The following is a 144,179-nucleotide window of genomic DNA, read 5'->3' as shown; positions in this document are numbered from 1 at the left end:
ACGTTTTTTTCCAGGGGCAAGTCCATACTTCTTGAGAAAACTGCCCGAAAGGTGTAAAAAACTCCTATTGCACCAGATGTAGTGGCTGGAGAGCACGATAACTCTCGAACCGATCAACCAATTTGGTACAAAATTTGGCCTTAGTCATATTTTGTCCAAACTTAGTCCAGCACTTCCCCCAATATTTAAAAAAAAATGTTCCTAAAATGCATACACGATATCTCTTCCACGGGGCAACCAATTTGGTTCAAACTTTGGATCTAAAATGGCCCATATCGGCCCTCTCCTTAGGTACCTCCCCCACAAAATTTCAACATTTGTGTCTAAGTGCAGTTTAAGGTCTGTTCGAAAATCCTTTGGAAATGTATACCGATGCTGTTCGTTGAGGTCCTGTTTACAGCGATATTATCTTTTGGAAAAGATATGACTCCCAAAATAAGATCCACTTCCAAAATGGATTAACGCTTAATAGAGATATAAAGCTATTTTCCCAAGCATTATTGTGAGACAATAATCCAAAAATACATAACGCCAAAAAAAATCTATAACGGGAGCGTCGCGTTTCTGATTTCTGGGATTGTACTGAGCAAAAAAGTACACTGGATCATATGTCTACGTTGAAAATCGAGCCCTCCGATTTTTACTTTTACTTTTTTTTATGCACGTTTTTTTTTGGATATTTTGGCATATAACAGTCAAAATAATTGAGTTTTTCGATCCAACTTAAAAAAAATTGTAGCCAAAACAATAGTTAAGGACTCTCTAGTAAATCGCAAAAGCAATAGAATGCTGCTTCAGGCAGTATTGGCCTTAAGACAGCGCAAATTTTTCAGAAAATATCAATAAATGACACTGTGCTACAAAACCCGTTATAAAACAAAAAAACGAAGTGACCCAAAAAATCGACGATATTTTCGTTAACCTGAACCCCCCACAATACAGAATTTTTGCATCAGAACGCTTGAATATTGTTTTGGTCAACTTTTTTGTAGCGCAGTATCATTAATCGATATATTCCGAAAAATTTGCATTGTCTGCTTTTGCGATGTACTAGAGAGTTCTTATATATAGTCTTGGCTACAATTTTCGTCTTAGTGTTGGATCGAAAATCTCAATCGTTAATCTGTTATATGCCAAAATATCCAAAAAACGTGGATAAAAAAACTTCAAGTCAAAGTCGGGAGGTTCGATTTTCACCGCAGACTAGTGGCCTTTTTTGCTCAGTACAATCCCAGGAATCAGAAACGAGACGCACTCTTTAAGGTTTTCAAATCGCCCCGGCCTAGTAGATACACTTTGATACCATCAAAAATGTATCCCATCGAAATAATAATCTTAAGCCACAAGTATGTTGGACGAAATTCGTTTCACACAATTTGGTGTCGATTTAGCCATGTGCGTCCGTCTAACTGTGTGGGTGGCTGGTGTGCACGATAACTCTCGAACGGATCAACCGAAATTTTGCAAACTTAGTTTAAGTTCGAAGATTGGCCATATCGGTCCACTCCTTCGGATACCTCCCCTACCAAATTCAGAAAAAGTGATGTTTTAGAACTCCTCTACGATAGTTTTGAATTTTTTCAGCAGGTTGTCTTTGCGGATCGCTTTACAACTTTAAAATTTTTTTGGGCGCAAGTACACTTCCTGAAATAATGGCCTAAAAGCTCCAAGAAACTATGATGGCACCAACTAAAATGACAATCCGCAAGACAACTCTCGCAGAGAGTTTCTGAATGGTCCAAACTTTGCACATCATATTAGTTCATCCAGTCATGTATCAGATTGGAATATGGACCCCGGTCCACCCCTTCGGGTACCTCCCACACAAAATTCGGAAAAAGTGAAGCTCCTCTCGTATCGTTTAGAATTTTTTTCAAAAGGTTGTTCTATCGGCCCCCTTTACAACGGTACAATTTTTTCCGGAGTAAATCCATACTTCCTGAAATAATAACGCAATACCTCAAAAATAGCTCTGCCGGCAAATATTTAAATGATTAGAGGGCAAAAAAACTCTCAAACTTTTTCTAAAAATTCTTCCAAACAAAATATCCAAAACATAATTTAAAAAATCGAGTTCTATATGAATCAGAACACGGTGCTCCTGAACCTAAAGAAAGTTTTGACATAACATATTCAAAATTTTACGATGCCACTACCTGGGTAATTGTGCCATGCAATAGACTAATGAATGAATAGACAGAGAAATTGTAATGTGTTTGTTTTGTGTGTTTTTTTCATAACGTTTCCTGCAAGGCACATTTATATAAGGTAGAAGTGACAATGGGGGATAGAGAGGATGAGAGATACCAAGGAACGGCCTGGCCGGCTTTAACATGGCAAAATCCAGGATTTATCTTGGTCCCTCCCCCATCTCAAGTGGACACTGACCTCCCCGTGGTGTCAACTGGGGAGATGCCTTTAACACCCGTTAAAGGTAGTGAGCTAACATGTGTCGCGCGTTCACCCATAAGAACGTTAAAAACTTGGGTTTGGGCGCCGGGTTAGTAACCCTCCCCTAGAAAAAGCAGCCTACTATGAAAAAACAAAAGAAAAGAAAAACAAATCCCTCTACAGTTGACAACCCCCGCAAACGTTTTAAGGGCCATGATCTGCGAATCTGCACCTGGAATGTTCGCACACTTTATAGAGAAGGTGCAGTTTACGCATTGGCAGATGTAATTGAAAAGTACAAGGCCGACATTACATCCATACAGGAAATACGATGGAACAGGAAAGGCGTCACAACAACACCTAAAGATGACGCACTGTATTATAGCTGCCATGACATAAAGCATGAGTTTGGTTGCGGATTTGTAGTTGGTCGGAGGCTAAAACATCTGGTATCAAGCTTCACCCCAGTGAATGAAAGACTTGCTGCAATTCGAATAAAAGCTAAATTCTTCAACATCAGCTTTATTTGCGCTCATGCTCCCACTGAAGAAAACGACGAACAGACCAAAGATATATTTTACGAGCGCTTAGAAGAAACATATGACCGTTGCCCTGCCCATGACATTAAAATCATTATAGGCGATTTTAATGCCAAAATTGGAAAGGAGAATATCTTTGGCCCAACAGTCGGGAAATTCAGTCACCACAGTGAAACATCTGACAATGGTATGAGGCTGATAGACTTTGCAGCTGCAAAAAACATGGTAGTTAGCAGTACCAGATTTAATCATCCCAATATTCATAAGGGCACCTGGCTGTCTCCAGATCAGAGGACAAGTAATCAAATTGATCATGTTGTGATAGATGGAAGATATTCATCGAGCGTGTTGGATGTACGATCGTTCCGAGGCGCAAACATTGATTCGGACCTTGTTGCAGCAAAGGTACGCACCCGCTTAAACGTAGCAAACAAAGTACGAATAGACACAACACGAAAGTTAGACATCGGTAAGCTACAGCCACAGCATATTCCACTCAACTAGCCCAATTGCTTAATCAAAGCACTCCTCATCCCGATAACATATCAGCGCAATGGCAAAGCATTGCCCACTCCATGCAAACAGCCGCAAAATCCATACTTGGATACCAGAGACCTCCACCAAGGAATCCATGGTATGATCAGGAGTGTCGTGCTGCCACCGAAGAGAAAAATTCGGCATATATGGTTACTTTACAATCCGTAGCAACGCGTAGCGCACGAGAGAGATATAGGGAGAAAAGGAGAGAGGAGAAACGTCTTTTCCGCAGGAAAAAGAGAGAGATGGAAAAGCGGGAGTGTGAAAAAATCGAGATGTACAGGAGCCAGAATGAAGTCCGAAAATTCTACCAAAGAGTCAAGCATCAAACTGATGGCTTTGGTACAGGCACATCCGCCTGTAGAGACCTGCAGGGTAATTTGGTAACTGATACAGATTGTGTACTCAGGATATGGAAAGAACATTTTTCAAAACTGTTGGTATCCAATAGCAGCGAAGACGACGATACCACAGTCCCAATCCCAGAAGATGGTATTGAATGTATACCGCCCAGCCAAGATGAGGTAAAGACAGCAATAAATCGGCTGAAGAATAATAAGGCAGCAAGAGCCGATGGCTTACCAGCCGAGCTGTTCAAAACCGGGGGCGACACGCTGATAAGGTGTATTCATCAGCTAGTTAGCACCATCTGGCAGGAAGAACGAGTACCCGACGATTGGAACCTGAGTATCCTGTGCCCCGTCCACAAGAAGGGAGATAAGACTGTATACTCTAGCTATAGGGACATAAGTCTACTCCCTATTTCCTACAAGATCGTGTCAGGGATATTGTGCGAACGACTAAAGCCTATGGTCAACGAGATAATTGGACCATACCAATGCGGCTTTAGACCAGGCATTACCCAGATATTTACCCTGCGGCAAATCCTGGAGAAGACCCAAGAGATGCAGATCGACACCTATCACCTTTTTGTCGATTAAAAAGCAGCCTTCGACAGCCCGCTGCGCTCAAAGGTATTCCAAGTCTGAATTTGGTATCCCCGCAAAGCTCATCCGGCTTTGTAAACTGACTTTAACTGACACGAGGTCCTCAGTTAAAATAGGAAAGAACCTCTCCGAAGAGTTTGGTACCAAAAGAGGTTTCAGACAAGGGGACAGCCTTTCGTGTGATCTCTTCAAAATCCTGCTGGAAAAGGTTATACGAGAGGCAAACGTCAAAAGAAGTAGCACAATCTACACCAATAGTCACATGTTACTTGCTTATACTGATGATATAGACATCATGGGCCGATCAGTAAAAGAAGTAACTGATACTTTTATGAAGGTCGAAGGAGAATCTGCTAAAGTGGGTCTGGCGGTAAACGGTGAGAAGACCAAGTTGATGGTGTCGACGCGCAATGCGTCCATTGAGCTCGGACCGACTGTGGAAGTTGGTTCCTATAATATTGAGGTAGTAAAAGACTTCGTCTACCTCGGCACCTCCGTAAACACAACAAACGACATCAGTTGTGAAATTAAAATAAATAATAAATAACGCTCTTCAAAACACTGATACTACCCATGCTGATGTATGGCTCCGAAGCCTGGGTACTTGCGCAAGCAGACATGGCAGCGCTTGGTGTGTTTGAGAGAAAAATTCTTCGAAAGATCTACGGACCAATCTGCGTTGACGGTGAATATCGACGTAGCATGAACCACGAGCTGTATCTGCTATACAACGACTTCAATATTGTTAAACGAGATGCAGCGATTGCGTTGGCTAGGCCGTATCATAAGAATGAGCGATGATGAACCCGCTAAAAAGGCGTATATATACTGACCGCTTGGCGGTGCACGCAGAATTGGCAGGGCAAGCAATAGATGGCGCAAACAAGTGGATGATGGGATGAAAAGGCCCTATGGAACAAATGTTCTGTAATGGGCCTGCTAAGTAAGTAGGAGTGTAGGTTTGAGATAGTTATATAAATGCACACTTATGTGTGCTAAATGTTACTAAATTTGGTACAATTTGGACTTGGGTGAACGGATAGAGATGAAGTATAGGATTGAGGTAGTTTTGGAAATTCGTACTTATGTTTATGAAAATTACTAAGTTGTACTAAATTTGGTACATTTTGGATTTGTGTGAACGGATAGAACTGGAATCCTGAAATTTGAGATATGGAGGTTTTAGAGATACGATTAGTACTAAAGGGGTGAGCTGGAATTTTGAAATTCGGTGTTGGAATAGCAGTTGGCGTATAGGGTGGAGATAAGGAGGATATTTTCGGAATTCGTACTTGTTTGCAGTAAATGGTACCAAATTTGTGACAATTCGAATTTGGGAGAACGGATGAAGCTGGAATCCTCAAATTTGGAATTAAGTAAGGCATATTTTTGGAAATATACGAAAAATACTAAATAGTACAGAATTTGGTATAATTTGTTATTGTGTAAAGGGGATGAGCTAGCATTTTGAATTGGAAATTCGTACTTATGTATATGAAAAGTACTAAATAGTGTCATAATCGATCGAATGCCATAATCTGGTCCCTGTTTTCAGAGTCGATATGGGGTCTACTTTATTTCTTCTTCGAAAGTAGGTGGTTCGAGCGTGGACTTAATGGGTTAAATACTTAAAGTTTTTTTCTTACTGTCGTCATGTATAACATTAGCGACCGCTCCTAATGTTGTCTCCTCCCAATCATTTGCTGATTCTTATCGATAGAATAAATAACCATTGCTAGCTGCAATTATATTGCTATTTATTTACAATTTATTATTATATTATCCAAGGTTCGATTTGCAGATATTCGTTGGGTATTTTTTCTTTGTCATACTTTCTTATTGGTGCCATCCATCATTAATAATATCTGTTTCCCCTATACGTTTGTCAGTATCTTATCGTTTTCTTTGAATTTGTGTTAGCATAGTTAATCTACTTACAGTCATGCAGTGTTCACATCAACTTGCGACACTTTTTATGTTCCTCACATCATAGCAAAAATTAAATAATTCGCATTAAAGTCCACCTTTACTCCCAGGGCTATGGAGTCGAGCCATTTCTCCGAGGGTAATCTCCAAATATTGCAAAATGGTCCAAATTTTCCTAAAATTTTGCATTTATGAGGGCTATCATATACGTTTATGGCCAAATAATGAGGTGTGTCACCTGCTTTCCTTTGAGGGTGCCAGCGCCATGTCTGCCAGAAATTCACAAGACTATCGACAAGAAAACTTATCTATCATTAATCTTCAGAAATTAAGTTGGCTCCAGCATGTATTAGATGAGTTCAACCTTTGGAGATAAGTTGTGATGATGGTTACCTATACAACAAGTGAGAATATCAGATCAATAACAGGCGTTGTAGTTCGAATGCAACACATGCTCGAAAAGAAAGAAATCACCCATCACCCAAGTTCAGCATCATGTGCTGGATCGCGTTTTTCACGTTATCATGGAAGATGAGCCCATGTGTCGACTAACCAATGGTAAAACTGAGATCAAGGAAACAGGCGGCTGCAGAAACGACGTTAAGTTCCTCATTATCATGACATGACCTAGCCAACGTAACCCCTTGAAAATGCTCTACGTACGTCCCCGACTCCACCCCACGAAGATACGCAGTTTCCCAGTTGCCAAACATCAACATGGATGTAATAGGTTAAATGTCTACATAGCTGACTTTGTACAGTTCTTCCATTTGAGAAATATGAAAATATCCATCGCTACATCCACTGCCACACAGTTCACCGCGGGACGGCTGAAATAATGCTTCCCCTAAACATATTAGTCGATGGAAACTTAAACTTTGTTCAAAATTTTGCGGGTTATTATTTTGACCTACAGAGCCGCTACAAAATTGGTTAAAATTTTGTTTTGGTCCATTTCATCCCCTGAACATTTCACGATCATCACCAAAAACTAATCATTTCTATTCTGGCCCGAACCCAACCTCTTTTAAAAAATCGTTACAATCGGTCCATAATTGCGGCCTTAAGTTTGTTTACAATTTTTAATGGACGGACACACATCGCTAAATCGCTTTATCTCGTCGAGATATGAATTTTGGCATACCAAATAAGGGGTCTAGGGCGAATATTTCGTGTTGTTACATAAACTTTTGGAGAGACAATATGCAGCATGGGATAAAAATGTGGTTCTCTACACAGAACCCATTATATATTAGGCCGTTATCTAGCAAATACTTTATTGCAATTTACATCAGAGGATAGGTCAGTAGTTTTTCCCATATGTAGGCTACTTTGCGAAATATATATGTCCTCAAGGAATTAAAATATCGACCAAAAATAAAATTTTTATATTTCTTAAAAAAAGTAATGGTCCATTTCACCCGCTAAAGAATATCAGATCATCATTCAAAATTGTAGGCATCTTTTCGACTTATACTCTTACCCGGTGCAAAATTTCGTGACTATTGATGTATAATTGCGACTTCTAGCGAGTTTATTATTACACTACAAACAAATAACGGAATATATTAGGCTGTAACTCTGTTATCTGATCATGCACACCAATATAATTGGCATTAATTGAAAGGTCAATCTTTCCACTTTCAAGTATATCTCACTTGTCCGGAATTTCACTTCCAGGAATTAAGATATAAGCTGTATATTAAAAATTTTCACAATTTTCACACAAAAGTTTTGGTCCATTTAACCCTCTAAATATTATCCTATCGCCATCTCAAATTGCAAGCTTCTCCTTTGTGATATACTCTTACCTTAAATTACGCGTTGATCGGACTATTATTGAGACCTACAGAGCCGCTAGAAAATTGGATAAATATTATGTTTTTGGTCCATTTCACCCGCTAAATATTTCACGATCATCACCAATAAGAATAGGGATCTATTCTGATCTGAACCCGACCTCCATAAAAAATTTCGTGATGATCGGTCCATAATTGCGGCCTGGAGCGTGTTTACAATTTATAATGGACAGACGGACGGACGGACTGACGGACGGACACACATCTCAAAATCGCTTTATCTCGTCGAGATATGAAGATTGGTATACCACATTGGGGGTCTCCGACGAATATTTCGCGGTGTTACATGAATTTTTACCAAAACAAACTTATAATACCCTTTTCCACATTGTGGTATAGGGTATAATTAATAAGCTTGAGGTCAATATTTATATTTTTTTTTATTGCATATTATTTCCAATATTTCGAAATTACATTGAATTTCAACTTCATAGATTTTTTTCTGTCGATTACACTGTACAACATTTTTAACGTGACCTTGTGCAAATAATTCGAACTGATGATTTTTTGAAATACAGACCCAAACGACAAGAAACCTTAGTTGGGTTTTGTTGTGCGAGATTCAGCACGGATTTTATGACCCCATCTAAACATGGTTAAATATTGAGTTTTTAAAGAAATTCGGCGCTATATCTCTGAAACCAATGCGAATCTTCTTCTGACCTTTGAAGCAAATTTGTAGATAAGGACAAGAATAATATACTTGGAGAAATAATGAACTCGAAAAACCGCATTTATTGCCTCAAATTTCAAAATATATACAAAAATTCCACAATTTTTATACATTTCGCAACGTATCTCCACAACAGTATTATTTTTTCTGAATATTTTCTTTTGGAAAAATATTCCCTGGAATGTAATACACAACTCTTCAGAACATGTTGTAAAATGCCTCTATGCTTTTGTTTTCAGTACATTTTTCAACGACGATTTAATAAAAATATCAATAATGTAGTGAAATCCGAAATGCGAGAATAAACTGTTGGTGTGAACTGTGTTTGAAATACGTGTTGTAAAAGATATGATGCAAAATACTGCTGAAACAATATGAAGCAAGCATTTTAGAGTTCTAGAATGTTCTAAAGAGTTGAGAACTTTATTTGGAAGATTTCTGCAAAAGGTTACTTGGTTTAACTCCCAATATTTTAGCCCATACTGACCAGAATTTCAGCAGTTATGTAAAATGTTCTATATTTTATAAATTTTGATGCCGTAGATTTTTATTATGTGGGTTTTTCAGAAGATAAGTTCTACTAGTACAGGGCTACAATATTGCTAAAGACAGCAAGGCCAAATTCCTATTCGTTTCTGAGATAAAGGCCTGATAAATGCAAAAACGTGTAGATTTAGCCCGGTTTAGATGAGGCCTTAAAATCCGAACTGGATCTGACAGGACAAAACCCTACTAGGGTTTTTGTAGTCTAAATATGTATTTTCAAAAAATTCGTACTAGAAGTTGTTTACATTTTCAGTGTTGCATAGTGTTACTCTTTGAATTGTATTTTGGGAATTATGGATGCACATTTGTAGAAATGTTCCTTTTTCCTGCTGTGACAAAGGACTTTGTGACGACAAATGAAATCAAAAAAAACAAAAAAAAAAACTGATCGGAAACAGATTCTCTTCTTCGTCAAAATCTCAACAAGAATCAGTCGGGTTTGAGGACAGGAATATACCCTGAGTCTGTGCGAACTCAAACTTTCATATATGGACACAACCAAAATCCTTTAAACCAAAGCTATGTATTAGGAGATTTTCAGAATTGTGTAGCCATTTTCGGACGTATGAACTTGGCGACAAAATGTGGATTATATCAATGATCACAAGTGTTGCGGAGAAGGTACTTGAAGAAATGGACCGGACCGCCATAGTTCATTTTGGAAGTAGATTTTATTTTGGAAGTCATTCCTTTTAAAAGATTTTGCTCCCACCAGAATATTTTGCAGTTTTTTTTTTCAGGAAATATGGACTTGCCCACGAAAAACGCAATACAGTTCTAAACACAAGGAATACCTTCAGTACAAATTTCTAAGGATCCTCGAACAGACCTTAAACTGCATTTAACAACTATTTTTATGGTTTTTGAAGAATGTACCACAGTATAAGGTTCTGTACAGCTTTCGGGCCATTTTCTCTGAAAGTATGGGCTTGCCCCTGAAAATAGTGGCCCCGAGAACACTTGTTGCAAAAAAGGAAAGCGTTTTACTTATAACTAAATTATTAGCAAAAAGGAAGTGAAGCCATGACTACTTAGGTCTTCAGCTTACACTTATCCACTTATTTGTTGTCGAGAGAGATCTTAAACTGCACATCTCTGAGTATTTTTGAAATACTCTGTGGAAGGTTACCGAAACGAAGGCCAAATTTTGGACCGATCTGTTCGAGAATCATCGTGTCCTCCACCAAGACGGACGAACATAGCTAAGTCGACTTCAAGTTTTCTGAAACAGATTTCATCCAAAGACACTTTGGCCCTAAAACCATTATTTCGATGAGGTTTATTTTGACTAAAGGCTGAGAGTATAAAAAATGTAGATTGGGAAACATTTTGTTCATGGATTTTTGCTAAAAGAATGTATACATGTATTGATCTTGGATTGGACGCCAGAATTTCATTTTAAAAGATTTCAACACTGGTTGACAGAGTTTTCCTAGTTTCTGATCAATTTATGAGAAGATCCACGATCGGAAACAAGCATTTGTATAAGAGAAGTCCGACGATTGGACGCCAAAATAGTCTATTTACATGCACGATTGGGCAATAGAATTCCTCATTTACATACCCGCGATTAGGTGCTAGAATTTCATGATTGATAGACTCACTATTGCTCAGAATATTTTTTTTCTCAAGAATACCACTATCGGAATTCAGAAATTCTTTGTGGTAAGATCTACGATTGGACACCAAAATATCTTTAGGGAAATAACGATAGTTAGTTTCTTTATGACAATAAAAACGATTAGACACCTGAACTTCCGAAATTGAAAAATTGACCATAATCTGGAGTGGAAAATTGAAATCTGAAATAAGGGGAAATTGGCCAAGAAATCTTACGCCATTTTAATTAAAAAATAGTAATGAAAATTATTTCATCAGTAAAATAAGCCTAAAATAAAGTTTAAATCATTGCTAAATAACAAATTTTCGCTAACATAAACTTTAAAAATTTTGGTCAGGTGGGCCCCCCCCGAAATGAAATCCTGGCTACGTCCCTGCTACTACATACAGACATTTGTAGCTCTGGTTTGGCCACTAGCAGCTATCATCATGAACAAATAAAGTGAATTCAGTTTAGGAATTCCCCAAAAAATCCTACAAAAAAGGTGCAATTAAATATGATTGTAACTAAAAAATAAAACTTAAAAACTATAACTACTACTATTTACAATAAATACAATTTTATTTATTGGATATTTTTATAGACAATGTTATCAACATTTAAGGTGTTGAATCGCCTATGGTAGAAACGTAGTTCCCCGTTGGCGTGCAACAGCCCTTCATTATTAAGGCAAGTTAAAGCCCCTGGAGGTAGGTACCTGCATTCACGTAAACCATCTGCATCTAAATTGCATCTCAGTGAGGCGTCGACGACCCCATTATCAAGACCGCCAGATCTGCTAAGAAATTCCAGGGCCCCTGAAATAAGGAACCTGTCTATCCTTTCCACATCATAAATGACCCTATTGGAATGACGCCTAATAGAACCATCCTGATTAAATATCAGTCTACGCATTCCATAACAAGAAGCTAGAACATTTCTTTCCCATTTCCTAAGCCTCTCCATCTGGTGTGACGAGATGTCAAACCAGACAGGAAAGGCGTAGGAAATGAGTGGTCTCGGGTGAAAGTCCACCCCAGAATGAAGTCAACATGCCTGTTGAAGTCAAATTTCTGATGAAAAATTACCCCCAGGTTCTTCATTCTGTCCCTCACCTCAACAATATTTAGCCCAATTTGTAATGTTGGGCTGTAATTCCTAAAATTGGGCCAAACCAACTGTGGTTTACCCTTAATTAAAATTTCGGATCATTTTTTTCCAATCCCCATAGTGTAAAGTACCTATCGAGGATGGCCAGATAATCGATAAGTTGGGCCTCAAGGGCCCTGGCTAAAGAGCCCAACATCGCCATCAACGCATCGTGGAGGAGCTGGCATGTCGCTGACGAATATGTTGTACAACATCGGACCCAATAGAGAACCCTGTGGGAACCCCATCAAAACAGGCGTAGAAGAAAGTTGTTGACCAACTTTTACGCGGAAGTACCTGTCGGCCAGGAAACCTCCGACGAGTCGACAGGTTTGGTGATCGAAGCCAAAGCGTCGCATATTGGGAATCAAACCACAATGACAGACCGAGTCAACAGAACATTTGCCTTTGTGAAATCGAGTCACACAGCAATAGTTCCCTTCCTATTGTTGAGACCCGAGATCACATATGACGAAACGGCTGTCAAGGCGTGGGCAGTCGATAGACCAGGGTGATTCCCTTTTGTAAATGGGGACCAACATGGGTCTGGCTAAGGCCGGACCCACATTATTGACCCGCAGGAAACCTCCTTCATTCCAACGAGAGTCATTGTCCACCGAAGCTCCATCCGCAGAAAATGCCCGGGTTAAGGTTACCAAAGGAGACTGGTCGTTGATCCCCTCCGCAGCCCCATCAACAGAGCTATGAAAGGAATCAAACTCCCCAGGGACCCGATTAACTGGCCATCTGCGAAGCTGTCGACCGGCCAACCATCGGCACGCAATGCTTACTTACTTACTTAGTTGGCCCATTACAGAACATTTGTTCCATAGACCGGACTAAGAAAAGATCTCCATTCCTCCCTGTTTTTCGCTTGACTTTTTGGAATACCGCGCCTTTTCATTTCTTCATCCACTTGTATGCTCCATCGAAGCTTAGGCCTCCCGATTCTGCGTGCACCGCCATGTGGCATGTATTCATACGCCTTTTTAGCGGGTTCATCATCACTCATTCTCATGATATGGCCTAGCCAACGCAATCGTTGCATCTCGATACGTTTAACTATATGCATGTCTTTGTATAGCTTATATAGCTCGTGGTTCATACGGCGTCGATATTCACCGTCAACGCAAATCGGCCCGTAGATCTTTCGAAGAATTTTCCTCTCAAACACACCAAGCACTGCCTTATCTGCTTACGCAAGTACCCATGCTTCGGAGCCATACATTAGCACGGGTAGTATCAGCGTTTTGTATAGTGTTATTTTTGTTTGACGAGATGTGGCTTTGTTTTTAAATTGCTTACATAGACCATAGTAGCATCTGTTGGCCAATACAATTCTTCTTCTTATTTCACAACTGATGTTGTTTGTTGTGTTTATGGCAGTGCCGAGGTAGACGAAGTCTTTAACTACCTCAAAATTGTAGGTACCAACTTCCACAGTTGGTCCAAGCTCTATGGACGCTTTGCGCGTCGACACCATCAATTTGGTCTTTTCGCCGTTTACCGCCAGACCCACTTTCGCAGATTCTGCTTCGACCTTCCTAAAGGTATCAGTTACTTCCTTTACTGATCGTCCCATGATGTCTATGTCATCAGCATAGGCAAGTAACATGTGGCTATTGGTGTAAATTGTGCCATTTCTTTTGACATTTGCATCTCGTATTACCTTTTCCAACAAAATGTTGAATAGGTCACACGAAAGGCTGTCTCCTTGTCTGAAACCTCTTTTGGTACAAAATTCTTCGGAGAGGTTCTTTCAAATTTTAACTGAGGACCTAGTATCAGTTAAAGTCATCTTACAAAGCCGGATGAGCTTTGCGGGGATACCAAATTCAGACATTGCGTGGAATACCTTTGATCGGAGGGGACTGTCGAATGCTGCTTTATAATCGACAAAAAGGTGGTAGGTGTCGATCTGCATCTCTTGGATCTTCTCCAGGATTTGCCGCAGGGTAAATATCTGGTCAATGGTGGACTTGCCAGGTCTAAAGCCGCATTGGTATGGTCCAATTATCTCGTTGACCATAGGCTTTAGTCGTTCGCACAATATCCCTGACACGATCTTGTAGGCAATAGGGAGTAGACTTATGCCCCTATAGTTAGAGCATACAGTTTTATCTCCCTTCTTGTGGACGGGGCACAGGATACTCAGGTTCCAATCGTCGGGTACTCGTTCTTCCTGCCAGATGGTGCTAACTAGCTGATGAATACACCTTATCAGCGTGTCGCCTCCGGTTTTGAACAGCTCGGCTGGTAAGCCATCGGCTCCTGCTGCCTTATTATTCTTCAGCCGATTTATTGCTGTCTTTACCTCATCTTGGCTGGGCGGTATACATTCAATACCATCTTCTGGGATTGGGACTGCGGTATCTTCGTCGCCTTCGCTGCTATTGGATACCAACAGTTTTGAAAAATTTTCTTTCCATATCCTGAGTACACTATCTGTATCAGTTACCAAATTATCTTGCTGGTCTCTACAGGAGGATGTGCCTGTACCAAAGCCATCAGTTTGATGCTTGACTCTTTGGTAGAATTTTCGGACTTCATTCTGGCTCCTGTACATCTCAATTTTTTCACACTCCCGCTTTTCCATCTCTCTCTTTTTTCTGCGGAAAAGACGTTTCTCCTCTCTCCTTTTCTCCCTGTATCTATTTCGTGCGCTACGCGTTGCTACGGATTGTAAAGTAGCCCTATATGCCGCATTTTTCTCTTCGGTGCCAGCACGACACTCCTGATCATACCATGGATTCCTTGGTGGAGGCCTCTGGTATCCAAGTATGGATTTTGCGGCTGTTTGCATGGAGTGGGCAATGCTTTGCCATTGCGCTGATATCTTATCGGGATGAGGAGTGCTTTGATTAAGCAATTGGGCTAGTTGAGTGGAATATGCTGTGGCTATCTGTTGTGATTGCAGCTTACCGATGTCTAACTTTCGTGTTGTGTCTGTTCGTACTTTGTTTGCTACGTTTAAGCGGGTGCGTACCTTTGCTGCAACTAGGTAGTGGTCCGAATCAATGTTTGCGCCTCGGAACGATCGTACATCCAACATGCTCGATGAATGTCTTCCATCTATCACAACATGATCAATTTGATTTCTTGTTTTCTGATCTGGAGACAGCCAGGTGCCCTTATGAATATCGAGATGATTAAATCTGGTACTGCTAACTATCATGTTTTTTGCAGCTGCAAAGTCTATCAGCCTCATACCATTGTCAGATGTTTCACTGTGGAGACTGAATTTCCCGACTGTTGGGCCAAAGATATTCTCCTTTCCAATTTTGGCATTAAAATCGCCTAGAATGATTTTAATGTCATGGGCAGGGCAACGGTCATATGTTTCTTCTAAGCGCTCGTAAAATATATCTTTGGTCTGTTCGTCCTTTTCTTCAGTGGGAGCATGAGCGCAAATAAAGCTGATGTTGAAGAATTTTGCTTTCGAATCGAATTGCAGGGAATCTTTCATTCACTGGGGTGAAGCTGGATACTAGATGTTTTAGTCTCCGACTAACTACGAATCCGCAACCAAACTCATGCTTTACGTCATGGCAGCTATAATACAGTGGGTTACCTTTAGGTGTTGTTGTGACGCCTTTCCCAATCCATCGTATTTCCTGTATGGCAGTAATATCGGCCTTGTACTTTTCAAGTACGTCTGCCAATGCGAAGACTGCACCTTCTCTATAAAGAGTGCGAACATTCCAGGTGCAGATTCGCAGATCATGGTCCTTAAAACGTTTGCCGGGTTCGTCAACTTTAGAGGGGTTTGTTTTTATTTTCTTTCGTTTTTTCATAGTAGGATGTTTTTTCTAGGGGAGGGTTACTAACCCGACGCCCAAACCCAAGTTTTTAACGTTCTTATGGGTGAACGCGCGGCACATGTTAGCTCACTACCTTTAACGGGTGTTAAAGGCAGTTCCCCAGGTGACACCACGGGGAGGTCAGTGTCCACTTGAGATGAAAGAGGGACCAAGATAAATTCTGGGCTTTGCCGTGTTAAAGCCGGTCAAGACCGTTGCTTGGTATCATTCATCCCCTACGGCACGCAATGCACCCTGGACATAATCCGCAATAGCTTCGGTTTTTTGGCAATCGTCAGTTAGGATACTCCCTGAATCATCAACCAAATGTTCGATGGGATTTTTACCTCCTACGCTGGCAGCCCTTTTGACCTTGGCAAAAGTTTTGCCATCGACCCTTTCTGCTTGAGGACAGATGTGTCGAAAGGTCATCCACACATCCGTCTACTTCTTCGACAGAAACGTTCCTATCCGCAGGCAACTGACATATATCTAGGCCCTCGCGAATACGGCGCCTAAATCTACAGATGTTAATGCGATCAAAGTTAAGGAACACTTCCCTTCCTTGTCTCGCAATATTTCCCAAATCTATTTGAAGTTGAACTCCTAGGTGGTCTGATTAAAAATCAAAAGCCCTAGAAGTGCTTCCGCCGCCAACCAGAGGGAGTCGGAGAAACAAGTCCAGAAATGAGCCTGATGTCTCATTCGGCCTAGTTGGTATATCAGAACTGACCGCTATGAAGTCTGGACAGTCATGAAGTAAACTGTCCAAAATGCCACCACTGGTGTTCCTCGCCGCGCAGGATTCAATAAGACCAGATGTTAAGGCTATGCATTCACACCTGACCCCTTCCCTAACAGCAACCGCAGTGCAACCCCCACGTTGCCCCCATTCTCTATATTGGTTAAATATTTTATATCCATCCAAACTAAGTGAATTACTGGGACTAAGCCTTTGTTCTGCTAAGAGAAGGACGTCCGGTCTTACCTCATCCATTAATAATTTTAGATAGTGTCTCTTTGTAAGAAACAATAATGAATTAACGTTTTGGAGGCTGTCTTCTCAATGTCGAACCCGCTGGGGTTATAAAACTTTCCGCCAGAAATTTGACAGTATATGTCCTTGCCTTCATATCGACACCTCCAAATAATAGTATGCTAAGTCTAAAAAGTAAGTTTTGCAGGAGAAGCTCTCAAAGTTTGGAAATTTTTTTGAACTTCAGTACTATGCTAAGTCAATATTTGTTTATAACTTCTGTTCGGATTGACCGATCATTACCAAAATTAGACAGAATTTAAGTTAAAGGACGTTCGAAACCTCCAAATAATAGTTTTCTAATTCTGAAAAGCGAGTTTTGCAGGACAAGCTTTAAAAGTTTGGAAATTTCATTGACCTTCAGTACTATGCTAAGTAAATATTTGTTTATAACTTCTGTTCGGATTGTCCGATCATTACCAAAATTTGACAGAATTTAAGTTAAAGGACGTTAAATATAAAAATGTAAAGAACTTGAAAACATGCTAAGTCGACTTAGCATACTATTGTTTGGAGGCGTCGATATAGTCCCTATAGAACGGCGCCTCCCGATTTTCGGACTTTTAAGGTTTCTGTGTCAATATCGAACCGAATTGAATGAAGTTTGGTAATTACCCCCTGTTTTTGTAAAAAAAAATATGTTCTCACACGAATTGTCAAATTTTGTAGATCGATTTACTCGCCTTAGCGCAAATGTGGAACGCTGATGTTTGAATGAGGAATTCTTGTCTTAGATCTGTATGTCATCTAGGGGCTGAGGTATGGATGCCCAAATTATTACAAATATAGACGAACGAACAAAAAATAGTTTTAAAAACAGGGGGTTAGTATTCGGTAGGGGTATAAAACAGTCTAAAAGAGAATAATCACTATAGGTCCACGTTTTCATATAGCCCCCCATAGATCGGTACCTTCCGATTGGCTAAAATTTGGTAGCTAGTCTTCACTGTGGAAATAAAACGTTCCACCTGAATTTTGTGGGTATAGGTCCACGCCTTCATATAATCCTCATAGAAGTGCACCTCCCGATTTTCGGTATTTAGCATTAATATCAAACCAAATGAAACTAAGTATTTAGTATTCGGTGGGGGTATAAAACATTTCAGAAGAAAATTATCAGTATAGATCCGCATAAAAACGTGCGTCTATACTCCAAATTTTCTTCTGAAATTTATTTATGTTTTTTGCCCCCAGAGTACAAACATCCCGATTTTCGGTATTTTGAAGGTTGTGACCTCAATATCAGACCGATATGGGTAAAATTTAGTATTTAGAGAGTATAAAACTCAATATCAGACCGATATGGGTAAAATTTAGTATTTAGAGAGTATAAAACTTTCCACCTGAAATTTGTCGGTATTGGTCTACGTCTTCATAAAGCCCCCATAAAAGTATACCTCCCGACTTCCGGTATTTTCAAGGTTGTGGTCTTAATATCCAACGGAAATAACTGAAATTTAGTCTTCAGTCTTCGATATTGGAGGGCAGAGTCACATTTTTCTACCGAATTGGTTGTTTATTGGAATTGAGATTGCTGAAATTTGTTTCGGAAAATTATAAATATTGATCCATGTTTTGAAAAGAATAAAGATGACGCGCCATTTTGGTTTTTTAAGGGTGTTTTGAACTGTCAATGGGTAGAAAAACTCCACGCAGAAACATAAAACCGTTCTTACATGTTTGGAATATGATTTGTCTCTATGCTGGTAGCTTTTATTTAAAATTATATTGCTTAAATATATATGGAGCTGATTTTGCTAGCTAATAGTAAAAAGTTACAGATTTTACTGGCCACATCTAATGGAACATCGTTTATTTGAAGTATTTTGCAATTATGGTAAAGACAGCCATATGTTTCAAAATTAGTGGTGAAAACAACCATACATATGATCGTAATAAATATTAACCCAAATATTTTCTTAATTATATTGTGTACATAAGTATGTATTTTAACCCAGATTGCATAGCAGACATTTTCATTGTCGATTTTGGGGAAAAATCAATAGAAAAATGTTCCAAGTGGTCGGTCGAACGAACAAACGACTGATTGTCTCATGCCATGGCATAAATGTGGGAATTATGTTCCTACGTTCTTATACACAGCACATACACATGACACACATTTTTTGTTACATATCTATGTATGTATGTATGTATATTTGGGACTGCTACTTACCTCTTGGACTTCTTTGCGACGTGTAATAAAATCACCCAAATGAAATAATTCCATGCCCAATTTATCGGCCCACGAATGAACTCTGAAATATGAACAAAACCGAAAATTGTGTTATAAAGAAATCTGTTTTGAAAATCGATTGAAAATCCTTACAAATTATAATTGATTTTTTCAGCAGTCGCCAGTCGGCTGACACCATTATTGTTGGGGCCGAGTACAAACACAGAATAACACAAAATTTTCCATAAAAATATTAAATTTATCTTTCTCAGCAACATTTTGCCGGAGAATATATATATTTTTTAAAATTTCCAATTTTCTTTTATTTTTCTTATTAAAATGCACTGCACATTTCTTTCAACAAATTAAAAGAAGAACACTTTCCGATATTTTTTCCACTCAATCGTGTATTTTCATTGTGGCATTTCTTTTTGGAAACTTTAACAATTCGAAATTTTAAATTCACTTCAATATTTTTTGGATTTATTCCATAAAACTTTTAACACATCTTTTTTCCCGTTTGCTGGAATTTTCTTTTTTATTTCCTTTCAGTTCGAGTAAAATTTTTCAGCTGCCGATGAAAATTGACTTTTCATGTATCTACACTGGAGTTTCAGTCGAAATTACAACGTAATGATGAGTTCATCATTTGTCCTACATGCATCCAACAGAGACCTCCAGTGACTCGTGTATTACATTATTGTTGAACTCTTCTGTTGCTGTTGCTGCGCAGACGCTGGCCAAGCCGACGCATGGCCCATGGAATTGTTTATATTTACATTGGTGCTTGGAACACGTGTAGCGGTATTTGGACATATCCAACAGGTGGTTGTTTTCCTGCTGTTGTTGATGCGGGTGCGGGTGGGTTGCTGGTATAAATATAAACAAAAATCGGAGTCTGCTCAGTAGAATTGTTTACGTCTGATTTCATTGACCGCAATTTTGCCGCTGTCATTATTCCTACGCTTTTTTCATTCCAATGAAAATTGTGGAACATGAATGAAAACGCTTCGTATTGACTTCGTGTTTCGATGCTCAACAGTTTGCCTTTTTAAAATTGTGTCGTCACCATTTTTGTTTGTGCTGAACTTGAAAGTGTGACATTCACGCATTGCCGGCTGAATGTTTCCTCAAAATGTGGGTCACTGGCAGCATTGTACGATAGAGTGATGGCAGTTAGATCGCAATGTTGGGGTTGTGTATTTTAAGAAACATCCATGTGTATGTGCATAAGAATTAAAGATAAGGATAAGTACTCGTAATTCCTTTTGTTAATAGTTTCTATTAACAAGTAAAAAATGGTATGTTAATATACAAATGTATGTATGTACATACATACGTACAGAAATAGGTATGTACATATGTAATTTAAAGGAACCGAGAAAATCCAAGGCCGTATTAAATTAAATTATATTTTAAAACGAAGACTAAACACGAAATTTCAGCGATTTCGATGGGATTTTGAGCCGTCACCATTAAAATACCGAAATCGGAAAAGTATGCTTACAGTACCGTGCAAAATAATAGCAGTGCGAAACTGCTATATACGAAAATTGCAATAATACTGCTATAAATCCTTAAAGGAATTTAATTATCTGCATCAGGCTAATGCTTATAAGGCTCCAGACCTCAAGGGCTAAAATATTTTACATAAATATGCAACTATTAAGAAACACCATTGAAGTTTTCTTCTCAGGAAGGTTTTTTCGTGTGCAAAATAATAGCAGTGCAAGTAGGCCAAGTAAAATTAACATGTTAAAAGCTGTTCATTTATAACTTTTTACAGTCGAACAGTATTTTGGAATGAACATAAGACGAAATACTGACAATATGTGTGATAATGAGGCTAAAACTTTCAAAACAAAATATATAATTTTGTAAGTTTAAATCATTATTAACGGACATTTAATAGAAAATAACCTGACATATCGTCACCATAAATGCCTGAAGACTTAACCCACAAAACTAAAACTTTACAGGAGAAGCAAAAAACGTTTTAAAATGAAAACGGTGCTATAAAATATCGACAATTTGTAGTATCGTTTTTAATGACAGAGAAGAAATATATTTTTAGAAAGAAATTAATTTTTTCAGAATTTCAGAAACTGTGTGTGTTACGTCTTTTGGTATTGTATTTTTCTGAAATGCCAAAAGACGTAACCCACAATTTATTGAGTATACATGTAAAGAAACTAGTATAAATGAAAAATTATAATCAAATTAGAACTGATTTATTGGCCTACGCGGTTAAACGAACTTTAAACTAGCAATCTGAAGGTGTTGGGTTCAATTCCCAGTCTTAACGGCGATCTTTCAATGGACCACAATTAGGTGAACTGTCTATTCCAAACATCACTATAATTACTTATATTTTCAATTGTATTAGACGATATTTAAATCTGGAATATCATATTTATTGTTGTATTTAAGTCAATTTGTGTACAAAATGTAGTTTATATAAATGTAACTTTTAATTCTCATAAGGAATGTTGCCATAAATGTAATGACAATTACTTGGAATTAATTGTTTTAAGTCTAGCAGGTGCTGAAATTTCTTTTTTGAAACTCTTAGCCTCTGTGCGTACTTCTAAGGAAATTGCCCCAAAATCTCCGGAAATTGTCTGTGGTAGAGTCTGGTAGTTATCTTTAAAATATTAAAATAGATGATACCGCTAAGATCAAGCGCCAATGTTTGCAGTTTATTGGATCTCCTATCTATTTGCATAAGTAAAGAATACAGAATACAGAAAATACCCCTCAGTAATGTTGACATTTCCTGAGTATTTCAGCCATGAAAAACTTCTCTACAAAGTGGTGTCTTAAGACACGCCGTTCGGACTCGGCGATAAACAGTAGGTCCAATATCATTGTGCTAATATGAATCGGGGTGCACTCATTGATATGAGAGAAGTCTCCCTTGTCCCGTATGGGATGTTTGTGAAACAATTATATATATATAAAGAATACAGAAAATTTGCGTTCTTCTCTGGACCTATGTATTTGAATATCATTAAAATCAGTTGAATTTATCCAATCTGAAGCCATTATATATGTTATACCACGGGTTGGAAAGAACATTTTTCGGCAAACTTACACTATAATCGTAGTTGTCTTTAAAAAAACATCTTTGTGTTAGACCGACGATAATTTTGAGCATATACACGTTTTCGGGTCAACATCTCATAAGACTTGTAACGTACATCAGTTTTTGTTGTCATTTGTCTTGTATTGCCTTCAAAATAACCACTTACTTTTGTCTGTTTACTTTATATTGTTTTCATGTTTTTTTTTTTGTTCTTGGGAGGTTTATTTAAATCAGGGACCGATAAAGCCCATCATCGAACTTGACCTGCCTGCAAACAAAAGACGCATTTTCCCAAAATTTCAGAGTCCTATTTCCATTTTTGTGGATGCTGGAGTGATTACCACAGACGGACGGACGGACATGTATAGATCGACTCAGAATTTTACCCTGATCAACAATATATATACTTTATAGGGTCGCAAATAAGTATTTCAATGCGTTACAAACGGAAAAACAAACTTAATATACCCTCCATACTATGGTGGAGGGTATAAAAATGTTGACCTCGACACCTCTGTACATTTGTACAATAAATGGTGAATATGTATATCTTTAAAGAAAATGTATTTTAGTTCAAATCGGATGCTTTTTTGTGTTTAATATTTTCTTCACCAAATCAAAAATTAAAATATTTAAAATTAAAATATTTAAAATTAAAATATTAAAATATTTTTTCTGCAATGAGGGCACCTTAAAAAATTCATACAACTTAAAAAACGCAAAAGATCGCACCATGGTATATTATGTAGTTGATTCAGAACCCTTTTCTGAAGATATTCCCGGCGTCAGAATTTGGGACAAAGTTGGACAATTTTGTTAAAGTCTATAATAAAAAACTATAATTTTGTTTTCTTAGATTGTATCCTATATGACGGTTTTTTCCGATGTAACAAACACTTTGAAGAAAGTTATTTTTAAAACAGAAAGTACACACCGCCACCATTCCACTGAATATCATATCTATGTATTTGATTATTACCAAACTCTTACAAATTGCTTTTAAATTCTGCTCTGAGTTTTGATATTTTTTATTTTGTTTTCGAAATTTTGATTTTAACTTCGAATTATACCGCGAGTTTTGAATATTTTTGAAAACAAATTGCACACCCATATACTTTGACATGTTCTTTCTTCGAATCAAATTAGAAAACTCGCGTTACTAAATGTGCAAAAATCGACTTTTTGCCTAAAAACATGTCCAAATTACCTTTAGTGCATTGTAAAAGGGACCGTGACGAATTCTCAAAGTACACTTTTCCCAAATTTTGAATGAGAGGAACCCGAAGGACGGGATTGATATTGTCCATTTTCCAACTTGATACATGTCTGGATGAAATAATACGGCAACTTTTGGACCAAATCGATTGCTCCTTTCGAGAGTTATCGTTCACACCATTTTAGAGAATATATTCCGAAACAAGCGAAATATACACAGAAAAAATATTTCAAGAATTTTTACATATTTTCGTTCGTGATGTAGTTTTTTTATTCTGTACACTGTGCAGTGTACAGGGACCTCACATAAGATATGTACATGTGCAGTTTCTTATTTCCATCCAAAAGCCACTATTTTTTGAAAAATATGTAAAATTTTTATGATTTACAACAGCGATCGGCAGCTTGCCCTTGCTGAGAGCAAAAGAGCATAAATTTCAATGTAAAATGCATGAAAATTACGCTCTTTTGCTCTCAAAAACAAAATCATTTTTAATTTTTCTCTATATTCCACTATTTTCTCTCATATTTCCTCTCTTGGTTGGTAAATGCTCTCAACTTTGTTCTCGTTTTCTTTTGAATGGTCTCGTCGTCTCACCATCGTATTGACAATGTATCAACAAACCACAACACAATCCCCACCGTCGTCTCACCATCACATTGAGACTATATCTGTGTCTTTTTACGTGATAATTTGTAATAATAGCTCTGTTTGGTTACCCTAAAATTTGCAACAATTTGTACCAATTGTTGCTGGAAGACGTCTGTTAACACAAAAAACCAGCAAAAGAGAGCGATTCGAGAGAGACATTTTGACAGTTCTTTCACTGAGAGCTTGCAAATTCTTGCTGGACAAATTTCTTCTAGCAGCAACTGGCAAAGCAATTCTTCTTCTTCTTCCTGAATACAATCAATCATCTGTTTCTAATTTGTGGTAGACTTAATTATTACTAATGTTGCAGATTTTGACAGTTGTATAAAGGAAAAGTTGCTGAAAAAAATGTTTCAGCAACATTTAGTAAGTAAAAAGACACACATTAGGAGTGTCTTTTTACTTACTAAATGTAGCTGAAACATTTTTTTCAGCAACTTTTCCTTTATACAACTGTCAAAATCTGCAACATTAGTAATAATTATTACTAATTATCAGGTAAAAAGACACAGCTCATATATCAACAAACCACACCACACACATACCCACCACAACAACATACCTAAACTACGTAGCAACCATTTTGTTATAGCTCATTTAGACTAGCCATAAATCCTCGACTGGATTTAATAAATCCAGTACAAAGCTCATTGCATTTAGATATACATTTTGGAGGATTTAAATGGCAGTCACCTGATTTTTGTTCATAGCACAATTACCAAGGTAGATGCTTCATCTGATCGAATTTGAAACGCCAAAAGAATTTTCTGTAAATTGAATTCGTCTCAATAAACATACGTCAAACTGCAAATTTATTGTTTATACAGAAAATAGGTGTGTTCGCTTACTCAACAATTTATACAAATTTGTACAAGTCCAGTAACTTCTAGTAATCGGCTAAGGTCTTTTGCATTGTACTGTAGAGTAAAAGAACAACATCCAGTAACAATTTGTAAAAATTTTAAGTAAACGAACACACATGTTAGCACAATGTTAGCACAGCTGACTGAACTGGGTTGTAACGTTAGTGTCAAATTTCATATGACATTTTATACATTTATTTCTATTTCGATGTACATTGGGGATATATATATATTTTTTTTTTTTGTTGAGAAAAAAAATGTATCATTCGGAAAAAAACCATTTCCCAGAAAGACTTCTTCATATCAATAATATGTAACCTCCTCCAAGTTCGAACGATAAGCCGCGCATTAAATATGTGAGGTATTTTGTTAAGATTTAAAAAAATAAAGCCCTAATAAACATGTGCTTCTTTGATTTCTAAAACAAAACATTGAAACAGCTTCTCCTTTTTCTATGAATTTCCAGCGACCCCAAACTTTTCTGTAAGAATTCTACTTTCTGCGAGAATTTATGCATTTAGTGGAATGATGTGGAAACATGAAAATTGAAAATGTAACGAATTTTCATTTATGTTTTCCAAAATATTCAACCAAATGTGAAAAATTATTAGTTTTTTTAAATTCCAATAATTTATAGACATTTCCTTGTTTTGTTTACAAATACAACTGGCAGTAACGTTACAAACAAAAACAAATTCCTTTGTGGTTGTTGTTCGAGTTGTATTTATTGTAGTATTTACTTTACCTTATATTTGTTGTACCATGGCACATTATGCTACTAATGCTAACTAAAGAGCAAATAAAGAATTATTTTATTGCAGTTTGCCCATCTAAATAAAATAATAGTAAATAAACGAATTATTTTATCGCTTAGACATCGTAAATATTAGTCTTGGTTGATTAAAATCAACTTTGTACATCAAAACAGATTTAATTTTTCCGCCTTGTTTACAAATTTTTACATTTGAAATTATTTTTAGTGTACCAATTCGCCGATGCATCTACCTTGTTTCTTGTGCCAGCTTGCAACTTTTTGTATTTTCTAGCAACATGTTGCAAAAAACAGAGTTGTATACGAGGATTTATGCCAGATTTAAAACAAATCCACTCAAGACGAGGATTTATTTTTGTATGGGAAATCTGGTAGATTTTGGCTGGATTTAGCAAATAAAACCTGATAATGTGCTAAATCCGGCTAATGAAGTCATATCTAAATGGGTTATCTCTCAGCATTTATGTTGACCAGGGTATATACTAGGGATGGGCGATTTGAACACCACCACGGGCGCCTGGATTTTCTGATTATTGGGATTGTAGTGATCAAAAAAGTCCACTAGACCATATCGACACCTCCAAATAATAGTATGCTAAGTCTAAAAAGTGAGTTTTGCAGGACAAGCTCTAAAAGTTTGGAAATTTCTTAGACCTTCAGTACTATGCTACGTAAATATTTGTTTATAACTTCTGTTCGGATTGTCCGATTATTACCAAAATTTGACAGAATTTAAGTTAAAGGACGTTAAATATAAAAATGTAAAGAACTTGAAAACATGCTAAGTCGACTTAGCATACTATTGTTTGGAGGCGTCCATATGTCTGCGGTGAAAATCGAGCCCCCGGATTTTGACTTGCAATTTTTCAAGGTTTTTTGGATATTTTGGCATATATGTAACAGCCAAACAACTGAGATTTTCGATCCAACACAAAAACAAAAATTTTAGCCAAGACAATAATTAAGAACTCACTAGTACTTAGCAAAAGCATTGGAACGCTCCTTCAGGCAGTTATGGCACCGAGAATGTGCACATTTTTCGGAAAATATCGATAAATTACACTGTGCTACAAAATTTGACTCAAAGTCAGTGGGTGGAAATTTCCTTTTGGAAATGAAAGCCCTTGGTGAGTGTACTGAGAACGCAAAAGGAAATTTTCAGGATAGGTCAAGTTTCTGAGATATGGTTTGGCCAAAATATCCTTGAAAAAAATTTCAAGTCAAAATCCGGGAGCTCGATTTTGAACGTAGACATACGGTCTAGTGGACTTTTTTGCTCAGTACAATCCCAAGAATTAGAAACTCCAGGCGCCCACTATCTCTTTTTTCCTTCCATACAAATCGCACCGGCCTAGGGTCTACACCATTATTTCGATGAGGCGCATTTTGCCCGTATGAAAATGTGCCTCATCGAAATAATGGTTTTAGACCCTAAGTATGTTTGGACGAAATGTGTTTCAGACAATTTGAAGTCGATTGAGCAATGTCCGTCCGTCTGTCTGTCTACACGCAGAGAAAAACTATTGTTGGAACAATCATATTCTAAGAAGAAAATAGGGTATTTTAAAATTCTTAGAATATGTATTGTTGGCGCAACAATATATTTTGTGTCATCATGTTCCCTAATAAAAAATATATGGTTGAAACAACAATATATATTTTCAGATTTTTAAAATACACTATTTTGTTCTTAGAATATAATTGTTCCAACAATATCTCTTCTCTGTGTGTATCTGTCTGGCTGGAGCGCACAATAACTCTCGAACGGATGAACCGATTCGGTTCAAATTTTGACTTTCGTAATATTTTGCCCAAACTTAGTTTAAGTTCGAAGATGCGCTATATCGGTCCACTCCTTCTGGTACCTCCCCCAAAAAAGTTCGAAAATGTTCGGAAAATTTGTGCGCACGATAACTCTTGCAGGGAGTAACCGATTTGGTCCATACTTTGCCCATCGTAAAATGTGTACCAAACTTAGATAATGTTTCAATATAGACTTAATCGGCCCACTCCTTCGGGTACCTCCCACACAAAATTTCGGAAAAGTTCACTTTAGGGCCATCTCTCGAATCGCTCTGATTTTTGTTTTAGCAACTTGTATTCACTGCCCCCCATACGACTGTACAAGTTTCAATAGGGGCAAGTCCATACTTCCTAAGAAAATAGCCTGAAAATTTCAAAAAAAAAACATATGACACCGTGTGAAGTGGTTGGAGCCCAAGATAACTCTAGAAAGGATATGCCGATTCGATCCAAAATTTGACCTTAGTAATATTTTGTCCAAACACAGTTTAAGTTTGAAGATAAGTCACATGAAGTAATCATTTTAGATTAACATATATATAGCCTTGTCCGTCAGTCTTTCTGTGGAGATCACTTTAGTGTCCGAATGGATTGAAGTGGTGGATAAAATGTTGGTCAAATGTATTGTAGGCCTTTACAATTATTTGTATTGAAAATTGGCGACGCATCGCTTTTAGGAATATTGAAGATGACATTAGTGTTCCTAGTGGTAAAAAAGGCATTTGTACCAAAAGTTATTTATATTGTGGTATTTACTTCAGAGAGCTTCATGGTGGAGCTTATTAATCGTTCGGCCCGGACGAATTTAACGCTATTTTACTTACTTATTTATGGTGAAGGTGACGTAGGGGAAATATATAAAATACAACGGTCCTTATGCCCATGACTTATCATCGTGCCTCTTCCATCTCAAGTGGACGCTGATCTATAAACACTTGGGTTGGCCGTTCGGCTAGTAACCCAACCCTATAAAAAATCGTACTATGTAAAAACAAAACCATTTAATGTTGATGACCCCCGCAAACGTTTTAAAGATCATGATCTGGGAATGTGTACCTGAGAAATACAATGGATAGGGAAAGGCGTCACAACAACACCCAAAGGAGACACACTGTACTATGGGCAATGGCACAAAGCATGAGTTCGGTTGCGGATTTGTAGCTGGTCGGAGGTTAAAACATATCCAGCTTAACCCTGAATAAAGATTTGCTGTAATTGGATAAAGGCTAAGTTTTCTAAAATCAATTTTATTTGATCAAATTGATAACGTTGTGGTTGGACATCAGTAAATTGTAATCACAACAGATAGCCACAGCATATTCCACTGAACTGGCACAATTGCTAAAAAGCATTCCTCGAATATGTTGAAGTCACGTTTCTTCGAATAATGTTTGTATCATGGTGTAATAATATAAGGTGTTTGCATGAATTACAACAACTAACAATTTTACAATAACAACATAATTTTATGGAAACTAAATGTCAATGGCAACGTTTGAATACTAGGGTCTTTCCAAAATAGTTCAGAAAAATTTACAAGAAATAAATAAAAAGATAAACAATTAAATAAAAAACAGACCGAGCCCGGCTTGGACTTGAACCCATGTCCTTGAAAACATATCAAAAATGTTGTCACGGCGTGTTAGCGTTCAAAGCCAAAACTCATAACTTCAAAGGCAGCGCAAAATAGCGTTTGTCATGAAGAAATACATTTCAACGGCCAAATATCCGTTAATGTATAAAAACACATTTGCATTTGAAAAACGAAAAGTTCTAGGACAGAGAAGCCATTCCACAGTCGATACGTCTGAAGAGCTGCTCAACTAACAGCGAAACCAGGTCACATAATTTGGTGACTGTGTGGGTTCGAGTCCTTGGTTTTCCTTTTTCACTTGCAAAAAATTTCCGATCATCAAACTTAACTCTAAACCAGGGCTGCTCATTTCTTCACGGTAGCGTAAATTGAGAGTAAGAATCGGTCGTTGTTTGGCCTGCAACGGAGAAACACATCTTCAATGTGAGCACCTCTGCTCTAAACGAGAACGTTAATAAAAATCATTAAAAATGATCTTCGCCCTAACAGGCAAAATTTCAAAAAATAAAAAAAAGATTTAAAATTTAAGTCTAATTGGCATCGAAATTACTCTTTACATAATGTGATAAATTCTACACTTCATATACAGTTAGTCAACTTAAGTATTTCAAACGATGAATTTTTAAAAATTTAGATTTTTAATTAGGAATTACTACAAGAAATTCTTTCAATAATAAGTCTGTCTGGTTACCCCAAAATTTGTACCAACTTGTACCAATTGTTGCTGGAAGTCGTCTGTTAATGCAAAAAGGCAGCAAAAGAGAGCGATTCGAGAGAGACATTTTGACAGCTCTTTCACTGAGAGTTTGCAAATTCTTGCTGGACAAATTTCTCCTAGCAAGCACTAGCAATGCTTCTTCTTCTTAAAAACAATCAAACATCTGTTTTCATTTTTTCGTTGATTTATGTTTGTGAAAATTAAAAACAATTTTAGTGTGGAAATAACAAGCATAATTGTATTGCTTTTTTGGAGAAAAAAAATTGCAACGTGGGAAATATCCTTTTTTGGGTCGTTTTCTTTATTATTTTTAACAAAATACAACATTTTTGCTTCCTTTGGTTGCTTCATTAGCGGACAAATTGTTCTGTTTTGGCAAGTCAGCTGATTGCTTGCTGGTTTTTGCTGGGAAGGTGTATGTTTACTTTTTACAATTTTCTAGCAAAAGAGAATAAAAACTCCTTACTCTCTGAGAAAGTTCTTGCTGGGAAAGTAACCAGACAGACCTAATGTTTAGTTTTTTGTACATATCTGTTGATTTACCTGTTAATGACAGCATCAAACCAATAAATGCAGAAATCTACAGAAAATAACAAAAACAAGTGGGCAAAAAGATATGTATGCACCTGGCTTTTGTGGTGTCAACTAAATAATTGCAAAATGAATGAATGTGCAATAAAATCGTCGGATTTTCCCCGCGATTTTTTGCAATTAAGGATTTTTATGACTTTTATGGTATGTGGACATGTAGATCCATAATTTTTGATCATAAATTAATTGTTGTGTGTGTAACATAGACTGTATATTCAGAGAAAGAGAGAGTCAAGTAAACGGATTTCGGAAAATATGCTACATTTGGTCTTTCCAATTATAATAATGGTAAATCCGCCAGATAAATCGCTAAAATCACCTCTCATAAGCTGAGAACTGTAATCAACATCATATACCGCACCGAAAGAGAAGGCATGCTCAAACTAAAGACGTTGTATAGCAGGCCAAAAATAGTAACCCCACGAATTGACAGGAGAATGATTAAAGAAATTGACGAAAGACCCCAATGTAGCACCAGAAAATTGCTTTTTATACCCTCAGCATTTATGCTAACGAGGGTATATAGTATATATATATATACTATATACACTTTTATACAGGCAAAATGTGCCTCATCGAAATAATAGTTTTAGACCCCAAGTATGTTTGGACGAAATGTGTTTCAGACAATTTGGAGTCGAATTACAATGTCCGTCCGTCTGTCTGTCTGGCTGGTGCGCACGATAACTCTCGAACGGATGAACCGAGCTGGTCCAAAATTTGGCTTTCGCAATATTTTGTCCAAACTTAGTTTAAGTTCGAAGATGGGTTATATCGGTCCACTCCTTCCGGTACCTCCCTCACAAAAGTTCGAAAATGTTCGGAAAATTTGTGCGCACGATAACTCCTGAAGGGACTAACCGACTTGGTCCATACTTTGCACATCGTGAAATTTCTACCAAACTTAGATGAGGTTCCAATACGGACTCAATCGTTCCACGCATTCGGGTACCTCCCACACAAAATGTCGGAAAAGTTCACTTTAGGACCTGCTCTCGAATCGTTTTGGTTTTTGTTGTAGCAACTTGTACTCACGGCCCCCCATACGGCCGTACAAGTTTCATCAGGGGCAAAACCATACTTCCTGAGAAAATAGCATGAAAGGTTAAAAAAAAAATCCTATGACACCGTGTGTAGTGGTTGGAGCGCAACATAACTCCCGAACGGATCTGCCAATTCGATCCAAAATTTGGTCTTCGTAATATTTTGTCCAAATTTAGTTTAAGTTCGAAGATAAGCATATTGGTTCACTCCTTCAGGTACCTCCCCCACAAAAGTTCAAAAATCTTCGGAAAAAATGTGCGCACGATAACTCTTGAACGGAAGGACCGATTTGGTCCATACTTTACGCATCCTAATATATCTACCAGATATAGATCAGGTTTGAATATGGACTATATTTGTCCATTCCTTCAGGTACCTCCCACACAAAATTTCGGATAAGTTCGCTTTAAGACTTGCTCTTGACTAAGTTTGAATTCTGTTGAAGCAACTTGCAATCGCTGTCTCAATTACGACGGTACAAGTTTTTTCAGTGGCAAGTCCATACTCTTGGGAAAACAGTTCGAAAGTTGTAAAAAAACCCCTATGACACCATATGTAGTAGCGGAAGAGCACAATAACTCTCGAACTGATAAACCGATTTGGTCCAAAATTTTGCCTTAGTCATATTTTGTCCAAACTTAGTTTAACTTTAATCCTAATCCACATTTTTGTCGGCAAGTTCAAAAGTCCAAACTGTGCAACAAAATTCCGAAAAGACCCTAAATACATCCGATCTGTCCGTAGATGAAAGTTCCAATTCACATAGGCTGAGGGTATATCTCTGTGGGCAAAGCCGACTGATACATGGACAAGTCTGAAAATTGATACATAATAACAAACCTTCATCACGAGCAAAGACATAGAACTGTAAAGATTGGACATAGTGCATAATGAAGTTCAATTTTACTATTAAAACATAGAGGGTGTTTGTGTATAACAGACAACTAACAGAACACGACGGCAACAAAAACAAGTATAACATAATTTTATGTCACCATATTGGAACATAACATTATGTTAGACCTCCAGCCCCATCTGCTGATGTATAGTAGCAATGTAAATGTCCCATCTTGTTATATTTTATGTCTTTGTCACGAGTGACTAGGTAAAAACCTTTGCCCTCCCAGCACAATATAGAGAAACTATTCAGACTTGTTACAGACAACTTTTCACCCCATCTTTAGTGTTGGGATGACGTTATATTTGTTGATGATAACGAAATAATATTACCAACTTTTCGAAAAAAACCGTGAAAGACTAGAAAGTTGTGAATTTTGCAATACTTTAGTTGACGGTGCAAATAATGAGTCGTTCTCCTTTTTGTCAATTTTAAGAAAGTTTTTATTGAAATTTAGCTACTTTTTTATTTTATTAATAAACATGTGTAAGAATTACCCCCATTATTATAAGTCTTCTTTTGTTATACATACTTATTATTGTCTTTTTAGGACGAAGGCCATTATTTATGAAAGTTTTTAATTAATTAATTGGATTAATCGAGCTAACATGGCATCTTTTGTTATAGTTTGGATTTACCGAACATATTTATAGCGTTCCGGTTAACTTAAAGTTAAAAGTGATGATTGAATTTCAATGAGGAGCTTCATGTCATTAACTTTCAATGTGAAAATTATATTTTTAATGTCTCCACATTAGTTCATTTTGCATTTTCAAATCCATCATAATAAATAATGGCCCTTAGACTGTTAACAAAAATATTAATATTGATATTCATTTATACCAATAAAATGATGTTTTATTTAAATTTTTGTAATAATTTTGGTTTTGCAATAATTAACTTGACTAACAGTATTTATTGTGCGGCACTGAACAGAACAGTTTGGACATCTATGTATTTATTAAATTTTGGAATATTCGGGGTAGGTCGTAATATACAGTCAACCAAAAAAGTCTACATACACCCTATAAATCTCGAGTTTTAAGGGTAAGGAAGCATTTTTATGAAAATTCAAGTACATAGTTCTATTTCATATCCCTAATAAACAATATTACATACATCAAATTATATTCCATAATACGAATAACAGTAAATTTAATAAAAATTAAAAAATAATAGGGAAAAAGTGTACATACACCCAATGAAATATTATGATTACCTTAAAATAATTAGAATAAAATGATGTTCGAAACCGTATTTCAAAACTTCAATACTTTTAATGTCAAATATAAAACTAAACGTGTGATTCTCACCAAGTAAAAACAAAAAATGTGTTTACTTTACCTAAGCCCGGATTACGTTTCTTTGCATTTCCAAACGCTGACAACATTTATTTTTCATATTAGACCTCGAATATTGGTACAGAAGGACTGCTATTAGCTATTTTCGTCCAAAATTCGGAAATAAATTGCAATAGTTAATCATATCTAGCACATTTTTCTTAATTATTTCAAATATTCGTCCGACTTTTTATTCATGCAAAATTTTTAATAAAATTACCGTTATTTGTACATACATATTTCTATAGCAGAGGCATTCCAAAGAAAGAAAACAACAAAAATCTGCGGTATTTTGCTTTAAAAATCCTTAAAAACTCCAAATATATAGTGCTTGTAGGTGTACGAATACGAACTTTGCCACCCACACAGGCGCCATCTATACCTAAATAACGGAATAAATTAAAAATTTGTTTTGTTATTCTTAAATCTTTCTTTTTTACGGTAATTCCCATCAATTATTTCATATTTGCACATAAAATATGGAATTAATAACGATTCTATACATTTTTTAGGGATGTACGAATATGAACTTTGCATACTGTGTGTATATTTTTGCTCTGTTCCAGAACTGCAAGAATCTACTAATTTTTACTAATTTCTTCGATAACATAAAGGGAAAATTGTTATCGTAGTAAAAATTGGTAGATTATTGCAGGTTCTGGAACAGAGCATTTGATTTTATTATTTTATTTTCAATCAATTTATTTTGTCATTTGTCAAAACAGTTTTGAGGTACTCCCTCAAGAAAAAATTGTAATCATATGTTTGCTGTGTCCTACCTTGTAATGGTTGTACCATGGGCCAGATCATGACACATTAATCTTATTTTTGTAAGTTGCTGATGTAATATAACAAAACTAAACTGATAAATACCTCGGACCAAACTCCTGATATCAACCCTTATACATTTTTTGGGTCCAGTTTAAGAAAAAACTCGAAAAAAGTTCTCCAACGAAAGATCAAGATTTAATAAAAATTGGAGAAACTTTGGATTTTCCGAACAGATTTGTAGCGTTCCGGTTAACTTAAAGGTAAATGTCATCATTAAATTTCATGGAGGACATTCTTGGCATTATCTTTTGATGTGTAAATTATATTTTTAATGACTGCAAATCGGTTTATTTTGCGTTTTAAAATCCATCCAATAGTAAAAGATGACATATAATAATGGTCCTTAGAGTGTAAAATAAATGTTGGTTTAACTAAGTCCAAAGTGGATAAACAACTCATTAAGGAACACACCTTTGGTAATTCTCGAAGAAACCATCGATTTGGTAATTTTTGCAATTCATTTATTGCCACCTCCAACTACACCATTTTCACATGTAATTCGAATAATTTCAGTTGTAATTCGAAACATTTCACTTGTAATTTGAGAATTCCAATCATGGCAGAACTACCAGGTAGTGGTATCACACCAGCTGATCGAATATGAAAAGTCAAATCGCTTTATAAAAAAATTATTTTTGTTGTAATTTCCCCAACAACATAAAGAAAGTTTTGACATAACATATTCAAAATTTTACGATGCCACTACCTGGGTAATTGTGCCATGATTCCAATTGAATTTCGAATTATTTCATTTGAAATTTGAGAATTTCATTTGAAATTTGAATTATTTCATTTGTAATTTGAGAATTCCATTTGAAATTCAAATTATTTAATTTGTAATTTGAATTTTTTCATTTGTAATTCAAATTTATCCATTTATAATTTGAATATTTTTCATTTGAAAATCGTAAGGACCTATGTATATCAATAGATTTGCACAAAAATCCGTATAGTTTTTACATAATTTGTTGCCATAAACGAACAATTAACATGAAATTTTCTACAATTTTGGTTCTTGCAATACATTTGTTGCCTAACTGTACATATGTATGTACAAAAAACCCAACATTATTCAAATCATTCTTGTAATAATTCCTAATTAAAAATCTAAATTTTTAAAATTTCATCGTTTACAATAATTTTTATAAAAAATATGACATTTCACGGAAGTGTTGAATTTTGACGAAGAAAATCCTTACTTTCATTAACTTCATAAAAATAAATACAGTTAGGCAACAAATGTATTGCAAAAACCAAAATTGTAGAAAATTTCATATTAATTGTTCGTTTATGGCAACAAATTATGTAAAAACTATACGGTTTTTTGTGCAAATCTCTTGATATACATAGGTCCTTACAACAGTATTCCGTCAAAATATGCAAAGGTTATTTGCGATTTATAACAAATACGGTCAAAAATAAGAATTAACTACTTCTAAAAGTATTGCAACGGGAAAACCAGTATTATAAAACTATACAATTTTTGCACATTTCTGCGGTCATTATGCATTTTTATGATTTTTGCGGCTAATAATAGACTAACAGTATTGAAAGTAATAAAGTGCAGTGATAAAAAATGCCTTTATGGTGGGTCTTCAGACAGGTAAAAACCGCATGGGAGCATATTAACAATAAACAATGACGAATCGACCACAGGCAAGTATGCAAAGAATGAATATTTGACTCAATATGTATTGTAGGATAACACTGTGCAACATTTTTGAGCCAATCACATGCAAACAGCTTCTGTCCAGGATTTTATGAAAGTAGAGGACCAATAGGCAAAAATTATATTTGGGTTTTGTTTTCTTAGATCGGATTCGGTTTTTATGGCCTCATCTAAACATGGTTAAAGATCGAATTTTTAAAACAAATCGGAGCAGTATCTCTGAAACCAATACGAATCTTGTTTTGACATCTGTAGCAAACTTGTAGATAAGAGCAAGAAGAAATTATTTGGAGGAATAGTGAACTCGAAAAACTGCATTTATTGCCTCAAATTTTATAATATTTCTAAAAATTCTATAATTTGTGTATATTTCGCAGCGTATCTCCCAAAATGTTAAATTCTTCTTAATGTTACCTTTTGGGAAAATATTCTCTGGAATGTAATACACAACTCCTCAAAACATTATATTGTTGTAAAATGCCTCTATCGCCTTGTTTATAGCAAATTTTTCAACAACAATTTGGTAAATATTTCAATAATTCATTGCAATCCCCAATATGAGAATATACAGCCTGTGTGAACATTGTTTAAAATAATGGGCCGATTCCGTACAGCGAGGCGAGTCATGTCGCGTCGTCTATCGTCTCTGTGACAATTTTTAAAAATTGCACTACGTACAGCGATAGAAATAATCGTCGATAACAAGTTATTTTAATTTTTTTTTTTATTTTATTTTTATTCGTTAGTAAAAATGAACGGCGACAGCTAATTTGTTGTCGCCGGAAAATGAACATTTCGGCGACAAAATTTGACGACGTCAGGCGATATTGCCATACGGAATCGAAAAATTGCATTTGTCAACGCGACACGACTCGCCTCGCTGTACGGAATCGGCCCATAAGTTTTGTGAAAGGTATGTTATGAAATACCCCTTAAACAACGTGAAGTAACCATTTTAGAGTTTCAGAATGTTCTGAAGAATTGATGGTCACATTATTTGGAAATTTTTGAGAATGGTTACTTGTTTCAACTCCCAACAGTTTAGTTGTTACTGACCAGAATTTCAGAAATTATGTAAACTTTTCTATATTTTCACGAGTTTGATGCGCTAAATGCAGCTTTTTCTAGTTCATCTGTTTACACATAAGTTCTACTACTTTAGGGCTACAATATTGCTGAAGACTGCAAAGCAAAATTCTTATTACTTTCGGAGATAAAGGTCCGATCACTGGAAAAAAGGCTCATTTTAGGTCGGTTTAGATGAGGCCATAAAATCTAAACCCGATGTAAGAGTGCTTCCGGTGTGGGGAATCTTGTTTTTATCGAAGGAAATAGGGATAAGATATATTATTTAAACATTCTGAAGGATAATTTGAAACGTAGCGCTAAAAAAAGTGGGATTTGGGACAACATTCCAATTTTGTCAAGATATGACCCCAAGCACAAATCACACATTTTTCGAGAATGGATGCCATTTAACGGTCCAAAAGTGATTCAAACACCTCCCAGATCCACGGATTTGGATCCTAGTGGCAATGTATGGAGTATTTTGGAGACAAATATAAGAAGGAGAATGGAGAAAAATTTACAGTATGCAAAGTTCATATTCGTACACCCCTAAAAATGAATAAAATCGTTATTAATTCCATATTTTATGTGCAAATATGAAATAATTGATAGGAATTATCATAACGAAGAAAGATTTAAGAATAACAAAACAAATTTTTAATTTATTCCGTCATTTAGGTATAGATGGCGCTGTGTGGGTGGCAAAGTTCGTATTCGTACACCTATAAGCACTACATATTTGGAGTTTTTAAGAATTTTCAAAGCAAAATACCGCACATTTTTATTTTTTTCTTCTTTTGGAATGCCTCTGCTATAAAAATATGTAAAAATAACGGTAATTTTATTAAAAATTTTGCATGAATAAAAAGTCGGACGAATATTGAAAATACTTAAGAAAAATGTGCTGGATATGATTAACTATTGCAATTTATACCCGAATTTTGGACGAAAATAGCTAACAGCAGTCCTTCTGTAACAATTTTCGAGGTCCAATATGAAAATAAATGTTGTCAGCGTTTGGAAGTGCAAAGAAACGTAATCCGGGCTTTGGAAAAGTAAACACATTTTTGGTTTTTACTTGGTGAAAACCGCAAGTTTCGTTTTATATTTGACATTAAATGTATTGAAGTTTTAGAATACGGTTTCGAAAATCATTTTATGTCAAGACATATCGGAAATAACGAGGAATAATAAATTTTTAAGGAAGAAAATTTCCCCGAAAATAGTGCATTTCTTCAAAAGGTTACCCCACGTTCTGTCCTGGACAATTTACTTCATTCTTTTGACATTTTTGTACTCATTTTGGATCCTTCGGTAAAGAAATATAAGTTTCAAGATGTAAAAACCATTATTTTCGCAATTTTGGCAGCCATAACCATCGATCATATTAAGCGTAGAATTTCAGTCGTACGCAGACAGTATGAAAACTTGTACAGTTTCATTTTTCTTCATAATTTCTCACAGTTTTCGACATAAAATGATTTTCGAAACCGTATTCTAAAACTTCAATACATTTTATGTCAAATATAAAACGAAACTTGTGATTTTTAACAAGTAAAAACCAAAAATGTGTTTACTTTTCCAAAGCCCGGATTACGTTTCTTTGCATTTCCAGACGTTGAAAACATTTATTTTCATATTAGACCTCGAATATTGTTACAGAAGGACTGCTATTAGCTATTTTCGTCCAAAATTCGGGAATAAATTGCAATAGTTAATCATATCAAGCACATTTTTCTTAAGTATTTCAAATATTCGTCCGACTTTTTATTCATGCAAAATTTTTAATAAAATTACCGTTATTTTTACATACATATTTCTATAGCAGAGGCATTCCAAAAGAAGAAAAAAATAAAAATGTGCGGTATTTTGCTTTGAAAATTCTTAAAAACTCCAAATATATAGTGCTTATAGGTATACGAAAACGAACTTTGCCACCCACACAGCGCCATCTATACCTAAATGACGGAATAAATTAAAAATTTGTTTTGTTATTCTTAAATCGTTCTTCGTTATGGTAATTCCTATCAATTATTTCATATTGGCACATAAAATATGGAATTAATAACGATTTTATTCATTTTGTAGGGGTGTACGAATATGAACTTTGCATACTGTAGATATCCTGCACCGAAAATTTAGTTAAGTCTTCGCCAAAAGGGCTAAAAGCTATAAACGATAACAAAGGATGTCATACCAAGTTCTAAAACCCCTAAGGAATCCTTTTTGTTTCATAAAACTTTTAGAGTGGATACTTTTCACTGTGAGGTAGAAATCGATGTTGTTTAACAATTTTTTTCTTCTCATCTAAATTTACCCGAATTTCATCAATTTTATTTTATTATATTTAGGTTGAAACCCTAATGTAAAAATATAAAAAGAATGAAATCGCTATCTTAATTAACTCTTAGCAATCGCAGTTTTAATGAAAGAAATTGAAGTGGATACTTCTGACTGTGATTCACTGTATAAATATTAAACAAAATTGGTTAAATATTAAACAAAATATTTTAACAATAATTACTTTTTATTTTTCTTTCTTTAACAGCCGTCAAAATAACGTTAACAAAAATAAAATGTAATTAATGTTAAAACATTTTGTTTAATATTTATATAATGATTGTTATTTGTTCCTTTTTTAATTTAATGTCCCTGATGATGACCTTCGTAGAAGGTCCAAATATTGGAAAAATAATAAAAATTAAATAAAAAAAAAAAACAAAAAATATTGTTTTTATTTTCTGAACTAAAGCCAAAATAAAATCAAGAAGTCAATACAGTCCAAAGGTCAACAATAATTTCCCACAAAATTGATAAAAATATTACGTTAATAAAAATTCTTATACTTACAAAGAAAAAAACTTCAAAAAATCCCAAAAAATTAGTATATTGCTAATGTTTAATTTAATCGCTATCCATATAGTGTGAAATTGAGGAAGTTGGAGGCTTATATCTGAATCTCGCTTCTCTGGCCTTCTTAAGTTTCCTATTAATTGTTCGAACTGGTATATTATAGCTTGCTTCTGCCTGCTTGGGAGTTATTCTTTTTTCAAGACATACATAGGTATGTAAGTCGAAAACTGTTTCTAGATATTGTTTCCTTCTTTTTTGGCTTTGGCTTAATTCCACCATCTTGCTTAACTTTCTTCCGCTTTTTAATGCCTTGGATCGGTTCACTGCCGATTATTGTGGTAGTAACCATGATAGGTGCAGTGTGGTAAGTGCCAAAAAAGAAAGAAAAACCTTACACTCCAGAGGAGTTTGACATAGTGCTTTATCGATGTAACACGAAGCAGTCGTTGCAGCCGTGTTAAATATCCCAAAAAATTTATAATTTACCGCTTGCACAGGACAAAAGGAGGACCATACGAAAACCTCATCTTTTGGTAAAATATAAAAGAGAGCCATACAAAACAAAATCAGTAAAATTCATTTAAAATGAAAAAATCAAAATTAACAACAGTAAGATGAAAATAAGTATTTTATGGTATCAAATTTCGAAGTTTCAAATTGCATGAGTAGACCCTATTACATTTTAAAAACCAAATTTACAAAATACAGCTGATTGTCACTTCAACCATCTATAAATGTTCCTTGGACACAGAATTTATCGAAAAAATAAATTATGACATGTCCTAAGTGGGCAGTTGTCAGTTTGTCGGAGAGGGTGTTGAGAGCCAAAGGCTTACCTCATGCCTAAATTTCTAATTATCCTTTCAGAATGTTTAAATAATACATCTTATCCTTAATTCCTTCGATAAAGACACGATTTCCTACACCGGAAGCACTCATACAGCGCCATAACACAACAGAGTCTCGTCTGTGCTTTACTTGTGAAATAGTGTGTTTGGGATCCAAGGCGGTATTTGCCCTATGACAACTTTAATTGGTCCATATGACCAAAACAGGCTGCCAATGAAAGCAATGAAGACAACTTTAACCTGTTTTGGTCATATGGACCAATTAAGGTATGTCATAGGGCAAATACCGCCTTGGACCCTAAACACACAATTTCAACAGTAAAGCACAGAGGAGACTCTGTTGTCGTATGGCGTTGTATGAGTGCTTCCGGTGTAGGAAATCGTGCCTTTATGGAAGGAATTAAGGATAAGATGTATTATTTAAACATTCTGAAAGGATAATTTGAAATTTAGCCGCTGAAAAATGGGATTTGGGACAACATTCCAAATCACATATTTTTCCAAAATGGATGCTATGTAACTGTCCAAAAGTGATTCAAACACCTCCGCGATCCGCGGATTTCAATCCTATAGATAATTTATGGAGTATTTTGGAGACAAACATAAAAAATCGTAACATCTAAAGTATAGGAACCCTGAAATATGCCTTGCAAGAAGAATGGGTGAAAATTCCGATATCTTGCCCAGAATATTTAGTTAAATTTTTGCCAAAAATGCTAAAAGCTGTAAAGGATAACGAAGGATGTCATACCAAGGGCTGAAACCCTAAAAAATCCTTTTTGTTTCATGAAACTTTTAGAGTGCATACTTTTCACTGTGAGGTAGAAATCGATGTTGTTCAACCATTTTTATTTTTTATCTAAATTTACCTGAATTTCGATAATTTTAATATATTTAAGTTAAGACACTAATGTAAAAATATAAAAAGGAATGAACGACCTTGTTGCAGCAAAGGTACGCACCCGATTAAACGTAGCAAACAAAGTACGAACAGACACAACACGAAAGTTAGACATCGGTAAGCTGCAATCACAACAGATAGCCACAGCATATTCCACTCAACTAGCCCAATTGCTTAATCAAAGCTCTCCTCATCCCGATAACATAACAACACAATGGCAAAATATTGCCCACTCCATGCAAACAGCCGCAAAATCCATACTTGTATTCCAGAGACCTCCACAAAGGAATTCATGGTATGACCAGGAGTGTCGTGCTGCTACCGAAGAGAAAAATGCGGTATATAGAGCTACTTTACAATCAGTAGCAACGCGTAGCTTACGAGAGAGATATCGGGAGAAAAGGAGAGAAGAGAAACATCTTTTCCGCAAGAAAAAGAGAGAAATGGAAAAGCGGGAGAGTGAAAAAATCGAGATGTACAGGAGCCAGAATGAAGCCCGAAAGTTATACCAAAGAGTGAAACATCAAACAGATGGCTTTGGTACAGGCACATCCTACTGTAGAGACCAGCAAGGTAATCTGGTAACAGATATAGATAGCGTGCTCAGGATATGGAAGGAACATTTCTTCAATCTGCTGGTATCCAATAGTGGCGAAGACGATGATACAACAGATCCAATCCCAGAAGATGGTATAGAATGTATACCGCCCGGCCAAGATGAGGTAAAAACAGCAATCAACCGGCTGAAGAATAATAAAGCAGCAGGAGCCGATGGCTAACCAGCCGAGCTGTTTAAAACCGGAGGCGACGCGCTGATAAGGTGTATGCAACAGCTAGTTAGCACCATCTGGCAGGAAGAACGCGTACCCGACGATTGCAACCTGAGCATCCTTTGTCCCGTCCACAAGTAAGGAGATACAACTGTATGCTCCAACTATAGGGGCATAAGTCTTCTCCCTATTGCCTATAAGATAGTGTCAGGGATATTGTGCGAACGACTAAAGCCAATGGTCAACGAAATAATTGGACCATACCAATGTGGCTTTAGACCTGGCAAGTCCACCATTGACCAGATATTTACCCTACGGCAAATCCTAGAGAAGACCCAAGAGATGCAGATCGACACATATCACCTTTTTGCCGATTATAAAGCAGCATTCGACATCCCCTCCGATCAAAGGTATTCCTTGCAATGTCTGAATTTGGTATCTCCGCAAAGCTCATCCGGCTTTGTAAGATGACTTTAACTGATACTAGGTCGTCAGTTAAAATTGGAAAGAACCTCTCCGAAGAATTTTGTACCAAAAGAGGTATCAGACAAGGAGACAGCCTTTCGTGTGACCTATTCAAAATTTTGCTGGAAAAGGTAATACGAGATGCAAATGTCAAAAGAAATGGCACAATTTACACCAATAGCCACATGTTACTTGCCTATGCTGATGACATAGACATCATGGGACGATCAGTGAAGGAAGTAACTGATACCTTTAGGAAGGTCGTAGCAGAATCTGCGAAAGTGGGTCTGGCGGTAAACGGCGAAAAGACCAAACTGATGGTGTCGACGCGCAAAGCGTCCATAGAGCTCGGACCAACTGTGGAAGTTTGTACCTACAATTTTGAGGTAGTTAAAGACTTCGTCTACCTCGACACTGCCATAAACACAACAAAGAACATCAGTAGTGAAATAAGAAGAAGAATTGTATTGGCCAACTGATGCTACTATGGTTTAAGTAAGCAGTTTAAAAGCAAAGCCACATCTCGTCAAACAAAAATAACGCTCTACAAAACACTGATACTACCCGTGCTAATGTATGGTTCCGAAGCATGGGTACTTGCGCAAGCAGATAAGGCAGTGCTTGGTGTGTTTTAGAGGAAAATTCTTCGAAAGATCTACGGGCCGATTTGCGTTGACGGTGAATATCGACGTCGTATGAACCACGATCTATATCAGCTATACAAAGACATGAATATAGTTAAAGGTATCGAGATGCAACGATTGCGTTGGCTAGGCCATATCATAAGAATGAGCGATGATGAACCCGCTAAAAAGGTGTATGAATACATGCCACATGGCGGTGCACGCAGAATCGGCAGGCCTAAGCTTCGATGGAGCATACAAGTGGATGAAGAAATGAAAAGGCGCGGTATTCCAAAAAGTCAAGCGAAAAACAGAGAGGAATGGAGATCTTTTCTTAGTTCGGTCTATGGAACAATGTTCTGTAATGGGCCAACTAAGTAAGTAAAAAGTAGTAACTTCTTGCAGGTTCTGGAACAGAGCATAACTCTTAGGATACTTTTGACTGTGATTCACTGTATACATATTCGACTAATGCCCGTAATTTCTAACCCTAGGTAACCTGGTAGGTAGCTAACTATTAGTTATCTTTACCTACGCGTTTGGTAATTTCTACGTGCCATTTACCGAGGCGTGTAAATTTTGAAAACTTGTGGTAACATTGGTGACTTTCATTCATGATTTCGTAAAAACGTTGCCACATATAAGTGTTTTACAATTTTTAGCACATTGGCAACGATCAACTAGGCAAAATCCTTGGTGTAAGTAACACGGCCGTTTTCGAACCGGTAACATTACCTATGGATTGAAATTATGAAATTTTGCTTACACGGGGGATATCTATGAACTCATAGATAACTACGCGTAGAAATTACGGGCATAAATATTTAATTAAAAAATATGCAAAATTTCCTTTTACAGAATTTCCCGGATATAAGCACTGTGGAAAATTCAAGCAAAGCAGTGCATATAAGCGGGGGATTCATATATCAAAATCCCGTTTATAAGCACAATCAGTGCTTATATACAAATCCCGCATATATGCACTATCGGTGCACATGTATATAAAAATCCCCCATATACAAATTCTCATTAAAATTGCAATTTATTAGTTTTTAATCAACCAAAAAGAAAACCATTTCATTCTTAAGAAAACATCTCACTTCTTTGTGTATTATTAGGTTGGATATCAATAAAAGTTACGTACACATAGCCCAGAAAGTCTGCGTTCACCTTACTACTTTTCAAAAATGATGCTAAAACTTTAATAAATAGGTAAATGAAATCAGTTTTTCTTTCATAAATATGTTATTGGCACTCTTTAGTACCAGAATAAAAAGAAAAATTCCAGAAAATATATTCACCCTTATTACGGTTGGCGTTGTCGTATCCAAAATTGCAAGCTGACGTGTCGTAACGTCTAATTGGTATTATGTATGTTTTTGAACAAAAAAGCAAAAAATTTCAATTTTCAAAGAATTCTTTTGGTAACAAACATAATTAGAATTATTAGTAGATCATTTTTAAACTTTTAATTCAGAAGAAAAACTAACCCTGTAGTTTTTACAATCAAAATAAGTGTTTGGCGTAGACGTTTTTGTGGTCGTTGGCGTAGTCGTTGTCGTAGGGATATTTTTTGGTACCACGTAACATTTACGACAACGACAATTTTTTCTCATACAAAATTTAAAAAATATATATTTTTTAATTGTAAAACAATTCGTTTGAAATCATCTTTTGAGCAAGAACTAAGAAATTTACATTGCATCAATCGTTATATGAGTGCTCTAACAGATTTTCAATAGAAAGTTTGTCATCTGATAAAGCACGAAATTTATCTTACGCAAATGAATCAAAGTAGTAAAATTTGTATTTATTATAGTTATTTTCCAATATATTTTAACAATCATTGCCAAAAAATTCTTTTGAAATTAATTTGTTTTTATTTTTATATGCTGTCGTTTACAAAATCGGTCACGACTCTTTCCTCGTATTTCAACGACATACGTAATACCAATTTGTCGTGTTACGCCATACGTAATACCGATTTGTCGTATCAAAAAAAACAAATGTTGTATTTAAACCAAGAAATGCGTTCTGGCAATTACAAATGTATTTCTTTCGATTTTTTAAGGACATAAAATGCTATAAAAGACAAAAAATGTCGTTGTATATAATTTTTCATCATATAAAAATGTATCTTACGACTACGCCTTCGACAACGTCTACGTCACTTGAACGTCTACGACTACGCCAACCGTAATAAGGGTGAATATTTTTGCGAAGATAACGATAAAAAAGTGTTACAACTGCTAAATTAAAGTCAAAAAGTCTGCGTTCACTTTGTATGTTGCAATAATACCGTTAGTTTTTTTGCAGTTTTCTCCCATTTTTAATCAATATTGTCACAACTGGTCATTCTGTGAGGTCGTTTGCACACTTAACTTAAAAAAGTAAAGTATTTCAAGAATGGAAAACAAGGGCAAAGAAATTGGCATCGATAAAAGGAAAATTCTAGGTAAATAATGGAAAAAGCTATCGAAATATTGGCGAAACTGTAGGTAGTCCATATAGAGTGACTAGCAAAATGCCCGCTACTTCGTATGCGGAAAAGGAATAATATGCATACAAACAATATTTGATATGTTGAACACTGAAAATTTTGATGTACTAATACCTTTTTGAATTGACATTTAATTTTATTTAAGTACTGTTCGTACGCCTTTTGTTCCAATTTCAAAAAAGACCTATCGCACCTCCACATTTTAAATTTCAGACAATGTTTTACAAGAACGGTATGGGTATTTTAAAAATTTTATCCACATTTTGTATCCTCATTTTCCATCCGAATTTTGGAATTTGTGATATGAAAATGTTAATTTTTGAGACATTTTATTTTAGGCCTTATTATTCTCAGGGTTTAAGAACCTTCTTGTAAAACATTAGTCGCAAAGATCTGCCTTTTCAAATGAACTTACTAAAACGTTCAGAAAAGACAACAAAAAAAACAAATTTTGTTGAAAAGATATGTTTGACTTTTTGATTTCAGTACAATATTTAGAAACCGAATTCGTGTTAACATGAAAACAATAGTACAATATTCAGCACAATTTTTAAAATCCAGGACCTTAGCTCAAATTTTTCAGTTTTAGCTCTACTTGTTCACACAATGCCAATGGTATTACATGTAGAAACCTTTCATACATTTAAAGGCGGATTTTAATAAACATTCTGAACCAATCTCAACAGTGATTCTCATAACAAATTTCATTTAACGATTCACTCAATACCAGTGTTTAAAAATTTAGTATTATTTAATACATCTAGTACACTTATTGTACGACCACCTCTAACAATGAACCTGACAATTAAATAATATTCCTTAGCCCAATACAAAATTTATCGCAATTTTAAACTTTTCACACACTAATTATATAATTCCAGCTTCATTGCTGCACCCAACGTCAAATTTAATACAATTTAGTACATTTGGTATTTCTCAATAAATCGCCAACTCTCAGCCTAATTTCAGAATTTGTATGCATATCAAATAATCCTCATCTAAACACCATAACAAACCCTCATACAACAATTCGAAATTCCACCTATATCCCATCATGCAACACCGAACTGGTACCATATTTAGTACTTATAATATGTATTAGTTTCAAAAATTACTTCCTTATATCAAAACTATATGCCAACCGCGATTTAGTATTTTTCATATACATAGATAAGTTCGAATTTCCAAAAATTCCTCTATATCCCCTCTCTAAACGCCAACTGCTATACTAATACCGAATTTTACAATTTCAGCTCTACCCCTTTACACATTAACAATTTGAACCAAATTCTGTGCCATTTAGTAATTTTCGTACACTTATTGTACGTATATCCACAACCACATCCATATCTCAACCTTACACACCAACAGTGGCTATAATACCAAATTTCCGAATTCCACCTCTATTAATAATACCATTAATACTTTTCGTGTGAAAGCACGAATTTCAATAACTATCCCCAACAGTAATTCCGATTTGCAGGGTTCCACCTCTATCCGTTCGCCCAAATCTAAAATGTACCAAATTAAGTACCATTTAGTATTTTTCATATACATAAGTTCCAAGTGTAATCTAAATTCCAAATTTCAGGACTCCAGCTCTCTCCGTTCACCCAAATTCAAATTATACCATATTTAGTACCATTTAGTACTTTCCGTACCCATAAGTATGAATTTCCAAAACCAACTTAAACCTACACTCCAACAGCAATCTTTATTTTAAATATCAGGATTCCAGCGCCATCCGTTCACCCAACTCCACATTGTACCAAGTTTAGTACTTTTCGTACCCATAAGTACGAATTTCCAAAACTTCCTTAATCCTACACTCCAACAGTAAACTTAACTCAAAATTTCAGGATTCCAGCTGTATCCGTTCATCCAAATCTAAATTATAGAAAAAATTAGTACCATTTAGTACTTTCCGTACCAATAAGTACGAATTTCCAAAACTACCTCAATTCTGCACTCCGTTAGTAATCATAATTATAAATTTCAGCATTCCAGCTCTATCTCTTCACCCAAATCCAATAATACCAAATTTAGTACCATTTAGTACTTCCCGTACCCATAACTACGAATTTCCATAACTACTTCAATCCTACACTCCATAAGTAATCTTAATTCCAAACTTCAGGATTCCAGCTCTATCTGTTCACCCAAATCCAAATTGTACCAAACTTAGTACCATTTAGTACTTTCCGTAACCATAAGTACGAATTTCCAAAACTACCCCCATATCTCAATCCTATACTCCGTCAGTAATCTTAATTCCAAATTTCAGGTTTCCAGCTCTATCCTTTCACCGAAATCCAAATTGTACAAAATTTAGTACCATTTAGTACTTTCCGTACCCATAAGTACGAATTTCCAAAACTTCCTTAATCCTACACTCCAACAGTAACCTTAACTCAAAATGTCAGGATTCCAGCTGTATCCGTTCATCCAAATCTAAATTGTAGAAAAATTTAGTACCATTTAGTACTTCCCGTACCCATAACTACGAATTTCCATAACTACTTCAATCCTACACTCCATAAGTAATCTTAATTCCAAACTTCAGGATTCCAGCTCTATCTGTTCACCCAAATCCAAATTTTACCAAACTTAGTACCATTTAGTACTTTCCGCAACCATAAGTACGAAGACTATCCCATATCGCAATCCTATACTCCTTCAGTAATCTTAATTCCAAATTTCAGGTTTCTAGTCCTATCCGTTCACCCAAATCCAAATTGTACCAAATTTAGTACCATTTAGTACTTTTCGTAAACATAAGTACTAAAACTACCCCATATATCGTATCGTATATCGTACACTTCAACAGTTATCTTAATTCCAAATTTCAAGTTTCCATCTCTATCCGTTTACCCAAATCCAAGTTGTACAAAATTTAGTACCATTTAGAACTTGTCGTACACATAAGTACGAATTTCCAAAACTACCCCCATATCTCAATCCTATACTCCGTCTGTAATCTTAATTCCAAATTTCAGGTTTCCAGCTCTATCCTTTCACCGAAATCCAAATTATACAAAATTTAGTACAATTTAGTACTTTCCGTACCCATAAGTACGAATTTCCATAACTACCTCAATCCTACACTTCATAAGTAATCTTAATTCAAAACTTCAGGATTCCAGCTCTATCTGTTCACCCAAATCCAAATTGTACCAAACTTAGTACCATTTAGTACTTTCCGTAACCATAAGTACGAATTTCCAATACTACCCCCATATCTCAATCCTATACTCCGTCAGTATTAATTCCAAATTTCAGGTTTCCAGCTATATCCTTTCACCCAAATCCAAATTGTACCAAATTTTAGTGCCATTTAGTACTTTTCGCACACATGAGTAAGAATTTCACAAACCATTTCCTTTTATAAACACCACTTCCCAACCTTCATTTCCATACCAAATTCCAAGTTTCTAGCTTAATCCGTTCAAAATATACAATTGGTACTAAATTTAGTACTTTTCGTACACTTAGATGTCGAATTACCAAAAACCCTTTGGTACACCTTTCTAACTCTCCATCAGTTACCCTCATTCCAAATTTCAGAATTCTAGCTCTTCCCGTTTGCCTAATACAAAGGGTACCATATTTAGTACCTTTTAGTACTTTTCGTACCCTTCTAGGTCGAATTTCCAAAAACCCAGCCTTATCTCACCCCTACACACCGACAGCAACCCACAGTCAAAATTTCAGCTTTCTAGCTTCAGCGGTTTCGTCTGGGCGATGATATACATGTCACTCACTCACTCACTTATCACTAATGGGTACTTTACACGATATGTTTTTTACATATGGGTTGTCACTTCTCCCATACAAAATGTATATGCAAAGTGACAACTCATATGTAAAAAACATATCGTGTAAAGTACCCATAAGCTCTTTTATATACATATCGTCACCGTCAATGCCCAAAGACGTAACCAACAAAACCAAAACTTTACAGGAGAAGCAAAAAACGGTATAAAATTAAAAACTGTTTTACTTACTTACTTACTTAGTTGGCCCATTACAGAACATTTGTTCCATAGACTGAACTAAGAAAAGATCTCCATTCCTCTCTGTTTTTCGCTTGACTTTTTGGAATACCGCGCCTTTCCATTTCTTCATCCACTTGTGTGCTCCATCGAAGCTTAGGCCTGCCGATTCTGCGTGCACCGCCATGTGGCATGTATTCATACGCCTTTTTAGCGGGTTCATCATCGCTCATTCTCATGATATGGCCTAGCCAACGCAATCGTTGCATCTCGGTACGTTTAACTATATGCATGTCTTTGTATAGCTTATATAGCTCGTGGTTCATACGACGTCGATATTCACCGTCAACGCAAATCGGCCCGTAGATCTTTCGAAGAATTTTCCTCTCAAACACACCAAGCACTGCCTTATCTGCTTGCGCAAGTACCCATGCTTCGGAGCCATGCATTAGCACGGGTAGTATCAGCGTTTTGTATAGTGTTATTTTTGTTTGAAGAGATGTGGCTTTGTTTTTAAATTGCTTACTTAATCCATAGTAGCATCTGTTGGCCAATACAATTCTTCTTCTTATTTCACAACTGATGTTGTTTGTTGTGTTTATGGCATTGCCGAGGTAGACGAAGTCTTTAACTACCTCAAAATTGTAGGTACCAACTTCTACGGTTGGTCCGAGCTCTATGGACGCTTTGCGCGTCGACACCATCAAATTGGTCTTTTCGCCGTTTACCGCCAGACCCACTTTCGCAGATTCTGCTTCGACCTTCCTAAAGGTATAAGTTACTTCCTTTACTGATCGTCCCATGATGTCTATGTCATCAGCATAGGCAAGTAACATGTGGCTATTGGTGTAAATTGTGTCATTTCTTTTGACATTTGCAACTCGTATTACCTTTTCCAGCAAAATGTTGAATAGGTCACACGAAAGGCTGTCTCCTTGTCTGAAACCTCTTTTGGTACAAAATTCTTCGGAGAGGTTCTTTCCAATTTTAACTGAGGACCTAGTATCAGTTAGAGTCATCTTACAAAGCCGGATGAGCTTTGCGGGAATACCAAATTCAGACATTGCATTGAATAACTTTGATCGGAGGGGACTGTCGAATGCTGCTTTATAATCGACAAAAAGATGAAATGTGTCGATCTGCATCTCTTGGGTCTTCTCTAGGATTTGCCGCAGGGTAAATATCTGGTCAATGGTGGACTTGCCAGGTCTAAAGCCACATTGGTATGGTCCAATTATCTCGTTGACCATAGGCTTTATTCGTTCGCACAGTATCCCTGACACTATCTTATAGGGAGTAGACTTATGCCCCTATAGTTGGAGCATACAGTCTTATCTCCTTTTTTGTGGACGGGACATAGGATGCTCAGGTTCCAATCGTCGGGTACGCGTTCTTCCTGCCAGATGGTGCTAACTAGCTGATGCATACACCTTATCAGCGCGTCGCCTCCGGTTTTAAACAGCTCGGCTGGTAAGCCATCGGCTCCTGCTGCTTTATTATTCTTCAGCCGGTTGATTGCTGTTTTTACCTCATCTTGGCCGGGTGGTATACATTCTATACCATCTTCTGGAATTGGATCTGCGGTATCATCGTCTTCGCCACTATTGGATACCAGCAGATTGGAGAAATGTTCCTTCCATATCCTGAGCACGCTATCTGTATCTGTTACCAGATTACCTTGCTGGTCTCTACAGGAGGATGTGCCTGTACCAAAGCCATCTGTTTGATGCTTCACTCTTTGGTAGAATTTTCGGACTTCATTCTGGCTCCTGTACATCTCGATTTTTTCACACTCCCGCTTTTCCATTTCTCTCTTTTTCTTGCGGAAAAGACGTTTCTCTTCTCTCCTTTTCTCCCGATATCTCTCTCGTGCGCTACGCGTTGCTACTGATTGTAAAGTAGCTCTATATGCCGCATTTTTATCTTCGGTAGCAGCACGACACTCCTGGTCATACCATGAATTCCTTTGTGGAGGTCTCTGGAATCCAAGTATGGATTTTGCGGCTGTTTGCATGGAGTGGGCAATATTTTGCCATTGTGTTGTTATGTTATCGGGACAAGGAGTGCTCGCGTTAAGCAATTGGGCTAGTTGAGTGGAATATGCTGTGGCTATCTGTTGTGTTTGCAGCCTATCGAGGTCCAACTTCCGCGTTGTGTCTGTTCGTGCTTTATTTGCAACGTTTAGACGGGTACGTACCTTTGCTGCAACAAGATAGTGGTCCGAATCAATGTTTGCGCCTCGGAACGATCGTATATCCAACACGCTGGATGAATGTCTTCCATCTATCACAATATGATCAATTTGATTACTTGTTCTTTGATCTGGGGACAGCCAGGTGCCCTTATGAATATCGAGATGATTAAATCTGGTACTGCTAACTACCATGTTTTTTGCAGCTGCAAAGTCTATCAGCCTCATACCATTGTGAGATGTTTCACTGTGGAGACTGAATTTCCCGACTGTTGGGCCAAAGATATTCTCCTTTCCAATTTTGGCATTAAAATCGCCTAGAATGATTTTAATGTCATGGGCAGGGCAACGGTCATATGTTTCTTCTAAGCGCTCGTAAAATATATCTTTGGTCTGTTCGTCCTTTTCTTCAGTGGGAGCATGAGCGCAAATAAAGCTGATGTTGAAGAATTTAGCTTTTATTCGAATTGCAGCAAGTCTTTCATTCACTGGGGTGAAGCTGGATACCAGATGTTTTAGTCTCCGACTGACTACGAATCCGCAACCAAACTCATGCTTTACGTCATGGCAGCTATAATACAGTGCGTCACCTTTAGGTGTTGTTGTGACGCCTTTCACAATCCATCGTATTTCCTGTATGGCAGTAATATCGGCCTTGTACTTTTCAAGTACGTCTGCCAATGCGAAGACTGCACCTTCTCTATAAAGAGTGCGAACATTCCAGGTGCAGATTCGCAGATCATGGTCCTTAAAACGTTTGCGGGGTTCGTCAACTTTAGAGGGGTTTGTTTTTCTTTTCTTTCGTTTTTTCATAGTAGGCTGTTTTTTTCTAGGGGAGGGTTACTAACCCGACGCCCAAACCCAAGTTTTTAACGTTCCTATGGGGGAACGCGCGGCACATTTTAGCTCACTACCTTTAACGGGTGTTAAAGGCAGTTCCCCAGGTGACACCACGGGGAGGTCAGTGTCCACTTGAGATGAAAGAGGGACCAAGATAAATCCTGGGCTTTGCCATGTTAAAACCGGTCAGGACCGTTCCTTGGTATCTTCCATCCCCTACGTCACTGTTTTATGGAATATTAATCTTATGATGGCGATTATATGGGATATTATCGATCATATACGAAGGGGAATTAGTAGTGAAACCAAAACCGCTGAAGTTCTTAGTTTTGAGATCCTCCATTACAACAAAATCTGCAATATTATCCCATTTTCCGAAATACCATTTCTTGAATAGCATCGTTGTTTTTGAACGTAGAAGCTTGAAATTTTGCCAGAGCATGTGTTTTAGCTTTATGTATCAGATTACGTTAGAAAACGAATTTCGATTTTCATGTCGGTTACGTCTTCGGGCATTTATGGTGACGATATATAGATATTAGTCTATATATAGAGTGATAATTAATTAGCGCTAAATTTTAATAATTTGCTATAAAATATAATATTTTTACAAACAGGAACAATGATTCCGTTCGCAGTTATTAAAATTTATACTAAAATTGCAGAAGAAGGTCGGTAATGATCTGTTTTTTGGCAAAATACCTATTTAACAAAAGTTAAAAAACCCGAATATTTTGACGCATAGAAAACAGGCTTATGGGTACTTTACACGATATGTTTTTTACATATGAGCTGTCACTTTGCATATATATTTTGTATAGGAGAAATGACAACTCATATGTAAAAAACACATCGTGTAAAGTACCCATTAACAAACTTTGCGTTAATATTCTCGCTTATAGCGTTGCCGTGGAACCATGTTATATACAGTTTTTAATAGCCACAGGACCAACATTTTATTATGTATGTATTTGGTTTAAGGGGTATGGGCTTCTAATAGTACGTTTAGACTTATAAATCCACTCGATTTCTAATGTCAATTCCATAGTATATACGTCAAATAAATCGTAGTTCTAAATCCACTGGATTTTATTTGATGTATATTGTATGAGATTGACAGTTTAAATCATAGTATAAGTTCATAGTCTAACCCCTGCGTTTACAAAAGACAGGACAGTTGACTTCATGTACTGATTGTCAAAAACCCAAAAACTTGCCTCTGTGACGTAGGAGTCCAGACAACTGCAAAAACAGTTGTAAAGTTATGAATGAAAATCATCGATTTCTTCATGTTTTCCGTTCACATATTTTGTTTTTGTTCATGTTCTTTTGTTTTCAACACATTTCAATTATCATATCACTTCTTTTTTACAAAAATGTCAAAGATTTGTTAACCCGGCTGTCTGTGAAAAAATGATGGATAGCTGGGAGACAAAAGGCAAATGTATGTATGTGTTAGTAAATCAGAGTTGCATTTGAAGACAAACTGTCTAGTGTAAACGCCTAGTAACAGGCGTTTAAAATACTGAGATATTTGGTATGTTCCTTTACTTTTGAAAGTGGTAAAACTGGCAAAAGTAGCAAAAGTTGCAATCTGCTTCAATATGAATTGTATGGTGTCTGAAGTAAAGGAACGCTTTTCGAGTAAAAAGTTGTAAAACTTGAAGATTCTTGCACGTAGAGGAACAGAGCTATTATTGGTAAATAAAAAAACCGAATATCGTTGTACATGTTAAAACAATTGGTCTGTTCCTTTACTTTTAAAAATGGTAACAGTGGCAAGAAATGGTAAAAGTGGTGAACTGCTATCATATAAATTGTATGCTTTTGAAAGTAAGGGAGCACTTTGCGGTTAAAAAGTGGTAAAAACTGGTAACCCCAGGCACGTAAAGGAACACGACTAATATTTGTGTATACAGACTTTCAGTGATTGGTTTCCTTTTTGTTTCGATTTTTTTACGCGATTTTGAACTAATGGACAAGAAGTGTGAATGGAATTAGAATGGAAATACAACCTTTTCCACCTGCACCTATAAAAAACGTTTAGTTCATTACCTTTCATTCATCATTCTCCTCTATTTTGAAAATTGTTGTGCTTTCAAAAAAATTTAAGACATGTCAATTTATTTTTTCGATAAATTTTGTCTGTGTCCAGCACGGTACAATAATACAGGTAGCATTATCATGCCAGCTGATGGTAACATAATTGGTCTGTTCCAGAACTGCAAGAATCTACTAGTTTTTACTATTTTTTCCGATAACATAAAGGAAAAAATGTTATCGTAGTAGAAATTAGTAGCTTCTTGCTGGTTCTGGAACAGAGTAAATGTGTCAACTGCATTGAATTGATGTCAATTTTTGACACCTTATGTAACTCTTATGTTACACGCTGAAACTTTCATACGAAACTTTCCCATTATTTTGGCGTTCATAGAACGAGTTCCATACAAAAGTAATTTTATGAAATTACTGTAATGGGGAACTCGACCTCAGAACGCCAAAATAATGGGAAAGTTTCGTATGAAAGTTTTAGCGTGTAACATAAGAGTAACTAACAATTGCCGATGCGGCTACCTGTGTATTTGTACCATGGTGTCCAAGGAACCACAAGGAACATTTATAGAAGGTAGAAGTGACAATCAGCTGTATTTTAATTTTTTTTTTTTTTGTAAATTTGGTTTCCTAAATGTAATAGGGTCTACTCAATTTGAATCTTCGAAATTTGATACCATAAAATACATACTTCTTTTCATACTAAACGTGTAATAAAAATGACCTACGACAGTTCTGAATGCTTCATATTTACATTTTGATTCAAATTTGTTCTATTTTAGAGGATTTTCAAAATGTATTTATGTTTTTCCTGAAAAAAAATTTTAGAAAGATCCTATTATTCAATATTTTCTTTGACATTTAATTTTCAAGAACAATGTTGTTTTTTATAAATTTGTTAGTTGTTGTAATTCATGTATCTACCTTATATAAATATGACTTGATGTGTCAAGTAAAATTTTTAATGTCCAAAAGCTTCTACTGGAACAATAAACAACGCCCAGAACTAAAACGATATTTTATTTTCATTCATCATTTATTTCTTTTCTTTCCTATTCTCAATGTCTTTTGTAATATTTGTCGTTTCTAATTTAAAATCAATAGGTTTATCATATCCCATAATGCGCACATAATGTTCTGGATCATCGAACAAAGCTGGATCCACAAAGAGCGGTCTACCGTCCACTAAGAATGATGTGAACATTCCAGGAACTTCTGGCACTTTGACATCGCTAGGTCTAAATTTGGTCTAGAAAGTTAAGAGACATTAATATAAGTTCTATTTTTATAAATAGCAAACTACTATACCTTAATTTTTTGCAAAATTATAGAAATTGTTGTGGCTACATATTCATCCGTCTGTGGATTATAGTGTATCTCTGTGACGTATTTTTTAGTTATGAAATGCAACATGAAGGGTGTAACAAAGGTGAAAAATCCAGCAAATCCACAGAGGAACACAGCCATTCCAGTACCACCCATCTTCATACCCTGTTCCAATAAGATTGGCTGGGCTGCTAGACCGGCTAAACTTGTGGTTAAGGAAAAAATTTTGACTGCTTTCATTCTCGGAGCCAGTGATCCGTAGTAAACACGTTGCAAGGCTTCTGTATCGACTTCGTCCTTCTTTGGATTTGTAGCATACTGTCTTCTATGGACCAATTGACCATTTAGTAACGCTGGCTGAGATTGTATTTGAAATGTTGCTGCATTTCGAACCGCAACACTAGCCAATGATTTGGATGCGTTAAATTGAATGAACTTAAACGTGGTTGTGGTGTTACGAGTCAGCTTTGATGCTGCTGCATTGCAGCGCATTGTAGTACGAAGCGCCAACATATTTTATTTAATTTTATTCTTAATTTTTACTTCCAGATAGTGATGAAATTTATGTTGACAATAAAACAACATTTATTAAATAACCTCCAAGAGCTTTAAAAATCGAAATGATAAACAGCTGTTGGTTTAGGGATTTATAAGCCCACCAAATTTCTAACGTCTGCATGCATGGTACAATAATACAGGTAAAAGCAAGTCCCAGCTGATTAGAGCTATGTTCCAGAACTAAAAAGTTTTTACAATTTTTACCACTTTAAAGGCCTGCGTACATAAGCTGCTTTGCCTGATTGCCTTGCTTTGCTGCTTCAATAAAAAATAAAAGAACAAAGAAGGCCGACCCAATTTCCAACTGATGGCAACCCAGTTCGAAATTTCGTCTTTATTCTATTATTTTTATTACGTCAGAAATGAAGCAGGTAAGCAAGGCAATCAGGCAAAGCAGCTTATGTACGCAGGCCTTTACACATTTTGCGTTCCCGTACACAAAATTTATATGAAAATCGTTTACGACTTTTACAACTTTTACGACTTTTACCACTTTATAAAGTACGGGAACAGGCCATAGATTCACAATAGTTGTGTCTTTTTACTTTTTCAGTAATAATTATTCAGTAACATGTTTTCAGAGAGTAAGAGAGACTTTACTCTTTGATAGAAAATAGAGAAAAAAGTAAAAAGACAGCATTTAGTAAACTTTAGCAAGATAACAGTTGATGACCGAAACAAAAACATTGGCGCCAATGCATGAAAGAAACACTAACTCCAAAGCAATGAAAAAGTTCTTCAATTTTAAGCAAAATATATAAAAAATAATTAATATATTAATAAAATATTCAATAAATATAGCTGAATTGTAATATTTATAGTATATTTCCACAAAAATAAGATAAACATTGAGCAGCAGACCATTAGCAGGTAATTAAAAAACAGCTGATTGAACTTGCTAAATGTTGCTGGGAAAAATTCATGGTACAATTAGAAAGGTAGATGCCTCAGTCCAGCTGATCGAATCTAAAACGTCAAAAAATTAGGAATTCGCCATGAAAAATCAAAACAAAAAACCATATGATTCGGTAAGAAAGAGATAGCATGCCTACACTTTGTAGACAAACACAAGCGATAAAAAGAGACAACAATAGACCATTTGGCGAAAATTTTGACAGTTTGCATTACAAAAAAAGTTGCTTTGTTGTAGCAATTCGCCGAAGCATCTACCTTTCTTATTGTACCATGCCCTGTTCCTTTACGTGCAAGAATCTTCAAGTTTTACCACTTTTTACTCGAAAAGCGTTCCTTTACTTCTGACATCATACAATTCATATGAGAGCAGTTCATAACTTTTGCTACTTTTGCCGGTTTTACCATTTTCAAAAGTAAAGGAACAGACCATTTACCATGGTACATGGTACAATTACTTAGGTAGATGCCTCAGCCCAGCTGATCGAATCTAAAACGTCAAAAAACTAGGAATTCGCTATGAAAAATCAAAACAAAAAACCATATGATTCGGTAAGTAAGAGATAGCATGTGTTCACTTCACTGTACAAACACAAGCGATAAAAAAAGACAACAAGAAACCATTTGGCGAAAATTTTGACAGTTTACATTACAAAAAAGTTGCTTTGTTGTAGCAATTCGCCGATGTTTCTACCTAAGTTATTGTACCATGCATTTTACATTACAAAAAAAGCATGGTACAATTACAAAGGTGATGCATCGGCGAATTGCTACAACAAAGCAACTTTGTTTGTAATGTAAACTGTCAACATTTTCGCCAAAGGGCCTCTTGTTGTCTTTTTTATCGCTTGTGTTTGTCTATAAAGTGTAGACATGCTATCTCTTACTTACCGAATCATGTGGTTTTTTGTTTTGATTTTTCATGGCGAATTCCTAGTTTTTTGACGTTTTAGATTCGATCAGCTGGGCTGAGGCATCTACCTTTCTAATTGTACCATGGGTGTGGCCATGGTACAATTACTTAGGTTCTTTACGAGTTTTACTATTAAAAAGTACGGGAACGAATCTATTATTGTACAATGATACACACCTATTGTTGGGAAATTATCAATACTCAGATAAATACCCTGGTAACCCTACTCACAAAATTACCCACAAAATGACAGACGAAATTCCCAAAATAAAAAAATGCAGGTGAAATGATATTTATTTTTAACGGGCCATATGTTGTAGCTTATTTCGGAATTTTTTCATAATAAAATTTGAAAATTTCATTGACTCTAAATAAAACAGCAATTGTGTGAAATAAAAGCATAAATTTCAATTAATATCGACCTCGAATGAAAAATGTAAAGAAATATTCAACGAACTGGATTAGTTGCTAACGAAATAAACGAAAACATTTGTTCATCTATTTTGTGTGAACTTTGACACAAAACGATCATCTTATACATCAATAAATGTCACTTTCACTTTTTAATGAACTAAATTGTTGCTGTGGCCAAATTAAATTGTCGAAATCTTGCAACCAGTAATAGGAACACCACCACCAAAAAGAAGAGCTTAAAACATAGTAAAATGGCAACAAAACGTCGACCAATACGTCCGCAACCTAATATGAACTTCCGACCTGGCGGACCAGATGTTCTACGGTCGGAAGCAAAAGGAACAAGACCTACAGCTGCACCAACAAGTATGCGGGAAATTTTTGTTATGATGATCATGCACGTTTGCAAAAAGACCATATTCTTCGATACGAATTTAAAGGTGGCCCTTTATTTGGGTAGTTTGTTTCTTATTTCTTTGATTGGAGATTTTATACCATTTCCCAAGACATATTTTGCTCGTTCAGATAATCTCTTTAATGTGTACTTTGTAAAAGTTGGTTGGGGCTGGACTCTATTGTTTACGGTACCATTTCTATTTATGACTTCGTATACTCTATGCTGTGGTGATATGAAGAAATTATTGCGTCATCATGCCCCACGCATCGTCATAGCCACATTCTTTTGGTTCTTCTGGACAAAGTTGTTTAATGTAATCGAAACATCATATGGAAGGTGTACTGTAAGAAGTAAGTATATGTTGTTATAACCTTATAGTTCGCTATAAAAGTGTTAATAAATATAAGGAGGAAATTTTTTATTAAGTTGGAAACGCCGCTTAGATATTTCTGAATTGCACACCGCCTCTAACTCTTGTAGTATTTTAAGGGAAAGTCTGTTTTTAAGGGATATTATAACCGGGATGGAACTATCATAACCCAATGATCCACCTAATGTTGGACGAGGAATTCTTATTAAATTTTTCATTTTATATACTTTTACGACGAAATCCGATATGGTAGAATATGGTAGCTAGTTTTTTTTTTTATTAAAATCTATCCCTTGGTCATTTTTGTCATAGTTGTCCATCTGTTTATGTGGATATTTCTTATTATACAATCTTATCTAATCTAAATAATGTAAAGAATAAATGAATTAATTTATTATCGCCCGTATACGCTCTATTATATGTGAAAATTTATCTTTCAATTCTTCGTGCAATGCCAATGATTAAAAATGATTTAGCATTACCATTGAAATTTCATCAGGATGATTTTGCGTCTCGGACAGCATAAACAACATCACAGATCGTAAACTGTGGTGGTTGGTTCCTCCTCGCCTCGAAAATAAATTGTTGACTAGAATAAAGCGGACCACTCTACGAATCACAACCACAACTTAAACATGGTAGGAGTGCTCTCATCCTTTTTCCCCAGATCGTAAACTGGTCCCTCCTCGCCTCGAAAATAAATTGCCGGCTAGAATAAAGCGGACCACTCTACGAATCACAACCACAACATAAACATGGTAGGAGTGCTCTCATCCTTTTTCGATAACGCTTTAATTAGTGGTCGCAATTTACTACAACCAGTTCCAATATCGCAGCATTTCAGATACTCTAGCCAACCACTTTTTCCGTTTGTGTTCACCGACTATCCTGACTTCCAATTTTCTTCATATTCCTGTTCGCTTTTTCCATAGTTGGTTGGGTTGCTACAATGCTGGTTAGTATACGCCGTCATAAATATAGGATGTTGTAAGTTCGATTCTCCGACTAGATAATAATTCCATTAAACCGCCTCAGCGTAATTTCATAAAGTGGTTTTGTACTACGTCCGTCACACCATTCGAGCTCTGCACTGCTCATTGAACTAAATATAGGTTTTGGGGCACTCTTTGATATGCAAAGAACACCTCTCTTGTGCCTTCTAGAAAGTTGAAGAGAAATTCTCTCTTCGTTAACGCTACAATTGGTGCGGTACTATTCCAAATTCCAGGGCTAAAATAGAATTAGAGATCCCCCATATTACTGAAATATGTTGAAATGTAAAATCGAAGGCCATCATTGCTTTTCTAATTTATACCCATATTTTGGGGAACAGGCATCATCACCTTTTTAACGGTAGCCAAAATACTTCTCACGTAATTTTGGCGGCATTTCCTGGGTATTTCAGCCATTAAAAAACTTATTTCGAATTGGTATCTTTAGACACGCCGTTCAGACTCGGCGATTAAAAGAAGGTCCCATATCATTAAGCGAATACTAATCGGAATGCACTAATTGATATGATAGAAGTCTCCCGTTTCCCCTTTGGGATGTTTATGGGAACATATGTATGTGTTCTTTGGGAAAATTCCTTGGTATTCAACCTTTTTCACCTAATTTACACATATTAATAGATATTTACCTATTTCCCATCACCATTAGTATTTTAAGGTGTGGGAATTTTGATATTCTGTCCCTTATAATCAAACCACTATCTATAGCACCCAAAACCTACTGAAATTAAATTTAACGTTTATTATTAAAAATATACTCATATGTTAAAAAATGTATTCTTTTGTTTTAGGTTTCCAAACGAAATCCACCTGTCTCAAAGCGGGACATTTATGGAGCGGTTTCGACATATCTGGACATGCGTTCATATTGATACACTCTAGCCTGGTGCTGATTGAAGAAGCTAGACCAATTGTAAAGTGGGAATCGATTAAAGAACATCTACGTAATGAACTCCACGATCGTTCAATGTCCGAACAATCCAGTACAAATCCTTTGCGTAATTTAAGTGATGAACAAATGAAAAATTTAAAATTTCTATATGAACGTTTGACACCTGTTATTCGTTTACTTTTCATTGGCATGTCTGCCTTGCAACTGCTTTGGGATGTAATGTTGGTGGGCACTATGTTGTATTATCATCGCATGATTGAGAAATTCATTAGTGGCATTATTGCCATATTTACATGGTATTTTACATATCGTTTCTGGTATCGTTCAACTCTTGTCTTACCCGATCCAGCTGGAAGTGGTGATTTCTTTTATCAACGTGAAAATAAAGATGCCTTTGTTTTTAAGCGTACAAATAGTATAACAAAACCAACAACAAGTAGCGGCCTAAGAAGTGGAAATGGTGGTGGTAGTACGGCGAATCAAATTCCCAAATTTATGGGAATGCCACTGTACACAACAAGTCCGAAAGCAGGAAATAATAATTCTCAAATTTCGAATTCAAACAATGATACAATGTAGGAATTGTATAAATGGTGCTAGAAGCTATCTTTTTGATACAAAAATAAAGTTAAGAGTTTGTCTCCCTTTTTTATCACTTAAATGATAAAAAATTTCAAAAAATCTTTATCATGACATATGTATGTATTTGGCTGCTGTGGGATGTGTCTTATCTGTAAGGCAACAAAAACGTAACAATCTAGTGCAATATTTCAAAGTGTAGTAACCATTATAATTGTTATTGTATTTTTAATTTATTTTAATCATTTCTATATTTAAATATGTTTTCATTTGTGTACCTTTGTCATAGTTTAATTTTATTTTTTAATTTCTTTTGTAGGCTGGTTTATTTATGGTTTTAAATTAAATCACGTTCATATGTGTTTCGATTTTAATAATAACTTTATATGTATTTTATTTTGTGTGTCTTTGTGTACGTTTGTATTTGAAATTGTATGTTCTAGTTCTTTTTATTTGTGGGCAAAAGCAGCAAACATCGCCATACCCAACACACCAGCCCCAGCACCAATTATATAATTTGATGGAGTCATTTGCCAAATATCCTTGAGTATTTCAAAATTGCTGGGCATTAACTTATCATATGAAGGACGTTTTTTGAAACGCAAAAAGTAACTTTCAATACGTGGCAGTTTACCGTAGGACCAAAAATAGTTTTCAAAACCTAGCTGGTATAAACGTAACAATAGTAGACCAAAGCAAACATCAATCATAGTAAAATCATTGGATATCAGCCACTCTCGGTGAGTGTTTGCATTCATGTCGTCTTCAATAAAACGCAAAACATTTCGAACAGCATCCAAGATCTTTTGATATTCCAAGCGGGAGTAAACGAGACGTTTCCTACGTTCTTGCAAATCCAATTTACGCAGTAAGGCCATCTTGTGATCCTCGATCTTATCAATCGATTCTTTCAGCAAGTCGTGAACTTTTTCATTATTTTCTAAATAGAAATAAAATAAAATTATTAGTCGACTTATCTTGCTTATATATAAAAATCAAATATTCTTACTCAAACATGTCTTTCGTATTGGTCCAATAAATGGTGGCTTTGGTACCAATTTCAAATCATCATGTATAAATGATCCCAAACTAAGGGCTCCAACTGGTAAACGTCCCAGTATTTGATCGTACAATTGAATTTTTTCATCTTCAAATTTATTGCCACGCTTAGGTTTTAAGCTTTTATATTCACCTAGAAAAAATTGTACATATGCTTTACAAGAACATTATTATTTTCCAATTTATTATTACCTCCATGAAATTTGTTCTCTACATAATTTATAATGTGTACGGAATCGGGTACGATAATTGATCCGTCCTGTAAAACAGGTACATCAGCTTTGGGATTCAAATTTAGAAACCATTCGGAATATTGTTCACCATTTAAAAGATCCACAACATAGGGAGTGAAGTCAATGTTTTTCTCATAGAGAAGCAATAATACCTGAAAAAAGTGGAAGATAGATTAAAACATTTTGGTTTTGAGCGTCAGGGGTATTTTCTTTAAGCGAGGTAATTAATTTTTTTCTATGTTAAAAACAACTACTTTTTGTACCCTCCACCACGAACTGTATTGAAGTAATTTGGAACAATTTGGGATCGATTATGCATAGCAACCCTATTCCAGTTGCGTGCTGACAACAAATTTATTAATAGAAGCCTCCATTTCCGTATTGAAATTCATACTTTTTTTCATTACAATCAATAGATAAGAGTTCAAAACACTGATATTGAATGAATTTGACAAAAATTCTGCCGTTTCACTTATTTTAATTGTAGGACTTTCTCTTCAGGTAATGCAACTTCAGTTGAGTTGCTATCCGTAATCGACCCCTTAGTTTATTTTCATTTATGAAAGTACTTAGCTCTTCTTATAGCATGCAAGAGCAGAATATCATAGCTGATGATAATCACTTTATATTGATCATTTTCTGTGTGGAGGTTTTTCTACCCATTGAGGCTCCAAATTTCCAAGTTACAAAGAAAATGTAGCAAAATCCTTTACAAGAGCTCATATGGGGCGTCATCGTTGTTCCTTCGAAAATATGGACCAAGAATTTAAATTTTCCGAATTATGCTTTTGTATCCTCTGGCAACACACAATATTAGGTGTCAATTATGGATAGCAGCTCAACTGTTGCTCTTTCAAAGATAAAATCTATGTGTCTTATATGGGTCGATCTTGCATTGCCACTAAACTTGAGTTGCGTTGTCAGTTGTCTGCGCGACTGAGATGAAATGTTGTACCATTAATGTCAACTCAACTGGGTGGTCGATAAACATGTTATCGATCAGTGTTTTTTCAAACTTGTGACCTCTATTCGCAAAAAAAAACTATTTTAAAAATTATTTGCGCTTTGGATAACTCTTTTGTGTATTCTGCACAATATTTTGGCTGAGTTTTCGAGCAAACTTGGAGAACAACCCAAGATTGGAATATAACCTGGCCATTGAATCTTTGGATCGTCAAGTTTTATTTGCTGTCCCAACCTACTGGATTTGTCACCAAATTCATTTGCAAAAGATTTGCTGCTGTCTGCTCCAAAGACGATAAATTCACTTCTTGTGATGGACCACCACAAGTGGCGTTGAAGCCATTTTCTTCTTCAACTTTGCTTTAAAGTGAATCCAGACTCTCTGCCACTCTTCAGGTGTTCGTGTTGGAGGTCCATGGCTGTTTAAACTGTCCGAAATGGACCTCCACGCTTCATCCGCTGTGGCTTTGGTTTCACCAAAAACCCGAACTCCTCGGGCTAAGTTTGGATTTTCACTCAGTTTATCAATTAATATTTCGAACTGTTGCTTTGTCGTTATTTTTACCATATTGATACCTACACAAAATTAATTATGCAAAGAATCAATAATTGTTAACAAAATGTTTATTTTTCCTTCTATTTTACTTCTTGTTTCTTCGAAAATGTTCACTGCAACTGAAAATTGGTGGTTGCTGGAAAACAGCCGCTTCGTCAACTGAGATTCGCAACTTCAGTTGAGTGTTGCCATACGTGGATCAATTTTGACAACTGACAACGCCACTCAACGATAATTGTTATCGATGATCGACCCCATAAACTCAAAATTTTCGCAGAAAACTACTCCTTAAGGGATGTTTACACTATCTATGAATGTCATATGAGATGTCAAATTTGCTACCTGCGAATGTTGTACACATATGGTAAAATAGTAGCTTCTTGCAGGTTCTGGAACAGAGCAATAGTGTGACCACTATTAAAATTTTCATCTATCAAAATGATGTGGCAACTCATATGTACATTTTTCATTTAGGGAGCGCTCTATTCCGCCATTTATTTTCGTATGCAGTTCCGAAATTAATTGTTAGAAGAAAACAATTTTACCAACATATGAAGGAAATAGGTAAAGATAACGATAATGTGAGTGCGATTAAAGTTTTTAACAATATAAATTGTGTTATTTGCGTGATTTATATTTTGTGGTCATATGAAATTGTATGCTAGTGTGAACGCAAAAACAAAGAGTGGTATGGACCTTGACAAACATAAGGGATGTCGAATGGATAAAAGAAGTGACTGCTCATATGACATTGATAGATAGTGTAAACACCCTTTAAGTACTTGATTTTATCTTTGAGTTGGATAACCTCACCACCAACTTTTAGAATCGGGTAAAAAGACCGAAAATTCGGAAAAACGACCTTCGGTTTACCTCTGAACACAATGGCTAAACATTTATCCACGTTCAGTTGAGACCCCACCTAGAAACATATCTATGTAAATCCTTAAGCCAAACACTTAAGGCGAGAAGCCACAGTTTTGGTTCTTGGGCCGGACATCGCCAGTATCACATCGTCAGCACACATGAGTAGCTGCCCTATTTGAGGAGGTTCAGGCATGTCACTCACAAAAATATTGTAAAGTATGGGACCCAGAAGAGAGCCCTGTGGAACTCCAGCTCTAACAGTCTTTCAGTGGAGAGACAGTCTCCTACTTTAACTTTAAAGCTTCTGCCCTTGAGAAAGCTAGCCACTAATCTACATGTCTGGGCATCAAAACCAAATTGATTCAGTTTAGATAAGATCCCGTCTTGCCACACTGAGTCGAAGGCCTCGGCGAAGTCAAGCCTAATAGCTATAGTCCCAAATCTCCGATCAAACCCCTTGATCATAAAAGAGCAAAAGACCGTAAGGGCACGAGACGTCGAGTGACCCGGTCTGAAACCAAACTGGCAGTCCTTTAGGATTCGTAAAGTTTCCCAAAAGCTGAAAGCATGGAATCCCTATATGATGAGCCTTTCTTTAGAATGGCTACGACTATAGATTTCTTCCAGGCTACCTACTATCCTAAGAGAGACGTGGACTTATACCGACAAATTTCTTGTGGAAAGTTTTATACCCCCAACGAAGACTAAATACCAAATTTCAACTATTTGAGTGCGATATTGGGGGGACAAAATTCAAAATATAAAAAAATCGGGAGATATTGTTTTATGGGGGCTATATGAAGATGTGGACCTACATCGACACATTTCTCGTGGAAAACTGTATACCCCCAATGAAGACTAACAGCCAAATTTCAGCCATATCGCATAACTCAAATCTTCAGACAAAGTATAGCAAACTTTTTGCTGGTTCGTCTGCCCATTACGTTTTCTTTGCAGCGTATACTTGTTGTGTTTTACTTCTACATACGCCACCATGGTTAGCTGAACTTTTGCTGTGGCTGGGTTGTTGATTACGCTGGTCAACAAAACAATTGTGAGTTATTTTCATTTTTTTTTCCTTTATTTATTCCTCGTGGGAACATAGGGCATCAACAATACATTTATACAATGATCTATTATGCACAATTGTTTTTATATAATCCCATGATTTATCGATATTTGCCAATTCCTTGAGTACTGTTCTTCTCCAGGACATTTTTGGGCGACCCGGTCTTCTACTGCCCTGCGGATTCCAATCTAGGGCCATTCTCGAGATTGTATTATGCGTCTTCCTCAAAGTGTGGCCAATCAAGTTCCATTTCTTTCTTTTTATCTGCATTGCAATAGGTGTTTCATCGGCTAATCTCCATAAGCATTCATTAGAAATAGTATTTGGCCAAAATATACCACATATGATTCGGAGACATTTGTTGATGAAAGTCTGAAGTCTCTGTATAATTTGCTCGTTATAGAACCAAGTTTCGCTGCCATATAACAATATAGATTTTACGCAAGCTTTGAAAATTCTCAACTTCGTAGCTCTTGTTATCTGTGTGTTTTTCCACGTTTTTCTCAGCCGACCAAATGCGCTTCTTGCCTTATTAAGTCTGTTTGAGACATCTTCATCGATACTGCCAGCTATGTTCACAATGCTTCCTAAATAGCAGAATGATTCAACGTAAGGAATCGGTTGATTGTCAATTTTGATCGCATCGTCGCACAGTGGTCGAAACCACTGATCTAGCGGCGCGAAATTAATAACTTGGAAACGAATGAAGATATCTTTCTGAAATTTTGCACAAACTCAATCTGTGTCTGTGAGTAATTATGGACTAAATATGAACAACATAGGCAAATGTTTTGGTATAGCCCCCATATAACGGTACCTCCTGATATTCGATATTTTGAGGATTTAAGCGACCTTTTCCTTCCAAATTAGTTGTAATTTGGTACTTCGGTTTCCTAGTGATCACTAAACCTTTCCACCAAAAATTGTGAACATAGGTCCACGTTTGGGTATAGGCCCCTTTTAAGGTACCTCCCGACTTTCAGTAGTTTAGGGATTTAAAGCTACATTTTCCGACCAAATTAGGTGTAATTTGGTATTTGGGGTTCCCAGTGGACACAAAAATTCTCCACCAAAAATTGCGAACATAGGTCTACATTTTGATATAGCCCCCATATAACCGTACCGACAGATTTTGGGTATTTTGAGGATTTAAGCTATTTTCAAGACCATTTATCAGCAAGATTTGCAGCTATTTGCAGCTAAATTTTGGTTATTCGGAATCTAGGGAGTCCAATTTAATTATTAAAAAAATAACTGGACCGAACCTCGGTGGACCTTTGTAGTTACGCTCCATCCAACAAAAGTATATTGCACTAAAAACATACAAAAAATAATAATTTTTGAAAATTTATTGCTTTATAACTATGCAACTTCAGGCCCCAAACATTTTATTTTAATTTAACTTAAACCCTCCCCTATCAATAAAAAATAAAATTTGTTTAGTTTTATTACGAATTTATTTAACAATTAAACAAATATGAGATCAGGTTTTTAGCAACAATTTTATTAGAATCTGATCCGTCAAAATTTCTTGCACTTGACACTGAATAACTGAGTGAATATTTACAACAACAAAAAAGTAAAAACAAAATCTTAGTCAGCAGAGTGTCTGTAATCGATATAATGGAAAACATATCCCAATTTTATACTTTGATTTTTTGACTTTCGCGTCGCTAGATCAATGATTTCGTCCTCTGTGCGTCGTTGCGGTTGTTAAGTCGCATTGCATACGTTTTTTTAATGTTGATTTCTAGTCCAACTTCTCTTGCTAGTCGAACTAGGTCATTTATAGCATTTCCAAATTAAATGAAACCTTTTCCAAATTGAATGAAACTTTTTCCAAATTGAATGAAACCTTTTCCAAATTAAATGAAACCTTTTCCAAATCAAATGAAACCTTTTCCAAATTGAATGAAACCTTTTCCAAATCAAATGAAACCTTTTCCAAATTGAATGAAACCTTTATTTTTATTGAAAGAAAAAAGCCAGAATATTTTGAAAAGATAAAGAAATAAAAAATTATATGGGTTTTCAACGATTTTTTACTTAAATTCTAATCTTAAGTAATGACATAAAAGTGTAACTCGCTGCATGTTTTGCTTCATTGAACTTAAACCGAGTTATGGCGTGATTAAGTTTCTGCTGAAGACCATACAATGCATCTGAAATTAACGTTATATCTTTGTTAGTTGTTGTTTTAGCTCGAATGAGGATTATTTTCGTAGAGCATTTCGACCTTCTATCTCGCTTCCTTCAATGTCTTTTCCGTCCCTTATTTTAAGAACCGCTACAAAAGTACCACTTGATTACATTTTTTAGCTTCGAAATGTTCTTCAAAAATGTCGCAAAAAAAAGGTTGAAACTAATCGATTTTGTCGCGTTCTCACGGTCGTTTTTGACATTTAACCTGTTTTGGCTCAGAAACAACTATGTTTTGGTTTTTGTATATTCGGTATATTCGAACAACCAATAAATAAATAACGAATATACAACAAAATATAGTCTTTTTGTGAACAAAATTAGTTGTCGATTAGTTGTCAATGAGAGCCGTACCTAAAATTTTCTTAGCGACATTTTTGCAGAACATTTCGAAGCTGAAAAACGTCATATTGAGGTAGTTTTATAGCGGTTCTTTAAATAAGGGACGGAAAGAACATTGAAAAAAGCGAGTTAGAAGGCCGAAATGCTCTTCGAAAATAATCTTCATTCGATTTGACTAAAGACAAGTCATTTCATAAATAAGCTAAAACAACAGTTAAAAAGATATAACGTTAATTTCAGATGCCTTATATGGTCTTCAGCAGAAACTTTATCACGCCATAATATGGATCTTCGACTCACGGCGCATCTGTCCTTCGGGATTCTTAATATACTCTACAAGCGCTTTCATCCCCAAAGGGAATTATCTCTGCCCCAGATTTTCACCACCATTTTGTGTCACAGTGTTATTAGGAATTTGTTCAACATAAATTCTCTCTTTAGGATGATTTCGCTATAACCTTAATTGATGCCCAAAAATTATGAAATGTTTAAGTTCAAGGAAGCAAAACATGCAGCCAGTTACACTTTTATGACATTACTTAAGATTACAATTTAATTTCAAAATCTTTGAAAACCCATATAATTTTTTATTTCTTTCTCTTATCAAAATATTCTGGCTTTTTTCTATCAATAAAAATAAAAGTTTCATTCAATTTGGAAAAGGTTTCATTTGATTTGGAAAAGGTTTCATTTGATTTGGAAAAGGGTTCATTTGATTTGGAAAAGGTTTCATTTAATTTGGAAAAGGTTTCCTTTAATTTGGAAAAGGTTTCATTCAATTTGGAAAAGGTTTCATTCAATTTGGAAAAGGTTTCATTTAATTTGGAAATGCTATATTTTGTCCTGCATGTCGCAGGCCTTGTGTGACAGTAGACAGATATCATCTGCATATGCTAGGTCCTCGAGCTGCCTATTCAGACCCCATGTTATGCCTCGCCTCTTCCGGCACAACTTTAACATTATGTCATCCAACACTATTGCAAAAAGTAGTGGTGATAATGGACAACCTTGACGTACACCAACGTTTGTTTTGAATGGGATACTTAGTGTCCCATTATGAAGTACTTGTAAGTCGGCGTTGGCGTACATAGCCTTTATTATTGCTATTAATTTGTTCGGAATACCCCGTTTTTCTAGCGATCTCCATATAGCTGCTCTTTTGATAGTGTCGAAGGCCTTTTTAAAGTCGACGAAGAGCAAGTATAAGGGTGACCGCCATTCCACAGACTGCTCGATAATTACTCTTAACGTGTTTGATTGGTCTAGGCAGCTGCGGTGTGGGCGAAAACCAGCCTGCTCATCTCTAAGCTTGTCTTCGACGTTAGCTAGTCTCGTCAGGATTACTGTTGCTAGTACTTTGTATACGCTGTTTAGCAGTGTGATTCCTCTCCAGTTTTCGCAAGAACGAAGGTCGTCTTTTTTCGGGATTTTGACAATTATTCCTTTTGTCCATGCAGCGTCCACGTATTCCTCGCTCCAAAATTTTGAGGTGTAGGAGTGGATGATGTTAGCGGTCACTTCAATGTCCGCTAAGAGTAGTTCTGGGGGTATGTTGTCCTCTCCGCTGCTTTATTTTTCTTTAGTTTAGCAATAGCTACCATTACTTCCTCTTTGGTCGGGGCTTCAGCATTGACTTCCTCGCTTCTTTCTGTGTCATTAACATTTTCAAACGCAGTGGGTTCGTCAGCATCTTCGGTATTCGTAAGTCCTTCAAAATATTCCCTCCATCTGTTGAGTTGCGCTTCTGGAGTTGTCAGTAGAGTTCCATCTCTGTCCCGCACTGGTTGATGTGTATTTTGTTTTTTATTGTTGATTTTATTTATAAGTTGATGCAATTCTCTTGTGTTGTTTGCACCCGCAGCGGTTTCTGGTTCTTTTGCCAAATTTTCCATATACTTTCTCTTGTCTTTTCTTGCCGATCGCTTAACAGCTTTAGCAATCGCGTTGTATTGAGGTTTTTGTGAACTGTCCTCGTTCACCCGCGCTTTCTTTTCATTTCTTTGTTTTATCAAAATCCAGGTTTCTTCGCTTATCCATGGTTTTCTGTTTCACTTTTGGCTGGGTCCAAGTGTTTCCATTGCAATTTCGTTTACTAAAGCTCCGGTTTCTTCCCACGTTTCTGGTATGTTATTTAGGATACGTTCTTTCATATTTGTGCTGAATTCCGTTAATGTTTCTGGCCGCTTGAGTTTGCCAGTGTCCCATCGTTTAGTTTTTTTGTTTTTGTGCGAGTTCCTGTGGGCTCTTAGTTTAATTTGTATTTTTGCAGTGAGCAATTCGTGGTCGCTATCGATGTCCGCGCCTCTCTTTGTACGCACATCTAACAGGCTTGTCCTCCACCTTTTACTTATACAAATGTGATCTATTTGGTTTCTCGTCTTTCCATTAGGGGAGGTCCAGGTGTACTTGTGTATATCCTTATGTGGGAATATCGTTCCACCTATTATCAACTCAAATGTCTGGCACAGATTCACTAAACGCTCGCCGTTGTTATTCCTGATGCCTAGCCCATGTGTACCCATGACGTGGTGCAGCCCATGTTCGCGCACCCTACTTTCGCATTGAAGTCGCCCATTAATACCATTACGTCTTTTCTGGCTGTAGAGTTGCATATTTTTGTCAATTGCTCATAGAACACGTCCTTATCGGTATCATCGGCTTCCTCCGTAGGCGCATAGCATTGTATGATTGTGATGTAAGTTTTTTTAATAGCACTACTTAATCGGGCAGTTATGATCCTGTCATTAACGGGACACCATGATATAAGGGCATTTTTCATTCGTTTGGCTATTATTATTCCCACACCTTTTTCGTGCCTATTTTCATATCTGGAAGTAATTTTTCTAACAGTTCTTGTTTCTAAGATTTTCGTTGTATTATTGGGTGATATCAGTAAGAATTCATGGGGTAAGGAAGAATAGATGATACTTTAGGACTCATTACCTCTGATCACTTGTAGACGATGTCCCACTTACGCTATATTGCCCTGTTATGAATGAACTCTCGAAAGGTGTAACTGATTTAGTCCAAACTTTGTATAAAATGTCTTCCAAACTTAGATCAAAATCATAAATAGGCTATATCTTCTTCGGATACCTCCTCCACGAATGTTAAAAAATATACAATTACGTGTTATTTTCTACTAATTTTTGTCATTTTCAGTAGGTGGAAAATCTCCTCGCAAAAAATATGATTATTAGATTATTTAATTATATAAAGGTCTTCGTCAAGTTCTTAAATCGAGTAGAAAACCTATTCGTAGAAAATTTTCAATATATGACAATTTTTTCGGTATAGCGCCCACATAAATACTAATGCTCGTAATTTCTAGCCCTAGGTAACCGGGTAGGTAGCTACCTATTAGTTATCTTTACCTACGCGTTTGGTAATTTCTACGTGCCATTTACCGAGGCGTGTAAATTTTGAAAACATGTGGTAACATTGGTGATTTTCATTCATGATTTCGTAAAATCATTGCCACATGTAAGTGTTTTACAATTTTTAACACATTGGCAACGATCAACCAGGCAAAATCCTTGGTGTAAGTAACACGGCCGTTTTCGACCTGGTAACGTTACCTATGGATTGAAATTATGAAATTTTGCTTACACGGGGGATATCTATGAACTCATAGCTAACTACGCGTAGAAATTAAGGGCATAAGTCCATGCCATAGGTTAACAAATAAAAAACGCAGTCACACCAAAAGTTCAATTAAGCATAGTGGCGTATGAAGAAGTAGAACACAACAAGTAAGTATACGCTTAGAAGCAAAGAAAGAAGCAAAAACCATTTGCTGTACTCACTAGCGAATGTTGCCTATTCTATATTAACCAGCGTACGTAAAAATACTTTAAATAACATTCCCAATCGTTTCGTTTCGTATTTTCCATAGGAACAATACAAAACGAAACATAACCCAAGCTGGCGGAGTTCGCTGTTTAGTTTCATTTTGTTTACATTCGTGAGTGAGCAAAACGAAAAGCGAAAAGTACTCAACTTTACAAGAGCAGATAGAAAACTAAATAGTACTAAACACATGAGAATAAATCAAAAACGTTTGGTGGTTGATAAAATATTCACTGTGGTATGTTGATGCTAGTTTATAGGTGGTTTGTTCCTTTACATTTAAAAATGGTAACAGTGGCAAAAAATGGTAAAAGTGGTGAACTGCTCTCATATAAATTGTATGCTTTTAAAAGTAAGGGAATACTTTGCGGGTAAAAAGTGGTAAAAACTGGTAACCTCAGTCACGTAAAGGAACACGACTAGGGTTGTTAAGCAATCACATGTGTGTGTGTGCCTGAGTGTGTTATTGACCATAACGCACGGCAAACGTTTGCCAAAAATTCTTTTTGTTCCGGTGGTGAATGAAACAACTCGGCAAAGCATAGCCGAAGTACATTTGAGCAATTTTCATCTTTTTACATTGAAAAGTGTGTGGTTTTGTTTTGGTTGTGAGAATGAAACGATTCAGAGAAGCTGAAAAGTGTGTGGCTTTGTGTGATTGGTACGGGAATCGTTTTGTTTGTTTACATTCATAGCATACATACATACTCTATGAAAACCATTACGTGAGTTAACATTGTTATAGTATATATGTAGTACTTGTGGTCCTGATTACAATTATATAATTCTTTCGTGGGCAATATGTGATTGACTTCCTGATTGAACATAGAATCCTTTGGCAACACAAAATATTAAATAGCAATCTCGGTTCGAATATTTGACAAAAAGCCTCGAAATACATGAATTATATATGGATAGCTGAATATATATGGATAGCTTTTTTGTAAGTAAGTCAGTTTTCTATCTTCCGGGAACACAAAAATGTAATTACCAACAAATTCGGTAGAAAAATGTGATTAAAATCTTCAAAAAGTCTTAATTGGAGGTACCCTTATATAGGGGCTAGACCAAATCGTAGACTCACACTACAATATGTAATAAGAATACCCATAATAATGTTTTGTATCTTTACGAAAGAAAGTCGGTAGTACCCTAACGAGAAATTTCTGGAGAAAATTTTTTAACTCCAGTGAAGACTAACTACTAAATTTCTGCAATTTCGGAAAACCTCTAAGCTATACTGTAGCCAACTGAAATGAGTTGCAAAATAAGATCCACTAAAAAAAGATTCTAAAATTGGACTATGTCGATTCATTCCTTCAGGTACCTCCCCCGCATATCTTGCCCAATAATTATGGGGGAAAAGAATTTTGGTTGCGTAGCCGGTATTCGATTCTATATCGTCCATAGATGAAAGTTCCAATCACACAGGTTGACGGTATATCTCGGTCGGCAAAGCCGACTGATACTGTTTTACATGTATAACACTTCCACTAATCATTACATAGAAGCCTTTTTATTTTGTTCTGTTCAGGTTACATAACATTTCTTTATATTTACACCAGGGAATTCTGCGCTATAGCTAGCAAGTCTAAGGTAAACAATTTTGTCAAGCTTTTTTATACACTACACCACAATGTGGAAAGGGTATTTATTATAAGGTATATTATAAGTGTGTTTTTCCGAAAATTCATGCAACACCGTGAAATATTCGCCATAGACCCCTCATGTGATATACCAAAATTCATATCTTGACGAAATAAAGCGATTTTGAAATATGTAGCCGTCCGTCCATTAAAATTGCAATTAAACTGCAGGCCGCAATTATGGACCAATCGTCACAAAATCGTCACCAGAATAGTAACGATTAGCTTTTGGCGGTGATCGCAATAATGCACAGTGGATGCGATACGTTTGCGTTATGGAATTGACATTTGAAACTCAGTGGGTTTATTAAGTGTAAATGGGATATAAGCTTCGTTTTCCTTTTTATAACAAGTCCTCTAAATTGCAAGGTTTGCCAAAAATGGCAATGAAAATATTGAATATAGATGTATGAATTTCCTTAAAGTTTTAATTAAATTCCAAGCATAAGCAAGAATAGCCACTGGTGCCAAATTGAAGTCAAGGGTCTGAAGATTTCTAAACTGTTTAGACTTTTTGCGGACATTTGCGATTTGGGCAGTTATGACCAAAATTTAACTCCGTTTTTAGGTGCTGAAAATACATATATTTTTTGGGATATTTTTAAGTCATTTCTTATATGTATGTTCAATATAATGTTTTTTGTGCTATTAGCTATTTTTATTATCATGGTAACTAGGAATCACACTGAATACTCGTGAAAAAAGAAAAAGTATTCACTTTCTTTCTTTTTTTGGACACCCCAATCTTGAATCACGCCGAAAGTTTGAGATTTTTCCCGCACTAAGAAACAAAAATGCACGTTACAGGTTATTCTGCGGAAAGATGTACTTATTATAATAGCACCGAAAATGGATGGTAACTCGATATAGCATTCTGAAACTACAATGTTCATAGATGAGAAAAAATCAAAAATCAAAAGATCGCCGGAGCGCTTTTTAAATAAATCGCGATTCAAGTTGACGTTTTTAGGTGATATTTAGGTTTTCACGATTTTACTTGGAAACCGCAAGTCCTATCGAAATAGGACTAAATAAAATGTTGTAGCTATGAAAATTCTCTACAAGATTAATCTTTATGATAATTTCATAGGTTTTACCGTTATTGAAATATAGAAGTTCAAATTGGGACAATGCATTAACTGTATCGCTACCTTATAAAACAAGTGCATACATGGTGCGCCCCAACTAACTTTAAGTGAAAACCGCTTACACCTGGAAAGTTTTTGCGGATTTTAAAACAGCAATGTTCATAGGTGAGAAAAATTTAAAAAGAAGAGAAAATCGCTGGAGGGATATTTAAATAAATCGCGGTCAAAATTCACATATTTAGGTTTATTTTATGTTTTCGCGATTTTGCGGGGAAACCGCAAGTCCTATCGAAATGGGGCTAAGGAAAATGTTGTAGCTGTGAAAGTTCTCTAGAGGATTGACCGTTATAATTTGTTCATAGGTTTTACCATTTTTGAGATATATAGATGTTCAGGTCACATTTTTAGCTTTTTTGTTAGGTTTTCACGATTTGCTTGAAAACGATAAGTCTTATCGAAATGGACTAGAGAGCATCTTTTAGCTTAGAAAATTCTCTACAATATTGGCTTTCGTAATTCTTTACTAGGTTGTATCATTTTCGAGATATATAAGTTTAAGTAGGGAAATTGCAGTCATGACATTGTTTTATAAGGAGGCGATACAGTCAATGTACTGTACCAATTTGAACTTATATACCTCAATAACGGTAAAACCTACGAAATTATCATAAAGGTCAATCATGTAGATAATTTTCATAGCTACAATATTTTCTTTAGTCCCATTTTCGTAGGACTCGCCGCTTCTAACCAAAATCGTGAAAAACTAAAAACCCTTACAAATGTCAAAATGAATCGCGATTTATTTAAAAAGCGCTCCGGCGATTTCTTTTTTTTTATTATTTTTGTCATCTATGAACATTGTAAAACCTACGAAATTATCATAAAGGTCAATCATGTAGATAATTTTCATAGCTACAATATTTTCTTTAGTCCCATTTTCATAGGACTCGCCGCTTCTAACCAAAATCGTGAAAAACTAAAAACTCTTAAAAATGTCAAAATGAATCGCGATTTATTTAAAAAGCGCTCCGGCGATTTCTTTTTTTTTTATTATTTTTGTCATCTATGAACATTGTAGTTTCAGAATCCACAAAAACTTCCCAGGTGAAGCACCTTCCATTTAAAGTTACTTCAAGAGCACCGTGATTTTTCTTAGAAAACATGTATGAAAAATTACTTTTATTTCGCTCTTCAACTGGGGCAAGCACTCTAAAATGTTGGCTTACATCCAGTTTAAAATTTGGTCATGAATTGCTTATAATTTTTTATTTTCACATATTTGAAAGTTTAAAGATTTTCTCACACGAAGAGTTCCTTCCTATGAATTTTACTTCGAATTCGAACGAATGTCCTATCTGGGCCTAAATATAAAAGGCAAAACAGGCGCGTCATTTATTTATTTGTAATATAAAACAACACCCCTAAAACTATTTATATACCCACCCTAATAAACAGGTGCTTAAAACATACTAACACATATAAATTTTGATCTCGCCGAAAATAAGCGTTTTCTATGGCATTCAGATCACATGATAAGAAACAAAATATAACGAAAATAGTCTATTAAATTAAAGCAACTCTACGACAAAATACAAATTAATTTGATGCGTCGTTTCAACTGCAATATTTGCTGTGTAAACATACTTTTTGCGAATGGTAATTATAGGGATGAACATATAGGACAAGTTCGTCTTCCTTGAATACGGGTGCCTTGAAATCCTTTAGAGATTTAATTTTACTGATTGTATGAGAGTGGCCATTGTGTAACTCACTCATTTTTGCCTTGCGTCTAACTACCGCTCAAAATTGGGTAGTGAACAATTATTTTTTATTTTTTTTTTTTAATTATTTAATTTCTTTTGGTTTAAAACGTAACACACACTGGCTTGTCTAACCGAATTTTCGCACCGTACTAATTGTTAGTCGTAAATTTTCTCAGTTACTTAGTTTTTGTCGTTCAAGATAAATGGTATTAACAAAATTTATTTATTATTAGTATTTATTTATGTACATAGGTGTGTTTGTATATATGTTTTGGTAGACAGTCGTTGTGTATGCAGTTTATTAACAAATTTTTCCCATCACATGCTATGCGTAGCTGTTTTATTTAAGACCCAACTAGCATTTGACTACCGACACGAATGCTACCAAGTACAAAACGGTAGACCCAACGGTACGGCGGGCTGTTAGATAGAAGATATTAACACAACGAACAGTGCAAACGCTACGACGATCTCAAGTTTACTGGTTTGCCGACTTGAAAATATACATTTGGATACGATACACGATATTGTAAATTAAATGTTACTTTTCGGAAAAATTATCTTCGTATCATCTCCGTTTAAGTTGATGGCCGTTGAGTTGATGACTATAATGCTCATGCAAAACTTGCTACTACAGATTGTTATGATTGCCCTAGTAATTCTCACTTAGAATAAAAAGATAACAAATACGCTAATAATAACTAAAAAAAGTCAGAAAGCATCAGTCGTTTTCAGCGACAGAATACACTCCCTCTCTGCCTACGAAAGTAAAAACCCCGATATTTAAGTATTTTAATGTAGACGGAAAAAATAAAAGGTTTAAAATGTGTAATAATATTGTGGATTTTCCGCTCCCTTGTCAATGCGTGACTATTCTACTCGGTGACCCTTTGGTCCATTGTAATCATCCTTAGGATAGGTGTTAAGGGGATCTGGAGAACAATTCCGTATACTTAGGTATATGAAGTTCCGTTAGAGGTAATATGTTGGAAGCAGTTCATTGCTTAAAAATGTTGTGTGGAATCAATCGAGCAAAAATATTCCTGAAATTCAAATCATATTTTCATGGCTACCATAGTGCTTTATATTCCCTATTATTTGGTAAGCGCGTAATGTGGACAATTCGTTTATTACAAACATTTTCAACATCAGCCGTATCTGCGATGATCAGAAAGAACAACGATATATACAGCAAATGGTGCCCTGACCATTTTATTTTTAGGAGAAAATAATTATCCGCAATAATAATAGTGATATGAAAAACAAGTAAAAAAGTATCAGTCGGCTTTGCTGACAGAGATATGTATACCCTCACCCTATGGACAGATCGAAAGTAGGGTCTTTTCAGAATTTCGTAGCCCGTTTTGGATATTTGAACTTGCAGACAAAAATGTGGAATAGGATTAAAGTTCAAAATCGCGCAAGTCTCGATCCAACTAGTCATTTCAGTGAGTCATCGTATAACTTTTGGACCAGTTTGCCAGGAAGCATGGACTTGTCCTCGGAAAACATAATATTGCTGTAAACAGGACCACAACATATCCAAAGGATCTTTGAAAAGATCCTAAACTGAACTTAGACACAAATGTTGAAGTTTTGTGGGGGAGGTATCCTAAGAAGAGGACCAATATTGACCAGTTTAGCAGTTAAACTAAATTTGGACAAATTATTAGGAGATCCAAAGTTTGGACCAAATTGGGTTTTTCTCAAGAAGTGTGGACTTGCCCCTGATGAAACCTGTACCGTCGTATGGGGGCAGTTGCTACAACAAAGATCAAAGCGAGAGCAGATCCTAAACTGAACTTCTCCGACAATTTGTGTGGGAGGTACCCGAAGGAGTGGTACTATTGGAACCTCATCTAAGTCTGGTAGAAATTTTACGATAAGCAAAGTATGGACCAAATCGGTCACTCCTTTCAAGAGTTATCGTGCGCATAAATTTTCCGAACATTTTCGAACCTTTATGGGGGAGGTACCGGAAGCAGTGGACCGATATAACCCATCTTCGAACTTAAACTAAGTTTGGACAAAATATTACGAAGGCCAAATTTTGGACAGAATCGGCAGATCCGTTACAGCGTCGTATAGAGGACAGCGAATACAACTTACGTAAACAAAAATCAAAGCGATTCGAGACCAGTAGTGGAATTCCGTAACTCATTTTTTGAGTTACCGACAAAAATCGTTAAAATTAAAACGCAAAATTATAAATGAAAAGTATCAATAAAAGTTGACAGCACTGTTGCTATCGGTAGCATTTAGCAACATCTTTATTTTGGTTGTTAACTTACCGAAAAATTTCGTTAATTACCGAAATTATAAGCTTTTTAATTTTACCGATATTTGTCGGTAACTCGAAAAATGAGTTACAGAATTCCACTACAGGACCTAAACTTAACTTTTCTGAAATTTTGTGTGGGAGGTACCTGGAGGAGTGGACCGATTGAGTCCATATTGGAACCTCATCTAAGTTTGGTAGAAATTACACGATGTGCAAAGTATGGACCAAATCGGTTATTCCCTACAAGAGTTTGCGACAATTTTTGAACATTTGTGGGGGAGGTACCTGAAGGAGTGGACCTATATGGCCCATCTTCGAACTTAAATCGAATCTGGACAAAATATTTCGATACCCAAAATTTGAACCGAATCGATTGATCCGTTCGAGAGTTATCGTGCGCACCAGCCTGCCAGACAGACGGATTGCTAGATCTACTAAAAATTGTCTGAAACGGATATCGTACAAACATCCAAGGGGTCTAAAACCATTATTTCGATGAGGCACATTTTTGGTCGTATCAAAGTGTAAATACCCTCTTTAGCCTAAAGGCTGAGGGTATAAAAAACTTTAAATTCGCTGAATCAAACTTTTTTACCCTCCACCACAATTTTTTTAAGCAAACGGAAATAATCATTTTCCTTTAGTCTCGGTCCACACTAGCGTGATTTCATTGAAAAATTTCATGAAATTAATATACCAAAACGTGGACCAAATAGTCCATATTCACACTGGACAAGTCCCCTAATAAAATACACATCTTTCCAAAATGTTAGCGTCCTATCACAATTTTGTGGTTGCTAGAGTGATTACTACAGATAGATGGACTTCCTTTAAAAAAATGTTAAAACACAAAAAATTGCATAACTCATCTATTTTTCAACCGATTTTATTAGCTTTTCCCGTTTTCGGAAGATAATTAATTTCCTTGTTGGTGAAAATAAATAATTATACGTTTCGGTATTTTTTAAACAGCCTTGAACACGAATAATAGCTTTTCCCGTTTTTTGTGCGGTTTTTTTTCACTTCAACCACTATAACTTAGCCATTTGTTAGCCGATTATTATTTAAAAGGAGGCGTGTTTAAAATACTGAACAATGCGGCAAAGGAACTGCGAGGAAACGTCCACATTAAAAGCCAGGATGGTGGCTTCAAATTGGCAGCCCCAATACCATCATAGGACACAGTGGACCAATCATCCGCTTGCCCAAAATAAAACTGATTACTGAAACATATACAAGAAATGAACAAAAAATTACCCCAAACTCGATGACAACATTTGGCACTCGGAAACGGATAAGAATAGCACAATGGAACGTAAGGATCTTAAGAGAACCATCACGGCTTGCACAAGTAGAAAAACAAATGAGTGAACTCAAAATAGAAATTCTAGGCATTAGCGAAATGCGGTGGCGTGTTAATGGCGACCTAATATCTGTCAATGAAAATACTGTAATTTACAGTGGTAAGGATGATAAAAGCGAAAGCGAAGTAGGCTTCATTATCTCCAAAAATATGCAAAAATCCCTCTACACGTATCACCCAGTAAACGACAGAATAATCACAACGCGGTTCTATACCCACATCAAAGAATTTGTTACCATCATACAGTGTTCTGCACCAACCGAAGAAGCAGAGGAGGCAGTGAAATACTCTTTCTACGAACAATTAACCGCCACCATAAACGGAATTGCCAATAGAGACATACTGATCATACTTGGCGACTTCAACGCTAAAATCGGTTGTGAAAACGAAGGACTATGCATCCGCAGAAAATGGAGATGTTCCCTCGTAGATGTGCGCACCAAACGTAGTGCCGATATTGGTAGCGACCACGAGCTCGTAGTGGCAACGCTCAAAATCAAACTTAAAAGTGTACGTGACAACAATACCCAACATTCACAACGGCGAATCAATACACATATGCTGAAGACGGAAGAAAAGCGCATAGAAGCTGCAAACAGTCTAAGTACACATATACTTCCAAACAACGTGTCATCATGGGAAGATACATGCAACATGCTTAGAAGTATAGCAAAAACCCATGTTGGATATACCAAGAAGTCAGAACGGAAGGATTGGATATCAGACTACACCTGGAATCTAATCCAGGAACGGAAATGTCTAAAACAACAGGCTTTAGCAGATGTACAAAGCAAGGAACGATATAAAGCCGTCGCGAAAATGGTAAAAGATCGGCTCTAAATGACAAAAAGAACTTCGCAGAAGCAATGACCAAAGAAGCGAAAGTAGCAGCAGGATCAAACAATATGAAAGAACTCCACAAAATAATAAAGCGCCTTTCAAATAACTCACAAATCCGTACACAAGCAATAAGAGACACGAACGGCAAGCTCCTAACAAATGTCGAAGAGCAAACGAAACGATGGAAGCAGCACTTCGAAGACATAAGCAACATGGACGGTGACGATTGCGAGCCTAACCACCAGCAAAACTATGGAAATCAAATGCCAGACGATTCCATTATCACAAATGCCCCCACAATATCAGAAATTGCAACAGCAAATTAATAAATTGAAAAGGAACAAGGCGCCAGGAGAAGACTGCATACCACACGAATTATTACAAGTGGACCCTACAACATCGGCAAAAATTATACACACCTACATAAACGAGGCATGGTCCAATGAAAGGCTACCTTGCGCATGGACGATAATATATTAAACTGCCAAAGAAAGGTGACCTAAAACAATGTGACACATGGCGGGGAATCACCGTACTTAACACAGTTTACAAAATAATTGCAATCATTATAAACGAGAGATTGCAGCCTATTGAAGGAACATTACTTGATGAACAGGCCGGGTTAGCTGCGTTGATCAGACAAACACCCTACGTGTAATAATAGAGCAGTCTATAGAATGGCGAACTCCACTTTATCTCGTTTTTATAGATTTTCGAAAAGCATTCGATTCTATTAAACGAAGTGCAATTTGGTCCGCTTTGCAAAAAAACTGGTGCCGACGAAGATTATAAACATCATAAAGGCAATGTATAACAACGCAACATTACAAGTCAAGCACAGCAACACAATTAGCGAGCCTTTCACAACCAACGCCGGGGTGAAACAAGGTTGTCCATCATCCGCACTGCTCTTTGCGGTCGTTCTCTACGATATCATGGAGAAGATTTCTTCGAAGAAAAGAGGAATCATTTGTACACTTCATCGTCATCTAGAGGACCTGGACTTTGCAGACGATATTTGCCTCATGTCGCATAAGTTCAACGATATGCAGGAGAAAGTAAATGAACTTGTTCTTCGAGCAAAAGAGGTTGGCCTCGAAATAAACACAAAAAAAGACGCATGCAATGCGCTTGAATTATTCAATGGACAACCAAATAAAAATAAACAACGAGCCACTACAATATGTGAAATCATTCTGCTACTTATCATTCTGCTACTTAGGATGTTTCATGGAAATTGACGGAGGAGTAGAAGAAGACGTCAACAGTAGGCTAAATAAAGCTAGATCTGCCTTTGGTCGTCTTAACAAAACATGGAGGTCACAACATCTTTCCCTACAAACAAAACTGCGCATATTTAACGCGTGCGTAAAATCTATTTTGTTATATGGGAGCGAAACCTGGCTGATTTCAAATTCAACTATCAACAGACTACAAGCATTCATTAACAAATGCTTAAGAAGAATTTGCGGCATCTTTTGGCCAAATAAAACTTCCAACGAAGAACTATGGAATAAAACTAATAAAGAACCCATTAAACGCCAGATCACAAGAAGAAAGTGGAAGTGGATAGGCCCACACCCTGCGAAAAAGTCCCGACAGCATTTCTAGAATTGCTTAGACTGGCAGTAGACTTCCAGGTCGGCCGAAGAACACTTGGCGCAGAACAGTTTCCATGGAATTAAAAAGAATGAACAAGTCGTGGGAAGAAGTTAAATGTATTTGTAACAATAGAATAGAATGGAATTTTCTTGTAAATGCCCTATGTTCCCAAGTGGAATGAATAAAGGAAAAAAAATTATTTAAAAGGAAAATAGGATCAATTGAAATTCGTTGTAAAAAGGAAGATATTCCCATTTAAATTTGAAAATCTATGAAACCCCCTTTTTCACTACTTTTATCATTATAAAAATAAAACGAAGTGACCCAAACGAATCAATGGTATTTTCATTGTCCATGGACCCCAACACGATAGAGTTTTTGCATCAGAATGCTTGAATATTTTTCTGGTCAACTTTTGTGGCACAGTGTCATTTATCGATATTTTCCGAAAAATGTGCACTCTCTCAAGGCCAAAACTGCCTGAAGGAGCATTCCAATGCTTTTCCGATGTACTAGAGAGTTCTTAATTATTGTATTGGCCACAATTTTTGTCTGAGTGTTGGATCGAAAATCTCAATGGTTTGGCTGTGGCAAAATATAGAAAAAAAATGTGTATAAAAACTTCAAGTAAAAATCGGGAGGCTTGGTCTAGTGGAATCCCTGGAATCAGAAACGAGAAGCTCCCATCGTATTTTTCCTTCCATACAAATCGACTCGCCCTAGCTACCATAGTGCTTTATATTCCTCAATATTTGGTAAGCGCGCAATGTAGACAATTCCTTATCTGTGAGGAGCAGAACAACCGTATATATGGCATAGGTTAATTTACCTTTGCCTAAATATTTAGTTTAGAGGCACATTTTAATCTCCATGTTCCGATTTTTACCAACGATGCGACGTATGTAATTAATTCCTGATGGTGGTGATATCAGATACCTCTGCTAGGAAAGCCGAGGTACTACCACGAATATCGAGCTGCTACCGAAGAGTAAAATGTTGAACTTAGGTTTACTTTGGAATCAGTAGTAGTAGAGTAGAGAGTAAGAGAAACTAATTTTCCACACGAATAATAGAGATATGAAAAAAGGGAGTGTAAAAAGAGTTTTGGAGATTTCCAGCGTAAAGTAAGTATGGTAAACAATGCTTCTAATTATTCCACTGACAGGTCCAATATAATAATAATATAATGTTCCACAAACATCCCAGGCGGGACAAGGGAGACTTCTCTCATATTAATGAGTGCACCCCGATTCATATTAGCTCAATGATATGGGACCTACTGTTTATCGCAGAATCCGAACGGCGTGTCTTACGACACCAATTGTAGAGAAGTTTTGCATGGCTGAAATACTCAGGAAATGTCGCCAACATTACTGAGGGGTATTTTGCCACCGCTGGAAATTTGATGTTGCCTGGCCTGGGAATCGAACCGCAGATCTTCTGAGTGCAAGGCGGGTGTGCATACCATTGCACCGCGGTGACAGGTCCAATATACCAAGAATAATATTGTAGCATTTTAATCTGTGTAGACTACTAAAAACGTTCATGCTATTGAGACTTTAGTGCTCAGCTCAGGAAGTATCTTCTTTTCTTAGCAGAAAAAATATAATGTTGTAGTAAACCTGATTGAAGCTTTGAACTTTTGCGACCGACCGACATATTCCATCTTACAACTTGATTCAATTTTGGGAGTCATTCCCTTCAATAGTCATCGTGCCAACCTGCGATTTTAGCCAGTAACCATACAATTTTTATAGCTTTTAGGTCGCCGTTGTCACTAGGACTATCTTTGATGAAAATTAAAAAAATCCTTAAACTACACCCAAACGAAAATGTTGAACTTTTGTGAAGGGGGTGGGGGGTTCCAGAAGGTGTTATCCTATATAGTCCATCTTTGAACTTAATTTAAGTTTGAGAGAAATATTACGATGTGCAGATGTTGAACCAATGTCACTTACTTCTATCCATAGTTATTGTGTCCATCAGCCATCGCAACCGTAGAAAGTTGTTGAGCTTTTGGACCATTTTTTCAGGAAGCTTAGACTTGCCAACGAAAAAGATTATATCGCTGTAGACGGTCCATATAGTACTCCCTGATCTTTTTTAGGGAGATACCAACCTTATTGCAACCTGACTTATGTTTGAAAGAAATTTTCAGCCATTTAGTTGGGATATGGAGGCCACAACCATCAAAATACCGAAAATCGGGAAGTACCGTTCTATGGGGGCTATATGAAGACGTGAATTTATACCGACAAATTTTGGGTGGGAAGTTTTATACCCACTACGAAGCCTAAATACCAAATTTCCGCTATTTCGGTGGGATAATGAGGCTAAAACCTTCAAAATACCGAAAATCGGGAGGTACCTTTCTATGGGGGCTATATCAAAACGTCGACCGATATAGCCCATTTTCAATACCAAGCGTCCTAGGAGTAATAGAAACTTCTGTACCAAATTATAAAGCTCTATCGTCAAAAGTGCGAGCTGTAACTTGATTTCAATAGGCGGGCGGACTGACTGGCATGGCTATTTAGACTTAGAATTTTAGCTGATCAAGAATATATATACTTTATAGGGTCTCCGACGAATACATCGATGTGTTACAAACGGAATGACAAATTTAACCATAATATGATGGAGGGTATAAAAATTACCAATTTGGAGGTTACGTCGGTGGTGCCCATCAGTTGTTGTTGTAGCAACGCAAATATGTTCGGTCGTATATCTTTTCAATGGTCTGATAATGGTTCCTCTGTGCAAACTGGACTGGCTGCGTTCATAAACAATCAGCAGACAGGTGAGTGAGCTTAACTGGTCAATTAAACAAATGCAGATTGTCGTGCGGACCCAATGTGTTGCGTTGGCATGTGTTGTGTATCGTACCATCATTTCATTGAAGATCTCTTGACGTGTCTGGTGGGAAACGCATGCCCACTAAGTATTGGGTGACATGATCGCGGCGGTAACACCCAATCAGGTACTGGGTCTACAACATATTATTACGCTGATGCACCCATAAAATCCTAGTTTCCTCATGAAGATGTTCCAGTCCTCAGAATTCTGCAGATTTTAATATTCTTCTTGCTTGCATAGCTTACCATAGACAGGCCTATTAATTTGTAAGAGCTCAACAAGGCTTCTTTACCCGCACACCCAATTGATGCAGCAACATGAAGAACTTGTTCCTACTTCTGATGTTGTTAAAAATGCTATCAAATGTTACACCTAATATTTTGGGGTAGTTAGCGATCAGAATCGAGCAGTATCTTCAAAGGGAACCACATTTCTGCCGTTCATATTCCTCAGATGAAAGAACTGCACTAAGTCAGCTATGTAGATATTTACCCATAACACATGACATCGATACCAAGCTCGTACACATTACGATCTCTTTGCCATCTTCATATCAGAAAGCTAGAGGTTAAACAGTCTCTGCCTTGGGGAACTACGGCTGATCCTCGGTCACTTTAGTTGGTGGCGGCAATGAAAGGAGCCGCGAGGCCAATCTTCAAAACAATCCGAGACATGTCCTTACACTGTACCTTTCCATTTTTTTTATTTTTATGTGAGGATGGAGTGGACCTACATATATAGTCCATATTATATGTCAGGAAGATTACGTTGTGCAAAGTTTGAAGCAAATCGGTTACTCCCTTTGTAAATTATTGTGCTCACAAATTTTGCTAACATTTTGAAATTTTGCGTGGGAGGGAGGTAACCGAAAGAATGGATCGATGGACCGGTTCGCCTTAAAATTTAATCTAAGTTTGAATAAAATATTACGAAATGCAAAGTTAGGGCATACTTCACATCCGCAGTTTAATGTTCACTACCAAACGAAGTTTCCGGCAAGAATACATCCTGTCGTATGATCATTTCAACATCCGATTGAAGGAGAACATTCAAAATTTGCTTTTTCTCGAAAAACTGAACAATTTTTACCGAAATTTTTGATAATTTTTATATCCTCAGCCTTTAGGCTAAATAGGTGGTACGATGAAAAGGTGGTTCATCGAAATGATGATTTTAGAACACAAGTTTGTTTGGTCGAAATCCATTTCGGACATATTATAGTTTTAGAGCGCAAGATAACTCTTTAACGGGTCACGTCGCACGTCGTTACATTTCCTTCAGATGTAGATCAGCTTCGAACATGAATTATATAGGTCCACTCCTTCGAATACTCACATAAATTTTATATACAAGTACTGGTTAGGGAATTTTGTCGAATCGGCATGACATTTTGCAGCAGGTTATTCACTACGTTTTTTTCCGGTAAGTAACCCTGCCGGCATCAACTGAAATTGAGTATGTCTCGTTAATAGAGTCCTAATTGAGCGAGTTTAAGGGAGGAGGGTATGTTGAAGGAGGTGTGAATTGGATGGCTTGGGGAATTACTTTTATTTGCTGTACAGTTTGGTTAGAAATAATAAAAGTCTTTTATATTCAACATTTTACACTCGTTGTGTAGATTATGCTCCTGGATTTTGGAATGATAGACCGTGGCCAGCCTGACCTGAATTGGAGGTATTGCAAAAAGTGACTTCTAATGTCATCGAATATTTGATTATGGGGATGGTATTTTAATTTATGTGCATTTTTACTTTTGTGTTAACCCCCTGGTCCAGGTGGTTAGTAGGATTGAGAGCCTCTGAAATTTTAGCAGATATCTGGGGATGGTATTTTACTTTATGTGCATTTTTACTTTTGTGTTAACCCCCCTGGTCCAGGTGGTTAGTAGGATTGAGAACCTCTGAAATTTTAGCAAATATCTAGCATAGGGCCTGCCCGATCGGTAACCATGTTGGTGTTCAGTGAATTGTAGGGAAAAGTTTGGAAATAATATTGCTTCCAAGATTTTATTAACTTGGAATAGAAGGGCGATGGGTCTATAAGGTGCCATTCTGCTTCAGTCGTAATCTGGACGAGTGACTTGTATGGTTTTAAAGCCTGAAATGTCGTTTTACTTCCCGTTATAGGTTATTTTCATTTGTGGGCTGTTCCACGAATTATCGACTTGGGAGTGGTGATGTCGAAGCTTATTATTATTTTATGTTTCCTTTTAGAGATTGATAAGTTTTTGATGATTGTCCACAGTCTTTTAGTGCCATTGTCAGAGGACAATTATCGCCAATTGTACCTTTTGGGTTAAATACGAGCATATCTGTTATTTTATTGATTGCAGGTATTCTTGGATCGGCTGGGTCGGTTTCTCGTATCGTCTCCCTTTGGGACAATAGTGTTGCGGCTTCTGAGGGGAAGTTTGGCCTAATATTTGAGATGGGACCTTAAGGGATGCATCTTTTGCATGCGTTTAGAAAAATGTTTCTGAACGTCATTTCGCAAGAGGTGCGGTATTTGGAAAAGTGAAAAGTTTACATGTAATATGACCTGGTACCTCCTTGGTCCATATGGTAACCCTCCTAGTACGGATATTCGATGCCTAATATTGTTGATACTAGTTAGTAGCTAATCCCCGTTAAGAATAAAATTCATTAAATGTCATGATTTTCAAATATTTGTTGAAAATATGAGGTATATTGGAACCTCCATTACATTTCGAAAACATTTATTCGACAACTTGCATTACATGTACATAGTTATTGGTTTTCGTTATTTTTTGTTGGACTACGTGGGTTAATTTTTTATTTATACATCCTATCTTGTCTTAAATAAGTCGTCCAACTAATTGTTATGTAACTACGTCGGAGTGTAAAGGGGAATGAGGCATACCAAGATGTCGCTGGTATACACTTGCCATTGAAGAAATTCGGTCTAGCTCAGTGGCCACTCCTGACTAGCCATAAACAAAATTGATTCATTATCAATCACAAACAGGATGCTTTATTTCAAAACAATGATATGATGTTGTTGTTGATATTGGTACCCAAGGTGTTTGTTGGGATACCATGCCCTCCCAATGGATTTTCTACAAAATCCCCAATGAGTCTCATCGATGATGATGACTCCCAAAATTGTACTGGCTGAACCTCCCTCCTACATTACCTTTAATAAATCCTTCTTAGAGCATAACCATGTTTATAAATTTCCTTCTTCAAATATCCTTAAAGGAGTACATTTATTCATGGTTCAAAATAACAATATTCCTTATAATTAAACTTAGATTTAAGTTAAATCTAAATGTTCAACAAAATTCAAATTCATAATCAGTGAACTATATTTAATTATGCTTTCAGAAGCGTACTGAAACATACACTTATTTATCAAATTCATATATATTTAAGGTTGTCAGTCCCAACTTATATTTGCCCAATTGTAGGCGAGATCAAAAAAAATATATATAATTTAAATCCTGAATACCTATCGAGCTCAATAGTAAATTTCAGAAAAGGTTTAATTTTTCAAAGATATTTAACTAATTTCGATGGGATAGACATTTACAAACAAATTATAAATGCTTATACTGTGATAGAAATTCAATAATCAATAATTAGCAGTCTATAATCAGTTGGGATAGGGTAACAATAATGGAATGTAGAATATTAGAAAATTGTATAATCAGCGCAGAATAATCATATAGTTATGGTAAAGGGATCGGGGTAACAATAGGAGAAGGTAAATATAGAATGTAGTTAAGGTTATAGAAACCGTAAAAAAAAATGAAAATGGAAAAAAATGAGGTTATGTATTTTAGGTTAACAGACTGTCTCCAGTATGTAGCTAAAATTTAATTCTCTGACCCAAAACCGTGGTTCCGATATCATTACAGGTTCAATATGAATTTTCGTTATTTTTTTTTTTATCAGAAAGGGGTTACTAAAAATTATCGAAATATGGCTGGCAATCTGAATCGGACTGAAAGGAATTCTGTATAAAAGCTCATTAAATCATGCGAATTTAATTGTGAAATTTCAGAACGATTCGATATTAGATGGTTGATTCCACTATTATAGGAGTAATTGAATATTAAATCACATTGATTTGAATGTAAATCGTAATCATAAATCGAATTAAAGTTCTATAGAAAATCACCATTCACTTCGGATTTGATGTCTGGTATTATCAATCGCAAATTTTAATTTGATTCCAGGATCTATAAATCCAATATAATTTCACTTAATGTCTCAGGAACACAAATTATAAATCAAATTGTATTGATAATCAAAATCGCCGAAAAGTTCTATAATATCAAAATACAGCATCAAGATCCATTCAAACTGCCTTTAATCGATTTATGATAATTCGATTTATAATCAGAAATATCATGATGGTCAGCCAAATTCACATAAATTTCAAAATTTAAAATCCCCAAAAATCTGATTGGGAAATGCTGCACATTACTGACATGACAACCATTCATATTGGTATGTAACACCAAAAAAATGTACAGTCAGAACACATAGGTATTAAACATATGGGTATATTAACGGTTAATAGACTTGGAGACAGACCGTTACACTAAAATGCATGTGTATGTATACTTGAGCACACATACATATGCATGCTATTAGGTACAGTCTCGAGAAATGCAAAAAAATGAATATAGATAATCCTATAATTATCATAAAAAGAAATAAAATAATCCGGCTGACCGTCGGTATGAGAAAGAAAAACCTAGATCTTGAACTTTCCGATCTGTGATTGGAAGGTCCAAGATGCTAGAAATATGCTACATAAACACTAATGTTAACAGGCTGGCACTTCACAATGTTTGTACTCACGAGCATCCGGCTAATAGTACTTATCTGGGAGATTTCCAATAGCTGCATAAAGTACAGGATGGTTTCTAGTTGGCTCGAGTCACTATTTGTGGCTTTCATGAATTCAGCCTTAAGGTTTCTTGAGGAACTAATCTGGTTATGGTGTGAAACTGCAGGGCAAAAATGTCTTGATTCATTTAAAATGACTTAGAAAAGGTTTCAGCGCTTTCCATGGCAATAATGATGTAGTGAATTGATGTTGTTTCTAAGCCGGGTCAAGTAATGGTGATTCTGGGACTGTCGTCTTCACAGTGGAACACATGAACAAAAGCTTGGATACCATGGACAGTCGGGCACAAAAGGATTGACATCAAACGGCAGAAAATGGGAAAAAGCACTGTTTACGTGGCTGGCAATAATTTCATTATTTGCAGGTTATAATTTGCAACAGGAAATTTCGAGGTCTTTGGGTGGCTGGCGATTACGTATTGTGGTAGGATGTTATTACCCAAATGCCACTAAAATTCCTTACAAAAACTTATGCCGGTTATGTGTGGAAAACGCCTGATTGTTTGGTGAGGTTATGGCTGGTGGTGTCTCGGCATTGCATGCTGAGCAACACGAGGTGCATCAGGCATATCTACCATCAAAGGAAATTCTAGAAAAATGAAGAGAAATTCATTTTTATATAGGTGTTGTTTTTTTCCTTCCAGACTTGTGCATCTGGTTAACACTCACCTTTAAGAAGCGCCACACAATTAGAATGCAACACGTTTCCTATTGGAAACGTTTTCACCAAGCCACAACTTTAATTTTATTTAATTTTAAAAATGGCGTCACAAAAAAAACTATCTTTGCAAATTTAATTTTTCTTTCCTTTGTCTAACCGGCTGCTGTTCGTTTTTGCAAATGATCGCTTGTTAGGTTGGGGTAGGTCGAGAAATGTCGACTTTCGTGTTTTGCATGCAATGTTGCCACATTGTCATGCGAATATGGGTAAGGCGGAATAACGTTAACTGAGTGATAACCTTGCGCACAGTCAAAGCGTTCTATATGCGGCGACTCGCGCCTTGAAAACTTATAGCTAGTTTACATTTACGTAATCCACTCGCTTTCAACTGTCAATTCGTAAATGTAAACCAACTATTAGGGTAGGTTAACATAACAAACCCGAACATGTTGGCATAGGCCTGCCGAAGCCACACTGATTCGGGAAGTTAACCGAGATATGTTAAGGGTGGGGAAGAACCGCGACCCTGATAAAAATCAGCAAAAATATCAAAAGAAACGAAAGCCGGGCAATTACTTTGTTGGCACCATGTGCTGTAAATCTTTCGCGTGATAAACGCCTATTTTCCTTCCTTGAAGGTCTTCAATTTCATACAAGGAGTTTCCTACACATCTGGCAACTCTGCACTTTACAAACTTTTGACATAACTTTGAATTAAGATGGCGCGAAGCGTCACTTAAAACAAAATTGCGCCTAAGTATTTCCTGCCCCGGTTTGAAACTGACGTCACGAGTCCTAGTGTTATACCGAGCCGCAGATTTTTCAAAAGAATCGTGGATATTCGTTTTAATCTTTTCGCGGACTAAATTCAAAATATCGTGTTTCGGGACTATTTCAATCATACCGTCTTCTAAAACTCCTAGCTTGTGTGCTAAATCATAAGTGCTCGCGTGTGTAACCATGTGGGTGCCGAATAATGCGAAATACGGTGAACAACCAAGTGTCGTGTGAAAAGTGGACCTCAAAGAACATTCTATGGACGATATATTTCGGTCCCAATCGCGTTGGTCTTCCGAAACATAAGTTCGGATCGCCGCGATTATAGTCCTATTAACGCGCTCCGATGCATTCGCCTGTGGCGAATACACGGCATTTCTAATCGGTCGGCATCCATATTTATTTAAAAAGGAAGAAAATTCGGTTGAAGTGAACTGTTTTCCGTTGTCGGAATGTACGATCTGTGGCACGCCAAATTTATGAAACACCTCGGATTCTAGAAATCTTATCACGTTTTTCGAGTTCGCCTGGGCTAATGGCTTCAGCAAAACGAATTTTGTCAGATGGTCGAGTACGATAAAAATATAAGTGTTACCTAACCTCGATCTCGGGAAAGGTCCAATGAAATCGATAAAAATCTTTTGAAAAGGCCTATCGGTAACGGTTTCGGTTCCCATCTTGGGTCTTAAAATGTGATTCGGAGCTTTGGATTGTTTACAAACAATGCAGTGGTTAATAAAGTTTCGAACTTGTTGAGCCATCTTAGGCCAATAAAAATATTGCCTCAGTGCCGCGATCGTACGTCCTATACCACAATGACAATTTACAGAAGAAGTGTGCGTCTTTTTAATAAGTGATTCGGTTAAAGAACTTGGAACCCATAGCTTCCAAATAAAATTTTCATGCACTGGTGTGCCGTCGGAAGGACTAGTCTTTTTATAAACGAACGAATCTGAAATTTTTAAGTCCGGTAGACTATCGTGGTTTTCGTTTACCATGTCTATCAGTTGTGTATACTCCTCACTTTTGAAATCGGGCGAATTTAAGTCAATCAGTGGTTTCTCATCTACGAACATATTAATTTCATCGACGTGCAACCGCGATAAAGTGTCAGCGACAACGTTCTGAGACCCTTTACGGTGCTGGATGTCAAAATTGTACGCCTGGAGCTTCAAACTCCATCTTGCCAATCGACCACTGAGGTCCTTCTGTCCCATTAGCCATTTCAAAGCGCTATGGTCCGTTACAACAGTGAAAGGCATCATTTCTATAAAGGGACGGAACTTCTTTATAGCACTGATAACGGCCAAGCACTCCCGCTCAGTGACGCTGTAATTTTGTTCCGCCTTGGACAACTGAGCGGAATGAAAAGCAATGGGACGTTCCAGACCTGCAGCGTCTAATTGGTACAAGACCGCCCCTAAGCCCAGGTTGGAGGCGTCGCATTGGACGTAGAAACGCTTGTCGAAGACTGGATGACTTAAGACGGGGCTGGTAGTCAACGCTACCTTTAATTTATTGAAGGCTTCTACAGCCGAACTGTCAAACGAGAATACTTTGCCCTTTTTCAAAGTGGCTGTGATTGGTGCTGTTATCTCCGCATAATTCCGGATGAAACGACGAAACCACGATGTCATGCCTAGGAATCGTCGAACTTCCCTGGTGTTCTTTGGAATGGCGATCTCAGTAATTGAATTGATTTTAGACGGATCGGGTTTTAACTTCCCCTCACCAACGATGTATCCGAGATATTTCAATTCCCGTCGACAAAACTTCGATTTGTTCAGATTGATGGTCAGGTTCGCCCTAGTTAACATCTCGCCAACCTTGCGAAGAAGTTCGACATGGGTCTCGAAGTCCGGTGAGACTACCAGCAAATCGTCAAGGTACACGAAAACTTTGCTCTTCAGGTCCGGTGAGATCACCTTATCCATCAGCCGACATAGCCGCTGGGCTGCGTTACACAACCCGAACGGCATGACGGTGAATTGATAATGTGGTCTCCCCGGCACTGTGAACGCAGTTTTCGGACGGCTTTCGACTGCTAGGGGAACCTGCCAGAACGCATCTTTTAAGTCGATACTGGAAATGAAATATGTATCCTGAAGCCGACCAAGTAACGCATCAATAAACGGAAGCGGATAAGCATCTTTAATTGTTAATTCGTTTAGTTTGCGTGCATCTAAACACAGCCTGTTTTTTTCACCTCTCCGAACCAGAGTGACGGGAGAGTTCCAGGGACTTGTACTGGGTTCGATTACGCCAAGGCTCAACATTCTATCTAATTCCTTGTAAATCAAAGATTCGACGGCTGGAGACACGGGATAGTGGCGTTGTTTAACGGGTACCGCGTTACCGGTATCGATAACGTGCTCTTCCAAACATGTCTTTCCCAGACCATACTTCTCGAAATCTTTGAATGTTTCTTTGGCTTTCTCAAGGGCAATCATTTGATCGTGAGACAAAACATGCATGTCAGAAACTTTAATCTGGGGATCAATATCTAAACTGCTGACTAGTTTTGGTGCAACCTTGAATTCCTTCCAGAAATCTACACCACAGTACATGGCGTTTTCAAGTCCCGGAATTAAATAAATCTCCATGCTTTTAGTCTGTCCATCATATGACAGATCTACTTTAACTTTCCCTTTGCATGAAACTCGTTCGCCGCTAGCTGTGCCAACTGTACACTTAAAAACAGGGATAATGTCCAACTTCAACTTTTCAACGAGGGATAAAGAGTCTTTACCTAAGCAGGTAACACTAGCACCGCTATCAAAAAGAGCTAACACGGGTATCTCGTTTACAAAAACTTCCCGGAATGGTCGAGGATCACTTGATTTAAAATCAGAAAATTGAGCAGACGATATTGATAACCTTTTAAGTCGCCTACGTTTATATCGCTCACGAGTCTTCCTAATACGTTTGGAAACAAAAACAGTGGTATCGGCAGTTATTTCGGAATTGAAAATTCTATCACGAGTCTTCATATAATTGGCCATTCGAATATGAAATGGCAAGGTCAAATCAGGTTTGGTTCTGGCTAAGTTATTGGAAGGTCTGGGTAATACTCTACATGGATCAGAAAGAATTGGATCTGTAGGCGTGGAAACATCAGTAGAGGCTAGTCAATCCACTGTCTGAGTAGCTATGGATTCGGACTTAGAAACATTAGAACGACTAATTTGTTTGCAGTTATTGCATTGTGGGGTGGTAACCCCTGGTGATCCGCAGCGGAAACAAAATACTGAACGATGAGAACTGGAGCAATTCTTAAAAATGTGGCCATTGCTGCCGCAATTCCAACACCGTGAAGGCTCATTTTTGGAAACACCAGTTGGCTTCTGCCGTAAACGCAACTCCTCAACATCATGGACTAAATCATCAAAATCAGAATCGTTAATTTCATTTATCATTCGAGGGGGTTGGCCTGTTCTGAATCTCATCGACGATTCCCTTTCAAGAAACTCTTCAGCTTTCCTAACTTCATTTCGGAATTGTTCAACAGAATAAAAAGTGCCACTAAATGTTAAATGGGCAAGTCTGGGTTTCAATCCAGCTTTGAGGATGTCTATAACTTCAAAATCTTTCAAAGGTTCCCTTAATTGAGTACGCAGATTATTTATAGCGTCTATATATTGTGTAGCAGACTCATCTCTCCCTTGCTTCCTGTCCATAATCTGCCTCATTACGTCAAGATTTGATTGAAAACGCTGGAATTCCCTAACTATACACAGCTTTAACATCTCCCAGTTCAAATTTGGATATTGACGGATCAGACCCCAGTACCACTGGCAAGGACGGCCTTCCAGTAAATGATGAAATTCATCAACCAATTCTTGTTCTGGGCAGCCATAACTATTTCGAAGCCTTTCTACTCGAAAGATGAAATCTTCGACATTTGGTGTCTTTGGGGTAGCATCAAACTTAATGCCCCACTTACTGAGATATGGATACCTGGGCCTACTAAAATCTTCCCTATTTCGATTTGGAACTTCCTGGTTTCTACTACCCGAACCTGCATGTCTGGTATCGGTTTGTAGTGGTGGCAAATCATGAGGCCAATCAATGCTTTGAGAATGTGGTTCTTGTCTGTTAATAGGATTAGCTGGAGGAACAGAAGATTGAGAAAAAGCAGCTTGAACTGCAGCAGCAACCGCTTTCTGCATTTCCTTTTTCATGGTTTCAACCATTGATGCTTGGGTGGCCTCTAAGGCGGACTGAACTACCTCAAGAACTCCTGTGCTACTAAGCCTATCAACCTGATCTTCATCATTGCCACGAATAGTCAAAGGGCTAAAAGAAGGTCTAGGAATTGTGCTTGGTTGCTCATTTACTTGCGAAAGAGTAGGTGGACTTGCAAATTCGTTTGGTGTTGGCGGATCATTGCCATCAGCGCTAGCTGGGATACCTGATCCGGTACCTGGTTCTGTTCCAGCAGCTTCTCCTACTGCTTGGCTAGTCGACCTGGTAATAATGCCGTATGTTTTTGGCTTAGCACCCGTAGCAGGCTGCATGATGTCCCACAAATCAACAAAAGTTACAAAAAAAAAAATGTCCTTGTACTACTCAGTCCAACAAGAAATTTCAATAAAAAGCTCAAAATCCAAAAATGTCTTCTCTAATGACCGACAGGTTTTCAAAAAGGTAGGTATGATACCATAAATTCAACAAAAATACCAAAGATATATAGATGAAACAGTCAATCACGGCTACTGCCTTAAGGTTCCGAAAAGTCCAATATAGAAAATCTCATACGCAACAAAACTCAATATGAAAATTTAAATGGTTCCAACAGGTCAGGTATTTCGAAACAAGATCGAACCAAAAAAACAATAAATCTTGCAAAGTTTCTCATAAGCAAAAAAAAAACTCAAAAATCCTGAAAAACAGAATAAATTGAGACAGTAGATTATCTAGGCTGTGGTAGATCAGGGTTAAAATTTGTAAGTCCGGGTAAAATTAATTCGAATAATATTCGAATCAGAAAAAGAAAGGTCTTAGCTGGTGAAGGAAAAAAAAAATATATATATAGGACTTCGATAGGCTCTTCAGTCCTCTTCGCCTACCCCTATTGTTCTATGAGGTAAACTGTTCAAAACGTAGGAGTGATTGTTGCCGGTTAGAATTTCCTCAAAGAGTTTCTCGAGGTCTCTTCAGTGTATCTTTAGTTAAGCATAGAACGGCTTTCTAAAAATGCACTGGGAAATCGACAACCAGACAACAATCAGTCCTACGGAAAATGCTCCAACTCAAGGTTGAGCGCTGCCGTCCGAAGGCTCTCCAGACTAACCGCCCCTACAACCTTAAGGTACTTCAGCTGACCTCGAGTCGAACTGAAGACCAGTCTTCGGAAACAGTTAGTCCAGTTCTGTGTACACCCTGTGTGTACGTGAAAACAAACAGAAATATACTACTACTTAAAGCCTGTATATTTTAAGAGAAAGAACTAGCAATCAGTAGTCTGAGCCTATCAAACCCCTCCTGCAGTCTTATAATCAAAAAGAGTAAAACAAATGTCTTGAGGGCGACGACCCTATGCCTCACGCAATCGGAAAAAGAATGATAATTAGTACCACGGTAGAAAATTCCAGCAAAGTGAATAGTAAATCACTATCACTTCTGAAAAATCTGACCAAAACTACTGCACCACAGATCCCAATTGAAATCTCGAAAGGTTTCACCAGGTTCCACGACGATGCTTCACTTCAATTCTCAAACCAGAAACAGGAAAAAAAAATTGTCAAAAGATGTTACTAGTGCAGGTGCCAGATAAAAATGAAAACTAATATGTCTTAAATGTGCCAACAATCGAATAAATATCAATAATTTTATTTTCAAAAATTTCCAGAAAATTATTTCCAATAATTGATGATCAGAATTTTCATAAAATTAAAGGTAATTAGTAGAAGGTTAAGGTATCAGCCAAGATAAATAAAAAAATCAACAACAATAAACAATCTTCATTATCTTTGAAAAGCGCAGTCAAAAATTTTCCCCAAAAATTTCAATTCTAATAAATCAATATATTAAAGCATCCATAATATAGCAAATCATGCAAAAGATCTTAAATAATCAACTGCAGATGACAATACATTATAAAGCTTTAAAGAAAGTCGAAGTATGAATCTCGAAATGTAGAAGATTTGTCACAAAATTGCAGCTTGACTAAACTCAGGCTTGCAAGACGACTAAAAATTCTTTTTCTTTAAGATGAAATTCAAGAAATTATGTTAAAATTTAATTGACCTTAAGTCGCAATTGGTATGTTGTAATATAACAACAACTCAAGACATACTGAAAACCAATCAAACAAAAATTCATACACCTAATGTTCAGGAACAATTCCCATTGATGGGACTTGAACCTAAGACATTGGCTTAAACGTTGGGCGCCATTGTTATGTAACTACGTCGGAGTGTAAAGGGGAATGAGGCATACCAAGATGTCGCTGGTATACACTTGCCATTGAAGAAATTCGGTCTAGCTCAGTGGCCACTCCTGACTAGCCATAAACAAAATTGATTCATTATCAATCACAAACAGGATGCTTTATTTCAAAACAATGATATGATGTTGTTGTTGATATTGGTACCCAAGGTGTTTGTTGGGATACCATGCCCTCCCAATGGATTTTCTACAAAATCCCCAATGAGTCTCATCGATGATGATGACTCCCAAAATTGTACTGGCTGAACCTCCCTCCTACATTACCTTTAATAAATCCTTCTTAGAGCATAACCATGTTTATAAATTTCCTTCTTCAAATATCCTTAAAGGAGTACATTTATTCATGGTTCAAAATAACAATATTCCTTATAATTAAACTTAGATTTAAGTTAAATCTAAATGTTCAACAAAATTCAAATTCATAATCAGTGAACTATATTTAATTATGCTTTCAGAAGCGTACTGAAACATACACTTATTTATCAAATTCATATATATTTAAGGTTGTCAGTCCCAACTTATATTTGCCCAATTGTAGGCGAGATCAAAAAAAATATATATAATTTAAATCCTGAATACCTATCGAGCTCAATAGTAAATTTCAGAAAAGGTTTAATTTTTCAAAGATATTTAACTAATTTCGATGGGATAGACATTTACAAACAAATTATAAATGCTTATACTGTGATAGAAATTCAATAATCAATAATTAGCAGTCTATAATCAGTTGGGATAGGGTAACAATAATGGAATGTAGAATATTAGAAAATTGTATAATCAGCGCAGAATAATCATATAGTTATGGTAAAGGGATCGGGGTAACAATAGGAGAAGGTAAATATAGAATGTAGTTAAGGTTATAGAAACCGTAAAAAAAAATGAAAATGGAAAAAAATGAGGTTATGTATTTTAGGTTAACAGACTGTCTCCAGTATGTAGCTAAAATTTAATTCTCTGACCCAAAACCGTGGTTCCGATATCATTACAGGTTCAATATGAATTTTCGTTATTTTTTTTTTTATCAGAAAGGGGTTACTAAAAATTATCGAAATATGGCTGGCAATCTGAATCGGACTGAAAGGAATTCTGTATAAAAGCTCATTAAATCATGCGAATTTAATTGTGAAATTTCAGAACGATTCGATATTAGATGGTTGATTCCACTATTATAGGAGTAATTGAATATTAAATCACATTGATTTGAATGTAAATCGTAATCATAAATCGAATTAAAGTTCTATAGAAAATCACCATTCACTTCGGATTTGATGTCTGGTATTATCAATCGCAAATTTTAATTTGATTCCAGGATCTATAAATCCAATATAATTTCACTTAATGTCTCAGGAACACAAATTATAAATCAAATTGTATTGATAATCAAAATCGCCGAAAAGTTCTATAATATCAAAATACAGCATCAAGATCCATTCAAACTGCCTTTAATCGATTTATGATAATTCGATTTATAATCAGAAATATCATGATGGTCAGCCAAATTCACATAAATTTCAAAATTTAAAATCCCCAAAAATCTGATTGGGAAATGCTGCACATTACTGACATGACAACCATTCATATTGGTATGTAACACCAAAAAAATGTACAGTCAGAACACATAGGTATTAAACATATGGGTATATTAACGGTTAATAGACTTGGAGACAGACCGTTACACTAAAATGCATGTGTATGTATACTTGAGCACACATACATATGCATGCTATTAGGTACAGTCTCGAGAAATGCAAAAAAATGAATATAGATAATCCTATAATTATCATAAAAAGAAATAAAATAATCCGGCTGACCGTCGGTATGAGAAAGAAAAACCTAGATCTTGAACTTTCCGATCTGTGATTGGAAGGTCCAAGATGCTAGAAATATGCTACATAAACACTAATGTTAACAGGCTGGCACTTCACAATGTTTGTACTCACGAGCATCCGGCTAATAGTACTTATCTGGGAGATTTCCAATAGCTGCATAAAGTACAGGATGGTTTCTAGTTGGCTCGAGTCACTATTTGTGGCTTTCATGAATTCTGCCTTAAGGTTTCTTGAGGAACTAATCTGGTTATGGTGTGAAACTGCAGGGCAAAAATGTCTTGATTCATTTAAAATGACTTAGAAAAGGTTTCAGCGCTTTCCATGGCAATAATGATGTAGTGAATTGATGTTGTTTCTAAGCCGGGTCAAGTAATGGTGATTCTGGGACTGTCGTCTTCACAGTGGAACACATGAACAAAAGCTTGGATACCATGGACAGTCGGGCACAAAAGGATTGACATCAAACGGCAGAAAATGGGAAAAAGCACTGTTTACGTGGCTGGCAATAATTTCATTATTTGCAGGTTATAATTTGCAACAGGAAATTTCGAGGTCTTTGGGTGGCTGGCGATTACGTATTGTGGTAGGATGTTATTACCCAAATGCCACTAAAATTCCTTACAAAAACTTATGCCGGTTATGTGTGGAAAACGCCTGATTGTTTGGTGAGGTTATGGCTGGTGGTGTCTCGGCATTGCATGCTGAGCAACACGAGGTGCATCAGGCATATCTACCATCAAAGGAAATTCTAGAAAAATGAAGAGAAATTCATTTTTATATAGGTGTTGTTTTTTTCCTTCCAGACTTGTGCATCTGGTTAACACTCACCTTTAAGAAGCGCCACACAATTAGAATGCAACACGTTTCCTATTGGAAACGTTTTCACCAAGCCACAACTTTAATTTTATTTAATTTTAAAAATGGCGTCACAAAAAAAACTATCTTTGCAAATTTAATTTTTCTTTCCTTTGTCTAACCGGCTGCTGTTCGTTTTTGCAAATGATCGCTTGTTAGGTTGGGGTAGGTCGAGAAATGTCGACTTTCGTGTTTTGCATGCAATGTTGCCACATTGTCATGCGAATATGGGTAAGGCGGAATAACGTTAACTGAGTGATAACCTTGCGCACAGTCAAAGCGTTCTATATGCGGCGACTCGCGCCTTGAAAACTTATAGCTAGTTTACATTTACGTAATCCACTCGCTTTCAACTGTCAATTCGTAAATGTAAACCAACTATTAGGGTAGGTTAACATAACATAATTTTTGCACAAAAAAACCTACATTTTATCACAATTATCAGTAGTTTTTTCATAAATTAATACAGAAAAATTTTAGTTTTCTTCGTTCGAAAACAACTACTTGACAAACTGTATATCGCTCATTTACTCAAAGAGTGGCATAACTCAAAAAATGTGTTTTCTAAGTTAGCAATTTCTATTTTTTCTACGACTTCTACTTTATCTTGTATCAAACTTTTATGCTCTTATATCTAAAACTCAACGAGTTATAGCTTATTCACTACGGGTTTGGCATAATTAAAAAAAAAAGGTTTTTGAGCTTGTGAAGCATTAAAACACTGCAAATCATGCTTGATATTTATCTAAAATATAGCACTGATATCTGGCTAGGTGTTTGTAGAAAATGGTCCAAGTAATTATTAATATATATATGGAATATATGAAGACGTGGGCCTATACCGACAAATTTCAGGTGGAAAGTTTTATACCTCCAATGAAGACTAAATCATCAGTGGTATATTGAGGCCAAAACATTCTCCTCAAGATACCGAAAATCGTTCTATGGAGGCTATGTTACCGTCCTAATGGGACTGTATGAAGACGTGCACCTACACCGACAAATTTCAGGTGCCAAGTTTTATACCCCCAACGAAGACTTAAGACCAAATTCCAGACATTTCAGTTTGTATATTCAGGCTATAGCCTTGAAAATATCGAAAAACGGAAGGTACCGTTCTAGCGGGGCTGTATGAAGACGTAGAACTATTCCGACAATTTTCAGGTGGAACGTTTTATTTCAAGGGGTGACTAAGTACCGAATTTTAGCCGTTTCGATTGAATAATGAGGCTAAAACCTTCAAAATACCGAAAATTTGAAGGTACCGTTCTATGAGGGCTATATGAAAACGTGGATCAATACCAAAAATTCTAGGAGTAAGAGAAACCTCTATACCAAATTATCTTTATCTTAAAAGTTGCGAGCTGTACCTTGATTTGAACAGACGTATGGATGGACATGGATATTTAGACTTAGAATTTTATGCTGATAGGGTCTCCAATTTAATCAAAATTACGGTGGAGGGTATAAAAATAAATACTCAAAACATATGTATGTGAATTCCCTGTGTGGGTGAGTCCTATGATAGTTTTATCTGAGGTATGAAGATTGATCCATTGTTTCGAAGTGTTACCTGTTTTTGCAAAACAAACGTATTACACCCTCCCACAAATTCAAAAAATGTACTAAATAACCAAAATCCTTTACAACACCACAGTTTTCGTTTTTCTTAAAAAAATGTCCGACATTTACTCCGAACCACAATCTATTCCCGATCGAAGCTTTTTGTGCATGTAAGTTAATTGTACTATATGAGCGATTTATTCAATTTTGTTTTAAATTTTCAAACTGCATTCACCATTTTCAAAACTTTTTTAATAAAACAAAACAATTATTTTTTTCTGTAACACTTTATAAGTCCCAATTTACATTGGGCGAGTTTACTTGCGGCAATTGTCAGTTTGTGGGTGAGAGAGGGTGTTGAGAGGCAAAGGGTTACCATATACCTCACCTCTCTCTCCATCAAACTGACAATTGCCGCAAGTAAACTCGCCTAATGTAAATTTGGACTAACAACCAGCCGAAATTGATTTGGAGTCGAAGAAAAAATTTAAATGTGAAGTTTTGTATTTACTTTGCTATTTTTATTTATGTAAAGAATATTTATTTATGCAGAATCGCAGATCATATTTATCATTAAAATAAAATAGACAAATAAAATAAATGTAAATAGGTAGTTCGTAGGGTTCGTATTTGGTCGGATTGTATTGGACTATCTCCACTTGGTTTGACCACTAGTTTATGCTATCAAATACTCATGAATACTACTTGACGGTTATCTGTATCAGCTGTTTAGCTCCAATTGCCCCCATTAATATAAATCAAAATTCTTTTAAATCTCAAACATATTTTAACATTAATTTGTTATTAGTTATTAATCTGTTATTAGTTTTAACTGTTTACATAAATATGCTCAAAATATTCAAACAACTTCCAACCACTCTTGTAAAAACTAAAAACCCAACGTCATCATTGGATCTTAGCAGAGGGTTCAAAGTTCTCACACCGATTGGTATGTATCTACGACAAATCCACTACTAATCTACATCAACAAGTTAATGTATCAGCAAACCTTTGCCTTAACTCAAACGATAAACATTATTTAGCGACCAGTGCAACAAGTGAAAACATGAAGCGCTTACAGGGAAAAGTAGCAATTGTAACAGCTTCAACCGATGGGTAAGACTAAAATAAATAAAATCTAACATAAATATATAATCAATGATTATACCTTCCATTCCAGCATTGGTTTTGCCATTGCAAAGCGTTTGGCTCAGGATGGTGCCAATGTCGTTATTAGTAGTCGCAAACAACAAAATGTGGATAAGGCTGTGGAAGCTTTGCGCAAGGAAAACTTAAATGTACTCGGCATGAAGTGTCACGTCTCCGAAAAACAAGATCGCCAAAATCTCTTCGAAGAAACCATGAAGAAGTATGGCAAGATTAATATTTTGGTCTCTAATGCTGCTACAAATCCTGCTGTTGGCGGGGTTCTCGATTGTGATGAAAAGGTGTGGGATAAAATTTTCGAGGTTAATGTTAAATCATCCTACCTATTGGCCAAAGAAGCATTGCCATTCTTACGCAAAGAAAAGAATTCCAGCATTGTATTTGTTTCATCCATTGCCGGTTATGATGCCTTTGGGGTAAGTTTAAAGATCAACAACTTTAGGTTCTTATCTTATTATATAGTAGTATGTATGTACATTTACTGATAATTGTTTATTTTTAAATATTAGTGAGAAGAGGCTATATCTCGCACTTTTTTTGACTCACAGAGCTATCATCTGAAGATTGTTTTTAGAGAAAATATCAAAAATATTTCCTTAAACTTTGGTATTCATGCTGACGGTCAGTACCTGAATAGATTTTTCTTATGCTGGGAACTGGAAGTTAATTTTTGAGCTTCTTTGCAGCTGGCGTCAAATTTTAACTCTGCTTTTACCCTGCCGGACAGAGCCTGTCCGGCAGCGGCACCAGCCTGCCTATTCTCTAGGCTTAGATAGTTATAAAAGTTACTAACCATGATAAAACTGCTGGATAGAATGGTGTAAAAGGAAGGCTAACGCTTGTGCGATTCTTCCTTTGGATATAGGCAACACTGTATACTGCCGTTGCCACTGAGCTTTTTTTTATGTACCGTAGCGACAACGAACTGACTTCCCACTTGTCATCCGTCAGGAGTCCGTGCCAGAGCTGCGCCTCAAGACCATGAACTATCTGGGTGGGGAAGTCTATCGATTCTTCATCCCCGTTTCTTTGACTCCCTTAAGAAGGCTTCCTCTATTCAAGCACGTCTTACTTTTATCCACACTGTCAACTAAAACGACTCTTCTCAGACCCATTCGACGCTACTCCGAGTAGTTTCGGTTTTGATCGGTGTATTCAACATCGTTATTGTTGTTGTAGTAGCATAGAAACCTACGTGAAGCACAGGTTTGATGCTGGGATGGCAGCCGCTGGCCGAAACGTTGGCATCGGGTCAATCCGGTACGAAAGAACCCGATGTCGTGGGATCGTTGGCTTTGGCTGGTAGTTTCTTGTCATTCATCTCCAAAATAACGTTATGCTTGGAGAGGAAGGGATACTTATCGGCGTGTATCAGTCTCTTATGATACAGTAGCCCCTGTATGTGCCAACTTAGAACAACGTTTGTCCGTCAGAAGGGGTGTGGATCACTGTATTTTTCACATCTTCATATGACAGTACCCATCCGGGTCACTGAGTCCGATAGTGTTACTCCTTTCCTCCAGATGTATAATCTTATCAATCAATCTTAAGCTCCTCGCTTGGTCGTCGCGGGTGAAGATGTCTCCGCTGTAAGGATCTTCAAGAAACCTCCTCGCTATACGGAATCGATAGAGAGTAGAAAACTTTTTTCCATCTGTAGTCTAGCTGACTTCCGCATCTTCGGATACTTGGCAAATGACTGCAAATGCCTGAAGTATTGCGTTTCATAACGCAGTAATACTTAACAAATGCGAAGCTACATACATATTTCAAAACATCACAATAGCGAATTTTTAACGCAGGTAAAAAGAAATCATGTATTATTTTTATTTCTGATGCATTTCGTTGTTTTTTCGAGGAACAACGCATGAGTTTGCAGCTGAAATGTTTTGACGAAGTCTAAAAACTACAAAGCATCTGACGATACGGAAGTCAACCTTTTTTATGGTTTCGGAGATTGTCGATAAAAGTCAGACAGAAACGTCTTAAATGTCCTCTGAATCTATTGAAGTTCTTACTCCTTTCAACTTATAGGTAATAATTGAAATATTTTTTCAGGGTTCTCCATTGTAATGCACTCATTAAGAAAGTCGTGTGAATTGAATATCCATCAGTCATTTTTATTTCCATAAACCAATCATGTACATTAACATGCTTTATTTTTTAGCTCCTAGGTGCTTACTCGGTCAGTAAAACTGCTTTGATTGGTTTAACCAAAGCTGCTGCCAAAGATTTAGCTCACGAAGGTATTCGTGTTAACTGTTTAGCTCCTGGAATAATTAAAACCAAATTCTCACGAACAGTAAGTAATACCATTTGCCATAAGTATATATTCCCCATTTAATAATGATCAACTCTTTTTTGTTCAGCTCTATGAAGATGAAGCAGCTAACACAGAAGCACTATCTCGAATTCCAATGGGTCGCTTAGGTATGCCCGATGAAATGGCTGGTGTTGTTTCTTTTTTGGTATCCGATGATGCCAGTTACATTACTGGTGAAACCATATTGGCCACTGGCGGTATGGCTGGACGTTTGTAAAAAATGGTGGTTGAAGAGTAAAAAAAAAACTCATTAAAAAGGATGCTTAGATTTAATTAATTTAGAAAAAATGTTTTTAAGTTCATCAAAATCCTTTAGTCGAAGTATGAATTTTTAAGGAGTATTGAATTGAAATTTAAAAAAAAATAAAATTTTTAATTACCGGGACTGACTTACCAAGTCCAAACGTGGCTGGACGTTTGTAATAATATTGTACCACGCATTTATTTGTGTATATAAAATGTAATTATTTCTTGTTAATATTTGGAATACAATAAAGAAAGACTTAAAATAGGAAACATAATACGTTCCTCCATAAATACATAAAGGATAAGAGATGATTTAATTTTCTTTGGTAAATCATCAAAAAATCAGCAATAAATCACAATCATATAGAGGGATAATTGAAACATAACACAATACCATATAACAAAATGGGGAGATTACTTGAACTTTATGTTGATCTTAATTTAGCTAACTGTGCTGCAATATCTTTATCGGTTCGTTGATCCTCCAATTCGGTAGATCCAGTCGTTGGAATTGTAGCCATTTTCCCTGATATTTCAATACCAATTTCATCCAGTACTTGATTGACAATGGCATTGGACTCTTCTTCATCACCAGACTCATTAAGCATATCGTCTAGTGTGTCGTTAATCATTTCATCTGTCATTTCCATCTTCATATTTGCCTGTTGGAAGTTCCGTACATTGGCGGCAATAGTCTCAGGTTTCATTATTTTATTCATATTGGACATTGTCTGAGCCGTTGTGCTCATTGCTTCGCTCAATGCAACGTTAGTTCCCATATTCTTATTCTGATAGCCAATCGATGTTATTTTACTGTTCGCAGCATAGGTTCGAGCTTTTTGTTTGCGAATTTCAACCAACTGTTTCGCCAATATACGACATGCATCCTTGTTACCCTGTGCTGCATTCTTTTTGATTTCTTGCTCCAGCTTCTTTTCTTCCTCTTCCAGTTTGCGACGTTCCCTTTCGATGTCTCTTGTTGCTTTCCTAAGGTTTCGATCATTTTCTCTTTGTTGCTCCTTTAATGTGGGTTTTTTTCCAAAAAGATTGTTAAATAAGTCGGACATGATGTATAGTTTCCTTTTTAAACTTTTTAATATAACTAATAGAACTTCTCAACTCGGGTGATGGGACTGATGATTCATATAGAAGATAAACAATAAACCATGGTACAATTAGAAAGGTAGATGCCTCAGCCCAGCTGATCGAATCTAAAACGTCAAAAAACTATGAATTCGCCATGAAAAATCAAAACAAAAAACCATATGATTCGGTAAGTAATACTATGTTTACATTTACGAGATCCACTCGATTTCAACTGTCAATTCCATTGCCCAAACGTCAAATGAAATCCAATCGATTTCAGATGAGTTTTCATTTGACGTATACACAAAGAAATTGACAGATGAAATCGATTGGATTTCGTAAATGTAAACATAGTATAAGAGATAGCATGTCTACACCATGGTACAATAATACAGATAGCATTATGTGTGTTCGTTTACTCAAAATTCGTACAAATTGTTACTGTATGTTGTTCGTTTACTCTACAGTACAATGCAAAATAAATTAGTCGTTTACAAGAAGTTACTGGACTTGTACAAATTTGTACAAATTATTGAGTAAACGAACACACCTATTATCATGCCAGCTGATGGTAACATAATGTGTCAACTGCATTGAATTGGTGTCAAATTTTGGCATCTTAAGGCCTGCGTACATAAGCTGCTCTGCCTGATTGCCTTGCTTTCCTGCTTCATTTCTGACGTAATAAAAATAATAGAATAAAGACGAAATTTCGAACTGGGTTGCCATCAGTTGGAAATTGGGTCGGCCTTCTTTGTTCTTTTATTTTTTTATTGAAGCAGCAAAGCAAGGCAATCAGGCAAAGCAGCTTATGTACGCAGGCCTTTATGTTACCAACAATTGCCGATGCGGCTACCTGTGTATTTGTACCATGGTCTACACTTTATAGCATGGTACAATTAAAAAGGTGGAAACAACGGCGAATTGCTACAACAAAGCAACATTTTTTGTAATGTAAAATGTCAAAATTTTCGCCAAATGATCTCTTGTTGTCACTTTTTATCGCTTGTGTTTGTCTATAAAGTTAACATATGTTATCTCTTACTTACCGAATCATATGGTTTTTTGTTTTGATTTTTCATGGCGAATTCCTAGTTTTTTGACGTTTTAGATTCGATCAGCTGGGCTGAGGCATCTACCTTCTTAATTGTACCATGGAGGACACGCAAAAATTTTAAATTTCACACACGTTAACGTGAAATTTAAGATTTTTGCGTGTCATCTTTATTCTACCATTCGCATTTGTTGTGCTTCTCATACCAATAAAAACAAAAAAGACATAAATAAACCAAAAAAACAACACAAAATTATTAACATTAATAATTAAATTAATATTAATATTTAAATGATCACTATTTCATTAATTAAATGTTTTTATTAAATCTTTTTATGTTTGTTTTGTTCTTAACGTTTGCTTGAGAAAATAAAAATGAAAGAAAATGGAAGAAAAAATCTTACAACGAAAAACAAGAAGAGGCAACATAACAAACACAGAAAACCATGTACATGGGTTTCACTACTTCATACCCCTCGCCTATAAACTTGACGTCGCCATGTTGAAATCATGCTAGTCTGACCATCGACTTAAAAAAACGGGGGGTTAACCTCATATAATTTCTTGATGTTCAAAATCCGGTACTATTAGAAATTAAAAATTAATTATGGGTACTTTACACGATATGTTTTTTGCATATGAGTTGTCACTTCCCATTACGGGTACTTTACACGATATGTTTTTTACATATGAGTTGTCACTTTGCATATACATTTTGTATGGGAGAAGTGACAACTCATATGAACATATCGTGTAAAGTACCCATTTGTAAACAGACGGAACTAATGTATTTTGACAGTTACTAAAATAATCAGCTGATTTTGCCGGTGTGGGATATTTGGTCTCCATGTTTCCTGATTGGAGCTATTTTGAGATATTTTACTTGGGTTTAGTTTAGCTTGTTTACACAACATATCCAAATGCCGGTTGAAATATTGAAACAAGGAGCCGAAGGGCGTTTATATGTGGGAGAATTTAAAGGAGAACGATGCCTTATAAAGGAACGATTTGTGAAAAAGTATCGTCACCATGAACTGGATACACAAATTACCCGACAACGTATGAAGGCAGAGTCTAAAGCAGCAACAAGATGTCAAAGTGCAGGAATATTGGCGCCCCGGATACTTCATATGGATTTGGGTGAACGTAAGCTTTACATGGAGTACTTTGACAAAGCCATCACAGCCAAACAATATATACAGAATATTGTGGCGACAGAATCAAATGCAGAAGAAGTTCTCAAAACCCTGTGCACATCGATTGGTAGCATTATTGGAAAAATGCATGCCAATAATATCATACATGGAGATTTGACCACCTCAAATATTTTAATTAATCCCAAAGAAGGAACGGAGAACTTCGAATCATATGACATCATATTCATAGATTTTGGTCTTAGCCACTATAATCAAGGTACTGAAGATAAAGGTGTCGATTTGTATGTACTGGAAAGAGCCCTACTAAGTACACACAGTGAACAGCCTTACTTGTTTGAAAACATACTGCAGGCTTATCGTAAAGAGTGTGGGAAAGATGAAGAGTCGGTGGTGGCCAAATTTGAAGAAGTTCGTGCCAGAGGTCGTAAGCGAACAATGATTGGTTAACGTGTGTATATTAAGTATTTAAACACATATTTTTTGTTCAACAATAAATATGTTTATTACTAAAAAATCATCATTTTATTCTAAAAGGATTATTTGCATTTGTTACTTTGGGATGAGCGTCGATGGTTTCTAGGGCGGGGAGGGCATCATCTTCATCGCCTTTCAAGTGCTGCAATTTGATTTTCTTTATGTATTTGCGCAACTTTTGTTTGTTTGCCAGTTTTTCATTTTTCAAAGGCTCCATACCATCTACCGAGTCTTCTTTGTAGTGCTCGTAGGGACGTTCTCTGATTTTCTTTATTTGATCATCCAGTTTTAGATTGGACAAACCATGTTCTTCAAGGTAAAGGCGATATTTATCACAGAATTTTTTATGTTCCTTTTTGTAGAGATTTGTTTTGGTAGAGGGATGCTGTATGGAAAAAACGTTAGTAGATTATTGTTTGGATTCGTTGCTAAGGATTTGTTGCTATTCGCTTACCCTTGCATCAATTGCCCGGGCACAATCTAAATGGAATTTATGTAAATGTCTAAGGAATATATCATTGGGTTTTATGTTCTCATCCAAACTTATTTGGATAATTTCACACACATAAGAAAAATCCTTTTTGGCACAACCTTGACGTAACATTGCTCCCAAGATTTGCATATTCATTCTAAAAGTAGTTTAAAGTGGTTTAAATTAAATTTCAATTGATTTATCAATGTGTGCAAACCTTATATTATTTTGTTGCATTTTCTGTAACAACTCTCTGGAGCTTTCCACTGTTGTACAGCCCAATGCCAATACTCCATATGTAACAATGTCTGGATAAAGACCAGCTGTACGAATCATGGACAAAACTTCTTTACCACCCTCATAATCAAAACGCATAGCCCTTTTCTTGATCAAAATATTGAAGAAATCAATATCGGCCTTGAGTCCAATTTTTCGGATATATGTCAATAGCTGTTTCTCGGCTGCATTTGTGGGCGGTATTACTTCTAACATGGTGGTGAAAGTTTCAATATCGGGTGTTATATGATAGGATTTCATCAATTCCAAAAAGCCCTGTAGACCACCCAAAAGGAGGAATCTATCATGGGGTTTTTGTACTTCGGCCAATGAAACCATGCTGCCCAAATGTGGGTGAGGTGCTAATAAATTTGGTAACTCTAATGACGTGGCTTCAGATTGAATTTCTAAAGCATTGGAAGCAGGATTTTCCAAATTGTTTGTAGATGGTGAGTTGGCCTCTCCTTTGTCACTATCCCCACTCTCCAATTGAAGAGATTTTGTCCTTGAGGATGTTGATATTTTTACTATCTGCTGACTTCCATCTAAAATTCCCTTCAATGCATCTTCCATGGAATCCAATTCACCAAATCCACAGTCGCGAACACATCGTAATACAGCATTAAAGGAATAATAATCCGGTTGTATACCCTGTCGTAACATTTTATGCCACGTTAGAAGGCAATGTCTGAAAGCAACATACAAAATTATGTAGGGAAAGATATGTATAGATATGTGTAGATTGCAAGAAACTTTGGATCGGTATAGTATTTTTACCAACGAATTACCATGCAATTCTAGATACAATACGAAAATATATATGTATTTGCATGCCTACCGAAATCCCATTTTAACATCACTGGCACATGCTTGTAAAAGAAAATTGTAAGTTTCACCATTCATCTCCAGCTTCTTATCCACCATTTCATCGGCCAACATATACGCCATCTCGATATCACCCCAACGACCAAAAGCTTTTAACATGGCATTATAGTTCTTGACATTTGGTTCATAACCCTTTTCTAGGAGTTTCTCTCTCAAACGTTTTGCAGTGGTAAGACCATCAAGACGTGATGGTGCATTGGCGCATGCATTAAACAGGGAAGTATAGGTACTCTCTTTTGCCTTTAAACCACGTTTACGCATTTTATTATAAAGCTGAAAAGCTTTTCTGGTGTATCCTGCCTTGGCACAGCCACTTATAAGTAAGTTGTAAATATAGTTTTCAGGCTTTACACGATCCTCTTTAAGCATGCGAATTTCTAACACTTCCAAGGCTTCTTTAACGCGGTGATTTTTTAAGTGATCCTTTATCATGGCGGCATATTCTTTAGTTCGTAGTTTTTTAGAACGCCTTGTTGGACGACTTATATACTCCTCTTCGGCTTTGTCATCTGAAATGTAGCAAATATTAGATATATTCCATTATTGAACCTTTACACATATGTACCTTCATCTTCTGGCAGGGGATTTTTGGGCGCATTACCAAATACATCCGGATCCACGGAAATGTCATTTTCATCCGAATCCAATGAAACAGAGACCAACTTATCGCTTTGCCGTTGGATTCGTTTTAATTCTGTCTTTTGCTTCTCCTGTTCATGTTTAGTTTCTGTATTATCATAAGTTTCTTCTTCAACAAGCGTTTTTCTGCGATTTGCCTCCCTTTGTGCTTCCAAATCTTTGTCGAACACCTTTACGTGCAAACATCGTGCACCATAATAGAAATAATAGAAGGATGAGACATTGACTTTAGCTATCGCCACATGTTGTTGCGTCACGAAAACTTGTCTGGAAAACTTATACAAATTTCGTGCGGCACTGTAAGCCAGTATCCTGCAAAACATGTTTTATAGAAGTGATTTGTTTTAATTAAAGATTTTATTAATTATTCTTTAATTTATTGCGGAATACAAAAGATAGAAAACGGTCTTTTTAAGAACACATTTTGACAGATAACATATGACTGATATTTGTAAACAAATACTAGTGGTGTGGTGGTACTCGGTAATGGGTACTTTACACGATATGTTTTTTGCATATGAGTTGTCACTTCTCCCATACAAAATGTATATGCACTGAATGAAGAGGAAAATCTGCGAAATTTCGTAACCGAATTTTACTTTGAATAAATACCAATAACACTGTGCAACAAAATTCAATTTTTTTCAAAATGATGGGAAAAACCGCGTACATTAAGAAAGTAGAGCTAAAAATATGAGACACGTGTATCGGCGTTTTTAACGTTTACGTCGGAAAGTAACCAAAATAGGCGGGGCAAGTTCCGCCCATTTTTAATTTCTTCGAAATATTCGAATTAAGATATCTTGGAATCCTTGCATTTTAGGTATATAGTGTCTTTGGCAACTTTACTCAGAAGGGTGTGGGGAATATTTATGATAAAAATTTTAACCCTCATGCGGTTCATCAAAGGGGTCTTTTTTGTCCTTTTTTTTTGAAAATCTTTCAAAAACTCCTTAAACATGTGATCGTATCAAATCCAAATATAGGACTCACTCCTACCTTGGTGGCATTTACGTAATTAACTATAGCAATTGACATAAATGAATATATTCTAACTGGGTTCGCTATGTTCATTCATGATACAACTATTTACGTCAATTGCTATAGTTAATTACGCAAATGCCACCAAGGTAGGAGTGAGTCCCATCATTGTAGTTATTTGGACCACACCAAATTGTACATGTGAGAGCCTATATGTCACCTATATTTTCACTGGACCATAGCCGTAGACCTCAAATGTATTTTCACATACAATATAAGCAAACAATGGCTTATCCTAAATACGTAATTTAAGTTAAAAATATTAAAAATACGCAATTTTGGCAGGTTCGATCTGGGTTTTCTATATTTTTCAAATATATATTCACCACAAATGTTTTTAAAGCTATTAAAATTGAACACACAACATCTTCTGTATGAATTTATAACGAAAAACCATCAATAAGATATTTATATTTTTTAATCACAACGACAATCTGGTTAAAAATTGTAAAATACGGCCCTAAACCCTACACCAAAAACAAGGGCTGCTAAAAATGTTATATGTTGTGGTTACAGATTTGGTTTATTCAGAGACTCATAATGAAATTTCATTTGGAACATTTCTTTCTTTAAAAATATTTCCAAAAAGTAAAGGATTTTGCTAGATTTTGATCCAGTATGGAATTATGTAAAATTAACAGTCCAAAACATGGTAGAACAAGAAAAGGTAGCAGCAATACCCAGCTGACTGAACTGGGCTGTAGTGTTAGTGTCAAATTCCATACGACATTTTATATATTTATTTCTATGTTCGATGTATATTAGGGACATATATTTTTTGAAGAAAAAAATTATTCATCTGAAATAAAAACAATTTCCCATAAAAACTCCTTCATATCATTGACATGTAACCTCCTCCAGGTCCGAACGACATGTCGCACACTAAAACACCACTTATAGAGGCGGTACAATATTGGTTAATATGTGTGGTATTTTGTTAAACTTGAAAATAATAAAGCCCTAATAAACATGTGCTTCTTGTTTTCAAAAACAAAAGATTGAAACAGCTTCTCTTTTTTCAATGAATTACGAGCGACCCCAAACATTTTTGCAAGAATTCTACTTCCTGCGTGATATTGTGCATTTAGTGGAATGATATGGAAACATTCAAACTGAAAATCTAACGAGTTTTCATTTATGTTTTTCAAAATATTCAATCAAATGTGAAAAATTATTAGTTTTTTAAATTCCAATAATTTATAGACATTTCCTTATTTTGTTTACATTTATATTTGACACTAACGTTCCAAACAAAAACAAATTCCTTTGTGGTTGTTGTTCGAGTTGTATTTGTTGTAGTATTAACTTTACCTTGTATTTGTTCTACCATGAGTCCAAAATTAAAACATATAATTTCATCCTAATATATATAAATTTGTAATCTAATTTTTTAAGGAAATAGCATACATAGATATATGGTTTATTTTGAAACTCATAGTGAAATATTGTGTAGAATTTTTCATCCTTTGACATTTTTCACCTATAACCAAGTTTTATATTACTTCCATGTGTCAACTCGAAAAAAGAAGGAAAAATTTTTCATCAAAAAAATTGGGAAATATTTTCATGTTTTTTCAGCAAAATTGATACTGATATTTTCATGCTATGAAATGTAAATAGACATTTCATTTCTTTGGTGACCCATAGTGAAATTTGATGAAGAATATTTTTGTCTCTGACATTATCCCTCTAAAATTATGCTTTGTGGGACAATTTTGAATAAACTCAGATGAAGTCCGACTTTAACCCTAAAACGTGTTTTTCATTTTTAGAGATTCCTGGCGATTAAACAAGAGTTGCAGATTTGGTGTTTTCTGAGACCTATAGTAAAATATTATGGCGAACAATTTTGTAGAATATTTGGATTTGATACGATCACATTTTTAAGGAGTTTTTGAAAGATTTTCAAAAAAAAAGGACAAAAAAGACCCCTTTGATGAACCGCATGAGGGTTAAAATTTTTATCATAAATATTCCCCACACCCTTCTGAGTAAAGTTGCCAAAGACACTATATACCTAAAATGCAAGGATTCCAAGATATCTTAATTCGAATATTTCGAAGAAATTAAAAATGGGCGGAACTTGCCCCGCCTATTTTGGTTACTTTCCGACGTAAACTTTAAAAACGCCGATACACGTGTCTCATATTTTTAGCTCTATTTTCATAATCTACTCGATTTTCCTTGTCATTTTTTTTGTTGTCGCACATTGTAATTGGCCTGTTCCTTTCCCAGCAAAATAAACTGGAAGTAGTGCAATGTAGACTAGTTTCTTCATGGCATGTTTTGATGCATTTCAAACGGAGTCGTGAAAGTGGCACTCCATTCCTTACATTTTAACCGCATTCGGATGCGATCCAATGAATTACATCCTTTTCTCAAAGCAGCAACTGGATGCAGTTCAATCGGAGTCGTGAAAAAGGCACTCCAATTCCTTACATTTTAACAGCATTTGGATGCGATCCAACGATTGTCATCCATTTCTTACATTTAAATTGCATCCGGATGCAGTTCAAGGGAGTCGTGAAAAAGGCACTTCGTTCGATACATTTTACAAGCATTTGCTTAGGGGTAGTTTACACTATATGTAAATGTCATATGGCATGAAATTTTCCATCGTTATATATTCGCTAATATGTGTAATATTGGAGATTTTCCTTACGCCATTTACTCTGTGCGTCCACACCAGCAAAAATGTAAAAAAAATTACGTCTCCACATTGCCTCCGTGGGTAAATATGGAATGTTTTTATTTCGTGTCATATGACGTTGATAGTGTAAACTACCCCTTAGTGATCCCTAGCAAGCAAGCCAATTTGTAGATACCTACAACCATGGTACAATAATTTGGAAGGTAGGTCAGGTTCGAACAAATTGTGAAAAACAAGGCCTGAGTGTATTCGCTTATTCTGTCACATGGTACAAATACACAGGTAGCCGCATCGGCAATTGTTGGTAACATAAGATGTCAAAATTTGACATCAATTGAATGCAATTGACACATTATGTTACCATCAGCTGGCATGATAATGCTACCTGTATTATTGTACCATGTTCTGTCAGAACATGGTACAATAATACAGGTAGCATTATCATGCCAGCTGATGGTAACATAAGCCCTGTTCCTTTACGTTCAAGAATCTTCAAGTTTTACTACTTTTTACTCGAAAAGCGTTCCTTTACTTCAGACACAATACAATTCATATGGGGACAGTTTACAACTTTTACTACATTTGCCGGTTTTACCATTTTCAGAAGTAAAGGAACAGACCAATAATGTGTCAATTGCATTGAATTTATGTCAAATTTTGACATCTTATGTTGCCAACAATTGTCGATGCGGCTACCTGTGTATTTGTACCATGTGTCAGAATTACCATAACTGAATATACAACAGGTTGTACTGTTTATTTGATATTTTGGATAATTAACTAAAAACGCGAAAAATGAATGGGAGGCTAATTTATCTTTGCAGAGTCAGCTTCTGTATATGTTCAAAAATTTTGTTTTATCACAATGTTGTAATAAATATAAATAATAAATGTTGTAATAACAATTTTCATTTCGACTCAATTTTAATACAGTCGAACCTCGATTATCCGTGATGGTTGGGACCGGAGGCATTACGGATAATCGATTTTCCCGGATAATGGAGGTAATGTTTTTATGCAGTTTTGGAACATATTTTTAATTAAAAATTACATAATATTGTACAATAATATGAAAATCTGCATTTTTTATTAAATATATTACGGTAATCCACCAAATTTTAGAAGTATAAATAAATTTCATCATCGTCATATTCATCTGAATTGACTTTGTCCCATGGTTTTTGTGATACCATAAATATCAAATTGTGTAATACGGGAGAATTTCGTTTCGTTTGTTTACCTTTTGTTTGATTAATCAGATTAATTGGAAAGTGTGTTTTTACTCCCGGTTAATGAAGTTTATAACGAAAAATAGAAGAAATGAAAAAAAATCCAAATTTTCTTTTCTATCACGGATAATGGAGGTTCCCGGATAATCGATTCACGGATAATCGAGGTTCAACTGTATGTATAAAATATTTTGTCATATTTTTTAAAACCATACCATACACAATTTGTGTATACTAATTTGAAAGAATAAGCAAACCAATAGAAAAAATAGTAATCAGCTGTTTGCTATGCCCTACCTTGTAATGATTCTACCATGCCTACAACTACAAAATTTTTTCAAAAGCTCCGTTCCTTTACGTGGAAGAATCTTCAAGTTTTACCACTTTTTACTTGAAAAGCGTTCCTTTACTTCAGACACCATACAATTCATATGGGAGCAGTTTACAACTTTTGTTACTTTTGCCGGTTTTACCATTTTCAAAAGTAAAGGAACAGACCAAAAGATAGAAATCGTGTGCATCAAATTCTAACATTTTTATATCAAATAAAAAATACAACCAAAATTTGGGAACATTTTTACGGTAACTCTTGAGCAGCTTAACCCCGAAAAGTGGCAAAACTGGAAGCAATTTTTAAGAGAGTGGGAGTGGAGAGAGAGCGAAAATGGTTTTCTCTTCTACCACAGGCTACCAGCAAAATTTCTGCAGGTAAAAAATGGCAGAACTGACTTTTCGACTTTTGTTTGACGAACAGAAGAAAAAGTCGAAAATTAAATTAAATTATTCCTGTTTTACACAAACAATAAATTCTTTTTATTATGTTGGGATAGTTTGCAATGGCTTGCATTTTTATTGCATCTTTGAACTGCATAAAAACACATTCCGAAGAGTGCCTTTAAATTCAATCCAAAGCACTGCATCAAAACACGTGCTTTGGATGCAAATTGGACTGCATCCTATTCTACCCTGAAGGGTTAGTTAAAATGCGATTCCAAAGGAATAGTTAAAATGCAGTGCTACGGAGTGCATCTTTCAGTAGTCACGCTCTTGTAAAAATCATGAGTGAAAATGCATAATTTGATGCACTTCCAGATCACTAGTACATATCATGGTACAATCCCAGCAAAAAATTTTGGAATTTGTTCATGTGGAGTTATGATTTCACAACATCCTTCGATGCAGTCCACACGGAGTTATGAAAAATTCACTCCGTGGGATACAATTTATAAGCAGTTGCTTTAGAGATACCTAAAAAACAAAAAAAACAGTTGGTTGATCCCTACCTACCACTGGCGAAATCATTATTTCTAAAAATAAGAGAGAGTGTATATATTTCAAAGAATTTGTTATAAAACAATGAAATAAAAACTTAAGTTGCGAACATTTTTGCGGTAATTCACGAGACGGAAATTTTTAATTTTTTTTTTCATGTCGAAAACTGAACTAGTTATGGGAAGGCAACATAAAAAAACCTTTAGGATGATGAAGCAAAATCAGATGCGCTTGGATTAAATGGAGAACGGAGAAAGTAAACTCAAATGTGATTGAATTTAATGGAAACTTTTTTAATTTGTGTTTATATAATAAAGACTGACTTCATAAATGCAGTATGATGCGTCAAATGACATCGTCGCGACTTCATAAATGCAGCGTGTATTTTTATTGACATCGTCGCGACTTCATAAATGTCACGCGACACATCACACTGCGCAGCAATTGCCGAATTTGTGCAGTGTTTCCAAGTGGACTGCACACCAATTGACATTTCTTTAGAACTGTTATGCCAACTGACATTTGCAAAGAAATGGCAGATTTGTGGTAATTATTCTTACTATATTACTATATTTCCAAAAAACGGAATTTTACAAAAAGTAAAGCAATAGGTGTGTCTTTTTACGTGATAATTTGTAAATGCTGTATTTCTTTTGGAGTAGTTTATTATCCTTTCCATTCTTGGAGTATCAAAATTCAATTAATCAAAATGTTTTTTATTTACATTTTTTTTATTTTATAATTGCTGCCCCCTTTTTTATACATAGTAATTATTTTTTTTTTTGAGTAGTTCTAACATCCCTCCCTTGTTATATTTAAGCTATTTTATATAATATTAAATTGAACATTATACTGTAGTATACAGCCTTAATGGGTTTCTACACGGTATGTCCCAATTTACATTAGGCGAGTTTACTTGCGGCAATTGTCAGTTTGTGGGTGAGAGAGGGTGTTGAGAGGCAAAGGGTTACCATATACCTCACCTCTCTCTCCATCAAACTGACAATTGCCGCAAGTAAACTCGCCTAATGTAAATTGGGACTATGTTTTTTACATATTCATACATAGCAACTGTCACTTTTTTTCGCCCATATGTAATTCCTTCTGCACGGCAAAATTTTATTTTTCATTCGTTTTCTGTTGTTTTCTTTATTTATATCGCGTACAAACAAAACAGCTGTTTACCTTTGGTTGTACAGACGAGAATAGAGCGCGTTCTATTCGAAAAATATACATATGTATGCACATAACACTTTGATGCATTGAAATTTCTGTATGGTTCACACCATGTGTACAAAATTCAGATTTGTAAAAAGTGACAGTTGGTATGCACAATTATGTAAAAAACATACCGTGTAGAACACCTTTTAAGGTCGAAAGACTGGGCATATGAACAACATATGAAGCAACATTTGGCAAATTCGATCAGCTGTTTTTTAATCATCTGCTAATGGTCAGCTGCTCAATGTTTACCTTATTTTTGTGGTAAAATACTATAAATATTAGGTCTGTACGATAACTTCGCAAGTGAAAAGTTCTTGCAAGTACTCAGCAAGTTCTCAGTAACCTCTCTCCACTAATTTTACTCTCTCGAAGCAAAAAAATTGCAGATTGTTATCGAACAGCAATTTGCGAACACTTGCAAGATATAAACTGATTTGATAAACAAGAAGAAGAAGTTGGCGGAAAAGATTAAATAAAATAAATAATAAAATAAAAAAAAAAATAGTCCCCACAAACTACAAAAATATGTTATTTCACTTACATTATCGTTTTTCTAAATTTATTTAATATTTTTCCCTTTTTTATTTCTATTTATTTTAATAACCAAACGTTTGTCTATGTTTTTGCAAGAAGACCGCCATAAAGCATTCGAATTTAAATCAGCTGATCAAACTTGCAAATTCTTACAAGAAAAATTTTCCTTGCAAAAACTTGTAAACAAAACTCTACAAAATTCTCTCACAATTGTCTCCAAATTCGCCCTCCTTTACTTTACAAGTTTGTTATCGAAATTTGTAAAAACTTTTGGGTTATCGTACAGACCTATTACAATGATTATTTTATTAATATATTAATAGCTGTGTTCCAGAACCTGCAAAATAGTACTATTTAGTACTAGTTTTACAATTTTTTGATAAAAATGCGTTCCTGTACTACAAAAATTGGTAAAATTTGCTGTTCTCTTTAAACAAAAATGGCTCCAAATGGCTTTCTCTTCTACTATTTTCTACTACACAAATTTGGTTGTGTAAAAATTGGAAATTTGTCAAACGGAATATTTGACATTTTTTGAAAGAAATAAAAATAAAAAAGTCAGAACCAAAACATCAATAAAAAAATGTTAGAGCAAATTAAATTGAAATTATGCAGCCAACATTAAATAATTTCATCTCGCTAATAAATGCTGAATCGTTAAATGAAAATACGTGGTATTGAAATACAAAATGTCATCAAAGCTCATATTTTTAACAATCTCAATCTTACAGATCAACTACTACAATGACCAATGCAAGAATGGCATCGCAAGTTGATACAGGGAGTTGTCAAATTTCACGGATGGAATGATCTTCTGTACAAGTTTACGCCACAACAACTTGATTTGTATTTTTCAAGCCCTTCAAAATTTAGCTTCTCCTAAAAGAATATCCTCGGTGGAAGAAATGCTTGGCATACGAACGCATAAAAGTTGTGTTCCCCAAAAGCGATATGTTACCTTCCCTCAACATCACAGAATGGAAAGGATAAGACTAGCCGATTCTATTTTAATAGCTTGATATATGTACATACATATGTCAGTCGATACTATTGTGGACCAAAAACCTAATTAACTGATCAAATAAGTACACGAACAATAAATCTTTTAAGGAATTATTAACATGCTTTTTATTGCCCAAATAAGATGTAGATATGTACATATGTATATTGATTAGCCTACGCTAAATTGGTCGGAGGGGATGATGCTTTGTTTGATGCTTTTGTAAAAATATCATTTCCTATGATTTTTGTTGTCCCAAGGGCGTTTTAAATTTGGAAAATTGATTGAAAATTACCAGCAAATGACTTGCATCAATTGATTTGAAATTACTATTCATTGCAAACATAAATTTTTTTATTTTTCATGTGACGTTTGCCATTTTTCGTTCTTGACATATTTATGAACACTGCTATATTTTCCGTTCCTGTACTTTTTGAAAAAGTATGTGTTCTGAGAGCAAATTCGGCAGTTCTCTCTTTTGCTATTTTTGCCACTGAAAAAGTACTGGAACGAAGCTAATAATTTGTTATTCAATTTGCTTAAAATTGATGATCTTTTTCATTGCTTTGAAGTTAGTTTTTCTTTCATGCATTGGCGCCAATGTTTTTGTTTTGGTTATCAACTGTTATCTTGCTAAAGTTTACTGAATGCTGTCTTTTTACTTTTTTCTCTATTTTCATATCAAAGAGTGAAATCTCTTTTACTCTATGAAAAGAAATTACTGAATAATTATTACTGAAAAAGTAAAAAGACACAACTAATGTGTGCATTCATGAATGCAGCAAAATGTCACGTCTCTTTTTTGACAATGTCAGTGTTGCCACACATATTTACTTTATCTTTTTTATGATATTTGGTCTGTCCCTTTACTTCTGAAAATGGTAAAACCGGCAAAAGTAGTAAAAGTTGAAAACTGTTCCAATATGAATTGTATTGTGTCTGAAGTAAAGGAACGCTTTTCGAGTAAAAAGTTGTAAAACTTGAAGATTCTTGAACGTAAAGGAACAGGGCTATTGTCATTTTTCGCAATGTAAATACTGCATTTATGAAGTCAGCCATTATTAATAAGAAAGGTTAGCCAAAGCTTTATGTCAATTTAAATTTTTTTCATTCGAGTATGCCTAAAACTTCAGAACAATATAAACAAACTGTGTATGTGGTGTTTTTTAAAAACAATCAAATTCAATGATTTTTAAAATTGTTTTAGACTATTTGTATGGAAGAAATTGATGAGATTTGCATTGAAACAATCAGTTTATCATATTCACAAATCGATTATGTGGAGAAAACTTAACTCTTCATTCATTTTTCGCGTTTTTTATAAAATGCTCAAAAAAATGCATTGTAAACAACCCCACTTGTTGCTTTTATTTTGAAGTTTTGGAATTCAAGAAAAACAAGGGTTCTATAGATTTTTTTCATTTAAATCTACCTCTTTACTTATACCATGAGCCATAGTTCTTTGTATTATTGTTTTACACAAATAATAAATGCATTTTATTTATTCTGTGATATTTCGCAATGGCTTGCATTTTTATTGCATCGTTAGACCGACTAAAAATGCAAGCTGAAGGGTGCCTTTAAATTCAATCCAAAACACTACATCAATAGCTGAGATTTGGATGCGCGCTCTCTTGTAAAATTCATAAGTGAATTCATAGGAAAAGATGTACTCCAATAGCAAATGTAGTGATTCGACTGCATCCGCGGATGCAAACTTTTTGCTGGGGGGTACCTCCCCCACAATTATTTTTTTAATAAAACGTGGGAACAAATCGCAAGGAGCGGACTAGTCGCAAGAAGCGGACAAAACCAAGGAGCGAAAAAAGCGCAAGACCAACGGTTGTTGTTATATCCGATTCAAGCGGATCTGACTACGGCAATGCCACTCGTCTCCTCTTGGACTTCGTCCAACGCAACTCTGCCAATTTGGCGGAGAAAAGCAACAACTTATTCGTCTAGCGGTATGGAGTGAATGATAATCATGTCCGAACATAACTCACAGGTTGTACGTTGAAGTTAAAACTATGGCTGACTTCATAAATGCAGTATTTACATTGCAAAAAATGACAATATCATAAAAAGATGAAGTAATTATGTGTGGCAACACTGACATTGTCAAAAAAGAGACGTGTCATTTTGCTGCATTCATGAACGCACAATTGCTTTACTTTTTGTAAAATAAAATAAATGTATTATATTGAATAATTACCACAACCATAGTTTACCATAGTTTCTTATGTATTTTTCCTGTTTTCTTTGCAAATGTCAGTTGGCATAACAGTACTAAAGAAATGTCAATTGATGTGCAGGCCACTTGGAAACACTGCACAAATTCGGCAATTGCTGCGCAGTGTGATGTGTCGCGTGACATTTATGAAGTCGCGACGATGTCATTTGACGCATCATACTGCATTTATGAAGTCAGCCGTCATTTTGCTGCATTCATGAACGCACACATTGTTTTACTTTTTGTAAAATTCCGTTTTTTTGAAAATAAATTTATTTTTTTGAATAATTACCACAAATCCGCCATTTCTAATAGTTTCCCATGTATTTTTCATGTTTTCTTTGCAAATGTCAGTTGGCATAACAGTACTAAAGAAATGTCAATTGGTGTGCAGGCCACTTGGAAACACTGCACAAATTCGGCAATTGCTGCGCAGTGTGATGTGTCGCGTGACATTTATGAAGTCGCGACGATGTCATTTGACGCATCATACTGCATTTATGAATTCAGCCTATGTATGCGTGACGTAATTATGCATGTACATATAAGGTAGTTTGGTACTGATGCCTGTATAATATTAGTGTGGCTGTTGTGCAATGTAGCGGTCAATGATGCTTTTCCAGGAATTAGAACAGCAATATGGCGGTACCATAAAAAGTTATTAAAGGCTAAATGCTATGAAACCCAGGGAAAAACGGTCATGTTCAACGGCGTAGGTTTTTTAAACCGACAACCTAGGATATAGGACGATCTATGAGATATGGATAGATCTTTGAGAAGACATTAGTGATTTATCACAATTCCTTTTCGTATTTTATAAAAAGCTCATTAAGGTTCCATGACCTTCTATAAGAATACCGCATGGTCTTCTATAAAATAGCTTAATAATCACAAGAAGTCTCAAATGTTCTTTAATAGATACTCAATTATCTTCTATGAAAGGACCAGTTCTTCCCTTGTGCTTTATTATTCTTAAGTATTACAAAGATAATACTTCATTTCTTCAACTATAAAACTCCCTCGTAGAGAGGGAAAGAATTGGTTGAGTTATGATTCAGCTTTGCAAGGAACATGGAATTAAACATATTTATTGAGATACAATAGCATTTTCATGTCATCCGGGTGTCTGATCCCTTTCCCCACGTAATACCACAAAATATACAGGTATGTGATGAAAACCGAATCGACTCGATTTGCAGAATCGAAGCGGTATATAATCGGATTGCCTTTGATGATAGTTTTGCTTCGCAAACGCCCCTTACCCTGCGTTTACAAATGACAGGACTGTTGACTTCATGTATTGATTGTCAAAATCCCACAACTTGCCTGTGTGACGTAGGCGTCCCGACAACTGCAAAAACAGTTGTAAAATTTTGAATGAAAATCATCGATTTATTTTTGTTTTCCGTTCTCATATTTTGTTTTTGTTCATGTTCTTTTGTTTTCAACACATTTCAATTATTATCTCACTTATTTTTACAAAAATGCCAAAAATTTTTCTTCCTTACTAGGCTGTCTGTGAAAAAATGATGGACAGCTGAGAGACAAACGACAAATGTATGTATGTCTTGAGCCAGACTATGAAAATTTTCATGAAAATGTTTTGAGCTTATGGGTAAGAAGGGAGAAAGGGAGCTACTTCACCGCCGCCCTCTCCTAAAAGCTAAAAAATTTTCATGTATTATTTTCAGTGTCTGGCACAAGAGTTAGTGTTAGTAAATCAGAGTTGTATTTGAAGACAAACTGTCTGGTGTAAACGCCTAGTTATTTAAATAATATTTTTAAAATCCATTTTCAATTTCATATTTCAATATTCACCAAAATTAGAGATATACGATTTCGATTTATGGCAAAACGAGTCGAATCGTTTTCGATCACATACCTGAATAATCTCAAAATCCCGTCTACCATATTATGGATTCATTTTAGGCGAAAGTAACCAAAATTTTACAACAGCAAATTATTGTCGCATGGAATTCCGGTCAGTGTGTAACAAATTCTTTCTCACCGCCTTACTTTTTCTTTTCTCTCAAACATTTCTATGGTTTCTTTTATGTTTAGACAACAGTAGTTAAAGAAATTAAGCATTCAGAAATGGAACGTTGGTGCAATAAGGTGGCTGTAGTAAGTGGTGCTAGCGCCGGAATTGGTGCAGCATGTTGCAAAGCTTTAGCTACAGCTGGTATGGTTGTTGTTGGGCTAGCTCGTAGACATGAACGCATTATTATGGATTCATTTTAGGCGAAAGTAACCAAAATTTTACAACAGCAAATTATTGTCGCATGGAATTCCGGTCAGTGTGTAACAAATTCTTTCTCACCGCCTTCTTCTTTTCTCTCAAACATTTCTATGGTTTCTTTTATGTTTGGACAACAATAGTTAAAGTAATTAAGCATTCAGAAATGGAACGTTGGTGCAATAAGGTGGCCGTAGTAAGTGGTGCTAGCGCCGGAATTGGTGCAGCATGTTGCAAAGCTTTAGCTACAGCTGGTATGGTTGTTGTTGGGCTAGCTCGTAGACATGAACGCATAGAAAAACTTAAAATGGAGTTACCTTTGGCCATACAGAAAAATCTGCATGCCCGTCATTGTGATGTAACCAAGGAGGAAGATGTTAGCAAAACATTTGAATGGATACAAAGCGAGTTGGGAGGTTGTGATGTTCTTGTCAATAATGCCGGAATTATAGCAACTGCACTTTTATCGGATCGCAATAATACCCAGCAAATACGCGATACCATCGATACAAATTTAATGGGAACAGTATTTTGTACAAGAGAAGCTTTTCACTCCATGAGAACCCAAAAACAGGGTAAAGGGCATATTATTATTGTGAACAGTGTTGCTGGAATGCAGGTAAGATAAGACATGAAATACACGAGAGAATAGCAAATGCAAATTAGATACTTACATTTAGGTTCCTAATTTGGGACCCGACTTGCCTTCATTAAATGTTTACCCGGCAACCAAATTTGCTTTAAGAGCCATGACTGAAATTTACCGTCAGGAATTTCAGAGACGCCAAACTCAAGTTAGAATAACGGTAAGTGTTGAGTGACTTCCGTATCGTCAGCTGCTTTGTGTTCTTTAAACTTCGTCAAAATATTTCAGTTGCACACTCTCCATTGTTCCTCGAAAATGCATCTAAATGCATCAGACATAAAAATTGTACAGATTTCCCCTAAAAGGACGAGGAATCTGCAATTTTGACTTAAATTACGGACGTAAATTAAGGTCAAGTAAATCGTTGTTGGCGGGAAATGCAACAACTAAACAAAACAGCAAATACACAGAAAGGACACCACAAGTATTTTAAATATACTTACGTGGTGTAATTCAAATGCAATTTAAAATTGCCACACAAGAATAAAAAATAAAAACAAACGTTTCAAAATATGGACGCAGGCGGTCACTAATTAAAACCTTTATTTTTGGTTTTGTGTTGACGATCAAGACGATCTTGCTTATTCCAAATTTGGTTGACAAGTGATGGCAAATTATCGATAAGACAATCACGTCATTGTCGAGTTTGATAACATTAATATCGATATCATAGTTTGGTATTGGGATGGCTCAAACCTCGACATGCTCCCCCCCTTGCACGGGTGCAAAATTAGTGATTTGTTCCGGCAGGATATTTGGAACCTTCATCCAGGCTTTTCCGTCGTTGAGCCTTCTGTTGCTTCGATCTCTCTTTTTGACTTCTTTCCTCTCTGCGTGAGCGAATTTCCCTGATTGATTTCGTTTGTACCAATGGGAGATATAATTCAATGGATATCCGTATAGTTGATGATGCACCAAAATTGACCTTCACTATGACATTTATGCAGTGGTCGTTGGGTTTTGATACGTATTCTTTTCTGAAATTTGCCGTGTTCTTCGATATGGACTCAGTCATCATAATGTTGTGCTTGCAATAAACAGCATAGCGCACTTGAAATCCATTCATATTTCTGAAAAGATACTTAAGGAACAAAGAAACAGAAATTGACCATACGATACATGGCCCGTTAGTTATGTTTTGTTCGTCCTTGCACCATACACATGCAATAATTCGAACCAAATTAACGAATTTCGTGGATGTTATACCACAGACTTGTTCCTTGTAGGTATTTCTTTTCGACTTAGAAGCCAGCTGATCCGCTGGAACAGTTGATTTGCTTTGTGTTGCGATTGCAACATTATCATGCAATTCAGCATAGAACGAATAGTGAGGATAAATATCAAATAGAACATTTATCAAATTTTTCCTCAACGGAAATTCGTTTAATTTCCTCGTAAATGTCAAAAATATAAATTCCAGCCGATTTGCGGAATCGAATAGTATTTCTTTTGCAAGATCAGACGAAAGATGTTTGTTCAATTTATCATAAAATAAATATTGAGAATATATATTAAGAAAATGAACGATCGTTATTTTCTTTAACGGAAATCCGCTCGATTTCCCCGTAAATGTCATATATTCTTGTGCCGTTAAAGCTAAATATCTTGTGTGACCGCCTGCTAACATGTCAACCACATATTCTTTTCGAAGTATATTTGCTGCTAGCAGCCGGTCAACTTGCCATTCTGTGGCCACCTGCAATAACGTTTTTATTGCCAGAAATGACTCACAGTTAACACCAAATTTAAAATTTCCATAATCTACCGAGGGACCGTGTATGTCCTTTCGATACAAAATACTCTGACACGGAATATCAGATTCGTGTGTTAATTTTTGGTACATCTTCTCGATGTCACCGTTATATGCGCACATGTAAATGTACTGTTTTAAATTTGCTGAAATCAGTTCGTTGCTTTTAATTACTTTAGCATTGAGTGAGTAAGAACGTTTTGATTGGTATAAGTCATTAATAAACATACATATTTTACTGGTACTTTCCACGTTCGTACTGTGGAGTCTTGTTCTGAATCGGGACGATTCTAAAAACAAAAATGAAAATTTTACATCAGGCTTTTCGTCCGGTCGACGGTTCGTGTTTTCATCGTAAAATTTTTCCACACATTCTTCATTATCATTAGGTAACATTTCGAATCGAGGCGATTCTGAAAACGATAATGGCATTTTAGCATCTGATTTTCCGTCCTGTCGACGGTTGTTTGTTTCATCGTAAAGTTGTTTACGGGATTTTGTTAGAATATGAGCCCGTTTGACTTCCTCTTTTTCACAGAATTTGATTGATTTTATATTTGTATTGTCTTCTTCTATCTTTGAATATCCCAAGTTTGGGGCCGACACGATACTGTCGTATGTTATTGGTCCGAAAATAAACCAACCGTAAACTGAATTTTGTGCTATCATTTTTCCGAGCACATTCTTTCTTATACCATTTAGTATTAAGGATGGGAGTATGTCACTTCCAATTAACATATCCACCGGTGCTGAAATGGCAAACTCTGGATCAGCAAGATTTAAATCTACCACTTCACTTAAATTCAAGTTAGGGAGTGATCTTGTTGGCATTAAACCAGTCAGATTTTGAACTACTATCACCTCGGTGTGGAGTTCGAAATTGTGTTTGTCGGCACATAATGCTAGTTTACAAGATTTGTTAGCATCAGCCAACATTGTGCCACATAATCCACTAATGTGGAACTCGGCCTGTTTAGTTTCTATTTTCAAGCGCTCTGTTAATTCATTCGTCAAATGAGATCGTTTAGAAGCTGAATCAAAAATAGCTCTTATAGTAGAAATTTTACCACGATGTTTAATTTGTACCAACGCAGTTGACAACATAACATCATCGTTACTCAAAGTCATGTACGTTTGAATATTGGTTTCGGATACCGAACTGGAGGAGCAAGGCAATTCATTCTGCTGTTCACCAGTCGTGAAGTGTGTTTCAGTTTGTCGACTCATTCGTGGTTGAGGAAAACTGTTTATTTCACGCGCTACGGCATTAGCAGTCGATTGTTCTTGTGATGCGTTTGTCAAATGAAGCTTCGTATGATGTTTCTTGCTGCAATGCATACATCTATGCATGCTGATACATTCTGGAGTAATATGTCCACTTGTTAGACAATTATTACATAGTCGGTTTTCTCTTGCCACTTCAATCCTTTGGAGTGTGGCCATGCTATTGAACTTTAAACAATTTTTCAACAAATGATTTTTTCCACATAGAACACATCTATTTCAATTTTGGTATATGGAAGTTTGTTGAGTTCCGTAATCAAATCGAGAAGGTTGAGGAACTGTCTGATCTTTAAGGCGATCAATTCTTTCCAACACCTGATGCCTATTAATAAGAAACTCTTCCATTTGAGACCACTTTGGTAACTCGGAATGAGATTCAAGAGATTGTTCCCACAATGTCAATGTCTCTATAGGAAGCTTCGTAGAACATAAATAAATTAATATCGGATCCCATTGACTCACACTGATTTCGTGAGCCTGGAGAATTGCGAGACAATCGCTAATAGTTAATTGGATCCGTTTTATATCTTCACTGTTCTCAGATTTTGCAGGTGGAACTTCAAACAAAAGTCTGAGTTGATTGTCTACTAACACACGTTTATTTTCGTAACGTTTCTTTAATGCATCCCATGCTAGGGTAAAATTTAAATCTGTCAAAGGAAATCGATCAACGATTCTCCCAGCTTCACCTTTTGTTTTACTTTTTAGATAATATAATTTTTGCGCTGATGTCAATCTGGCATGAGTACCATATATGGCCGTAAACATATCCCTAAAAGTTGGCCATTCTTCGTAACTTCCGTAGAAGTCTTTCGTATCACAAGGTGGCACTTTAATGCACAACTCCGACAAATCAAAAGTTGTGGTTGGGGGAAACATGCTTGAACTATGAAACATTGAGGGATTTGTAGTGTCTTCCCCCACTAAATTATTGGAAAGATTTCTTCTCTTTTTTAAAATTTCCATTAAGTTGGCTTTGGTTGTTTGATATTGGTCCCGAGCGGACGCAAAATCTTCCTTTGCTTTCTTTTTATATTCACCGTTTACTGCCATGTCATCGGCAAGATAAACGCTCTCGAAAGCGCTACGGACGTTATGCCAATCCTCATCGATTGACTCTAACTTAGTTTCTATCAACGATTCAGATAGATCTTTTTCCGGGGTATTTAATATCTTAGCACATGATCCCACCAAATTATCTCGTTCGTATTCGAAACGTGTGCAAATTGTTGATCCCATTTCAATATTTGTCTATTATTATGTTACTATACAATTATTTTTTATTTTATTATTTGTTATTTTATATATGTAATTTATATTAATTTTTATATATTTTATATTATTATTATCACTATCACCTTCTTTAACTATCAAGTTTCCTTCAAGATAAAGAGACTGAAGTTATTTAATTTATTTTTATTTCGGCTTTAATAGCTTTTTATAAATATACTCCTCGAAAGTTCAATTTTAAAACTTTGGGAGTAAAGTCCACTATTTATTTATATTTTTTATTAATTATTTATATTTTTATTTTATTGATATATTTTAATTTATTTTTTACTTTTATTTGTGATATTATTTAATAATGAAATGGAATACAATGAAATGCAATCACCGTATCGAATTACGTTATGTTACGCGTGCTGTTACGTTAGGTTACGTTTTCACTAACTGACCTCTTATTTTAATATGATCACTGATATTCAGTAATCGTTACTTATAATGTGTATAACACTATGTAAACAAACCGGCCGTCTGTCCGTGTTATTTATTCTCAAAATAAAATAGAAAAATAAGAAATTTATTGTGAAGTGGTGATCTTATTATAAATATGAAAATTTTTAAATATATGTTTTCCGTAATTTGTTTTACTTTTATTTGTGAATTATAAATGAGCAATAAATATTGCAAAAACAAATGTTTTTTTTTTGTTCTTCTTCTTGACTCAATGATAGTGTTGAGATTTGCCGTACTTTTTGCATAAATTAGAAGCAACTGGCGAAATGTTTTAACACTGATGGCAAACAAAATGGGCTTAACTGGAGTTTAGCCGCTCAGCTCCGATTTTGATGAAATTTTTTTTACAAGTAGATTTCACTTCCCTGATCACGAATGTACACATAATTTTTTTGGGAAGTATATACTTCCCGAGATATGGGCATTTGAAGTTCCAAAAATTCCCTTGTAAAAAGCCACTTAATGAGAGAAAATTTTTAAATTAGAAAAAAATTGTGTTCCCTTGCCCTAGATTTGCTCCTGTCCATAGGAGAAAGTCTTAAATCGCCGGCCGAAGGCCGGCCAATTAAAAAAAAAACTGTAAATTAAAAAAAAAAAAAAAATTGGGATGAGCGGCTAAACTCCAGTTGCTCCACAAAATGATTTTATTAGGTAGATTTTTATTATTTTTTTGGAAATTTTTGTGTTTTTTATACTTAATGGCAAGTCTAGGCCGCTAATTTGTTTAAAAGGCTCGAAGGACCATGTACAGATTTCCCCTAAAAGGACGGGGAATCTGCAATTCTGACTTAAATTACGGACGTAAATTAAGGTCAAGTAAATCGTTGTTGGCGGGAAATGCAACAACTAAACAAAACAGCAAATACACAGAAAGGACACCACAAGTATTTCAAATATACTTACGTGGTGTAATTCAAATGCAATTTAAAATTGCCACACAAGAACAAAAAATAAAAACAAACGTTTCAAAATATGGACGCAGGCGGTCACTAATTAAAACCTTTATTTTTGGTTTTGTGTTGACGATCAAGACGATCTTGCTTATTCCAAATTTCGGTTGACAAGTGATGGCAAATTATCGATAAGACAATCACGTCATTGTCGAGTTTGATAACATTAATATCGATATCATAGTTTGGTATTGGGATGGCTCAAACCTCGACAATACATGTTTGCTTTTTACCTGCGTATTTTCGACGTTATGAAGCACATAGCTTAGCAGTTGTTAAGTGCAATTGCGTTAGAAATATACTTCACATATTTGAAGTCATTTGCAAGCAACTGACGATACGGAAGTCAGCCCGTTTACACATAGGTTTACTAATCTTAATTTATTTTTTAGACCATTAGTCCTGGCATTGTTAATACAGATATTTTACCTACTGAAATACAAACAGTGGTTAAACAATTTATGCCCATGTTAAAATCTGAAGAAGTTGCTGATGCTATATTATGGGCCTTGGAAACACCACCAAATGTACAGGTATTTACTAATCTTAAGGCCTGTTTCTTGATGACGGACATGAAATCGAAAGATAGACTGTAATTGTTCATATCTTTTATAGGTCCATAATATTACCATCAAGCCCATGGGTGAAAAGTTCTAAGAATATAGAGCACGAGAATCCTATAAAGTTCTTAGCAGTTTGCCGTTTTAATTTTTCATAATAAAGAATATTGTTTAATACGCATTTCAAAATATTTACTTGGCTTTCAATATCATCCAAAAAGTCCACGAAGTTGGGGTAATAAAATCATTTGAGGTTTTTATTAAGTGAAAACATATGCATGAATTACTCCATGGAATCAAATAATGTCACTTTGGAAAACAACTTTACTTAAATCTAGTTACAACTTTAAGAGAACAAATCCAATATTCGAGTGAGTAGAACCACACTCCTACACAATAATATTGACGTTTACATAAAGGTAATTTTTGTGCGGGCCATATTGACTTGCCAAACATTAAGTTCTTCATAGTCTTCAATGCATTTGTCCACTTGATCGGGCTTGAAACCTTTTGTGGTGCAACGATCCATAACATCGGCAATTTTAACTGTATTATTAGAGCCAGCCAGTTCTCTTACAACGGCAAATATCTTATCCGATGTGTTGGGAACGCTAAAAACGAAAAAAATAATTTATTATCGGCTTTATTTGGTTGAAAATGGCTTTACAACTTACTGTCCCTTTTGATGTTCGTGAATTTGATTAAGTGAATCTTTTGACATTTCCAGTAAACGTAATGCTTCCGCCACATCATCCTTTTCTACTTTGTCGGAGAGACGCAAACGTGCCAATGCCGTTGATAAACGTAATATACCCAAAAGATTACGAGCTGAGGTGAAAGTCATATCCTTTTGTGTACGTGCCTCACGTCTCAGTTCAACATAAGCTCCCACAATGTAATCGGTCAGCTCATCGGGTATGGTGGGATTCTTACGTTTACACAAATTGATATAACGACGCATTAGGTTCATGTCCAGTGCCTTAACGCGAGTGGGTGGTTGTTTCGAATGACTGTGCACATATGTAATATGCTTGGCCAAACGTAAATCATTGTCACGATCTGGTTTATCCTGTATAAGCCATAGTAAATCGAAACGAGACAGTAGAGCAGCTGGTAATTGAATATTTTGTTCAACTGTACGACGAGGGTTGTAACGACCAAATGCAGGATTGGCGGCAGCTAAAATGGAAACTCTAGCATTGAGTGTTGTCATAATACCAGCTTTTGCAATGGAAATAGTTTGCTGTTCCATAACTTCGTGGATAGCAGTTCGATCAGCTTCAGCCATTTTATCAAATTCATCAATACAGCAAACGCCTTGATCAGCCAAAACTAAAGCACCACCCTCCAATGTCATTTCACCGGTTAGGGGATCTTTCATAACAGCAGCTGTCAAACCAACACCGGATGAACCTCTGCCAGTGGTATATTGGGAACGTACCGCCAAACGACTAATGTAACCCAATAACTGTGATTTGGCCACACCAGGATCACCCATAAGACAGATATTTATGTTTCCTCTGATTTTCATGCCATCTGGTCTTTTATCTACGCCACCTACCAATAACAACAATAGGGCTTTCTTAACATCCAAATGACCATAGATTTCAGGTGCCAAACTTGTGGCCAAGCGTTCGTAGAAATCATCCTGGGCCAATTCGTTCAATTCTTCTGGAGTTAGCTCAGAATCCTTGTCAGATATTTCATCGTTTTTGTTAATGCAGACAATGCGCTACAAAGAAAAAAATCGAAAATCAGTGGAATGGACACAGCAGATCATATTTAAGGGGTCGATTATGGATAGCAACCCAACTCCAGTTGCGTTGCCGAGAAATTTCCATTTTCGCATTAAACTGCAACCTTTATTACAATTAAATTAATAGCTGAAGGTTAAAAACACTGATATTGAATGGATTAGACAAAAATTTCTGTCATTTCAGTTATTTTAATTGTATGGTTTTCTCATCTGGCAACGCAACTAGAGTTGAGTTGGTATCCATAATCGACCCCTAAAATTAGAGCCCACATTGGAGTGTTACTCGCTTAACTGAAATTTGGTAACCTTATTCGATATTTTCCAGATAAGCTATTTATTAACTTTAAAAAAGAACCAAACCAGGACACACCCCAGCAAACCATTGATCTCTTCAACATTATGCTGGAGAATGTTATACAATATTGTCTGAAACGGACAGGCTATATTTATAAAGACATGTGCTGAAGACATTTTTATCATGGGTTGAAATTATCCAGCTGTAATAGAGCCCCCCTTGGAAAAGACCAAAAAATTATTTTCTATAATGGGTCTGGGCTTAACGTCGATGTCATACAATTGGTCGTATTAACGCTGAAAACGTCCAGTAGAATTGGACAGATTGAGGTTGAGAGCGACTTTATCTACCTTAAAGCCGACGCCATTGATATCAGCATGCCGACATTGACATCATGGGACGAACTTCTCAAGCAGTAGCATCTACATTTAAAAAACCGAAAAAGATTCTGCTAAATTGGGTCTGGCCTTATAAGTAGAAAGGATGGGATTGGTGATTAAATGCACCGTCAGCAAGAGCTGTATAAACAGTGGAAGTTGGAAACTAATACTTGTAAGCGATTTTATCTCAGAAACACCACAAAAACAAACATCAGTTTAGAAGTAAATATAACAACTTCTCACCAGATAAATGTCAATCAACATATTTGTCTCAAAAGCTAGATCTTATGATCCAGTTAAAGAAATTTCCTTTATTCCCGCAAAAGGAGAGTTCTAAAACTTCGATTAGAAGCTCGAGTTGAAAAGCACGGTGGCAGTTGGAGCAGCATAAAACACCAAGGCGCTTTGTGCTCTGTTCTACCATTGACTTCATGAGAAGACATATGAAAAGATTCCAACACATTTAGACTTTACGAGAATAAAATATTACCCATTGCCGCTTTCAAAAATATGAAACAAGGGTGCTAACATAAAAGGCATACCCCAAAATTTTTTCTAGTTGATCTAAAAATCTTGCATATGAAATTTTATGACGATCGGCTAACGTTAACCCGTGCCACCGGAGCGATCTTTGTTTCCATTTGTATGGGATCAAAGGTCAATTCTCACGAAAATTCTCTAAAAACCGCCATAACGCCATAAAATTTCATGTATAAGGTTATTGGAGCAAATGGAAAAAATTTAGAGAGTAGGCCTGTCAAAAAAAAAAAAAAAAAAAAAAAAACAATTTTGTCTTTTTTTGGGCCGGCCTAATAAACATATGTAAAAATTAAATGTTATATACTTACATAAGCCTGCAGGAAGGTATCGGATAAAAGTCCTTGTATTACTTGTTGGAAACCGGTACGCAAAAGCGGCAAGAAAGTACCCGATATTAAGACATGATCACCGGGTTGTGCCATGCGAGTAACTTCACCACGGCACATAATGGTCATTGTTCGTGGTATATGACCAACGGGTACTTGATCGCTATGTTCTTGAATTTTTATTTCCTGGAATTTTACAAATTTCGAACCACGCGTCTGTAAATAAAGTCGTCCGCCTGCCTTGTTTACACGACAATCATCTGAGGGACAGTCACTTATTGGTGTGAACGACAGTGAGTTGACGGGTTGATATGTTTCCGAACCACAACGATCACAAGTATATGTGGCCACTACCATCATCGGTTTAACTTCTGTACAACGGGTGACAATACCGCGTACTGTGACCAATTTGCCAATATGTTCTGCCTTAATTTCACGTATAGAGTGAGCCTTTACATTCGATTGAGGCTTGAAACCAACCTCGCTGGAATTTTAAAATACATTTTGAAAAATATTTAATATTGGGTATAATAACAAAGCTTACAATCTCTTCATTAGTTCTGGAGGGAAATGGTTGCGTTGGTCATGTTGCTCCATTTGATTGCGTGTACGGGATTCCATTAGCAAACGATGCTCTATGTACACATCCAAAGCATCTTTGGCATGTACTTCTCGCTCCTTAAAGTTGGGTAACATTTCCGCAATAACATCACTGAACAGTGTAGCATAGCGCCGGCTATTGCTAACAACAGCCTCGGCCAAACCTTCATTAAATTCCGCCAAATGATCCAAGTCTATGGTCAATAAAACTTGTTCGCGGTGAGCTATTTTAACTAATTGTTGAGCATAAACAAAATGCTTCTTGCCATCGTCGTCTTGTTTGCAAAATTCACCGAGGAAAGCCTTGATGGCCTCTGAAAGAAAATAGCGTATGTTATTAAATGTTGTAATTTCCTTCGCTTAAATTATTACCTTTGTCTTGGGCATAATCGCGTCTGGCCATTATTGTACTTTTACTTTTATAACACTCGAATATAAAAACGACTTTTTCACTTATTTTTTGGCGTATTTTAATTTCTTTCTTAGGCTGTTGTTTACGGCAGCGCTGCTAGCGTCTTAATAATTTTTATTTCACAAAAAACTCAGATAATCGAAAAATTGTGCATCTGGAATCTTTATCGCTGAAGAGACGCGTTGTTGGCGCGCAAAAAAACAAAACAATACATAGAGTTGCCATATTTTGATAGATACACAGAGTTGTATATACGTAAATGTGAGGTGAATTGACAGCGGCGTTGTCAAGGCCAGAACAGAATCAATCTTCGCTTGCTTCACCAAATGCCAAATTATAAAGGAATGTCAGAGCATCTCTGCAAATACGCCTGCGTTCTCCTTTAGGAGGCTCTGGCATTCCTTTATAATTTGACATTTGGGAAGCAAGCGACGATTGATTCTGTTCTGGCCTTTATTCACTTTTCATTGTTTTCAAGTTAAATGAACACATTGAAGCTGTAAACACATCCAACGTTGGGTAAAATTTTGCGTTTGTCATTGACGTCCGAAAATTTCTCTTATTCTAATTCTCTTTGTGTTGCGCACATTAACGTTTAGTTTTGGGCTTCAAAGTCAAAAAATTTTGATTTTTTTTCATTGTTTACATGTTATACAAACACGTTGACTCATTTTTGAAGTTATGCTTGGTTTATACCCCGTTTATATATAACCGGATTTAACAAACCGACTGGGTTTTAAATGTCAATTCCATTGCTTATATTTCAAACAAATCCTCTCAAAGAAGGTTAACCCTGCAAAAAGCTTTAATATAAACAGCATATTACATTTACGAAATCCACTCGATTTCAACTGTCAATTATGCAATGGAATTGTATTGACCATTTACCAGACCAAACGTCAAAATTTGCGAACAAATGTCGTTTGGTGTGGTATATGGCCCGATTATTGTTATCGATGTAACACCTTGTTATTCCGCCGTCAACTACGTAGTCAACTACCATGGTACAATAATTTGGAAGGTAGGTCAGGTTCGAACAAATTGTGAAAAACAAGGCTTGGGTGTATTTGCTTATTCTGTCAGAATTACCATAACTGTATACGCAACAGGTTGTACTGTTTATTTGATATTTTGGATCATTAAATAAAAACGCGAAAAATGAATGGGAGGCTAAGTTTTCTTTACAGAGTCGGCTTCTGTGTATGATCAAACATTTGTTTCAACACTATGTTGTAATAAATATTAATAATAAACGTTGTAATAACAATTTTCATTTCGGCTGAATTTTAATGTGAATAAAATATTTTGTCATAATTTTCAAAACCATACAAATACATACACAATTTGTGTATACTGATTTGATAGAATAAGCAAACCAATAGAAAAAAATTGTAATCAGCTGTTTGCTATGCCCTACCTTGTATTGATTCTACCATGGTCAACTACGGCAAATACGTATAGCAATAAAGACCCGAACAAATGCATTTTCCAAAAACATTTTCTAATAGTTCCACATTTTGGTTACAGATAGCTACACAACTCACTGGAATTGATAACAGCAATGCCAATCGTTTTTGATACCCATTTCTCGCGGCAGAAAACATTAACGTCGTGTTTTGTGGCTGAAATTTATTTCTTTTCTTTTTTTATTTAATAAAAAAACAAAAGTCAACGCAGTAAAATTTGAGTTTTAATGTTTTTCTTGTCAATATTCCAATGAATAACAGTTTTCGTTTAACAGAATGTTGCTATGATATCGTAGCAACAGAGGTTAACTCCCTCTACAGTTAATTTTTCACAATTGACTTTTCCTATCTTATGATAGCCCTGTTCCTTTACGTGCAAGAATCTTAAATTTTTACCACTTTTTACTCGAAAAGCGTTCCTTTACTTCAGAGACCATACAATTCATATGGGTGCAGTTTACAGCTTTTACTACTTTTTTTACCCATGGTAGAACAAGAAAAGGTAGCAGCAATACCCAGCTGACTGAACTGGGCTGTAGTGTTAGTGTCAAATTCCATACGACATTTTATATATTTATTTCTATGTTCGATGTATAATAGGGATATATATTTTTTGAAGAAAAAAAAAATTTCATCTGAAATAAAAACAATTTCCCATAAAGACTCCTTCATATCAATGACATGTAACCTCCTCCAGGTCCGAACGACATAGAGGCGGTACAATATTTGTTAATATGTGTGGTATTTTATTAAACTTGAAAATAATAAAGCCCTAATAAACATGTGTTTTTTGTTTTCAAAAACAAAAGATTGAAACAGCTTCTCTTTTTTCAATGAATTACGAGCGACCCCAAACATTTTGGCAAGAATTCTACTTCCTGCGTGATATTGTGTATTTAGTGGAATGATACGGAAACATTCAAACTGAAAATCTAACCAGTTTTCATTCATGTTTTTCAAAATATTCAATCAAATGTGAAAAATTATTAGTTTTTTAAATTCCAATAATTTATAGACATTTCCTTATTTTGTTTACATTTATATTTGACACTAACGTTCCAAACAAAAACAAATTCCTCTGTGGTTGTTGTTCGAGTTGTATTTGTTGTAGTATTAACTTTACCTTGTATTTATTCTACCATGGGTTTTACCATTTTCAAAAGTAAAGGAACAGACCAAATATTGACATCTTTGGCGACTTCTTTCCTAGGGATCAACAAATTGGCTTGTGCTTGTAGGGATCTTTAAGCGAGTGCTTCTAAAATGTATCGAACGGAGTGCTTTTTTCATATCCCTGTTGGACTACATCGAAAGATGTTGTGAAATTATAACTCTGCATTGCACTACTTCCAAACTTTTTTGCTGGGGTGGTCAGATACTCTAAATATACACGCTGAAACTTTCTCTAAAGCCACACGCTGGAACTTTCATACGAAACTTTCCCATTATTTTGGCGTTCTTACTGCTATGCCTAAATACAACCGTATTCCCAGGGCGTGTGTGGTGAAAAAAGTAGAACACATGTATTCTTATGAGAACTACCAAAAAACGTCGAGCGTATACTTTTTGTAAGTTGAACATTTTCAACTTTGACAGAACGTACGATATGTTATAGTATGTATGCATATGTGTGTTTTGTATTTTGAAAACAAAAGCCCAACAAAACATGAAATGCAATTTATTGCAAAGGAAAAATGTTTGTTTTACGAACGACAACATTTAATAAAGTTTCACTTGCGGTTTTTGTGTTTAAAATGAGATTTCGGATTCAACGTATTTGGGTAGTCGATGGTCAGACTAGCAAGGTTTCTTGAAACCAATTTCGTTAAAGTTTCTTTTCAAGTTTCGTTAGTGTCCACACACGTTAACGTGAAATTTAAGATTTTTGCGTGTCCTCTTTATTTTACCATTCGCGTTTGTTGTGTTTCTCATGCCAATAAAAACAAAAAAATACACAAATAAACCAAAAAACAACACAAAATAATTAACATTAATAATTAAATTAATATTAATAGTTAAATTTTCACTATTTCATTAATTAAATGTTTTTTATTAAATATATTTATGTTTGTTTTGTTGTTAACATTTGCTTGAGAAAATAAAAATGAAAGAAAATGGAAGAAAAACTCTTGCAACGAAAAACAAGAAGAGGCAACATAACAAACACAGAAAACCATGTACATGGGTTTCACTACTTCATACCCCTCGCCTATAAACTTGACGTCGCCATGTTGAAATCGTGCTAGTCTGACCATCGACGTAATACGGACGCTCAGAGAGCGTTGTTGTGGTAGGTAGGTGAATATTTTTTGTACGTCACGACTTAAATTAGGTATAGCTGTTAGGCCGAGTTACCCAATACAGTAATTTCATAAAATTACTTTAGTACGTAACTCGATCTATGAACGCCAAAATAATGGGAAAGTTTCGTATGAAAGTTTCAGCGTGTGGATTAAGTGTTTCATACGAAAATGTTCCATTATTTTGGCGTTCTTAGGTCGAGTTCCCCAATACAGTAATTTCATAAAATTACTTTAGTATTGAACTGGATTTATAAACGCCAAGATAATGGGAAAGTTTCGTGTGAAAGTTTCAGCGTGTGGCTTTAGAGATAGTCCCGGTCCACACTAGATCCCAATTTACTTTCTTTGAAAAAAGATGGAGTGCACCTTGGAACATCCAGTTCCCAGAATTTCCCATGCCGTTCCTGTTTAAAGGTTGTTGGTAAATTATTTATTTTACGAACACAAAAAGAAAAAATATTACATATTTCCAAATCCTTGCCGACATTTTTAAAGCGCGCGAAAGTTCATTTTGTTTTTTATTAATAAAATTATTTTTAACATAAGTTTCTTTTGATCCTGATCAATCCTGCTTAGAACCAATTTTTGGCTATCGTGTCGTGTAGAGCACTGGATGAAAATTTGTTTTAAAATCGCACTTTTTTCCATTTTTAATTTTTTAATAGAAATAATTGTAAACAATAATGTGTGTCTGTGCGTGTAAACAAATATCAGCTGACTGTCATTTAAATGACGCAAAAAACAGATGTAAATACACGTCATTTGTTTCTAGGATTTCGTAAAACGAAATCATTTAATGTGCATATGTAAATTGGACTTTAGGTGAGTTTACTTGCGGCAAGTCTCTGTGTGTAGGAGAGACACGTATGGGGAATGGAAATGGAAAAAAATTGATCGTACCGGCAATTTTCAGGCAATTCCTTTTATATTTTTCGTATTTCACATTATTTTCATTGTTTTGAAAACAAAATTTGTCGAAACAGAATTGCTTTGTATAAATGCAAGAGGCAAGTTTAAAAGGGAAACTCGCCTAATGTAAATTGGGACTAGAGTGATTTCATTGAAAAAATTGCATGAAATTATGCGTCTCTAGATCGACCTCCATAGTAAAGTAAAATCATAAAATTGCTGTTGTGGGGAATTCGATTTAAGAACACCTAATTTCATGAAATTTTTAATGAAATTCACGATAGTGTGGACTGGGACTTACATGTTTCCTTTAATAATAAGTGTCAGATAAATTAAAAGGAGGTAAAGTAAAATCATAAAATTGCTGTTGTGGGGAATTCGATTTAACCCACTTAGCGCCGAGAATTTTTTTTGCGAGAAAACTTAAAATTTGTTATGAAAATTATATTTTTGAGATTTTTTAAGCATTTTTTAAAAAATAACTTTTTTCTCTAAAACGTATAGTTTTCCTGAAATCGGGCCTTCTTTAAAAAGTTCCAAAAACTTTGGAGGGTAATAATCCTTACATGCCAATCCCTTGGTTTTTGATTGAGAAAATACTCTTACTATATTCCTAACAAATCCCTGACTTTATATGACTCAAACATTTTTGATTTTGGCGTTCATAGATCGAGTTCCATACAAAAGTAATTTTATGAACTGAAAAAGTACCAAAAGTTGCAACACTTTTCACGTATCACAATAAACAAGGTAG

The 144,179-nt window shown here is 36.0% G+C and overlaps 10 protein-coding genes and 1 long non-coding RNA gene across 17 annotated transcripts in view; 4 read left to right on the top strand and 7 right to left on the bottom strand.

Annotated features, from left to right (window-relative positions):
- Positions 1 to 19,809, bottom strand: part of stj (voltage-dependent calcium channel subunit straightjacket) — a 168,729-nt gene extending 148,920 nt beyond the window's left edge. For all 4 annotated transcript variants that reach the window (XM_073984681.1, XM_073984682.1, XM_073984683.1 and 1 more), the window contains exons 1-2: positions 19,333 to 19,809; positions 19,180 to 19,261 (exon numbers count right to left, since the gene is read on the bottom strand). In XM_073984681.1, coding sequence (XP_073840782.1) covers positions 19,180 to 19,261; positions 19,333 to 19,457 — 207 coding nt within the window. In that variant the 5' untranslated portion in view covers positions 19,458 to 19,809. The remainder of the gene's footprint in view (positions 1 to 19,179; positions 19,262 to 19,332) is intronic.
- Positions 19,810 to 56,374: 36,565 nt separating this feature from the next.
- On the bottom strand, positions 56,375 to 57,308 carry LOC141401341 (transmembrane protein 70 homolog, mitochondrial). Its single transcript, XM_073981499.1, has 2 exons — positions 56,666 to 57,308; positions 56,375 to 56,606 (listed from the first exon to the last, which is right to left on the bottom strand). The coding sequence occupies exons 1-2, from the start codon at positions 57,194 to 57,196 to the stop codon at positions 56,394 to 56,396; spliced, it is 744 nt and encodes a 247-aa protein (XP_073837600.1). The 5' UTR covers positions 57,197 to 57,308; the 3' UTR covers positions 56,375 to 56,393.
- A 1,999-nt stretch (positions 57,309 to 59,307) lies between these two features.
- On the top strand, positions 59,308 to 63,108 carry Fitm (acyl-coenzyme A diphosphatase Fitm). Its single transcript, XM_073984678.1, has 2 exons — positions 59,308 to 60,227; positions 62,049 to 63,108. The coding sequence occupies exons 1-2, from the start codon at positions 59,732 to 59,734 to the stop codon at positions 62,726 to 62,728; spliced, it is 1,176 nt and encodes a 391-aa protein (XP_073840779.1). The 5' UTR covers positions 59,308 to 59,731; the 3' UTR covers positions 62,729 to 63,108.
- Gdap1 (ganglioside induced differentiation associated protein 1) lies at positions 62,943 to 93,024 on the bottom strand. Of its 2 annotated transcripts, XM_073984680.1 has the most exons (5): positions 92,851 to 93,024; positions 92,134 to 92,770; positions 63,980 to 64,172; positions 63,738 to 63,920; positions 62,943 to 63,668 (listed from the first exon to the last, which is right to left on the bottom strand). In XM_073984680.1, exons 2-5 carry the CDS (start codon positions 92,230 to 92,232, stop codon positions 63,178 to 63,180), a joined length of 966 nt encoding a protein of 321 aa, XP_073840781.1. In that variant the 5' UTR covers positions 92,233 to 92,770; positions 92,851 to 93,024; the 3' UTR covers positions 62,943 to 63,177. The 2 variants fall into 2 exon arrangements, with proteins under 2 accessions (XP_073840781.1, XP_073840780.1); XM_073984679.1 differs by lacking the exons at positions 92,134 to 92,770; positions 92,851 to 93,024 and adding an exon at positions 78,244 to 79,035.
- Positions 93,025 to 99,414: 6,390 nt separating this feature from the next.
- Positions 99,415 to 104,976, bottom strand: LOC141401270 (uncharacterized). Its single transcript, XR_012412305.1, has 2 exons — positions 102,727 to 104,976; positions 99,415 to 102,646 (listed from the first exon to the last, which is right to left on the bottom strand). It is a non-coding gene; the product is annotated as an uncharacterized lncRNA (long non-coding RNA).
- Positions 104,977 to 105,007: 31 nt separating this feature from the next.
- On the top strand, positions 105,008 to 108,351 carry Dhrs4 (Dehydrogenase/reductase 4). Of its 2 annotated transcripts, none has more exons than XM_073981352.1 (5): positions 105,008 to 105,265; positions 105,360 to 105,432; positions 105,497 to 105,899; positions 107,651 to 107,785; positions 107,853 to 108,351. In XM_073981352.1, the coding sequence occupies exons 1-5, from the start codon at positions 105,163 to 105,165 to the stop codon at positions 108,021 to 108,023; spliced, it is 885 nt and encodes a 294-aa protein (XP_073837453.1). In that variant the 5' UTR covers positions 105,008 to 105,162; the 3' UTR covers positions 108,024 to 108,351. The 2 variants fall into 2 exon arrangements, with proteins under 2 accessions (XP_073837453.1, XP_073837452.1); XM_073981351.1 differs by having other exon boundaries at positions 105,012 to 105,265; positions 105,321 to 105,432.
- On the bottom strand, positions 108,247 to 109,210 carry CHMP2B (Charged multivesicular body protein 2b). The gene has a single exon (XM_073981353.1). The coding sequence runs from the start codon at positions 109,117 to 109,119 to the stop codon at positions 108,478 to 108,480; it is 642 nt and encodes a 213-aa protein (XP_073837454.1). The 5' UTR covers positions 109,120 to 109,210; the 3' UTR covers positions 108,247 to 108,477.
- Positions 109,211 to 111,003: 1,793 nt separating this feature from the next.
- On the top strand, positions 111,004 to 111,863 carry Tcs5 (TP53 regulating kinase). Its single transcript, XM_073987761.1, has one exon. It carries the CDS (start codon positions 111,113 to 111,115, stop codon positions 111,794 to 111,796), a length of 684 nt encoding a protein of 227 aa, XP_073843862.1. The 5' UTR covers positions 111,004 to 111,112; the 3' UTR covers positions 111,797 to 111,863.
- LOC141404295 (pentatricopeptide repeat-containing protein 1, mitochondrial) lies at positions 111,826 to 114,567 on the bottom strand. The gene is made up of 5 exons (XM_073987760.1): positions 114,022 to 114,567; positions 113,410 to 113,965; positions 112,513 to 113,259; positions 112,278 to 112,452; positions 111,826 to 112,208 (listed from the first exon to the last, which is right to left on the bottom strand). Exons 1-5 carry the CDS (start codon positions 114,416 to 114,418, stop codon positions 111,867 to 111,869), a joined length of 2,217 nt encoding a protein of 738 aa, XP_073843861.1. The 5' UTR covers positions 114,419 to 114,567; the 3' UTR covers positions 111,826 to 111,866.
- Positions 114,568 to 127,148: 12,581 nt separating this feature from the next.
- LOC141404374 (farnesol dehydrogenase-like) lies at positions 127,149 to 134,658 on the top strand. Of its 2 annotated transcripts, XM_073987931.1 has the most exons (6): positions 127,149 to 127,256; positions 127,337 to 127,568; positions 127,655 to 128,130; positions 128,192 to 128,317; positions 134,271 to 134,411; positions 134,494 to 134,658. In XM_073987931.1, exons 3-6 carry the CDS (start codon positions 127,678 to 127,680, stop codon positions 134,533 to 134,535), a joined length of 762 nt encoding a protein of 253 aa, XP_073844032.1. In that variant the 5' UTR covers positions 127,149 to 127,256; positions 127,337 to 127,568; positions 127,655 to 127,677; the 3' UTR covers positions 134,536 to 134,658. The 2 variants fall into 2 exon arrangements, with proteins under 2 accessions (XP_073844032.1, XP_073844031.1); XM_073987930.1 differs by having other exon boundaries at positions 127,337 to 128,130.
- Positions 134,659 to 134,674: 16 nt separating this feature from the next.
- On the bottom strand, positions 134,675 to 138,959 carry Mcm7 (minichromosome maintenance 7). Its single transcript, XM_073987929.1, has 5 exons — positions 138,708 to 138,959; positions 138,280 to 138,649; positions 137,718 to 138,219; positions 135,113 to 136,170; positions 134,675 to 135,049 (listed from the first exon to the last, which is right to left on the bottom strand). The coding sequence occupies exons 1-5, from the start codon at positions 138,736 to 138,738 to the stop codon at positions 134,848 to 134,850; spliced, it is 2,163 nt and encodes a 720-aa protein (XP_073844030.1). The 5' UTR covers positions 138,739 to 138,959; the 3' UTR covers positions 134,675 to 134,847.
- Between the last annotated feature and the right edge of the window lie 5,220 nt (positions 138,960 to 144,179).

The sequence above is a fragment of the Musca autumnalis genome, unplaced genomic scaffold (assembly GCF_047663935.1).
Source record: "Musca autumnalis isolate F117 unplaced genomic scaffold, ASM4766393v1 scaffold_4, whole genome shotgun sequence".
Lineage (NCBI taxonomy): Eukaryota > Metazoa > Arthropoda > Insecta > Diptera > Muscidae > Musca > Musca autumnalis.
Note: the sequence above shows the minus strand (reverse complement) of the source record. Positions and strands in the feature narration are given on the sequence as shown.

What these genes read in the sequence shown, in the direction of transcription:
- LOC141404374 (XM_073987930.1), top strand. Translation starts at nt 127,558, where the DNA reads ATGGAATTCCGGTCAGTGTGTAACAAATTCTTTCTCACCGCCTTCTTC. An exon ending in ACAGTGTTGCTGGAATGCAG is followed by an intron (nt 128,131 to 128,191) that starts GTAAGATAAGAC and finishes ACTTACATTTAG; the next exon opens with GTTCCTAATTTGGGACCCGA. An exon ending in AAACACCACCAAATGTACAG is followed by an intron (nt 134,412 to 134,493) that starts GTATTTACTAAT and finishes TATCTTTTATAG; the next exon opens with GTCCATAATATTACCATCAA.
- Mcm7 (XM_073987929.1), bottom strand. Translation starts at nt 138,738, where the DNA reads ATGGCCAGACGCGATTATGCCCAAGACAAAG. An exon ending in CCAGAACTAATGAAGAGATT is followed by an intron (nt 138,220 to 138,279) that starts GTAAGCTTTGTT and finishes TTAAAATTCCAG; the next exon opens with CGAGGTTGGTTTCAAGCCTC. An exon ending in CACGAACATCAAAAGGGACA is followed by an intron (nt 135,050 to 135,112) that starts GTAAGTTGTAAA and finishes TTTCGTTTTTAG; the next exon opens with CGTTCCCAACACATCGGATA.
- LOC141401341 (XM_073981499.1), bottom strand. Translation starts at nt 57,196, where the DNA reads ATGTTGGCGCTTCGTACTACAATGCGCTGCAATGCAGCAGCATCAAAG. An exon ending in TAATTTTGCAAAAAATTAAG is followed by an intron (nt 56,607 to 56,665) that starts GTATAGTAGTTT and finishes TTAACTTTCTAG; the next exon opens with ACCAAATTTAGACCTAGCGA.
- Tcs5 (XM_073987761.1), top strand. Translation starts at nt 111,113, where the DNA reads ATGCCGGTTGAAATATTGAAACAAGGAGCCGAAGGGCGTTTATATGTG.
- Dhrs4 (XM_073981351.1), top strand. Translation starts at nt 105,163, where the DNA reads ATGCTCAAAATATTCAAACAACTTCCAACCACTCTTGTAAAAACTAAA. An exon ending in GTAACAGCTTCAACCGATGG is followed by an intron (nt 105,433 to 105,496) that starts GTAAGACTAAAA and finishes CTTCCATTCCAG; the next exon opens with CATTGGTTTTGCCATTGCAA. An exon ending in CCGGTTATGATGCCTTTGGG is followed by an intron (nt 105,900 to 107,650) that starts GTAAGTTTAAAG and finishes TTTATTTTTTAG; the next exon opens with CTCCTAGGTGCTTACTCGGT.
- LOC141404295 (XM_073987760.1), bottom strand. Translation starts at nt 114,418, where the DNA reads ATGTTTTGCAGGATACTGGCTTACAGTGCCGCACGAAATTTGTATAAG. An exon ending in TCCCCTGCCAGAAGATGAAG is followed by an intron (nt 113,966 to 114,021) that starts GTACATATGTGT and finishes GCTACATTTCAG; the next exon opens with ATGACAAAGCCGAAGAGGAG. An exon ending in ATGCAACAAAATAATATAAG is followed by an intron (nt 112,453 to 112,512) that starts GTTTGCACACAT and finishes AACTACTTTTAG; the next exon opens with AATGAATATGCAAATCTTGG.
- Fitm (XM_073984678.1), top strand. Translation starts at nt 59,732, where the DNA reads ATGGCAACAAAACGTCGACCAATACGTCCGCAACCTAATATGAACTTC. An exon ending in TGGAAGGTGTACTGTAAGAA is followed by an intron (nt 60,228 to 62,048) that starts GTAAGTATATGT and finishes CTTTTGTTTTAG; the next exon opens with GTTTCCAAACGAAATCCACC.
- Gdap1 (XM_073984679.1), bottom strand. Translation starts at nt 78,375, where the DNA reads ATGAGTGAGTTACACAATGGCCACTCTCATACAATCAGTAAAATTAAA. An exon ending in ATAATTACCATTCGCAAAAA is followed by an intron (nt 64,173 to 78,243) that starts GTATGTTTACAC and finishes CACTTTTTTCAG; the next exon opens with GTATTATTGCTTCTCTATGA. An exon ending in AATACGAAAGACATGTTTGA is followed by an intron (nt 63,669 to 63,737) that starts GTAAGAATATTT and finishes ATTTCTATTTAG; the next exon opens with AAAATAATGAAAAAGTTCAC.
- CHMP2B (XM_073981353.1), bottom strand. Translation starts at nt 109,119, where the DNA reads ATGTCCGACTTATTTAACAATCTTTTTGGAAAAAAACCCACATTAAAG.